The following is a 144,179-nucleotide window of genomic DNA, read 5'->3' as shown; positions in this document are numbered from 1 at the left end:
AAATTTGCCACCAAATAAGTTTTAATAAAATGTTAAAATTCGTAATGAATATTTGGTAACTCACTGAATCACGGGGAAATGTTTAACTTTATTTTTTTTTATTTATTTTATTAATTTTTTTTTTAAATTAAAAAATTTTTTTTTTTATTGTTTGGTCTATTGTTGTTAAACGGCTCGTTTTGAGCCGATTTTTAAAAACGACTAACACAATATTTTAGCCAGAAAAATGTTATGCAAGCCTGAAGATTTTGCTCATAGATGGAACAAAGGTCTAGACATATATTATCGTAATCTCGAAGCTTAGGCAATACTTTTTTGGCTAAAATATTGAGTTAGCCGTTTATAAAAATCGGCTCAAAACGAGCCGTTTAACAACACTATCTGGTAGAATGAAGTCATATTTTAATTTTAACAATTTAGCTATAAATTGTCTAATTTGGTATTTTAATAATTTGAGCGATACAATTTTATAAAATTATAATAACTGGAAACAATATTATATATAAGAGTATCAATTAAATTATATTTAATTTTATGGGTCATTCAATTTCAACGATTTTATTAAACAAGTTACTTTTAAATCTAAAAATAACTATTTCTTTTTTGAAATATATACCTCTTTCCACAAAATTTTTTTTAATCTAATAAGTATATATAAAATTAACAATGACTATATTTGATAAACTAGGAGGGAAATGGGAGTGTTTCGAAGAAACATTTGTAGTTCCCCTTTAGGATTTCAAATTGGACTTTTTGTTTAAGAGATAGGGACTCGTTTTTGACCCCTGTCCTTAACGAAATTCTTCTACCCAATTGATTTAAGAACTTTAGGGATTGGGGATCGGGGTTTCCAAGGACGCTAAAAATTAGGGGAATAAATATAAAAGAGTTAGGGAGGAATCTATATTTATTAAACTTATTGGTTTCTTGTAGTTCCAAGGGGTCGGTATTTCCGTTAGCCGGAAAGGAGGTAACACAAGAGACGTCCCAGACAAGTCTTTTGCCGCCGTGCCAAGACGTTAAAGACATGCCGTCAGGGCGCTTACCGTCAGCATTTAGGAGCCCCAATGGCTCCAAGCTATTGGGGAAACCGGCCGAAATCAAGGCTTTGCCGATTAACCTATTAAGGTTGTCGTGCCTCAGGAAACGGCCACTGACTTTGAGGCAAGAGAAACAATGTCTAGAGAAAGGATCAACCTGTTTGTGACAGGCGGCACAGGTGTCCACAGAAGGGATAAGGCAACCAAGCCTATGGCCAATGGCAGTTTGAAACTCATCGTCTGTGAGTAACGTTTCCTTTTTACCACTCGGAATCGCGTCTAGCAATTCATGGCCGTTAGAGTTTTTTTTTGCGTTTCTGAGCAGTTGAAGGTTAGTTAGCTCAGGATACATACAAAGTTTTTCAAACGAGCATTGAAGCATAGGGACCAGGAAGCTCTTTAGATGGCAGGAAATTGGCTGCTCGGAGCCTTGGGTGATTAGAGTAAGCCACTCTTGTTTAGCTGAAGATAGAAGGGGATAGTCCAACTCGATAAGCGAGGAAATAGAATCGGCGAAGGATATTCGAGATGAAAGAAAACACGCAATTGCCATAAGGAAGGGGGGTAACAATCCCAGTCCACCCTGGTAAGCGGGCATAGAGGAGAGGGACCAATTGAAATCGGAAAAATTTAAGCCTAAAAGTGGTTCGATAAAATGTTTAAATTTTAATTCGAAGACCTTAAGGAGAGTATTGTACTGGAAAACGGGGGAAGATTTAAATAAATGTAAGAATTTAGGTAGAAAAAGACATTTTTTGGTGAGAAAGAAGAACTGATGTTTGGGGAGATGAGGAAGATTCTTGAGTGAATTGGAAAGGGAATGGATCAAATCCTCAAAAGTTTTTTGACAAAAGGAGATTGAAAAACCAATAGGGGAACCTAAAAGACAGAGTTCCTCATGCGGAATGATTGTAAAATCTAAGGGAGGAATAAAATCCTTATTGTTGAGGGAGGAAATTTCACACTTTTTCCTATTTAGGGAAAGACCAATTTTCGAAGCTTCCATTTCAACGTACTCTATGGCCGACATAACATTGGATAAAGAACCGCCAAAAGAGCCATCGTCGAGATACCATAAATTAAGGTCTAATTGGAAATTAGTCTTTAAATTTTTGATCAAATCATGAATCCCTATAGTAAAGAGCAGGGGGCCTAGAGGATCACCTTGCTGTATCCCCTCTTCGGAGGAGATGGAAAATTCCCCGAATTTGAGTAACGAAGGGAATCCATAACAGGAATTAAGGAAATTCCCATATTTTGGGAAATGGTGTAAAAAAGATGGTAAGAATGCCCTCCTATGGATGGTGTTGAACATTTCTGAAGTCTAACTTGCAGAAAACCTTATCGGCCTCAGTATTTATAAAAATACGCGCAACATGTGAGGCCACTTCACACCCACCTCTCACTCCAAATCCTAACTGTGAAGGAAATAAGAAGGAACTAGCCTTAGGCCGAATCCTATTTACGATAGCCTTGGCGACTAAGCGACGAAAGAATGACCCTATGGCTATGGGTCTAACGCCGCCATCCGGTTTGGTCAAGGAGACAAGACGGGCGCCAAAAATAATAGGACGAATGCAAAGGGGAACTTCGCGTACGAGGATATTATTGCACAGTTCGGTTAATGCTTTCAACAAAGGGTCAATGAAGCCACTATCAGGGCATTGAATTAACTCCACAAAGAAACCAGGTCTGAAGCCGTCCAACCCCCCTGTCGTCCCTTTTTTAAAGGACTTTAAGCACTTAAGTACTTCGTCACAGGTAAAGGGAATAGGGGAGGAGGCATGCGGGTGGATGTTAAAAGGGGACGCTCGTGGATGTTTTTCAAGAAGTTGTTTAAATATGGTAACGTTGATAGGAGAAATAGAGTCATCGGAGGACAATATTCGGGCCGCACCGCTAATATCTCCAAGATCTAATTTTTCGGAGATCAATTTGTGACGGAAGGAGTTGGGGTTTAAAGCGTACGAAGGAGAAAATTCATCGATAATTGTATTTTCAAAATTGGAAACTTTTTCCTTAATTAAGGCAGATAAGTTATTTATTTTATTTTTGGGTTTAACTAGGACTCGAAAACAAAAACTAACCAGGTCTAACCATAAGGGTAGTGAGGAGAAATCCGAATTCAAATTATTTATAAGTGACATGAGGAACCTAGAAATGGACTCTCGGGCGGCTATAGGGATCCTAGAAAGAACTGGGGGCTTATGCGAATTAAGGAATAAATCAACAGAGCTTGATGAACATGGTGGAATGGGGTCATACGAGTGAGGAGCGTTAATTAAAGGATCTGGGCCGTAAGAGAGGGGAAATTTTCCAGAATTGTGGCACGCGGGTGAACCATGTTTCCTAAACACGCCATTTAAATTAAGCGAAACTATTTTTAAGCATACTTGACAACAAGAGTTAACCATGAGATGGCTTTGAAAGGGAGAAAACACAAAAAAAAAATATATATATTAACGGATATAATTTTGATTGGAAGAAAAAAAAAAGATGAAATGGGGAAAAAAAAAATCAAAATTGGGAAGAGAGGAATACCTGATCTATCCTTTCAGAAGTATTATCGAGATTAGAGGGGTTGGTAAATTTGAAAAAAAATAATAATAAATAAACAATAATATTTATAAAATAAGACTAGGTACAAAAAGTATAAAAAGTATTATTACGAACAAAAAAAAAAGGGGGGGGGGGTATAAACAAGAAAAAAGGGGGAAAGAAAAAAATCAAAAATTGAAAGAAAAAAGAAAGATTATGAACAATCGAAATTAGGAGGGTTGGTAAATTTAAAATAATAATAAATTAGATGCAATGGCAAATAAAAAAAAAAATAATCGAAAATACTGGTAAACCAAGAAATGCAAAAAAAAAAAATTAAACTTTGTCGGGGAAATCTTTAGGGTGTGGTAATGTAAAAAGAATTCAAACTTAAGGAAATTTTTCTACGGCCGCAAAATAGGGAAATCTTAAGGTTGTCTTAGAACTATTCGTTACACAAAAGAAGTTAAGCGTTTCTACTATTTGAAAAAGAAAGTTTTGATAGGACAAGCCTCCCTCGATAGTGCTTTCAGCGAATGTTGATATGTAGTTGGAAGAGCGATAATTGATTATTTCGAATATGTTGGCATAATATTATATCATCTTTGAAGAGTGTAGATTATTATATTTTAGAAATCGACATTTTAATTGGACAAGATGTCTTTTTTTTTTGGGAGAATTGAAAAGGGACGATATTTTCCGTGAATGGAGAGAACATTATCTACGACCTTATATAAGAAATTGTTGGAGAAAATCATCGTAGGAAAGAATAGTCAATTTCGATAACTATGACCGGGCATTAGTAGAGGCTCGGGGAATAAGAAAATCCAAAAAATATAAAAACCGGAAGAGGAGATATGCTCAAAAATAAATAAAATATTGTTTTTTTTTATTGTTCGAAAATTGTGCTTTCCGCGAATGTTGATAAGTAGTTGGAAGAGCGATAATTGATTATTACGAATATGTTGGTATAATATTATATAATCTTTGAAGAGTGTAGATTATTATATTTTAGAAATCGACATTTTAATTGGACAAGATGTCTTCTTTTTTTTTGGGAGAATTGAAAAGGGACGATATTTTCCGTGAATGGAGAGGACATTATATACGACCTTATATAAAAAATTGTTGGAGAAAATCATCGTAGGAAAGAATAGTCAATTTCGATAACTATGACCGGGCATTAGTAGAGGCTCAGGGAATAAGAAAATCCAGAAAATATAAAAACCGGAAGAGGAGATATTCTTCTTAAAAAAAACTTATATTGCGTAGTGAAGATTTCGGTTCTATTCCACTCATTTCTTTTGTTTATAAATTTTTTTTTGATTAATTATTTAGTATTTGATTTAATAGCCCTTACTATTTTGTAATTTATGCAATACAATTTTAATAAAATTATAATAACTGAAAACAATATTATATATATATGTAAAGGTTGTATGATTCCTCGATCAATATAGAAAAAATAAAAAAAGCGATAATTTTTTTGATTTGATAATTAAGGTTGAAAAACTTTTAATAAAATTTAATCTCATCCCCCCAAAATCATCAAGCATATGTAAAACGCCTACAAATTTTCGAGATTTTTTAAACGAGACCAAATTACAATTTGATTGTGAAAAAGCTTTAATTGGAATTCTTTAAAAAAGAATTATTTTAAAATTATTGATTAATTTGTTCATCGTGTTTTGGATTAGATTTACTCAAAGTGATTATAATCTTCTAAAAAAAATTATACATAGTCGCTCCTTGATCCCGATTTTTTTATATCAGATAAAATGGCCCCATTAGGATCATTATTAAATTTAAACATGGAAACATTACATCATGAAGTGAAAATAGCAAAATGATTATTAACTGCAGAAGTTAACTAAACACATAATTTTAAAAACATCCAAAATATTATGTATAAAAAAATATGTTGCATCAGCAGTCATCATCATTCACCTATCAACAGCTTCTTGTGAGGCCTCATTCTCTACACTAAAGAGAGCTCTATCTATCGAGCACTAGAGAATCGATGAAAGATCAACATAAACGAAATTTTTATCTTTTATTCATTTTTGTTAAAATTTAAAAATAGAAAAAAATCGCATTATATTATAATATTATTTTGTATTCATATTATACTTACAAATTTTTAATAAAAATAGCAAAATACTTCTATGAATGCCTAATTATTTGTTAATTTTAAAAAAAGTGCCCCCCCCCCCACCCTTCTAGTAAGCAGTTCATCCCACCAGCTGGAAATTCCTGGTTACTGCCCTGTGCCTGTAAATATTTTGATTAGGAGTGTTTAGGTTAATTAAAAAATTTCTTTAAGTTAATTTAATGGATATTTAATTAAGGTGTTTTATCAAGTAGAATAAAAAAATATAGGGTAATTGTAATTTTGGATTGATGGTTCAATTTAAAAAAATTTATATATTTTTTTAATTCGAAATAAGATCCGTGTTTCAAGTTTTTTATTAATTTGGTTTTCAAGAGTTTGTTTATAGACTTATATTATGATTTTAAATGGTATTCATAATTTGAATTAGGCTAAGATCATCACTTGTGATTTTAATAATTGGGATAATTTCATATATTACATAGTATATTCCATACAACATTCATTTATATATAAAACCATGATCATTCATAAGGTAGGATGTTAAAATATATGATAAAAATTTCTACAATTTAATAATAATGTTTGGCAGTTAAATACTATTTAACATCATACATACATAAGTAATCATTATATCATTATAATCTATTATATACTATAATCCAATTCTTCATATGATTTCTACATTACTACATTTATCCTTCATTAATTGAAAGGAGACCTACATCTCCTAAAGGTATCTACGACTTAAATTTCACGTAAAAAATCTTTGCCATTGGTTTTTGTTAATTAGATAATTTTTTGAATATAAAAAATTTTATATTTTTCTTTCTTTTACTTTTTGTAAAATAAATTAAATGACCTTTTCGTAAATTTTCTTTTACTTTTTATAAAATTAAGGACGAACTTGTCGAAATTATTTTTTGTATATAACCTTTTAAAAAACTTATTATTTCAATATGTAAAAAATGTAAAAAATTGTAAAGTTCAAAATATATATAAAGAACACAAAATGTTAAATATTTTAGTGTTTAAAGTATTAATAAAAAATAAAATAAAAATTTAATTATTTTTTGTATGTTTTTTGAGCCTTCCATTAAAATTAAAATACCGTGTACTGTTCCTTTTTCTAACATCAACTTTTCTCTTCCAATCAAAATGATCTTCCAAAAGAGCATAGCATCAATATTAGCTGCCATAGTACGATTGATCTCAACCTAGAGTATTATATCGTTTTCCTTCTTGATTGATTTCTCACCGGAGTATCAATATCGATGTATCTCCCCCCAGAATACCCATATCAATTCCATTGTTGATTAATTTCCAACCCGAGTATCAATATCGACAGATGTCAGACCAGAGTATTCTTATCGATTACATTGTATGTTTGTTCTCCCACCTAATCGTTATCGATGCCATTGTATGCTTGATCTTTTACGGGAGCATCGTTAACGAGGCCATTGTAGATTGATCAACATTTAGCTTGAACGGCTCATGAGGTTATCATTATCCTAAAGCTCATTAAGGATCGCTATTATCTTTGGATGGACCCTGAGGTCACTTTTATCTGAGTTGGCCAAAAGAGCGCTATCATTCTTGGATCACCCATAAGATAATCCAGATCCCAAAATGACACAAAATAATTTTAGTTTTTAACCCAACTACGGCTAGATCTAGCTGAAGGAAGTCCTATTAGTTTTGCATAGGTCACGTGATTTGAGAGACCAACGTCCTTATTAGTGTTGTTAAACGTCTCATTTTGAGCCGATTTTTAAAAACGGCTAACTCAATATTTTGGCCTTAAAAATATAGCCTACGCCTTGAGATTTTGCTAATAAATGTCCAAGCCTTTGTTCCTTCTACAAACAAAATCGTCAGGCTTGAATTATATTATTCTGAATGAAATAGTGAGTTAGCCGTTTTTAAAAATCAGCTCAAAACGAGCCGTTTAACAACACTAGTCCTTATATCTTTATTTCATAGTTTAATAATCATAATCCATAAACCAATCTTTATGTAATTGTCGCTTTATCATTAATAATTCCATGTTTTCCCATATAATTGTTCCAATAATGTTCATTTCACTAAGAGTAATCAATTTCCATAAATCAATACATTTCCATAAGTAATAAATTATATCACATTTTTATATATATCCAAATGAATGTTAAATTTTATCAACAGAGTTTTAAATATTCATATTTTCAAAATTATTCAACCATTATAAAATTAGTTAGCTATCAGCATGAACATTTTTATTGTACCAAATTAACACGACCATTTCCAATCATTCCGATAATTAATTCATAACATCTAATAGACTCATGTTATAGGTTCTTTGGGCCGTTGCCAATTTAATAATTGGGATGATTTAATATATCACATAATTCAAACAACAACCATGATCAGTCATAAGGTAGGATATAAAAATATATGATGGAAGTTTTTACATTCTAATAATTATGTTAGGCAGTTAAATACCACCCGACATTATAAACACATATATAATCAATATTATCTATATATATATTATAATGCAATTATACATATTATTTTTACATTAATGTAGTGAAGTTTGGCTGAGGTACTTTTTACCCTACTTTAGAGTTTTTAAAAAATATTATTTACCTATCTCTTTCAATATTCCTATAAATAAAAAATATTGATAAAAAAATATGACTATAATTTCAAATATTTAAATTCTTTATTTATTGCATTTCAAAATAATAAAATTTTTATATTGTCATCCCCAAGTCTAGAGCAACGATCTTGCCATACTAAATAATAATTCAGCAATAGCACTAGAGGGTAATGTAGTATTAAATTTAATGTACATATTTTTTATATTAGAAAAATCATCAAAAAAATTCAATGGAGGAGATTTAAAAAATGCGTCTAGAGTATTTTCAATAGTATTATTATCAAAAAAATTATCTATAGTAGATAGCGTTGCTAGGGTATCCTAATTTTATATAGTATTATTTAACGTTACCATTTGCCTATCAAGTTACTATTTGGATTCAGTCAAATTAATATATGGCCAATTCAACTTAAAACTAGGGTGAACAATAGCAGCTATGTTTAACATCCAGATACTAAATATATTAATTTATAAAATATTACCATTAAATAAATGAGTCTGATAATAAAATGAGAGGTTAATAATTATTTATTGTAATTTATAATATAATTCTTAAATAATATCTTATGACCAGTTGAAACATACCATGTTTGGAGTGATCCGGAAAATTAACATTCACTTAAACTCATCTAGCTCAAAAATTATTAAAGATACTTTCAAGTTTTATTTAAAGATAAAGGATTGGGCTGCACATTGAGGTTAAATTTGTTTGAATTACCTTTAAATGTTTTCTGAAGTTGAAGCTAATAATCTTGTTTGATAATTGTTGTGATTGCATTATTTTAATTTGAACTTATTTAAAATCTTGTGTATATAAATTTGAATATTTACGGAAAATAGTTTTTTTCCCTTTATATTAATTTATAATTAATTTTTGGTATTAGTATTTAATAAAGGATTCAAAACTATAATTTTCGTATATATTTTTATTTCTATTTTATATTTAGGTTCTACTCCCCCAATCCAAGAATTACCAACTGTGACAATAATAAAATCCTCTGGCACATCTTACAATAAAATTTACACCCTGTTAATTATTTTATCGAGATTAAAATATTTTACGAATTTAGGAAAAGCAAATTCCATATTATTAACACTTTCAGAAAAATTACTTTGTCGATATATCTGTACCAAAATTATCTTCAATATTAATCTCTATTGTCAACATTTAAAAATTTTAATTATTTTGAAAATTTGATTTATAATTCATATTCTTATATAATGATTTAAATTTAAATTTCAAATTAAATTAAAAGATTCTGATTTTATATTTTAAAATAAGTGTATTTATCAGAGACCTGTAGAGGTACTATTTGCATAGGTCGGCCAGGCTTTATATTTTTAGGCCCTTTTCGGACAGGCCTGGATTTTTTTTAAAATATATTACATATATTTTTAATTTTTATAACTAATAATGGCGATTCAAAATTTTCATGTGCGGCCTCATTCTCTACATCGAAACGAGTTCTGAGCACTAGAGAATCGAAGTTCGTAAAAAAAATTTATTATTTTGATGGCTTATGAAAATAACACAGAATTTATATGAACAATATTTAACTTTATTTACTTTAAAAATTTTTTTATTATTCAATTTATTTATGTTAAATTAAAATAAAAATCGTCATTACTTTTCAGAGACATTTTACCATATCTTTTTAGTTTATACTTTAAAATCGAATATTGATTTTTTTTTGTATATGGTTGTAAGCTAAAAAATTAAATGTATAAATAAATAGTTCAATTAATTGTTTTATATTGTATAATTTATAATTTATAAATTTTGAATGAATTTAAGAGGCGCACTTTGGATCGTTCAAATTCGGATCGAGGGATCATAGGATATTAAGCCATTTTTTTATAAATGGATTTATATCCCCATTCACAATTAGCTCCAATTCGCATTGAAGTATAAAAAATATGCTATGTTTTTGCATACTTCGGCCCTAATTTGCGCTAACTATGAATTCAGGTTTAAGCGGACAAGATAATTTGATATAAATTTTATAGGACGTCGGTTATTGATTTCTTTTCTAAATTGATGAAACATGATTTTGTCATAAATTTGACGAACTTTTGTATTTCCATAAGATTATCATGAATAGTCGTTATAGATTTGATGATTATTTGGAAGTGAAGATAAGGTAAGAATAGGATGATGCCGCTTAATTAGAAAGAATTTACAATTGTTAGCTGTTGTGTTCACTTTTAAATGAGGCAAAATATTTTCCTTTTAGACTGGCTCTACCAAAATTTATTATTAATTTGGGATAAGAAATTCTTAATTTTAATAAAAAATTTACCCCGACTGCCAAAGATAAGAAACCTGAATAAATTAGTGACGCGGAAATGTTGTTTTCATTAAATAAAGAATGAGAAGGTTATTAGCTAAACTTTCGAGTAAAGGTCGGCGCAACCTGGCTTATGGAAATTTTTAGATTTATTTCTGGTCCATAAAATAATTTTACACAAGTTATCGACAACACATTAAATAATGGGTGAAGTACTTACAGATAATTTTCTTGTTTTTATTATAGCAAAAATATTTATTTTTAAATAAAATATAATTTAAAATATATGCTTAAAAAAATGGTATCATATCGACACCACAGCTTCCTAGCAATATTAGCAAACAGGAGGCATAGTGATTTAAAATAAATAAATAAAGCCGAAAATGTTGCATTGATTGTATACCTCCATTTTATTTATTCTGTTTTAATCATCCAAATTAATAATTTTATAGCTTTAAAAACATAAAATGTTATCTCTTTATATTTTTAACATTGGCAATAAAAATAATATATTGAAATTTAATATTTTTGTAGGTTTCGATAAAGATGATCTCTTTGGCATGGTTAAATTTTGTAAGAGGGGTCCATTTTATATTATCGTATCTAAAAGGGATAATGGATTTAGGGATTAGCTCAAAAGGAATGGAATAGGATAGATTTTATTGCATATGTAAGAATCAATACAACATATAACTAATATATATTTCAAGGATATATTTTATTGTTAATATTCGTAAGTAGGAATTAAACACAACGTATAAGTTATTTCAAGATGGATAAAAATGTGTATATATTTTAACTATCAGTAATTGTATAAAAGTCACAAGAAATAATGGTGTATTTATATTGTTTTTTAAACTCTTATATATAAGAGCATAAATTTTTATAAAAATTTAATTCGCCACGCTGATTGGATTCAAAATATTTTTTAATCTTTGTGAGTAAATAAGCTGTGGCGTTAAAAATATATGAAAATGCACACTTCACATCTAATTAATATTGCTAAATGACTAGATTTAGTCGATATTTTAAAACGGCCAAATCACGATTTAAGCTAAAATATGATTACATAATTTACAAAATTCTATTAATCAATTTTGAAACTTTTCTGCCACCTACTAACAAAATCCGAAGCTTGGATAATTTAGTTTTGGCTAAAATCAGTTAGCCAATATAAAAATTGCATAGAGCCGTTTTAAAGCACTACGTGTAATTTGATTTCTAAAAAAGAAGTTTTCTCGTTTGTAATTAAATTTTCAAGATGTTTTAGGTAAAGAAAGACCCCCCCCCCCCTTCCACAAGTATAACCCATCTCTTCTCCTCAAACACAAAAGTAAAATGATTGGTATTTCCCATTTTTGTCATAAAATTTTTAAGTATAAACAAAACAGAGCAAATTATATATTTATATATAGCCAAATCCCTCATCTATAAAATAAAAAGTGTATCTCTCTACTTATAATATTTAGGAACTGTGATTAATTATGTGAAGTGTGCCATTTTTACCATTTTACTTCATATCCAGGTTAAATTGGTTATGCATCAGGGTAAAAGTGGTTAAAATAACATTGAACATAATTATATTGTTTAATTAAACAAAATATTGCAATTTTGACATCTATTCATCACTTTTAATATAAACAAATCAATACAATAATGGATGTAAAATATTATATTGGAAATAGCACATTTTGAGTGTCCCCATTTTAGGCACATCGTACATTTCATTTATTCTAACCCTTTGTGACTTTCTTAAAATTTTATTCCAAATAACCCATAAATCATTTATTAATGTTCTTATTTGCTCAAAATATCTTTTTATGAGGTTGTAGTCGTTAATATTTAAAATGATCTTTTTACAGCTTGACATATTTTAACCGTTTTACCCATAACAACTTTAAAATCGTTATTGCGTGACTTCTAGTTAAGCTATAAATTTTCGATAAATTTAATTTATATCTATGTCTTCAAGGAACATGTATAATTTTTAAATTTTTAGCCTTAATATATTTTGTTAAAAGCAAAATTAATTAGAGAGTAATTTTTATAATTTTTGGGTATAAAACTGTTTGGTACAATATGTCAAACAAGGAAAGTTTTCCAAATGATGAACATAGGTAAGAAATTATATTTAAAAATACATCCCTACACCAAATAAATGGCAAGGGTTAAAAAGTTATTCACATTAACATTTTAACTTCGTCAATCCTTTACCCCTGTCTCCCCTAATTGAATGTTTTGAATTTTGTTATACTTGACAATTTATAATTAGCGCCTAGTATAAATTATTTATTTAAAAATTATATTATAACGAATCAAAATAATTTTTACTAATCCAATTCAAATATTAGTAATAGTATATTATATAGTATAAATAAATTAAAGAATTTTTTGTATTTAAAAAAAATCCATAATCATTTGCAATATTAATTTTAAACGATCGTTTTTAGGATCAAGGCTTCCTCCAATTAAAAATAATTTAATAATACGATTATTATTTTTTTCTTTCGATACCTTTCTTTAATTGTAAGAATGTTTCGAATCATTTAAGAATTATTTAATTTTAAGATTATTTAGATAATAAGTAAAATTATTTTATAAGCCGTATAATTCTTATAAATTTAGCAAAAATAAAACTCCCTCCAAAAAATGACAATTTTAAGAATTTGTACATTTCTTCTAATGGTATACAATCATGAAAATACTATCCTCAAAGATTTTCCTCTGACTCAATTGTTGAATTTAAAAGATATCAACGTGGGCGGTCTGTACGATATTTACCAAAATAATCCCAACCCGATCTTCATGTGCTCAAACGAATTAAACTCTCTATCCATACTCAAAGCTTACAGCATGATATACATGATCGATATATTAAACAAAAAATTGTTCATACCTTCGTACAATATAAGCATAGGATATTTCATTGTGCCTACATGTTTTCACGTTGCAACTACCCAAGTAAGATATATATCACTTTACTTAATTAACGGCAAATATCAATTTAAAATAAAACAGTTAGGGTGGAGAGTAATATTTTTTTGACTAAAAAAAATTGGCTTTCATTTTAGAGTTGACTAAAGATTTTTCTTTCTTTTAAACGATTAGTTGAATATAGTGGGACTTATTTCTAGGATAATATTTATATAATCTAATGTGAAGATCTCCAGAGTACTAAAATAAAGTTTAGGCCCGACTTGGATTTCCCATTTTCTAGGTCGATTCTGATTCAGCCTAGCTCAGATTTTAAATCACAACTTTTTATCATCCCGGTTCTTGACTGATTAATTTATACAAACAAAGTAGGATGAATCTTGTAAAAATATAATGAAAAATAATTAAGTTTTTAACTTAATTATCTGCTCCTACACTACAATTTCTACCAAGTGATAAAATTAAAATAGAAAGGAGCATATAATTGATAACGATTTTAGTGATCTAAATAGCTTACATCTAATGAAATTAACAAATGAATTTTCAAAACTTGAAAAATTGATGAAATTTTCAGAAAATATAAAATAAATTAAATTATGATTTCTAAATTTTCAACTAATTAATCATTTTTTATTACTGGACGTAAGCGAAGGGGAAGCAACGTTATTCCTCTTTCAAAATTTGCCTGTTTTCTTAATTTTCCAATAAGCTCATAAAAATTTATACCAACACTCCTGCCCCCCCCCCTCTTCTAAAAACATAATTTTAAAGAAAAATATAACAATTAATAATTTTTTAATTTTATGACTATAAATTTTTCAGTAAAATTCAGTTCGGGCTGGGTCTGGCTTAATATTTTTAAAAATAATTCAGGTTAAGCAAGGCCTTGTCGGGCATAAATTTTAAAATAAAATCAATATATTCTAAAATTTTTATAAGAAACAAGGCGCCAATATTTTTTATATTTTCTTAGAATGATCCAAAAATTTGATAATTTGCCATAAAAATGTATAATTATATTTAAAAAAAATTCATTTATATATTTAAAACATACGCATATCCAGGATTTTTCTAAGGATGGGGGGGGGGCACTATTAGGTACGTTTATTCCACATATATTTTATTGTAAATACCTAGGTGCACTTATTGTAGGCCTTTGGCTATAAATTTCTATAAATACTTTTGGTTTTCACTTTTATTATAGAAAAGTTTTTTTTTCTAAAAATTTTGAATTATAACCGTTAATTGTATTATAAATTTGTCTGAAAAATATACAATTTGAGCAAAAATAGTCTTTTAAAAAAATTTTAAAAAATGGTCATAAATGATTTAAAACATTAAAATTCACATTATATACTACCAGGAAAAAAATAATATTAATTTATATCAAACCTATAAATATATCCATACATTAATTAGGAAACAAATCATGTATAATAATATTATTGCACGAAAATTATTGCAAAGATATGTAATTGTAAATGAATTTTTTTAACGGTAAAAGAAAATATAAAAATAAAATTAATACTAAACAGTACTTTAATTTATGTAAATTTTGCTTGCTTTTGCAGGCAGCACATATGTCAACAGACGGGATATACAACCTAGTTTATGGCCAATGGCAATTTGAAACTTATCGTTTGTGAGTAGTATTTCCTTTTTCCTACTCGGGATCGCGTCCAGTCATTCAGGTCCGTTAGGTTTTTTTTTGCTTTTCTGTGTAGCCGAAGGTTAGTTAGATCGGGATAAACAAATTTTTTAAATAGGGAGCTCTTTAAATGGCTAGGCGATCGGACTCTTGGAGAACTATAACAAGTCAAGATTGTTTGGCTGAAGCTAAAAGTGGAAAATCCCTTAAGAAATTGCCATCAAATAAGCGGGGGGGTGAAATCCAACTCCTCCCTGGTAAGCAGTCAAAGAGGCAAATGACCAATTAAAATCAGAAAACTTTAGTACTAAATGGGATTCGTTGAAATGTTTAACTTTTAATTCGAACGACTTGAGGAGGGAATTATATCGGAAAGCCAGGGAAGATTTAAAGCTGTGTAAAAATTGAGGCAAGGAAAAACATTTTTTGGTGAAGAAAAAAACTGATGCTTGGGAAGATGAAGATTCTTTAGCGAATTGATTGAATCAAATTGTCAAAATAATTTTGACAAAGCCGATAGGAGAACTTAAAAGACAGAGTTTCTCGTGCAGAAGGATTTTAAAGTCTGGGGGAAAGATAATATGCTTATTGTTGAGGGAGGATATCTCGAATTTAAAAATTTTGTAACTTTTATTAATTTTTCTTTCAAATTCTTCTTTATAGTGATATATTGTATTCATTTTTGGGGGAGAGGGGGAAATTCTTTATTTTTGCGATAGGGAGGGGGTGGTTCCACTTCCTACCCTTAGTCACACGCCTGATTTAAATAAATTCGGGGTGGACTGGGGGGACATCAAATTTATATTTTTATTTCGGGTCAGGCTCATCGGGACAAATAAAAAAATTTGTTCGGGATTAGGCTGGGTCGCATAATAAAATTTCAAACCGGGTCTGACTTATAAAATTAAGACTCGATGCATATACTAATCTTCACAATGTTAAAATTAAAAATAATTTAGATTCAATGCATAATTAAAAACGATATCAGGTATAAAATTGGTTTGGTAGGTTTGATCGGTCCATCTTATAGCCAAAGCGCATTCTTCACATCACCATTATTATCATATTATAAATTACCGCATATTAGTCCTGAAGCAAGTGCTGTGCAGCTTAAGGGAAGAAAGTAAATTTGCTTTAATATTTTAGAAATTTATTGGAATACGATATTTGGAATGGTAATGGGATGGGAGATTTAAGTATATAAATATGTCATATGTGTTCTGTTTTGGTATAAATCAGATACTCCGGGATTCCGACCTTTTGAGTGTCCTGCCCAGATTAGAATTTTGTTCTTATTTTTAAGTCTGACCATGCCCGGGATTTTAAAATTTCGACGACCTTAATAATTTTGGCTGTATTTTGCAAATGTTTCAAAAGGAAAATCGAAAATATGATAAGTAAATGAATATTAAACTCTTACATTAGGATGATTTTCTAACATTTACCAATGGATTAAGATTGATATAATTTAAATTAATTTTTTAAAAATTAGCTCGACCTAGATTTTTAATTTTTTTTAAAATTTAGACCCGGACTGGATATGTATTCTTAAAATCATACTATTTTACGGCCCGTTTGGGCTGGGCCTGCAAATTTCTGGTAAAATTAAATATTGAGCTATTCGTTTATTTTTAAAAATTGAAATAAAATGTTAAAATATTTATTTTATAAAAATATGCGATATAAATAATTGAAAATTCCAAATCGGAATGAAAGAAAGTCTGACATTTTTGAAATTTTTTATATAAAGAACTAGAATTTGTTCAATATATTATATATTTTCAGTTTATAAAATAAATTTGGATTTTTTTTTAATTATATATAAAATTGATTACTCTAACAGAATTATCTCATTTTACTTTGAGGAAAAAACTAAAAATCATAAATGGGAAATTTCTATCGTTTTTCATATTTTATGTAATTTATAAACGCTCTGCGAACCAAATCGAACCCCGAAACCGGAACGAACCGTTATAATTTTCTGAACCATAACCTAACCGTTATAAAGAAAATATAAAAAGAGCAAAAATATTATGAATTTTTGAATTAGTTTAAACCGGTTCTTAATAGTTTTTTTAAAAATAATTTTTATTAACCAAATATGATAATTTTCCATAGGCAATTTAAATTCGTGATTTCTTTTCAAATTAAAATTTTTTTTACAATTAAATCGCCATTATCTTCATATCAATCAATGCCAAGTTTATTTTTTTAAACTTTAACTCTTTTCTCTAAGTTATGATTAATTTTTTTTTAAAAATCAAATTTATAAAAACGGAACGAACTTAAAAGAACTGTTATAAATTCTAAACCGAATCGGTATGAAAAAACCGAATAATCCTGAGATTACATTATGACAAGGATCGCTATATAATCCTACATTATACTTCGATCCTGAGAAAGCCTTCCTTAGAGAGATTTCAACTTATTTAGGATCTGCTTGTTTTTGTTATATCATTTTTAACTTAGAACATTAAAATTTGATGGAAGGCAGGGCAAAAAAGAAAGTTAATTTTCAAATGTTTTATTTTTTAAAATTTTTATTATCTACTTCACTAAAATTTCGTTGAGTTTATATATATTTTTTATATTAACTAATATGAATATAATGTATACAAAGTTACAAAAGATGCAAAAAATATATAAGTCGTTTCTTTCTAGTTAAACTAGATAAAAAAAACTTTTAAACAAATTATTTTAAGATAAAAGAAACCTTTAAACAAATGATTTTAAGGTAAAAGAAACTTAACATATACGGAAATTAAGTTAACAAATAAATTATATTTTGAATACACCTATCTTAACAAACAGCATATTTCCCGAAATTCATGGTTTTACACTCCAAGCAATTTGTAATTAGCTTTACTATTTTGTTTGGGATGAAAAATAAACCTTTGAAATATTTAAGTAACAATTTTTTTCTGCCATTTTGTTCTTTATATTATCTTATAAATATCAACAATGAAATCCCAAAGCGTTAAATTTGAAATCCAAAAGTTCACAATTTAAGAAGAAAAAAAATAAAGTTTTACTCTGTCAAACTTTTGCAAGAAATGAGGTACGGGTTCATATATATTTCCAATTTTTTGGTGATAATAAATTAAAGTATGAGATTCAATCTTATATAAAATTGAATTTTGTCAATAAAAGCACTATGATTACGATATATTAAATATTTTTATAAATAAAAATAACAGAATTTAATCGGTTAATGATGCTTGCTACCTTAAGGCATTACCTATCAAATGTGTATTTTATTTATTTTTTATTTGGATAGGCACTACCAAATATTTTTATAATATATATTTGAAAAATCGTGATTTTTGGAAAGCATCTGTGGTCTAGTCCGCAAGAGCGTTGCTTACCAATCCGATGATTATGAGTTCAAATCCCATAATGATCATATTTTTTTCTTAATATTAATTGGTGGTTCCGTCCTTGGGGAATGATAAATAGGAGGCCGGACTCGACCACGTGATTCCGTTATAATATATGTTAAATAATAAGGGTCTTATTACATTTAATAAATTTTGGTATTTGATAGTATGTATCAAATAAAAATTGTAAAATCACGATTCGCTCGGTATTGTCTTTGGTAGTAAGCATCATTAACATCTAACATTATTGTGTTTTTTATTACCAGTAGGTAACAAGTCTTTGTAATTTAAGCTAAATAGATATAAATTAAAATATAGATGATAATTAACTGTATTTTTATAATTCAATTTTGTATAAATGCTATATAATACCTTTGAAAATAAAACTATAACAGATTCAATTACCTATTCCAAATAACTTCGAATCAAATATTCTATCTCAATGCTATACTCAGCTTACTTCAACTCTTCCGATGGAATGAAATATTAATAATTTATTCACCTATACCGTATTTTGCTTGGTTTAGGGATCAAATGAACATCGCAGCTACCCGTGATAATTTTTGCATTTGGCTTGAAATCGAGATCAAAACGGTTAACTCAAGTAAATCGATGAAAAAAAAATTTAAAACTTTAATAAAAAATACAAAGGCAAGAGTAGCATTGCTATTCATTTCCGATTATCAATTTGAGTATGTCATAAATTTGATACATTCGGTATATGCCGCTCCCAATTTTATATATATTGGGATTGATTCATGGCCTTCGACAAATCAATTAGTAAAGTCGGGATTGGCGAAAATTGTTGAAGGAGCTATAACGATTTCTCAATTTGGTAGTGATGACTCAACGCATTATTCCTCTTGGTTGTCAAATAGGGATGAAGTTCTAACTACAGAGCAAGAACATCAATGGTATTTTGGCATCAAAGATAGGCTCTCTAGTCATGAAAACAATTCAAACACTAGCTACATGATCAAATTTGATAAAACGGTTTCTTTAAGTATGGATGCCACCATGGCTTTACTTTATTCCATAGATGATCTCATAAAGAATAAATGTTATAACATAGATAAAATGCAAATGAAAAATTGCATAATTGATAATGATTTAAAAACTTATATACAAAATTTATCATTTTATGGGTTGTCCGGTAAAATTGAGTTTGGTTTAGATCGATCCGTAAACAATCCTTTAAAAATTGGTAACTTTCTCGAAGTCAATGGTGTTTACGATATATTTACAGTAGGAAATTACAATTTTCACAAAGAAAACGGGAGCCAATTAAAATTAATAACAAACTTTAGATGGAGGAATTACACTTATTACAATTATCTAACTGCTCCAACTTCCAGGTGCTCAGCACCTTGCAAAATTGATGAATTACAAATGACAACTTCAAGTAAATGTTGTTGGATATGTCGCACTTGTTTTGGGCGAACTATTTTTACGGCGTCAGATCTGTTAAGGGCCAATAATTTTCAAAGGTGCATATCATGTCCGATTTACAAATGGCCCAGTTTAAATAAGACCGTATGTGTAGACATGCCAAATTTTTATATCAGAGACTTTAAGAAATATTGGAAAATAATAATAGTTCTATCATCAATGGGGATCATTTTTGCTATATCTATGGTTATATTTTACGTAAAACATTATCAAACTACCCCTTTCAAATTAGAATTTCAATCATTATTATATTTACAATATGTGGGAATATTTTTTGGATTTATATCCGTATTTCTTATAACTAATCATCAACCCAATGAACCAAAATGTGGGGCAGCTTTATTCTTTTACTTGTTATCCATTTCCCTGATTTTTGGTGCTTTGCTAAGTAAACAAAGTATAATAATCAAACGATTAAAAATTAACAAACCCGGGTTCAAGGATGTTAAATATGAAAAGCGAGCTCTTATCATGGCTATTCTAATAGTTTCGGTTCAGGTATATTCTATATTTCAGTATTATCTCTTCCACATTTATTTATATTAGGAAAAGCTTATAATTTTGAAATAGGGTATAAAAAAATTTTTTGGTAAATTAAAATGAATATTTTTAATATATATGTCGTAAATTTTAAAGGAATCGGAACTACCCGGGATCATCATGGGTTTTAAAGGGACACCTAAAAAATTAGGGATTTTATTTAAGAAATGATAATCCGTTATAATCCGATTTTATCGTGTATGAAGAATATTTTTAATTTTATTATTATTTTCAAAGTTGGCTTTTCTTGGCTTAAAGTAGATATGTTTAATGTAGGTATCAATCTTTAGCTAATTACACTTATAGGTTAATCACTCCCTCTTAATAGACGAATGTCTTAGGGAGTCAGGAATATTTTTATAAACACAAATTATCGATAGTGATATAAAAGAAAGCTAATTAAAATATCTTCTGGTTTTGTAATAGTATTTATACCTTTGTTCGTATAATATTAAGAAAATATTTTTGTAGCAAATTTATGTCCCGGTGTTCCGATAAAGGAACATCAAAAGATTTTTTTAAAAAAGAGATTAATTAAAAATCATTTAAAAAAAATTAAAAATTCAAAAAAATAATTAAGTTAGGTAAAAGCGCATAATACGCGATGCAATCATTTGTGAAACGAGGTTTGAAGGAAGGACCTTATATTAATTGAACGGATATCAAATTGTTTTTATAAATGCTATGTGAATACCAAATATACTAGGAATAATGGGTCTGAAAAACAACAATTGAGTGTTTAGAGATTAGATGATGAGTAGTAAAATGTTGCCGGAAATAGCATAAATAGGGGCAACCTCCTCAGGGAACTTTCTTATATGATACAATGGCTCTCTCGAGTGTTAATCGTTCGGAAATATTCTCATTTTTTATGGGTAATTCACAATGTCTGATAACTGTTTTAGTTCTAACGATAGATTTTTTTAAAAATAATTTAGTTATAAAGGTCAGAATATTAATAGCAATCATAAGCTATTTTGTTTTATATATCAAGTTATAGGAATAGATTTAGAAATGTTATAATAAATTATCCAAAGATTTTTTAAGATGGAGTATAAAAACGAATTATTGCACAGAGGTTAATAGACCTCTTAGAAAAAAAGAGACAAAGTAGTGGCATATGACAATACCCCTTTTTATATTACAATAAACGAGTATAGAATAAAGGTTTAGGTGAATAAATCGAACGGTGTCGTGAAGGAAAAAAATAATCCTTAGAGAACTGATGGAGATTTACCCCATATATCTTCCCATCATTATATTTTTTACTCCTTACCCCTTTAGATATCCCCCCCCCCCCCCCACAAGTTTTATTTAAAGACATTTTTCTTCTATCCATCCCGATTATGGTTTGGACGCTGGTAAAATACCATTAGAAGGGTAACCCTGATCTACAAAAAAATTGAGGTGATATTCAAGATTATTAATACTAAGAGATAATTTCACAATCCAAGCAATGACCTGAAATATAGCAAGATTTTCTATCGAACCTATGAAAGATTATATAAAGATGATTTGGGAGAGAGGGAATCGGTTTGCAGGTGAGGTAATGCATGCAAAGCAAAGAGATGAATGATTAAATAAATGGGTAATATACGTTATTAGATAAGTGTAAATAGGGGATAAAGAGAATATATGAATAGAATTACAATGAAAATCCTAATAACAAAATAATGATTTATATTGATGAGTAAGAATCTGAATTCATAGATAGTTCCGGATTTATATTTCAATCAGATGATATTTTTGACAAGGAAATAAAAATTAGGATGAAAGCTAAATCAATAAATTGAGATTTGGTTATAATGATATATGCTAAAACATGCCATTCAATTTTGCATCCCAAATTCTATTCAGTTCGAAGCCATGGATTATAAAAAAGTGTGTAGCCTTAAGACGTGGAATATGAAAATTTTGAAATGGCGATTTTATGTCATTTAAGATAAAACAACACTAAATAAAAATAAATAGTTAGATAAAGGAGATTACAAACTAAAATACAATAATAGCTTAAAAGTTAAGGAAAGATAAATTATTAGCAGCGAATAGGAAGCCGGGTATGGAATAAAATCGAGATTGGTCACTCCGCAGTTTATTTCTAATTTACTTCTAAGATTAACTTTTTAAAATATATAATTTTAAACCATGCGGGGCCCTCAAACAGCAGTGATATTTATGATTGAAGTTTTTTTTATGTAAATCTAAATACATTTATTATTTTATATATAGAATAAATATTTATATTATTCTAGATCTTCATAGTGGCAATATACCTTATAATAGGAAACAACTCTGTATATCATAGAGAATATATTCATCAATCTTTAGCTAATTCTAACAATTCAAAAAATGTTGAACCTTATTTAAATAAATATTGTGCGCCTTACCCCATGAATAATAAGGGTTTCCTTATCATAGAGTTATTCTTTCAAGCCATGATATTGATGTCTTTATGCGCTCAAACCATCCAGATAAATTTAAAATTCACTCAGGCATACATGGAAATAAAAAATTTACAGATTAATGTTTTATTGAATGTTTGTATTTATATTTTGTGCACATTGACATATTTTTCATTGTCCGGGTTTCAATCGTTAATAGCCTTACTTATAATATTTATTATATTTCTTTATGTGCAAATATTCTTTAATATCATACCGAAAATGATTGCCATACACAAGATGGCAATTACCTCTTTAAATGTCTCTTAGAGTTTTTTTAGTCCCCGATTTTTTATTACCCTTTATGTATATGCAAAAATTTTTCACTCTTCATTAATTAAAGATTATTCTAAAAAAAGAACAAAACTTTTTCTTTAGTTTAAAAAATTAAACCACAAGTCACTCATCACTGATATTTTATTTTTGAAAAGTTGAAACAATGCCTTAAAATGTAAATTATCTCCCATTTTATTATATTCGTATTTTTTTTATAATGAAGAATTGTATAGGTATAATATAAATCCTTTAATAACTGAATGTCCTGATTGAAACACAATAGTCCTGAATATTCCTAATGAATTTGGTACCAAAGGCTTATATTTTGAAAACAAAACTTCAGGAATAAACCTTTAAAAGTTTTTAAAAAAAAAGAACACTATGCGAATATTTTAATAACTATGTATCCATGATTAAATATGGTTATAATATTAACACTTGTTCTTATATTCAAATTCCTTATTCCCATTTAATATATCGTAAATCATATTATTGATTTTCCTGACCCTTAAATTTATGAAAATCGTTATAAAAGCTTACCTATATGTATATACACAAATTATTATACTTTTTAGCACCTAGATAAATCTAATTTTAGGATTGAATAAACATGTGTAATAATTCTCGCTCGCAAATATAATTGTAAAATATAGAAAGATTTTACCTCATTCACCACTTGTAAATTTTGGTCACGAAGTATGCTCTCAAACAAAAAACATTTTTTCTATGCCTTAATAAGAAATATCTGGCTAGGTATTTGCAGATCCAATTGTCTTTCTGGATTAATGCTTGCCATGTTATATCTGCTTTCTCCCCTCTTTACAATCTTTTGCTTAGCTTTCATATTAATATATTTCCTCTTTCTTAATATATATATTTTGTTATTTTTAAATATATAATTGTTTATGTTATAAAATAAAATTACTCTTTAATATTTTATTAATAAAAATAAAACAAAATCAGTATATTTGTGCAAGATTTTTATATTCTTTTTAATTTAACAAATCCAAGTAACAAGTATTTAGTGAACAACAGGGGAAAGGATAGGTTTAACGTTTTATTCTTGCCTTCGACTTCGGGCACGAGTTGAAATTAAAAAAAGAAATCCTATCGGAATAGGTACAAATCAGATCATCCTAACCTGTCTTGAAAATTAAAAATGAATAAATCTGGGTCTGTTTAAATATTTGAGCAGGTTTCTGTTAATTTTTATTTTAAAGAAAAGTTGAATACTTTTAATGTAGAATCAATCTATTTTCAAAAAAATTCAAATATAAACTTTTTTAAGTATATTAATAACTGATCCCGAAAGAAGAATTTAGGTATTAGAAAATAATTTACTAAAATAAGAAATTTGGAAAAAGACCTTATTGGAAATATAGAAAACAGATTGTTGGTCCAAAAATGTTAATTTGATTTGGTCATATTGGTTATCAGCTTTCTAAGTAAGTAAATATATATGATATTATCTAACTAAATATTCAAGGAAAAGTGATGCGTAGGAATTGAGTCGATTGCTCGATTATTCAGTCGACATTAATTTTTGTAGCATTTCTCATACTTTTAAAACTTTGAATATATTTTGCGAATTCATGTGTAAATTTTACATTTCAACAAATTTTAGTTTACCTACCAATGGACTATTAAAATTTTAAAAAGAAAAATAAATAATCCAATTAAGACAGATTATATTATGCATATAATAATATAAACAAATCAGTTTTAGAGTTTTAAAATTTAAAAAAAAATTTTTTTCTCTAATAATTCATTTAAAAAAAATATATTATTTGAAATTTTTTATAGTTAAAAAAATGGAGAGTGAAGGTATCATACAGTTCACACGATTCTAACCTTTCTTGTCTAGCTATAGCGAACAATTAATTTTGACGGATGTTTTAAAGACTTTTATAATTAATGACAAATGGTATGAATCTATTAATTTCAATATTTAACACCTCTCGGGCCCTTTCAATGCTTCTATTAGGATCTAAAGCCAAAACTTTTATTTAATTAGAGCAAACTTTGCATTACGACGAAATTTGGAAACATATGATGATTCCAAAAAATTTGAAAAGAAGCTTTAACCAAATTGTTTAATATCACAAAGTCGGGAAGGATTAATGTCCCGATAATCTATTTCCATTGGAATCTCATTATTCGGAAGTCATTAAGGGAATGTACAAGTTCAAGGTTCAGAATTTATATGGAAGATCCAAGTCAACTGATAAAGTTATAAATAAAGATATCGTTCAAGCTATAAAAAGAAGAATTACAAATTTATTCCCTCGTAATAGATTGAATAAATTTACTCGCTTAGTTTTGATCAGTAGAGGAGACCGGGGATAGTGTGTTCCCAGGGCAGGTTTTCTCAAATAATTTAAAAACTAATAAGCTTTGAGATTTAAAATTTAAGTTAAATATGTATTTTAATAAGGTGCTTAAGTAGATTTAAAATTTTCGGGCAAAATTGCCCATTAAAAATTTTAAATGCAAGTTTAAATTTACCTTAACAAAAGTAACTTTTTAAAATTTTACATTTTCACTAATAACTTTTTTGTTCAAACTTAATAATTAATTCTAAATTATCTCATTTATACATATATAAAAATATTGATATTTAAGGTAATTTAATATCTTTAAATTAAATTTTATATAAACTTAAATGATTTTTTTTTATTCTATCCCTGCTTTAAATTGGTAATACATGCCCCGCCAAAAACTTCCCCAGATCTTATCAGAAGCCACTAGTTTGTCTAGGACCACAAATAACAATATGAAATAATTGACTTATTTTTGTAAATTATATGACAGTTTTAAGTAACAACACCGGGTGATATATATATAATATAGATGAACCTAATGACAATTTATATTTATTTATTTACTTACAATTAACATTTTTATATAAATTGTTTTTAAAAATCTATAAATTAAAAGCGCTATAACACGCATCGCGAAAGGATAATAGATTCCCTGGATTAAATTTTCATTTTTTAAAATTTAATATTAATTAAAAACTAAAAGATTTCTTTTTAAATATTAAATTCTACCGTATATATGTAAAGAATAACTACGTTTAAACATTTTGGCAAAATTGTTTCGTCTATTTTTTATAGTACTTCATTTTTTTATGGACAATATAACCCGGTCTTGCTGGTAATATAAATAGATCCTAGGTATTATAGATAATAAGATAATATATATTTTCATAGAGGCATTTTTTTGATTTTATAAATTTACAAATAAAATATAAGAGTTAAATATTTTTTTTAACCTTCAAAAAATAAAGCTTGAAATAAAAAAATCCACCTTACCAATATGCCCATGATGCAAGGTGCCAAATAGACAAATTATGGTAAAATAAATTGCTAGATATTAAGTGGAGGTATTGAGGTTAGATTACGTGGATAAAAAATTGGACATGTTTACCCCCTCAAAATGGTTTGAGCCAATTCAACGACTTAAACCCCTAAATATTGAGCAAGTTAGTTAAGGATTTGCGTTGAGAAAAGGCAATCAGGACTTGTATTCAAGATTGGATTTAAGGCAGAATTTAATAGATAATTATGAAGGAAATGTGTTTTAGCCTACAGTAATAAAAATGCAAACTTTATCCTTTATATATATAAATAAAACTTTTAAAATCTTAATAAATAAATTTTAGGAAAGTTTAAACCATTTTTTATTCTGAAAAATTTTCAAAATCAATAATCAGGAATTAATATGATTCTGCATGATATTTATAAAGTTAGTAGACTGGGTCATAGTTGATCATACTATTGGGGCACGCCATTTTATCTCATTTTACCATTTACTAGTTATGCAAAATCACAATAAAGAGAAGAGATACATCTTCTGTACAGAAGATTTTGGAAAAGCTTTAATATATCCGAAAACCTCAATTATAAATATATCGTTACTTACAGGCAAGATTATTCATATAATTATATATATATTTTTAGTATTTCAAAATCAATGCTTATTTTATGTATTACAATATTGTCAATAAAATCATAACCCAGAGTATGTCATAGTTGGAAAAAAATTATTTTTCCAAATTCAATTTTCTAAAAAATATAGTTTTATAAAATATATATTATTACAAATAACCTATACCTTTAGGATACAGAAGATGTCTTACTTATATTAATTTATAGGAAAAATTTATATATAAGGGTAGTTCAAAAGTTCACGGCCAATGTTTGATAATACTTAGGTAGGTTATTACTTTAGAATAAGATTCATGGACCTTTAAAAAGTAAAAAAAAACGCGCTTAGTAATGATTTAATTAAAGATTTGCTAAACTCTTTATAAATATATATTTTATTTTTATAAAAATTTATGAGTTGGCGATTAAAATTAAACTAATATACTTCGGTACTACGGGGTTTGAAAAGTGATATACATGAAAGATTGGATTTGAACCAGGTGTATAATTAAGCTTACATTGAAATCAATGAGGAAGAGGGCGAGGCAGCGGCCGCTCCTAGATCAGTTTTTGGTTATGGAAGGAAACTCATACTCGAACAGTTTATGGCTAAACGACCTTTTCTCTATAGATTTAATTAATGATTGCATAATTTTTATTAGCACATTCGTCATGCCTAAAACAGATTGATAGAAAATAAATATACTTTTAATTTATAAATTTTATTTATAACCTTTGCATTTTTACGATAACTAGCCTACAAATAGTATATTAGGAAAGAATAATATAAACCCCTCAAATCTTTTGACTATATAAATTTTAAAAGAATTTTAATAATTTCGTTTCGCAGTTTATTTTAAAATTAATAAAATTGTGATTATATATTTTTTTAAAAAATGAAAAATATCGTTTAGTAAAAATTCTATATATTGATTATACAACTTTTTTCTTTAAAAATTGAATCGCTAAGATTGTTATTTTTCTATTATTGCAAACTTGAGAGGCATTATATGATTAGCGCAAATGATGTCAGAATAATATTTGAAAAATATTTTTTGTTAAATAATAGTAAATTAAATTTGATGCCTTATGAGAGCTGTTAGTGGTGATATCACGTAAGATGATGTATATTATACTAGTAGAGCGATCCACTCATTAGATATTATTTCGCACAGAATAAAAAACTCTAAATTTTTTTTACCTAACGGCTCAGAATTATATTTAAAGCTAAGGATTTATATTGAATTTTGTAGATATTTTTCTTAAAATCAATCACGATTTTCAAAGTAGTCTTGATTTAAATTTTCATAATATCCTGTCATGGGTATCAAATGAAAGCTAAGAAATTGATACATTGATAGTCAACGCTCTATGCCATCAGGAGGTGGGGGTTACAATTGCTACAAAATATGTCAAAATGGTTATCAAATGAAAGCTAATACAAAGCAAGGTGAATATGGTAGGGTTGGGAGGAGGGATTAAAATTTCCTAGCATAATATTTCGACATGGGTATCAAATGAAAGCTAATAATCTATTTCTTCAGGTGAGTGCAGTTGGGTTAAAAAGTTTCTAGCAAAATATTTTGAAAATAATCAATGAAATATGAATAATTATACAATTATTCGGGTAGGGATGGAGAAATAAAGCGAATAATTTTTTTGTCTTATACGTTATTTATCATTCTAGGTCTTCCAGGGGATATAAATTTATTTTAAATGTTCATAATTTTTTTTATTATAAACATATTTAATATAATAATTTTAATTATGAATCAGTGATTTTAATAAAATATATATTGATTCCTCTTTTCCTTTAATTTTTATAGGCATATCTTTTACTACCGGGAGTGGTTTGCAATAATTTAATTTATCCTAATATATATTTGAAAATATATCCTTTTTGAAAGAATTCACATGTACAAGTATTTTTCCACTTCAATTTTTCTTTTTGTAGTGTGACTTTGTAAAATTCATTTACATTTAGAAAAAATATTATAATGTAATGCATATCTTTAACAACTTTTTTTTCATTTGTTCGAATGTATGCAATTGTTGATTAACGATATAAACATTTATTTATTTGAAAATTCTTTAAATTTTGAATGTATAAATTTTTCAAATTCGTGCATCAATTAGAGATTCATTTTTTTAAACATCGTTTTTTCAAAATGATAACATTTTATGCAATTGGCTAATGTTATTATCTCTCATATTGACCAATTTGAACTATAAATAATCATTTGATATGAATTGAGACAACGGGCTGAGAGTTCGATTGCCTTTAATAGTAGTCGCTATTAAGGCATTATTTGTACTAGGAGTACCATTCATGATAGCTGTTATATTGCAAGTTGAGGTAAAAATTGGAGAATAGTTTGAATAGCAAGAAATGTTAAATTGAGTTTAAATAAAATAAAAAATAAGATAAAATAATAAAGATCAAATTTGAAACATTAACATAATTTAAAGTTTATTCATTCATAGCTATTAATTATATCATAATAAATTATACAGAATTAAAGTTAAAAATAAAAAATAATTAAAACAAAAAAAAGAGAAAAATTTAAAAAAATTAAAAAATGATAAAAAACTGTTAAATTTTTATGAACTTTAAATAATTATGAAAATTTACAAAAACTATTTTTTAAATAAAAATATCGTCTGATTACAATTAACTTCAAAATTTATATAAACAATAAAAAAACTATTTTTATATTTTTAAAATAAAAATATCGTCTTATTACAATTAACTTCAAAATTTATATAAACTAAAAAAATTAAATAATCTAACAATCACAACAATAGCCACTATGCTTATCGAACCATTATTTTAAAAATAGCAAAAATTTGTCAATATCATATAACTTCCCTTTCCATTTTTTAAAGAATAAATAAATGATAAATTGAAATGAAGCATCACTAACTAGGGTGTTTTGGGTATGAAGCTTTCCATTTTTCATATGTAGCACCAATTCTTAAAAATGGATTAGCACCCTTTTTTAAATTTAGCATCTAATTTTAAATAATTACCACCCATTTAAACAAAAACATTAATATTTTATTCAAATAGTCTCATCTACGAACGTAAACAGAAATAAAATGATCAAAAATATAAAGATATTAAATATGAAATAATATTATTATTATTTTATTAGATGATCCTACACATCAAAATAAAATAAACCTAATACAAACCGGCGCGTAGCCAGGAATTTTTTATGGGGAGGTGGGGGCATAATTTTTTTAAATATTAAATGATTTTAAAAATTTATTAAAACTAATCATCATATAAAATATATTAGAACCAACCATATTTGAAAATATGATAATTTCGAACATAAATAATAAAATATTGAAAAATATAAAATATTAAGAGCGAATATAATACGGTTAAAAATATTATAGCTATATAAACCAGTATGTAAATCACAATAAAATATGAAATTAAACATTTTATACTCATTTAAAAAATATCTTATTTGCTATTGCGATAATTTTTTAATTTGTTCTTGGGGATTAGATCTCGATGAGTAAAGCTAATCATTTTTAAGATGTCATACTTTTGATATAGGTTTTTATTCTAATGAAGAAAAGGGGTGTCATTGCTAAAATATACAGTAATTTTAATAAATTTTGAAAACGTATAAAATATATTTTAAAGTATGCAATGCTCTGTATTTCTTGGAGGATTTACAAAAATGATTCTTTCAAACCATTAAATTCTGAAATTAATTGGCCTTCATGCATTTATATCCTGTAAATAAAATTTAGCGAAATATTTAATTTCAAGATTTGATATATCCTCAAATCAGAGGGAGTTATGAGATATAGTATTTATAAATGTTGTTTGATAAATCACATTAATTTGAGTCAAAATTAGAAAAGTGGAATAAAAAGGGTTATTTTATAATGATACACAATTGAGTCCACGTTAATATTGAATTTGTTTATAGGTAAAGCCTAGACTTGTAAATCTCAAAATCATATTATTTCTATCCCCTCAACAATCACATAGATCTCAAGAATAGTCGATATTATCTCTTGGTTTTCTAAGTTGTAATATAATAATACTCGCGATTCTCATAACTTCAGCCAAATCCATTTTTTGAAAATATTGCATAAAATTATTGTGTAATAAGTAATTTATTAATATCTTCTAATGAAAAAAATCGGTAGCCATATTAAATGTAATAATGTATCAATTTAAGATGAAATATGTGTTTCAGGTGATTCTGATATTTCCCTGATGCCATACAAAATAGACTCTTCTAGATACAAGTAATGTTGAAACAGCGTTCAAAGTCACCATTTTGTCGTCCAGGCTTTTTGCTCTTTTGCACGAAGTCTCAGAAATAATTATATTTAGCAAATTCTGTTCATATGGATATCTGAACATTTCATACACTCTAGAAATGTTCTAATCATAGTTATTATTAGAAACAAATTAAAAAAAATTTTTGGTTGATAAAATTTTCTTATATGGATCAGTGTTTAGGTTTAAAAAATGTAAGAAATTAAACTTTGATTTTTTTGTGAGATAAAATATTAATATACAAGAAATTAATATTTAAATTAATTTTAACTTTTGCTAATATTTAGAATAAAATATTACCTATTTGAAATAAATTATATTTTGCAATTCATAATTCATGAAGCCTTTTTATATTTTTTCAAAAATTCCGCTATGGGGCGAGGGATTCCCTTCCCCCCACTTGCCACGCTAACATTAAATTAATTAGAAACTATACCCAAGCGCAAAAATGAATTTATATTGAATTTAAACACATTTTATTTCTGAAAACAATTCAAAATCATCAAAGAAAGAATCTGGAAAAGATATTTTTCTAATTTTTTTTTAATAATTGGGATTATTTTTGGTGCTTTTGTTGGTTATGAGGACAAAGCATTTGAATTATATTCCACAATAATTAATTATACGGTGAAGGTCTAATGTTTTTATCATTTTGTTTCAAAAATATAACGCTGAATTCCAAAATTTTTTAATTTTGTTTCAAGAAAATATGAATTATCTAAATGCTTGGTTTTTTTAAAACCATAATACATTATTATATTAGGGCTTAATTCATTGACTTGAAAGTTTTTATATTTGAAACCTAAATTTGTGCGAAATATTTTGCGGCAAGTGTGGAGTACCCACTGAATTTCTCCTAAATTTTATTTCCCTAAAGAATCAATGAACCTATTAAATTTTATTCTCATATTAATTTGTAAGAATTTCTTCAGAACATAATTGTAAATAAGCATTTGAGATAATGTATTTACGACATTTGTTCAAGGCATTAAGGATAAAATAACATCGAGGAAATCCATTTGTGATAATATTTTCATACGTTTGCCATAAGCATTTGCTATATTGTTTTCAAGGTAATATATTCACTATAATGTACTCACGCTAATGTTTTCGCCAAAATTTATTAACCTTAATGCATCTGGGTAATGTTTTCCCTGTAATGCAATCACAGATATGCATTTAAGGTAATATATCCAAATCATTCGCCTTAATGCATTTCCAAGTTTTAGCGATGATACATATGCGAAAATGAATTAGCGCTAAGCGGAAATATTTCCACTGTAATTGACATTCGCGATAATACCTTTCGCAAAAAATGCTTTGCGGTAATGTGGTGATACAGATTATCTCTATTTAAAAATTAAAAATATATAGAATTTGCATCATAATTATAGAAGAGATATTAAAGAAAAATAAAATATTCTTCTATACCCATTTACGATTTTCAATCCGGAATTTGCCATATTGCTTTTATCAATTAAATTTTTCTTTAATATTAAAGATATGCTATTAGATATTATTCTAGCTTTAGCTTCCTCGAATGGAACGGTAATTCAAGTTTGGACCTTATTTCTTAATACTCATAAGCCTCCAGTTATATCTAGAATTTCCTTAGCGACCCGAGAATTTTAAGGTCACTCACATTTCTTTTAAACAATTTGAATTTCAATTTATCTTCCACTCATTTATAGTTAAATCGAATTAGATTTAGCTTCCGACTGATTAAATCCAATAATAAAATATATAATTATCCTAAAAATCTATGAATAAATAAATTTTATAATAAAATTTTCACAAAATGTTTGTTATATATTATATAAAAAAGTTGTAAACGGGAAGTTTCCCAAAACTATAATTTGTATGGGTAATTTTGTGCTTTTCTGATTCCAAGTGTAAAAGCTAGCTTGATATTACTTTATTAAACACTAGCTAAAACTTAGGCTTTGAGGGTAAAAAAATTATCTATTGTATTTGTAATCTATTAATTTCACTACAATCAATCCACCCTATCAATAAAAGGTTGACTTTTTATATTTCATGATAGTAATTTTTTTATATATATCTCGTTTATTTATTTTTTATTATAATTGCTTTAGTGATTCTATTATTGAATCTTGATATTAGTTTTAGAAGAAATTTTCCTAGTTTAAGAATACATTTTTTTTATTTCCATTTACCAATTGATTGTAGCATTAAACTAAAATTTATACAAGTTAAGCATTATATATTGTCTAATGGTGCCTTCAAAAAATTTCATTATTAGGATTCAGCCTTCATCTAAGATTTAGATTAGTATAAAATATTTGAAAATATAGCCTGATGCAAAATATAATGAGGTAATAAATATTTTACTTCTATAACGATTAAATTAAAGGAACAAATAATATATCTATAAAGATGATCGTAAAATAGTGTTATTTCGATTATAATAAATTAATAATTTTTATTAACACTACGAGCGACGAACATTGATAGATTAATATAATCGAGACGATATATAAAGCATTAAAAAAAAGAAATGATATATAAAAAATGTGATGCTCGATATTATTATGAAATTAAAAAATTTGATCTTGATTTCGTACTTTACATACATTTTCTCCTGAATCAAATATAACGCTCATATACAAATAAAATTTCTCAACGATGGATGTATCGAATAATTCCACTTATATGTGTTGGAAGATTCAAATTAGTTAAAGAAAAATGAATAAAAAAAATATTTATAATTCAGATTAGATAAAGTTCAAGATTATTTAAGTTTGTTGTTTAAACAATATGTAAATGAATAGTATAGAAAAGTATATATAATCGGTAATATTTTACTTGGAAAATAATTGATATTATTAATTTGCGAACATAATTTTTAATCTTTTAATTTTAATTTTTTTATATTATATTATTTTAATTTTTTATTTTAGTTATGATTATGTAATTACAATTTATATTAATTAATAAAGTATTAGTAGTTAATTTAATTATACTAATTATTTGTATTCTCTAAATTCTATCTCCCACTACAACATTTGTTACCAAAACATTATGTTCTATGGGCATATTCAGTCTAATTAACGTTTATTTGACAATATGACCCGGATTTTCCCAAATTCAGTAACGATGACAGCGCCTATATAGGGAAATTGCAAAGTTTTTTCTACACAAGTAAAATTTCCAACGGGGAAAACGCTGTTTTGTTTATTCGAAGTCTACCCGACAACAAATTTAACAACATTGGAGCAATAAACAGGCCTCCAGGACCCAATAGCTATTCTTGGCAAATTCCAGCTTAAACATCCTGCGAAGACCGAGATGCCAAACTCTCAGTTTATGCTGCCACCCAAGGCAAGGGAGGAGACATTTACGGCATGGGTTATATTAATCAGACTCAATAAATAATGCAAATTTGGTGGCACTCAGCACATCCTAGGAGTGGCCAGGATTTCCAAGAGATCAGGTGAGCAGTTAGGAATTCCATGACCATAGTAAACATATACAATCTAGGTCTCGAGGAAGATATCAGGGAGTCAAATGATTTCAAAGGCGTGGTAAGCAGAAGCCATTAGATGAATCGCCTGGAATACAAGAGGTTAATTACATGGGCAGAGCTAAAAATAGTCACAAGACCATAAAACCCATTTAGGACTCAAATGTACATGGTAAATCTCTTGTAAAATATTAAAGTTGATGCTTTCAGAAGTTTAGTCATTTTTTGTGGCTGGCAAAATTGATTGAAAAACTAATAAGCAGAGCAATATATTAACACCAAACCAGATATTTAAAATTTCTACATTCCTCCTTCTGTCATAATGCCAATTGCTCAAACTTATAGCATAAAGTCATTATTCTGATGTTGTTTATAACTCAGTTTCTTTTTTTGTGATTCGCACAACTAATTGATTAGTCAGCCTCCACCCTTGTAGAATGCCAATTTTAGTAAATTTTTTAGATTTTACTAAAACATTTTTCTCTTTACTATCTACTAAGCGGATATAAATAAAATAAATAGCACTAAATATAGAAGAAAAATAAGTCTGAATTATAATGCTTTTTTGTACACAACCTTTTCATTGTAAAAATCTTAGCTATGTCAGTGGATTTAGAATATTAATATTATACACACTCTAATAATATCATTCAGGATGTACGCATAATTTTATCCAATTTTATGATTACTAAATACTTAATATAGTATAAACAAAATAAAATTATTGAAAATGAATAATGTGAAAAGTAATTTTTTAATTTAAAAAAAAAATATTTTTGATATATATAAATTTGAGTTATACAGAATTAATAAGCAATATAGGCCAAAAAAAATATATTATAATAAATATTAATTGCACTACAAATATTGTTGATAAATAAATATTCCCTTTGCTGATTTATTCTCTTAATCTTTTTATGATAGAATCATCACTCAAATTTTTAACTGGAAAATTATTATCAATAAGATTTCCTTCTATATACCAAGAAGTTTTTGGTTATGGACCTTGTAAAAAAAAACATTCCCTTACCTCTCCACCTCCTTATCTTACTTACTTTCCAACCTTCCGGAAAAGAATATTTGATTTGCACTACTTTATTTTCTGAATATTACCAGATGATTTTACCGAATACAAAACAAAAGAAAATCCAAGACAATGATAATTAATATATGTATGAATACAAATAACGTTGAAAATAACTGACATCTCCTATATATAAATATATATGTATGACTACATATAATGTAGAAGTTAACTGACATCTCGTATCTAAAATTATATATATGCGTAATTGTAAAAGTACAAAACACAACATACCCGCCCTTCAAAAAACCCGGTGTTACATTATCCCAAAAGTATTATTATTTTTTTTTTTTAAATTTATTGTATACGTTCGATTCATTTTCATGTAATTTTGCCCCTTTGCTTCATCTCTCATCGTTTATTTGATCATCCTCACATCGTTCCATCATTACGTTCGAGTCATAGCTCTTGATATTAATTTTCGTCTGAGTCATAGCTCTTGATCATTATTGCTGCCACACTTCCACTATCTGTATCCTCCAACACATCAGGGGTCAAATGAGACATATATATATTACTTTCTCAAAATAACAATCAAAACATATAATATGATCAATTAGAGGAAACTTGAATCTTTTCAAAAAAATATATGAATGGTAATATTTTATTTGAACGTACCACTGAAATTTCAAAAAAAAAATGTATGATACAATAAATTTCATTGTACAAACAATAACAGATCTACAAATATGTTATTGTTACTTAATAAATTTTAACCCCAATTAGGATACCACAGGAATATGGTAATACAAGAATTAAAAAGCTACATATCAAAATGGGCTCAGAATAATTCTTACCCAACTTACAAAAATATTTTTGGATAATGCAAGGAAAACAACAATATCAACATATCATTTCATTGAAGATTAATATATATGTTATTAATGTGATGGTGTATCTCAATAAACTCTTGGATTTTAAAAATAAAGTGCAAAATATTTCACTCAATTATTAACATTGGTTGAAATATTAAAATATATGATTGTCTGACATAAACATAATGAAAATATTTATTACAATCTAAAATTTAAATTTTGAAACAAATAAAATAAGTATCAAAAATTGTTACATATTTATTGTGAAAATAAAATATAAAAAAAAAATCTATTAATCATGCTAATATCATCACCAATAATGTTCAAAAACAATGCAACCTGTAAATGGATCCCTTCTCACATTTACCCATTGTCCATCCACATTATTCCATAAACTTCATTCAACTCAATAATCTAATCAACTTCTTTCATATACATTTAATATTTACAATGTGAACAAAATATATTTAAAAAAATGTGAGACCAAACAAAAATCTCTTATTGATATATTGAATATATATAATAAAATGTGATGTGTTATAAAACTATGAAAGTATATTTTACAAAATAAAATTAAAAAAAAAAACTTGTCCAGTATCCAACTGAAGCCTATGTCCAGTATCCAACTGAAACCTATTTTCTTTTTCACATAATTTGTACACCATTTACAAATTATTTCCTCACATTAAATTTCCAATAATCATCCAAAACATATTGTTACAAAAACTCTGACTCTACCAATTTATGTAACAACATTTGCTTCTTTTTTAAACAAAAATCACCAATATAAAAGTAATTATTTATGTATAGATATATATATGTATCTTATTTTCCTTTATTTACATTGCAAGACCCAAATTTATTCCTGCTAATTAAAATCCCCAAAATTCAAATATTAAGTAATCTTTTCTGTCCTGCATATCATTAGGTCCTGAATTTTCCTCTGACGGAAGACCTTTACCTCCATTCAAAGAGTCTTAAGGCTTAAAATACTCACCAATAAAACCTATTCCCAAAATACCTGACACCAAATTGTCAAGTAATAGGTATTTGACCATATCTAATGGTAGCTGACACAAAAACTGACACAATAAAGAATCAGCTGACACGAGATAACAATATCTGTTACTCCCCCCAGGTCTTATGTTGGTGTAAAATATTTTAATTAAATGCAATCCTGCCACCTAGTGACCCTTACATACTTTCAATCTTATTATTATTTACTTAACAATTAATCTCCCCTACTTCTAAATTCATAAAAATTTACATCTACAGTTCCCCAATATAAAGATATAAATTAAAAATTTTAATACAAATATTAAAATGAACAACTATAGCTCCCCTATAATGTATGAATTAAAATTATTTAAATACTCATTCAAAAATGAAAATACATAAACCTCACAACACTTTGGCCCGTATACTCATATACTTCCACAATTAACATACCATTTTTCTTCCATAAAATCCATAGTACATTGCGTATATATGATTAAACATAAAATATTAAAATATTATTTATTTACCTGTTTACCCCGCATTAACCCATACCCTCGGATCCTGGTTCACGGTCAACAACTGTAAAAAAAACATTCCCTTACCTCTCCACCTCCTTATCTTACTTACTTTCAAACCTTCCGGAAAAGAATATTTGATTTGCACTACTTTATTTTCTGAATATTATCAGATGATTTTACCGAATACAAAACAAAAGAAAATCCAAGACAATGATAATTAATAATTGCTCCACGAGCAATATATGTATAAACATTTCATATATAATATTATATATATATGTATGAATACAAATAACGTTGAAAATAACTGACATCTCCTATATATAAATATATATATATGTATGACTACATATAATGTAGAAGTTAACTGACATCTCGTATCTAAAATTATATATATGCGTAATTGTAAAAGTACAAAACACAACAGACCTCATCTCAGGTAACGTTAATATCATAATCCAAGGTGTGACAGCTATATTTATGTATTCTAGGATATTTATAATTGGTTGAACCATGTAATATTTTTCAATGAAAGGTTGAGGCACTAAAGGAAATGGTATGTGATGTTGACTAAAGTATGGGAATAATATAGTCATAATTAGCCCGGGAAAGATACAGATAAACTTGAAAATCGTGGACCGAATTTGCAAATGTGTTCGGATTATCTCATTTTTAGGAACTGTCAGGAACCCGTAAGAACTTCGACGTTTGTTTTTCTTTTTACCTATTCGGTCATTACCGCTTTCGATTGTAGCATCATAATGCATGGTGCCTAGAATTTTGCCGGTTGTCCGTCCTTTATAACAGAATAAAGGACAAATCACCCTGAACCACATATTTTGTTCATCCAGCTGATTAAAGCATTGAATCCACGTAAGGCCATGCCATTATTATATTCGTTGTCCGCAGAATTTTCCCTTATCAGATCAAAGTTCGTTCCTAAACCCAGGGTTCTTAGCACGTCAAATGAACTAATAGTTTCTTCTAACTTAGGTCTCCGTTTTCTCTTAACCCATGCTCTTATACCGCCACATTCTTGTTGTTTTTGCATTGTGGGACGGGAGGCTGAATATTGGTCACTTACCATGATACTCTAGTCCCGCTTATTATTTTTTTTAATTTGGTCGAGAACTTTATTACGTTTCAGTATATATGCAAGATTTAATGTAGTGGACATGGTAGTAATAGCATAAGCCAGTAGGGCAGCTAAATTTTCCAAAACGTAAGATTTAACAAAATCTTTGTGCCAGGTGGCCCTCCTAAAGTATAATGTTTGAGGTGTAATTGCTGTGGAATCTTTATACGGTGAAATCGAGGTCAAGTATGATTTTGTTGCTAGAAGGACATTTTTTTAATCAACAGAAGTCAAAATTAAAATTAACATTAAAACATGAAAACTCGATTTTTTATTTTCTGCCCCTGTTACTCATTCCATCCAAAAATAATATTTTACAAGGGCCTATTATTAATAAAATATTAAATTTAATATATTATTATATATATTATTTATGTGAAGTGTCAAATTCTGCTTAAATTATAAAGACAATTCAATTAACAGGAACTTAAATTAGATCAGTTTCAATAATTTTAAATTAAAGGAAAATAAAAACAAAAATACCAAGATAAAAATGCCACCAAACACTTAAAATAAACCAAAATAGGGTTCAAAAGCTGCCGTCAAATTTCTATTATTTTCCCTTTTGCTATTACATTTACTCTTTTACACTTATTTAGGCGGAATGACCGATTTATACTTCTGCTATTAAATTTGCGTATTTGCTCATAATATGTCATGTTCACATCTAAATTTTCAAATGTTTTAAATATTACTCAAAAACAACATAAACAAGAATTAAAGTTAAAATTAAATTTAAAATTAAAATTGGTAAAAAAATGTAATAAATTAATAATAGTTTGCACATTAGCTTTAAGATTAATTTAATTAATCAAAGTGGAGTTATAATTATTTTTATAGTAATCACAAATTAAATCTATTTGTTTCTACTATCGCTAATTATTTCTGATTAGAACATGTTAAAACCATCAGACAATGTCGCTTGACCCCCTATCCCTTCAGAAACTAATATATCTAATATATCTAAATTATGTAATATTTATATTTTGTAAAGTTACGATTATTAACACATCCTAGAAATAATAATAATACATTTATATTTTATCTTTAAAGATATTTTTGTTTCCATAAAATTTTTGTAAATCCTAAATACCTAACGTATATTTTTTTACCTTTGGTAATTATTTTTTATTTCGCATTATCTTAGCTTATTTCTCAGGATGATGATTAATTATTTGAACTAATTTTGGGGCTGATAAGGTTTTTAAATTTAACTTAACGTAAATTTTTCAAATTTTTACCTATAAACAGCTTATATTTTCTATTGATTTGAAATATTAATTAATAACTTTTGTTTTATATTAGATTATTTTTTTGATAACCCTGGTAAATTTAAAACTATGTTTTTAACAAAACAATAAAAAATTTATTAACCAAAAAAATATCTCACATTTTTTAGAATATATAAAAAAAATTGCCCCCCCCCCCCATCTTATTCAGACTGCTCCAGATATACTATAGATTACATATAATGAAGAATATCACTACATTACTACCTGCAGGCTTTAGATAAAATATGGTTGAACTCACCATCAATTCGTCGGAAGAATTGTCTACGGCATTTGATTCCTTAGCTCGTTTGCCATTGAAAATGTTCCTTTTTTCATTATTTCCATTAAATTGGCCACCAACTTGTTTATTCTTCAATTCTAAAAGTTCACTTATCCTTTTCTTCAAAGATTTCATGTTATTTTTTTCACTATTTAATTGTACATAATTACTCGCTCTATTGCCAGAAATGATAAAATCATTACCTCTCATAATTTTTCTTATAGATCCCTTTTTATCTTTCTGGTGAAACCAATCTTCATCGTAGAGAGTAGTGTACACTGTCCAATCTTGTTTATTGCTAACTTGAATGTCGGGCCACACTTTGAGGTAACTAGTACTATGTGGTGCGTGATAGAGATAATAGAAGACCGGCTGATAGACACAAGAGGGAACTAAATTTTACGAACTCGATGTTCCCCAGGAGGGTGAAACGGTTGCGTTTCACTATCACTATCGCTCAAAACTGAAGAGAAGTAGGAGAAATGAGATAGTCTTTGACCATGTACTGCGAATCACTGGGTGAAAAAAGGCCATGTAAATGGTTGTAGGTATGTGTAAAATTCTTGTATTTTCCCAGGCTGTAAAGCCAAGGCCACAGGAAGGAGAATAAGCCTACTCCCAAATCTACTATATTTAGAAAGCGCACGTCCCATTCCCGTAGGGTAAATTTCTTCTAAGTAACCCGAAAATGAGAGCAGGTAAATATTAGAGCAGATGCCTATCATGGATGCGATTGGCGCTACTATTAAGTAACAAATATATTCTTCCAAATTATCCAGCATTTTATTCTTCCCACTAAAAAATATAGAGATAGAACAATATCCTAGAATGAGTTCTTTATGAAACTTTAAAAATTATATCTCCTAAGTTGACTATGATCATCAATTTATATTAATTAAATTACATTTTTCGTTTTCTTAAATTTCTCATATATCTAGTAAAAATAATAAAATATTCATATATATTTATATAATTAATACTATATTATAATTATTAATTTTTTTATTTTAATTAAAATTCTACAAGTTTACTTACATGTATTTTGTATTTTATGAGATACGAATTTATCGATTGATATTTTAAAATGTCTCTGTTTTGCTTTAAAAAAAATATCTAATTTCATCCTTTCAAGTTTAAAATTTGAAAATCATTATTATGTTTACAAAACTTTAGTTTCTTTTTTAGTGACATTCTCAAATAATAAATAAAATAACTGTAAAAATTTCCCTCTTATCACAGGAACCTTTTAAACCAGTTTGAAAAAAAAATTTACAAAGATTTTTTATTTTATATATTTGAGCAAAATTTTTCGAAGATATCAAAATTGCAGAGTTCATAAGAAGATCAAAATCATTTTTTAAAAAATTTGTGATTTGATCATGAAAGATTTTTTTTTGTATAAAAATGACAAAAGATTTGTAAAATTTTATAAAATGTTTAGAATTTTAGGTAAAATTTGATCAGAAAACTTATTTAACCATTTTCCAGAAAATCTTCTTTTAAAAAAATTTAACAAAATCTTTGTAAATTTTTAATTTTAATAAAGAATATTTCAAACTCTAACTTAAACTACTCCTTATAGAAAACATTCTTTGTCTGAAAACTTTCTTGTTATTGAGTTTTTAATGAAAAGGTCTAGAAATCTTTTAATTTTTATGTAAAAACATAATAATTTTAGTCATTTATTAAGTATGAAAATTAATAAAAGAAATATCAATAATAGGAATATGATTTACAAAAATATGATGCTTATGAAATTCTCATTTTTATTTTCTTGCCAATTTTTAGATATTTTTGAAGCATGGCAATTCTAAGTGTTACAACACATTTTTTAAAGTAAAAATCAGGATTCTAAATAATATTTGAGAAAGGTTCGAAAAATAAAAATTATAAGAATAAATTTTATTGTATTCATTTTTTTAAAGTCAAAGAAAACCTAAAATAACACATACAGAATTGTGCTGCCCATCCAGCTCGATTTCTAGATTGTATCTATTTTTAGCTACCTTAAATACTGTTCTCCATTATTCAATTCATCAGATACGTTTTAATGTCTAAATTTTCCAGTTATATTAGGCCCAAGTCCATGTGAAATGGAAGCAAGCCCGCAGTCTAAAATATATGAAATGATTAATTCAAGGAATGACCAATAAATAAAAAAATATAAAAGGTGCGTCCAAGTCCATAGCTGCATTTTAATAATATTTCCAACAGATAAATTCATAAATAGACATTTACAAATCCAGTTATAGGATAAACTCCAAATCCAGGTTGTTCAAGCTATCATGACCTTGGATTTCTATATTATAAATTGCTCAGCACTAGAGTAAAGACAATAATAAATTTTGAAGGTAATTATTTGTTTTATATGATATATTTAATTATATGATGTATTGTTATTATATGTAAACCAAGGTACGTTCAAAGTCAAAATTTTATTTAAAAAAAAATTAATTTATTATTTAAATTTACCAAATCGAGTTTCAACATGCATAATGTATAAATGCTAGAATCATTTATTTTTTTTGAAAATTATTTTGACTTTGGACGTACCCTATATAGAGATGAATGTGGATCTTGTCCAAAGGGCATAGCGTACTCGAGACTTAGTATTAATAACACACTCTTGGAGGTGGGGAGACCGGGGCTATTTCAGACATTTTAAATTTAGAATGCCAAAAAATTATGAAAATAAGACTTTTTGCAAAAGTAACGGACACAACCCTAAGTATTTACGGGCGAATGTTTATGGCTTTATTTTATTAGAAAATGATTTTAATGATTAGAAAAATTAACTTCTTTTGGAGAAAGACCAAAATATAATTTTGCAGCTTCAAGATTATAATCTCTCAAAAGTTCTTCCTGAGTGTTTGTAAAAACTGTTTTTTTTGCCTGGAGATAGTATTATAAGTATGAAGGGAGCCCAGTTCATTGTGAGTTTTAGATTTAGATAAGTAATCTTGAATTGTTGATTTATGAATTGACAACTTGACATCGTTTAATATATACTTTGTCCTCGTGCATTTTTTAAATTTTGTTATAATCTTTACTAGTAATAAATTTATGATGAATTTTCTCTATATATTTTCACATTTAAAAATTCCGGTAATTACTTATCTTATCTCATAAAAGTAATCTTTGAAATTTTATATTTGTTAAGAATTCAAAGTTGTTCAAGTATCTATTTTAATATGTGAAACTTAAATAGATTAATTATACAAAAAAATATGGGCTAGTCGGCCCAAATTTTGTCAAAATCATCATAGCTCTGAAAATAATGATCATATAAGATCTTACAAAATACCAATAGATACCTTAAACATCTACCTATAAATATATACTGTTATATTTTTTAAATATTTAATAATTATTTCTCTAGAAAGGTTTTAGTAAAAGTCATTTTTTGAACCTAGTAGCCCCGAACCCGTGGTTAGTCGGATCATCGATGGGGCTAGTCGAAAAGTGGTTTATTAGGCTTCTTATGGGACAAAAAATTTTCTTTTCAGATTTTAATATATAACTATGATACTTTATTTATATAATATTATATTTACAATTATAACAAATAAAATAACAGTCTTTTTTGACAGAGAACCACTCTACATTGAAACCAATCTTCAAAATTATGAAAACTTTCATAATCAAGGGTTGCCAGGTCAAAATTTTCAAATTGTGGGAGAAATTCGGTATTTTGTGGGAGTAATATAAAAATTGTGGGAGAAATATGAAAATTGCTAAAAAAAAAAATTTTGCCGGCCTAGTTATCCGCTTATTATTTTTTATAAATATAAAATCGAATCTATTTTCCAAAATAAAATAGGTAATTATTTTTCAAAATAAAATAGCCAACTATTTTTCGAAATAAAATAGCCAACTATTTTTCAAAATAAAATAGCCAACTATTTTTCAAAATAAAATAGCCAATTATTTAAAATAAAATAGCCAACTATTTTTCAAAATAAAATAGCCAACTATTTTTCAAAATAAAATAGCCAACTATTTTTCAAAATAAAATAGCCAACTATTTTTCAAAATAAAATAGCATAGCCAACTATTTTTCAAAATAAAATATCCAACTCTTTTTCAAAATAAAATAGGTAACTATTTTGCAAAATAAAATGCGCAACTATTTTTCAAAATAGGTAATTATAGTACGACACAAAATTTCTTAAATACTATCTTTATTATTAAAATAACATATTGATTTATTATAATATATTAATTTTGTTTAAAAATAATAACCAACGATCTTTTTTTAAATACAAAAGAATGTAAACAAGATAAAATTTTATAAAAAAATTGTAATTTTACAATGTAAAAAAATATATTTTATGCTAATGTATAAATAAGATTTTATAAAAAAAAAACAATTTTAAATTTACAATGTAAAAAATAATTATAATCAGTGCGGGGAAGTTGTTCTACAGTATTTAGTTAATACAATGGGGGAAGGGAATATGATATTTTGAGGCATCAAAAATCTTCAAAGCATAAATCAGTACAGGGCAGTCTATCAACAACTATTGTAAAACAAAAATATTCTTCAAAAATAAGAAATAATACAGATGCAACTACAGTTGCGGAAATGGTAAATACCTATCATGCAGTACAACATTCAGAGAGCTACTTAACATCACAATGTTGGTAGAATCTTTCCCCATAATATTTAACGACTAATATAAATGAAAAGTATACTTTAGAACACAAATGAGCAAGGCTATCATCAATGTTTTAGGATATAAATCCAGAAGGTCAATTCTTGACGATTTGAAAGATGTGCAAACATATGCAATTCTAACAGATGCATCTAATAAGGAGATATCAAAACATTTCCCTTGATCCTCCCCTATTTCAACAAAATTAATGTCATTTCAATAAAACTATTAAAAAAATTTTCTCCAGATATGAAATAAAAGACATAGCTAACCATATATAATGGTAAATATGGCAGATTTGGCATTACCAATGAATTGCATGGCAGCTTTCTGATCTGATAATTCCTCAGTGAATTTGGCAAAAACCAGAGTGTATTTACAGAATTGAGTCAAATGTTGGTTGACAGGTTCCTCATACGCGCCATCGTAGAATTTTAAAATTTTACAAACCTTTAAAAAATAAATAGATTATAAAAGCTGTCCTAATATTTTGAAAAAATTTTTTAAAAATAAATGGCAGAAGTATATTTAGGAATTTTACATATAGGAAATCTACTATATGCTGTTAATATGCAGTTGCAATCAGAAGAATATAATTTAATAAAGGTTCACTATATGCTGCAGAAATACTAAAGTAAGAATATTATTACTATTATCGGATAATTATTAATAAGATTTAATATGATGTCCTGTTTGAGGAGATTGTAATGCTTCTTTATTTTTATGATTTGCCAAAATATTCAAAATATTAATTTTACAATGTAAAAAATAAATTTATTTGATTTTTTGCAAATGTATAAATAAGATTTTATAAAATATAGAAAGTCAAATAGTTATAGTTAATTATATTTTATTTGAGATTTAAATAATGGAACTAAACGTTTACCGTCGTTATTAAGATATTTATAAAATTCCTGGCATGACATTTTATAATTTTGTTTAACCATTAACTCGGCCTCTAATGTTGTTAAAGCAATTCGATTTCTCTCCTTTCTCCAGGCAGTCCTCATCAGGCTAAAAATGCACTCCGATGAGGCATTAGAATGAGGTAAGGAGAAAACATACTCGCAAATTTTTTCTAAGCATGTGGATTTATCATTATTACGAAAAAATTCCACCCATTTCTCCTCTGTTTTTAGACCATCTAACTTAGTATTCTGGCGAATCATAAAAAATGAAAAAAATTACAATCTCTTCAAACAAGGCATCAATGTTTATCGGTAATTTTAATATATTTATTAAATTACAAAAACCATCAAATGATGGTTTCTGTTCCAAGGTCATAATATTTATACACTTGTAAATAAAGTTATTAAAATCAAATCTTGATTGTAAATATTCCAAAATTGTCTTAATAAAAATATTTGCTTCATTTAAAAATACGTTAATTATAGTAATATTTGAACATTTTAATATGATATTTTTAGCAATAGGGCCATAAAATTTATTATCTATTTTTAACTGTAGAGATGAACAGAGCTGTAGCGTGATTTTGTGAATCTTTATCAATAAAGAATCTTCTGATTGCAACTGAATATTAACTATATGAAGTAGATTTCCTACATGTGAAACTAATCCCAAATATGCTTCTGACATTTCATCCTCGAAATTTTTTTTTAGCAAAATAGAACATTTTATTACTTAAATCTGTTTGGTATATGGGATATAATATCCACTTCTAAAAGTTCTATTCTTCTAACACAAAAATTTTGAAAATGTCGAGTAACGATATAAAATATATTAAGTAATTTAAAATATATTTATAATAATTATACATACTGTTCTAACTTCTATTCTTTCTAACACAAAAATTTGAAAATGTCGAGTGGAGAATTGGAGAATTTTATAAAAAATATATTTTAGAGCGGAAAAATAAAATAAAAGAACTAGACATATTTTTCGAATAAATATTTAAAATTTATTTTAAAAATATAAAAATAATCAAATACTGTCTCTCAAAATTATTATTTATATATTAAAAACATTAAAATGCTAAAAAAAAAATTGTGGGAGCTTTTTGTGGGAGATTTCTAATTGTGGGAGTTTTGTGGGAGTGAGATGTATGTGGGTAAACTAAAAAAATGTGGGAGACTCCCACTGATGGGGGGAGACATGGCAACCCTGTTCATAATCCTGTTTACATATAATATACACATCTTTTATTAATTTTTTATTAATGTTTATTTTTATTAATAATAAATTTACTCAAAATTTATCTAATTCTAAATTTAAATATATAACATCATTTGATTTTATTATCAGGCTAAATATAATCTGATAACTAAAATGTCCATTTCCAATAAAATTAATTAATTTGAATCATATTATATTGTCAATTAAGATAGATATATATAAATATTTGTTTGTTAGATATAATCCATTTTAAATATATTGATATTATTATCAGGCCAAAATTTATATGCTAAAATGTTCGTATCTAATAAAATGTATTAATTTGAATCATATTATATTGTCAATTAAAATATATATATTATATTTGTTTGCTAGATATAATTAATTTAAATAATTGATCTTATTATCAGGCTAAAATTTATATATGCAATATATATAATATCTGTGACAATATATAATATATTATCACAATATATATATGAAGATTTTAGTTTGCAAGATATTTATTTAGATCTTAATATTAAAATTGAAATGTATTATGTAAAATCAATAATATTAATAAATTTATATAATAATTATTATCTAATATATTACATTTATAAAATATTATATTATCTGTGACAATAATATATTATCACAATTAGTATATGAAGATTTTAGTTTGCAAGATATTTATTTAGGTCTGTTAATATATTGAAATTGAAATGTATTATGAAAAATCAATCACATTAATAAATTTATATAATAATTATTATTTAATATATTACATTTATAGAATATTATATTTTAACCTGTAATAAATGGTATTTTTCCTAATGAGATATCATTTTCATACAGTTTTATAGTTTCTTCATAATATTTTTTTAGTAAAAATTTTACTATTTTGAATTTCACATATATATTTGGGTACCATAATAATATAATAAAAATTGACTGATTGCGCCGGCTAGCCACGATTCTACTAACCTCGATGGTGGTAATATTACTAATTTGATCTAAACATATATTTAAGCATTATATATCAATCTGAAACTTTCCCAAATATTATATTTAACTTTAATATAATGTTCATTTTGTCATGTTTAAACTTTTAATTTTTTAATACAACCTAATAATATTAAGTGAAAATATTGTAATTTTTACGTCAAAAACATATCATAACGTATAAAAATTTAAATAGCTATTTATAAATTATTTTTATCCCCTTCTATTTTAGAACTAAATTTCAATTTTTAATCTTTACTGGTTTTAAAATAAAATCCTTTGAACCGACAAGCCCCTTGCGCCGACTAGCCCTGGTCTTCCCTACTTTATTTTAAACTTTTAGTTAAAATTTTCTTTCATTAAAATTTTTCCAAAGTGCCCGAGGCTAAATTTTTTATATAAATTAATTTTTTTATATAAGTCTATTTTAGTTAAAAATTTCAAGTCTCAAAGTCAAATAGTTTTTAAATACAAAGGCTCTCTGGATTTACCCCATGTTCAAAATAGCCTCGGTCTCCCTTATATATATAATCCTTTACAAATTTTAATGTTAATTATCTATATTTTTTTTTCATTTTTACCATATAAAAATATTTATCAGAATTTAAAACGACCTGTTTATTATTATTTATACATAAAATCAATTATTAAATAAATATGTAAATACAAAATTTTTTAAAAGGAAATGTAAAAGGTAGTACTGATAATTAAATATTTATCTTAATCAAAGCCCAAATCCATCTCAGACTCATTAAAATAAAAGCTCTATTTTGTTCAAACTCGAGATAGACCAAGAGACCGATTTTAAAATATTTATAGCTAAATGTTTTACAATTGTCATCCATATTTAATTGTAACTATTTAAAAACTAGTATTTTAGTTTTAGCTATTTTTTTTGGTGCTTTATTAAGGTATATATTATATCAAAATATATAGAATGAAAAATTATAATATTTATGACATAAATTTATCGATTTTTATATCATTTTAAAGATAGGTAGTAATTAATTATATTCTAACAGATCAAGAATTTATTTTTAAATGAAAAAAAATTTAATTGAAAGAGTAAATATTTTGATATAAAAACTGAATAAAATGAAAAAATATTAAGAAAATGAATTTTTGCTTTAATTATTTTTAATTGGATCAAGTAATTATAATAAAGTTAACCAAGATCTTGGATTAAGTGCATTTTCTGCACTTAGTTGAGAAAATGTAGAAATCAGGCCTAAACTAGTTAGTTGTTATAATTTAGGCAGGTCGTATTTTGTAAAATCTTTATTGGATGAGATCTTAATGAAAAACAAAACAAAATGAGCAGTTGTTCATATGGTTTGTACTGTAGACTGAGGCGCAGCCCTGAGTGGTGCCATTTTTTTTATTGTACCAACTCTTGGAAGAGGTGAGCATGAGGTTAAAAGTTAGCCAGATAGGAGATAGGCAGGCTTTAATATTTTTTTAAAATTAGAGCTGCATAAAATTTAATGAAATAGATGCTAGTTTTAGGGAATTTAAATTTATCATTACCTTATTTTTCCTATGTAAAAAAAATAATTTATTGCACATACCATTAATACCGTTGTTTTTACAATTGTTATATTTTTCCGGCCTTACCTGAGCTGTGAAGATCTATAATTAGAATAATTTTTCACTCAAAAAAATAAAACGGTAAAACAGTAACATTTTATTGTTTAATTTTTGTAAAAGGCTTAAAAATTGTAGGGATTAGTTTATCGAACCAGAATATTTGATAGTAATTTTATTTTAAGGTAGTACTAAGAATATAATGATGTCGCACATATGATTATAACAACGATACAATTCCAATTTTAAAAAAGTAAAAGTAACTTGTATAAAAATAACATAAAGCATCTCTTGTTAAATAAAAATCAATCATATAATTTACAAAAATTAAACAATTTAACGATAATCGAATATTATCAACATAACATTGTAAACATTAATACATGTTTCAGTTAAAATAAAAAAAAATAACTCTGGCATCCAATAAAATTTACATTTCATGTGAACGTAGTAAGATAATTATAATAAATTATTATATTTAACTAGGTTAGGATGAGATCATTGTAAACATATACCTTATATAGAATTAAAGTGATGATTGGCATAATGTAATTTCCCTAAATTATAACATTATTTGATAAAGGTGCTAAGTATATTGGGCATGATGGAATACAATCAATAAATACATTATAATGGGGAAGGGCTAAATATGTTGGGGAAGAAGGTAATTATAATATTGTTGTTTCCTTATAATGGAATACAATCATTAAATACATTATAATGGGGAAGGGAATAGATATATTATTATAATATTGTAAGAATAAAAAGTATGCAAAGATTACAAAATCGTGGGTAATACTCAACATAAACGAAAAGGTAAAAGACAATTACATATATGTTTGCATGATTCTATATTGATTAATTAGTCATTAAAAATTTTATGAACAAGTTTATCAACGATTTCTAATTTGATTGATATGCGCTATCACAACCTTATGATCTATCTTGATTTCCCAAATGATATTCCTGATCCTCCCAAATGACAGTCCCCACATGTCAATCTTGATTTACCCACTTTCATAAAAACAGAGTTGCCTATAGTTAATTTTCTACAATTATTTCTTTTAAAATCCCTAATCATCACAGTCACTATTTTCTAACAAACTCCATTTTCATCTCAATTCCCTACCCAATATTCTAGCTACAGATAAAAATTTTGCTATCGAATGCGCCGCATTGCGATACTTTAATAAAACATCGGCTAGCATAAGCTAATCCCAACCCCTTAATTTATAAATCATATTTTTTGCTGTGCGAACAACTCTTTCTACCTTTCTATTAGAGGACGGGTGATATACAGGAGTAAAGATATGAATAATACCCTTATTTTGCAAAAAAAATTAAATTCATAAGATCTAAATGCTGGTCCATTATCTGATACCAATTTTACTGGATAACCGAATCTAGAAAAAACTTTATTTAATTCAATTATAGTGGTAATGGTATTGATGTTTTTAATCTTGATAATTTCCAGCCATCGATAGTACCCATTAATTATCAACCCGTAAAAATTAAAAATAGATACAAAAAAATCAATGAAAATTTGATACTAAGGTTTATCTGGCTGCACCCAATATTTTTGCCTAACTCTTGGCAATGTAGGTGCATTAATCATACACGTATTACACATAAACACCATTTCCATAATGTCTTTAATAATTTCTGGCCACCAAAAATATCTTTTCATAGTATCAATCATCCTAAAAACCCCAGTAAATGCCCTTCATGTAGCTCAATGAGAATATTTTATGAGTAATAATAATCTGTCTTCCTTTCAACACACAATCATTTTTTATATTCAAAACATTTACATGTGTTTTATATTCTTTTATTTATGAATAATTTATTTGCAAATAAGCTGAAGAAAAATCTATTTTTGAAAATATCTTACCTCCAACCTTAGCTATTATGTCACTTATCCTTGGTAGAGGATATTTTATTTCTAATTACGGATTTACTGTGACTTTAAAGTCAGCACGAACTTGCAAGGTATTATCTTTTTTTAACCAATACTAACGGTGTAGTCCATTGTGAAAATCTGACAGTTATAATACCCTTACGCCATTGCTTAAGCGTGCTATCTAACTCTTCTACTAATTCAAATTGTACTCTTCTGGCCTTAAAAAATTTGGGCTTATAATTATCCTTTAATAAATATTTATTCTTAAATTTCTAACTTTTCCTATATCAAACACAACCAATTAATTAAATTATTAATGTATGAACTAGGTTCAGAACAAACTTCTTTAATATAAATTGACGGAATTAAAATATACCCTTTACTGACGCTTAAACAATTATCATATTTATTATCTTTATATTTAAACAGATTATTAAAAGTCAAAAAATTTAATTTATCACCATATTCTTGTTTATTAATACTTTTTGTATCATAATTAAATTTGATTATCTCAAATTCCTTAATCCAATCCTGATCACATATGGGTCCGTCCTTATCCAATTCATAAAAATCTAAATATTTAATAACATTTAAACATTTAACTTTACAATTTATAACTTGCCCAACAACTGTGATGGGTGAGCCTTCATGTGAGAACAATTTTCTGGGACAACTTCTCAACTCAATATTTTCATAATTAGTGAGCTTTTCAAAATCTTTGATAGGCAAGGATATCACTGCAGATTCAATATCTATCATAAATGAAAAATTAATATAATTGTTCTTATTTCGTGGCCTTAGATTATACGGTATCTGTATCAACACTTGCCTTTTGTTGTTGATGTCGGTCCCTTTAAAAATATATTTATTGTCTTCTTACTTTAAGTTTTTCATTACGACAATTGATCATGAATTGTATCGAAATCAATTCCGTATTCAGCCCCAAACCCCAGCCTTTTAGTCGGTCCAAATATTCTCTAGAAGACTTCATTCAATCTGGTTTGGAATTAAAATGTTCCAAGATTCTAGTAAATTTATTCTTTATACCTTTTTTTGAATTAACTCTTTTCATTTGCTGATAAGAAAATTATACATAATACTCACCGCCATATCTTTATCAATCGTCTCGAAAAGTTTATATTTTTTGATTGCCGAATCCACAATTTTTTTAGCTAAGAACTTAAGGTCCAAAGTTTTTAAGAGCACTTAATTTGATGTAATTACTATCCTCACCATGTAGGGATTAGCTTGTAGAAACAGAATATTTGATAGTGATTTTATTTAAGGTAATAATAAGAATATAATGATAGCACATATGATTATAATAACTATACAATTACAATTTTAAAGTTAATTAAAAATATAAAATTAAAAAATAACTTGTATATAAATAACATAAAGCATCTCTTGTTAAATAAAAATCAATCATACAATTTATAAAAATAAACAATTTAACGATGATCTAATATTATCAACATAACATTGTAAATTGTAAAATATAATCATAATCAACATAACATTGTAAATTGTAAACATTAATACAAAATATATACTTCTTATTATAAAATTTCTGGGATTAAAATTCTAAATCTAAAAATTAGGGAAAACGTTAGATATGCTGTATAGCATAGTGTCTTTGAACAAAAAATAAAAGATATATTTTAAGAATTTCTAAGAAACCAATTTTTTTTAAATTTAATATTTGTGATAAAAAATATTTTATTAACGTTGCCTCCAAACCCTGTTTCAAAAATTTCAAAAGTTTTAATATTTTAAGGAAATCCAATATGATAAAGTTTTAAAATTTTCAAATATATTTTTCTATTTTAAAAAGACTTATTTCATGTTTCTAAAGTTGTGAAAGTTTTCGAATCAAATTTTTCGACTTTTAATTCAATATAAGGGATAGATCAATCAAGTTTTAACAAATTGAAATTCATCAGTTCATATCAAGCCTGTTGAAATCTTTACTGAAAGCATCAAAAACAATGATATCAATTACTATAATATGGAAAGAATGGCAAAGAGAAGAGGCAAATAAGCAAATATTTTACAATTTTAATAAAATTATATAAGTCAGTTGTAATAAAACATTTTTATTCATTGAATTTATAAGCATAAATAAAAAATTCTTTGAAATAGTCTGACAATTGCACTAGATGCTCTTTGATTATCTCATTATCTAAGATGAGAGTATATGTTAATTAATAGTTAATACTATTTTGTACATGGTGAAAACAAATTAAAAGGGAAATTGGTAATAAGGGGTAGAGCATACAAGAATATCACGTAAGTTTTAAGCATTTACAATCAAGCCACTATATGTGTTGATATCTCTATAATGGAAAAACAAGAGTTTGAAAAAAAATTCTTGACAGATTTTTCTTTTTAAAGTAATTAAATAAAAGTGTCGCTTAATTTTTTAATATGTGTAATACAATTGAATAATATTATTAAAGAATGTGGAGTAAATTGATTTGTTTAGAAGGCTTAATCAAATAAGAAATTTCAGATAGTATTAATTAATGATACCGACCACCATGCCCTTAATTTATGTATTTGAGACTCAGGAGATGAACTCGAAGTCAATTATTGATTCGGTTTGCTCAATAAATGCATTTTTATTTTTAAACAAATCCTCTAAAAGGATGTTTGATTACTTAAATCATAAAATGGCAAAAATAACTAAGAATCAAAACGGGGCTTGAGAGAAGGCCGTTTTATAAATTTATTATTAATACATTGCAATAAGTGTTTAGCAAGTAATTTGCAATCTCCCAAAAATAATAAGTTGGGCCGCTTGCCCTAGCTCTGCTATTTTAAATCGCTATAATCATTTTTAAGGTTGGAACATAATTGATATTAATGAGTTTCACTACCATTTTTTAACATAAAGAAAAATTCTAAGGGTATCTTAAAAATTTAAAATTGGTTTAAAAATCAAAATTATTTTAACAATTCAATACATTTGATCCGATTCATTAATTATTTGATAAAGTGAACTAATTAGTATTTTAGGCATAGTCGCTTTCCATTAAAAAAAAATTCTCCTCAGATCCAAAATGATATTTAAAATGTTAGAATTAAGTTTATTGCAGTTAGTTTTTATAACAATATAGATATTAATAATAAAATTCAATGAATTATTTGTACCCAACTGGATGCTCAAAACTACCCATAAAGTGCGGTTTCCTATTTAGTATTAAATATGTTTTCCTTAAATTTGATTCTACGCCAGTATTTTTTGAGACATATATCATAGGCGTCTTTCACCTTATTATACTATCAGGCCCACCCTACGGCTACCTTAATTGTCTAGGGGCGGCATAAATAAAGTATTGAATAAGTATATATCAAATGGAGACTAAGACATGCTCTAAGTCTAAAAATTCTTTATTGTTTTTCCAACTAATCAAAATTCCTGCATAATGGCGGCAAATATCTTAGCGAGACACTGTAAGTAATTAAAATTGGAGTCAGGGGAAGATGCAAGAAAGATATATTATTTTCAAATTTGGCTAGGTTTTTTGGGTTATTTTTTGGCCCTTTTTTGCGAATATGGAGGTCTCTGATTAATTTAACTTTATCATCCTTAAGACTTTTCATTCTCACCTACGCATGAATTCTTGTTATACAAGATTACCTCTGGTGTATAAAGTACTAACAACAAATGGTCACTTATTCATTTAAGCACATCTTTTTAGAATTTTCGTAAATTCAAAATTCGTAGTGAAAGGTATAATAATATATAAAAATGTAGATTAAAATCAAAAATATAGTTTTGCTTTTGAATGAACAATAATTAGTTAATTGGGTTATGCTAAAGCTAATTTTGCCTAACCCTAAGTGTACGTGATATTAAAAGTTAACTATTAAAATTTTATTTTGGTTTAGTGAGTTATAAGGAAAAATAAACTAAATTTTGTGTAAATGCAATGAAACATGATATCTAATTTTAAAAAAATAACATAAATTAGAAAGTAAATCATCGTCAGTAGAAGCTAAATTGAGATTAGCTGTTCTATTCACTACATTATAATATAAAATTATATCACTTTTATGTCATGAAACTTATCTTTAGAAAGTCTAAAATTTTAAATCGTTTATTATTTATAGCTTTCATATTGAAGCATGAATTCCTTTCTTGAAGGTGTTTTAGTCATTTATATTTAAAAAAATAACATTTTTTTAAGCTCCCTACATAATAAAATAATGTCAAAAATTTCTGAAAAATTAAAACCCCCTAACATATTTAAATTAACTTTATCGGTCTCTCTACCACCCTCTTCCCTTATGATAGGCGTACATGGTTTGTGACAAGATGTTGCAACGATTTTTATAATATATTCACAGAATTTAAATAAGTTATTTTTGATGGATTGTAAATTATTTAAAAAAAAAATCATTAGACAAATTTAATATATTAAAACAAATGCATTATATTAAAATGCAAATAAAAAAACTTAAAATTTTTTATAATAGTTGGAATATGGAAAGAATAATTTTCCTTAAGTAATGTAACACACGAATTTACAAATATGTTGCATTACAGGGAAGAGTATAATGTTCTGACCTATTTTCGATGGTCTATTGCCATCCGACAAACTGGACACGTCTTTTTTAGCTTTAGCCATTTGTCAACACAAAGAGTATGATAAAAATGGTGACAAGGCAGTCTCCTAACTGATTCCCCTATAGTAATCTCGCTTAAACATATTATACACTCAACATCATGGTTCTCAAGATTTTCTCTGAGATTAGCGAAGGATGAATTGTCATTGTCAATAGAGGAGACATTTGCTGAAGAGGTCTACAACACGAATTATTTAAAAATAACTATTGTTAATTTTATAAAATTTAGTTTATTTCAAATAGTATCTCTTTTTAAAAAAAATCACGCAATTTTTTTATTAAAAAAAGTATTAAATTTTTTTAAATACATTTTCATTCGTAGAGTCATCCACCTCTTTGATTGGAAACAAGTGACTTGAATCCACTTTTCCGACTTTTCCGTGTGAACGTCTTTTCTTTGCCCTTTCATTGAAGTTGCTATCAGCCATAACCTTGAATAAAATAAATTATAAAATAAAATAGGAAAATATAATTACAAACAAAATTAACAGATAAAATAAAACTCTTGCCTTCCAAAACTCTTATTTATTTCATAGTGGCTATTAGTTCATAGTTACATATGGAGAAGTTGTCATATGAGAAAAGTTGGAACCAAAAAAAAATAAAATAAAAATATATTCTAAAATTATAGTTTTGAATCCTTTATTAAATACTAATACCAAAAATTAATTATAAATTAAATAAATTAATATAAAGGGAAAACATAACCAAATAAAAGAAAAAAGTAAAAGTATAAAATTTATATGCGAAAAATTAAGTGAAAGTAAAAAAAAATTAAAAAAGTCAAAAAACATAAAAGTGCTTCAAATTATAAAAATTTTATATAAAATTAACATCATCCGATTATAACATAAAAAATTTCGTCGGATTATAATAAACTTTAAATCATTATTCAAAAATTTATATAAACCCAATATATTTTCTTTTTTCATAACAAACAAGCATTTACTTAGTGTTTAAACAACAAACTTAAATAATCTTGAACTTTATCTAATCTGAATAAATATTTTTTATTCATTTTTCTTTAACTCATTTGAATATCACAACAATAGTTATTTAAATTGACTATGGCTATTACTCATAGTCATTTTTTATAACTGCAGTAATAAACTTCAGCCATTTTTGTTGGCCCTTAAACGACTAAACTTTATCTAAGTCAGCTAAAAGTATCCTAGGGAGTAACATATAAAAAGGAAAGCATAAAAAGTAAAATATGGTATACTAGCAATCAGTTGAATAGATTTAAAGAGTTTTGGCCAAGAAAAGAGTAAAAAAAGCAGAATGCCTAAGCCAAAAAAGAATAAAATATTTATTTGTTTTAAATTACAGTAAAATACGAAGATTTCTTTTTTAAAAAAATTATTAATTTTGGGAGATCTTAAAATTATTTTATTCCAACTGTTCTAAATCATCTTACTCCTTTATTCTTTATTATAACAAAAGTTAAAAAATATAATTTGGATAACATTGCGATTAAACACATTATATTTACCCGTTTATATATGTATTCCATCGTATGTTTTCTGATGAATTCAATAGTAATTTCCTTCGGGGCTTTTTTCTTAGACATTCGTTCAGGAAGAATATTTAATTTTCAAGAAAATTAGTCCGTCAATATTTGTTGACCCACGAGCTTCATTATAGTTTTTATTTTAATGGTATATAGGTTAAATGAATAAATTAACGATTGCATGGACGGAGAATAAAGAAATTTTTAAGAACCCAGAACGCAAAAAAATTATTAACTCAAACTTACCCAAATTTAAAAAATATAGAAGCTCAAACAATCTCAGATTTTTTTAAAATTCTAAGTTAGACCACAAAAGATTTATTTATACATAATAATGATAACATTAAATAAAATAGCATTTATTACTTTATTTAATTGTATTATTTAAATTAATATCATTTGCAATGGAAAATACACAAAAGACAATACAAAGGTAAATGTAAAGCGTAATACTCTCGTGACTAAAGACATTTAAGAAACTGGAAGAATATATGAAATCAAATGAAAGATCAAATAAAATGAAGTAAAAAATATTAAAATATTTTTAGTAGAAAAGCTCGAACGCTTCTCCTTGCTTTAATGAGCGTAGACAAAACAAAGAAAAACATCCCATATACAAAACGAAAATGCAAAGACTAAGGGATATGGCAGGAATTTGATAGATATTATCCATATCTTTAGCTCTATAAGGCGAAATTTAAGATATGTTTATTGCAATGTTACTTTCTACTTGATACATAGCATATAAATTATATAAAAACTTTAAACTCAATCATCTCATTTTTAGTAAAATTTGGATCTCTCATAAAACATTAAACTTGTCATTGTTTTCTATTCCGGGGGGGGGGGGGTATTACACAAGATCTTCATTGAAATTGGATAATGAGTAACATAAATAGAAGAAAACGCAGACTGTCTTAAGTTGTTAGAAATATTCTTAGTCATTTAAAAACTTTTAGAATATCTGTAAATTTTGGTTATGAATACAGATACTATTTTCAAGAGCTCATATGAAGGGTTTAGGGTCCAAGTTCATATTAGGTATATGGAGATGATTAATTCCAAAAGAGACATTTATATTACTTCAGAAAATTGATGACCTTAATTTAAATTTTCAGAATATACCAGACAGTTTTAAAAATTTGACTCTTGTGAATTAAACGTCTGAGCGTCAAATATAAACTTATGTGAGAGATTCATAGTTATACTAAGCAAACGATTATATTTATGCTATGTTATCATGCAAACATAGTGTTTTTAGTTTCCGATTGCAAATATGTTACACAAATTAAATTTAGAACATTCATATATCATTGTTACTATTATACGATAATGAAGACTTACTCAGTAATTTAAAAAAAACTATATTAATCTCTATTTTTTGTAAATATACCGATTTGTAAATTATTAAGAATTTTCCAAATTTACCTTGATATTGACTTCCATAATCGTAAGTTGGGAGAGTTATTATGTAAAATAGAAATAATTCAATGTCGGAATATATTTTGTGTCATAAAATACAAAGATAAATTTTATAATTTTAGACTAATAAAAAATAATTCAAATTGATTTTGTATTAGTAAAGTAACTATCATAAAATACTAAATTAAAAATCAACAATGCATGTTAACAATCATTTTACCGTATATATTTACTACATTATGCTAGATATTTTTTTAATTTATAATGCCGAAAGTTTATCTGAAATGGAAATAGATAGTATTATTTTATTTAAAAGGTAATTTAGACTATATATACATTGTATGGTCAGTTATTAGCCGTACTATCAGAGTCAGTTTTATTTGAAACAAAATGATGGTATCTTTGTTAATCAGATAATAAAGAGATAAGATGTCGTTCTTCTTTTGGGAAGTTCATAAAAGAAATAGCTATTATTTTGGTTGATATATTAAAATTTTATATTTTTTAAAACCAATTGCCTATATTTAGTCATTATTTTCCGATTATCATATTAAATTCCAGCTTACGACACAAAATATAATTTACAATTTTTTGAACATGTAAAAGATATTGTAAATCAAATATTCCATAATTTATTTGATTCCCAGTAAAATTTTGTTAAAAATACTAAAAATATCAAACCATTTAAATCCCTGCAATTTCATTTGTTCAACGGCTAGCTAATAAATCTTTTCGTCATCTTCGTATTTAAATTTTAGTCAAATAATTAACGTTATAATTCTCTTACAACTGGGTTGCCGATAGAATCTCACAATAATTATGATAATCTAAGCTTGAATAGAGTCGGTTCACACCGGTTTGTTAAATGGTCGATTTGGGTCTATTTTTAAAAACTGTCGATTAAGATTTAGCCAAAATAAAGTGTATACCGTATAATGTGGTAAATTGGTCCACCAAAGAAATCTGTATAAATATTGATTATTATTAAATTTTTTGTTGATATTACACATTTAGTAAATAAAATTGAGATTTATAAAAAAAAATATAAAGAAATAATTAATAGGACTAACATTCAAAATGACTATTAGTTAATCATCCTTTTTTTTATACTAATAAATTTATAATAAATTGCAGCTGTATTAGATACAGGCCGAATTGTCACCGCACTGAAGTAACACTGCGCCGAATTGAGGCTGCGCCTGAATTGAAGCTGCGCCGAATTGTCGTGGAACCATTCTCGATGAGAACATGATCGTCAAAGCTACTCTATCTATGGTAGTGTAATTCCTTATAGCCGCCGAAAGTGTCCTTGATGTGTTCAAAATCGGTTTCCCCTGGCCAGTAAGAAATTGGTGTGCAATAACAATTCTTAGACCATCTTCAGAAGATTCACAAGAAATCAAAGAATATTGACTGAATAAGGTAATTAAATCCTAAGAAACAATGTAATTCTTTTACATTTGACGATGTTAAACATGACAATCACAGGCGTAGCCAGGTGAGGGGGGGGCAAGGGGAAATATTCCCCCCCCCCTTCAGAAATTTATCACTTTTTGTGACTATCATTTTAAGCTAATAAAAAATATCCCAGTCCTCCCTCAACTCCCTGGCCATCAAAAATGTATGCATATATCTTAACAATAATATGAAAGAAAGAATGTAAAAGTTGATATTTTTTTATAAAACTATTCATCATAATTTATACATTTTTGGAAAAAAGCATTTACAGTGAAAGAGGGGATATTTTTTACCAGATGTTAAAACAAAATAAAATGATACTATTATATTTTTATTTTAATCATACTTAAACATTAATCTATGTTAAAAAAATATTAAACAACTTTTTTAAATGTCACACTTACATAAAAAAAAATTTTTATAAAAAAATATAAAAAGTTTTGTCATCACATATTTTCTTTTACTTAGTTAACGATATTTTATGTAGAATAATTTTAAATATAATGATAAATTATTCATTTAAGTTGTAAGATCTTAGTCAGAATCTTTTATTTCTTAAAATAGTTTTTTTCTCTCACTTTATTTTATCATATTTGAGACATAACTTTAATTTAATATTTTATTCAATTCGTATATGTAATACATATAATTATATATAATAAGAAATATATTCGTAATTACACTAATACATGAATATTAATTAATAAAATATGAAATATTTAATGATAGTTCATAGTCATAAATTGCTTGCTTAAGTAGTACCTATAAATATTAAAAAATGTTAATCGTAATTTATTATATAATTAGATTACTTTAGTCAAGAGGTAGTCCACGATAGCCCAGCTCCAAATAATGTTGCATATGATTATAGAAATTTGTAAAATCATATGGAATAAATTGATTCATTATTTGATTAATATTATTTATTATATGTTCCCTTGTACTTGGTCTGGGAATTAATGACCTGTACTTGTTTTTGAAAACCCCGAAAAAATTTTCAATTGGGTTTAATTGTGGTGAGTATGGGGGAAGATATTCAATTCTCTCTTTATAGTCATCAATTAGATGACTTTTATGTATTGACGCATTGTCCATAACTAATATGGCATCTGGTGGTAATATACTAATAATATCCATTAATGAATTTCGGAATAACATACCATTATATGATCCTTCGATGATTTTATAATGTATAACTCCACAAATTCCTATAGTGCAAAGTACACTTACATTTTTCCCTTTTGAGGGTGGCACCTTTATTGATGGTCTAACGTTGAGTGGTGCCCAAGCATAGACAGGTACAACATGAAAATTGATGCCTGTTTCGTCGAGAAAATAGAGTCTTTCTCTGGAGATGTTCAGCAATTTGCGGCAATACACCTGTCGAATATTGATAGCTCCTGGTGTATTCCTGCGATCTGGTTCATTCCCAGCTCTTTTTTTGGACCATCGGATGTTTTTAATATATTTCCTTATAGTTCCAATATTTTTTTGGAGAACCAGAGGGCAAATTCTCAATTATATCCTTCACCGTGAAGGTATTATTGTCGATTAGCAAATCCATAATTTGCCTTTCAATATTTGCTGTGTCTTTAATTTTTCTCCCCCTTTGTTTAAGCGAGAATTCCTTTAGGGGCTCACCAATAATTTCTGGAAATGTATCCCGCTTTATTTTATGTATTGATGCCTTCGACATATTAACAAATTTAGCAATGTCCTTAACCTTCATCTGTTCTTCCTCTGGCATTGCTAATATTTTCATTACCATTTCAATTTTATCTTTGTTCCAACAATTGTATGTTCTTTTGGGTTTAGGAATGGATGATATTTGAGAATGATTTATATTTTCATTAATAGTTGCTAAAGAATTATTATTTGCAGAAATATTAGACTGTGATTGATAATTTTCCATATCATTCCCATCTGAGATTGGCAAAGAATAATTTACAGAAGTACTTGAGAGTAAAGGAGATGTATTATAAAGAATGTGGTCTATATTAAACATTATAAGATTGAAAAATTAATTAATATTAAATTAAATATACAAAAATATTAAATTACGTAAATGATATGTGAAAAAATATGTTTTTTTTAAAAAGTTTTTTTTTTTAAAAAAGTTGTTTAAAATTTTTTTAACATAGATTAATGTTTAAGTATGATTAAAATAAAAATATAATAGTATCCTTTTATTTTGTTTTAACATCTGGTGAAAAATATCCCCCTCTTCACTGTATATATAAAAAAGTGAACCAAAAATGCTTTTTAAGAAATCGAATATAAGCCAAAGATAAGTCTTAAGAAAAAGTGAAATGTATTATAATTACTAATAATAGATCCATAAAATTACTAAAAATATAATATATCAAATATAATTTTTTATAAAGTTAGTAATTTTAATTTATTTATCTTAATAAAAGAAAAATAGAATTATAAAACTATTGATAAAATTAAATCATAAATAAAAAAAAAAATTAAAGCACAATACAAACAGTTGAATATTATATGTCATAGATTTACAGTATATCTAATTTTATCAATTATCATATGACAATCAAGTAATTTTTGCCAATATAGAGAATTATATATTTTACAGAAAACTATAAAATATTGATAAGGACATCAGAAAATATTTTTTAAAGACATTGTTGGATGAATATTAGGAAGATTAATTTTTAATAAAAATTCTATTTAAAGTAAATAGATGGCGTTAAATAATTTAATGTAAATTGTTGCTATATATATTATTAAGGGCATTGATTAGTAAAATTTGTTAAAATATTAACTGAAATATATTCTCTAACTGTCAAATATGTCTGTAAAAGTGGAATTTTACCTAGTATTTTGTAACTAATTATATATAATAGAGGAATATCAACTATATTTCTACTTACTTTTTATAAATAAATTTCTTATACTTTTTTGGAATAAATTATTACCATGCTTTTATATTAATGTATATACAAGTAATTTATTATATTTTATATTAACTAATAAAAATATATTTCATATTTGTTCCAGGCTAATTTTTTTTTTAAAATTAAAATTAACCTCCTATCTTGTAAAAATATTTTATATCAATATATAGACTAAGGATCACCGGCCGACGGCCCGCCCAAATGGGGTCTGGGGGCGATGCCCCCAGTAATTTTTATCCCCTCCCCCCCCTTAGGAAAATCCTGACTGCGCCTTTGATGGCAATTTAAATAAGTAACTGACTATTCTCCAATTTTACATCGGTCGTCGTTGTCAGTCCAGCTTTATCAAATCAATACTTCTTCTAAGTAAACTACATGATAAAGTTATTCTCGTCCGCAATTATAGCATGGAAATACACTAACTTTAGAAATATCATTTAAATCAGAGTTGTACATTTGCTCAAAATAAAAAGACTTGAGATCTTAAAATTTGAAGATCTTTTATTTTTTAAAAATTTTGTATAACGAACTTCAAAGATCTTCATGATATTTATTTATTTACCCCTTTATCCAGATGTTTTTCAATTTTATTAATATAATATTTCTTTTATGTTTTATACCTCTCCTCCTGCCTTGATGAAAGAAAAAAATAAATTTAAAAAAAATATTGACACAGCCTGTTTCTAAAATTTTTGATGGCTTTATTATTAGATTGCAAAATATTAAAAAAAGAGTGCCTACAAGAATATTTTTTTTGATTGATATAAGATTTTTTAATATTATCATTGAAAAGTGAAATAATTTTTATTTATTTGAATTGTAAAAAAAATATTTAAAAATTTATTGAAAAGCTTCCTTTTCTTCCGAAATTTTTTAAAAAAAATAAAATTATAACTGTTTCCAATGAGAGTGTAGGTAGTGTTGCATATTATATAATAGTAAAGATGTGCTTAACCCATATTTTAAAAAATTAAGTTTGGGCTTTGTCGGTTCTAAAAAAAATTTTTAAAAATTCCGGCCAGGTCGGGTAGTGCCTTGGAAATTTTTTAAAATATATATAAATATATGAATAATTATAAAAAATTAATTTTTGCTGGCTGTGCTGGTAAAATTTTTTTAATCGGGTTCGAGCCGGAAAACATTTTTTAAAAATTTTGGGTTGTGCTTGAAAAATTAGGCCCTATGCAGATCACTATAATACATTATTATAATATATTTTCCTCTCGCTAATTAATAAGTAATTACTATGTATAAGATAACACATTTGCATTTTATATATCCAGTAATAAATTTTTTTATTTCATTTTTTTTTAAATTTTTAAATCAAAATATAAATCTTTTTTTTTGTGAGTTTTAAAAATAATTTCCGGTATTGAAAAAAAGGAATCAAAAAAACAGACCGGTCTATGGGTCTTGGAAACTTTCTTAGAAAGTGTGTCAGCATACCCTGGCTTAATAAATTAGTATCGCTATGCCAATTCCCCTTACTACTAGTTCAGAATGAGGTGCTAACTTTCTTTTAATTTCATCGCTATTTTTTAATATTGATTTTTTAAATAATTTTAGAAATGTATCTATTGGACATATTTGATTGAGATAATTAGAATACTTTTGGATATTCATATTATTTAAGGGGGGGGGGGATGTGCCTATTCTAAAGTCAAAATATAGTATAATTTATAATATCAATTTATACTTTTTATCTTTTATTAATTAATAAAGTTTAATAATTATTATTAAGGATAATTTATCTTAATGAGGGTCTGAACCCCGGGTCTGTACTCAGAGCTGGTTTGGTCAATTTTTTAGACCCAAACCCCGGGTCTGGTTTTATACAACCAACCAATTAACAACACTTTAATATTAAGTAAAAGTCATGCTTTTACTATTTACAACGATATAAAATAGCAAGTTGCGATTTTAAAAATAAAATTAAAACAAAATTAACACTTTCCCAAGATGTCTAGGAAATGTCATAAAAACCACCAATAAAATCAGAATGATATGATATATTTGTCATTAGTTATTTTTTAAAATAGTTTACCAAAGAATTTTTTCTTCTAAGAGATATACTTCAAAATTTATGAATAATTTACCTCTTATTTGATAGTTAATTTTTTTTACTTTATATACTCTAACTCAACGCATTTTTAAATCTTTCTATTTCTTTTAAAAATATTTTAAAAACGGCAAATCCAGTCAATTATATAGATGGCACAAAAGTTTGGACATCTATCAGCGAATTGGCGAGGTTTAGGTTAGGTCATATTAATAATAGCATGCCGAGCCAAAGTGTTTATCAAATTCGTATATACTATAATTATATTTTTTGTGTATTATATTTTGATGTTTATAAAATGAGATTATTGTACATTTTTAAAAAATTTTAATAAAATTTGAATATTAGATTGAAGAAATAATTTAAATATTTTTTATAAGCATTTCTAATTCTAAAAATCGGACGTTTTTGGCCAATTTGTTTGGATAACGTTATATGAAATCACTAGGTTTTATTTCGTTTATTTTCTGTAAATTGTTATATGCTAATGAAAATTAGTTTCCTTAAAAGTGTCATCTTGAAACATTATATCTGTTTATAATTTTTTTTGCAAAAAATTCACAGTCGCGAATTAATAAATGTTTCAGAATATATTTGCCCCATTTTAATGTAAAAAATTATATTATCATTCAGATTTTTTAGCATTCTATAGGTGCTATTCCACCTAGTGACAGTGTCCAACACTGGTTTATTAACTTTTTCTAGTGTATATAAATTTTTATATTTTTGTGATTTAAATAATTTAAGAATCGATTAAATTTTTTTATAAAATCATTAACCCCTAATTGAATTGTATGGGCACAACAACGCACACAAATCAGCCCAAATGATTTTCTTAGATCATTTATTAAATTTTCCAAGTCATCATTTATTTCATCTTCATCATCGTGTTGAAGATCATCTTGATTTTGATTATGTCCTCAGACGAATCACTATCATTTATATTTGAAATAGGGCTGTCATTTGCCTGGGCGATATCTTTATCATTTAGAGAATCGTTAATTATTTGCGATGAAGACTCATTATCATTCATTTGGGACAAATTTTCTGAGAAGGCATCTTCATAAAGATCAAGATGAGTAATTAGCTGTTCTTCGGCTATCATTTCAACGGTTTTAACCATATTAGCACCATTGTCAACTCTTATACTGTATATTTGGCTCAAACATATATTATACTGTTTTAATAAATTATCTATTTCTTCCTTTAAATTAGACGCCGTGTGCGCCTTTACAATTTCTAACATACCCAAAGTTCGAATTTCGATCTTATCATCCATAATAAATTGGGCATTAACCCCCAACACTGATTTTTGAAATCTTGTGGCAGTATCTATCTTCAAAGAAATGAGCTTATTTTTTAGTTGTTGTATTATCTGGCATCTTATTTCTGACGCAGCATATATTTTATCAATTACGATATGTTTGTTTATAGTCATATTCAACGATTGGACTATTGGATCTAATAATAGCCTGAATGATTCATATGTTACTAAATTAATTGGCAAGTTGTTAATGGCAATTAAACATACAACCGATTCGTAAACCTAATTTATTTTTTAAAAAAATAATAAGATATTTAAAATTAATAATTATTTTAGAACCCTGCAAAATTCAACTTTCAGGTCAAATCAGATTCAAAAATACCTTTTATATTTTATTTGGTAATCAATCAGATAGATTTTTATAGAATAGATGAAAATTATAGTTTTAATTCAATTTAAAATTGAAAAAAAAAGTGAAAACAAATTTTTTCCTAGAAAGAGGGATATTATATCCATAATCTACTTTTTATCTAGATTTCAATAATTAATATTAATTAACCATATTATATTTACCAGAGACCTGCAGGCCCGGCCCTAAGCTTGGGCCGTATTTTAATTTTTTTAAATATACCCGGGCCGGGCCAGAAATTTTTTTTTTAAAAAAAACCCAAATATATGATATCGCCATTATTAGCCATAAAAATCAAAAATAAATAGAATATATTTTTTAAAAATAAGGGGTGGGCTGAAAATTTTTTTTTAAACAAAGCCGGTCCAGGCCGGGTCTGAAAATATAAAATCCGGGCCGGGCCATGCCGAAAATAATTTCTGAAAAAAATCCGGGCCGGGCAGAAAATTTTTTTAAAATAAAATCCGGGCTGGACCTGGCCGTACAAATGGCACCTCTGCAGGTCTCTAATATTTACCATGAAGAGGGGGTGGTATTTCTAACCTAAACGCCACTAAGGTAAAAATGATTTATATAACATAAATAAGAATAACAGAATACTATTCTGTTCCGTACGTTTATATCAGTCTGAATCCCGGTTAAAAATAACAAAATGGATGTTTTTTATGTTAATTTAATACAATACTATTGATTTTAAAATTTATATCTGATTATAAATTTTTAAAAAAGTATATATCCAAATAAATGATTACAAGGGCTTATTTTAAAAATGGTTTTTTTTCCGGGGATTTTTTTTACTATTTTGTTAATTTTCTAAAAATAATTTAATATTATATAGGGATCAAAAAATATGGAAATTATTTTCCGGGAAATTATTTTCTGTGGGATTTTTTTTTCAGGGGAATTATTTTCATAGGGAATTTTTTTCAGGGGAGTAATCTTCCGGGGATTTTTCTTCACGGGGAATTATTTTCCTAGATTCCTTAAAAATAAATTAAACCCGAGTTAAAAATTATTATAAAAAATTAAATTCTACGATTTAACAACAAAAAGTTGATTATATTATAATGATTTATTGTTTAATGTATGTAATAAAATACTTTCGATTTGCTCATGACGATTTTAATTGTTTGAGTTGTCTTCTCGTTTCACTGCGAACTTGCTGTTGACGTATCACAAATGTTAACTTCATCTGATTTCAAATTAGCTGCAATATTAGGATGTTGACTTAAAATATGTCTTTTAAGATTAGCTGTAAAATGCAAATATATTTGAATTATAAGGTTATTAAATCATTTTTAAACTAGGTAGGCTGTGTAAAAATAAAACAATTGGAGGTTGTTATAAAAGTATATATATTCGGTATCGAATTAATTTTAATTTCGCTATAAATCATTTGTTAACTAGGTTTGGTGAATGACTATAAAAATAGAAGAAAAATTATAAGCCTCTTTTTAATTGTCCTTTAATTCATAAGATTTTGTTTGATTAACTAATGAGAGTTGGGCGAAAACAACGGACTAGGAAAAAAAATTACTTGTGAAGATATTTTTCTACAGGTATAGCCAGAAATTTGCAAAAATTTTAAATTGGCCAAAGTCTTTATTAGCTTAAATATAGATTACGTTACACACCCTAATTCTTCTAAAATTTAAATGACGAATATAAAAATTTGGTAGTTGTAACTTTAAAAAGAAGAACCAATAATAAAAATAAAATATATTTAAAATATCTTACATGGAATTGATTTGAGCTTTTTATGGCATGAGCTGCATGTCGCAAAAATATTGTCGTTGTCAAATAAAAAAAAATTAGAATTTACAGAATTTTTTTTCATAATTATAATTTAAAAAATTTATTTTATTTAATAAAGAAAAAAATTTAATTAATGATTAAGTTTACGAGTTTTAATCTTTAAAAAAGTATATATCCAAAAATAAAAAAACGAAACGAAATAATTTTTTTTTCTTTCAGGCAGGGCAGGGGAGGTATAAAAGAAAAGAAATTATAAAAATTGAAAACCATTTGGGCTTTTAATAAAGGGGGATATATTTGGGAGAATCAAGGAATGATTTGAATTGAAATATATATACGTGGGTTGAATTATAAAAGATGAGGTACAAACGTATATGCGCAAGAATTTATTATAATTATATTGAGAAAAATTGTAAAATCAGAGATACAAAGAGATATTTGAAATTTGCGTAAAAGTTTAATATATTGGGATGAAGAAGTATGAGTTGAATTTTAAAAGGAGAGATATTAAAGAGAATATAGGATAATTAATTTGATGTTAATATTGAACTATTTCCCTAAGTTTAAAATAAAGAATCATAATTACAACTGCATTTCGCTACTCGAGTTGGTAGAGTAAAATTAAAATATATAAAATATATTCAGAATAAAAAAAACTGAATTGACCCATTTTAATTAGTTGGGTCTAGAATTTAACAACCCATAATTATATCAGAAACATGGATAGGGTAGTATAGACCTAAATATATATTTTCTAGCGGGCCTAGGCCGGGTTTGGGTTATTTGGAAATTTTATGCAATATGACTTGGGCTGGGCTTGGGCTTAATTTTTTTATTCAAATTTAGCTTATTTTAAGGATATATAATATGACAAATATATCATATCATTCTGATTTTATTGGTGGTTTTTATGACATTTCCTAGACATCTTGGGAAAGTGTTAATTTTGTTTTACTTTTATTTTTAAAATCGCAACTTGCTATTTTATATCGTTGTAAATAGTAAAAGCATGACTTTTACTTAATATTAAAGTGTTGTTAATTGGTTAGTTGTATAAAACCAGAACCGAGGTTTGGGTCTAAAAAATGGACCAAACCAGCTCTGAGCACAGACCCGGAGTCCAGACCCGGAGTCCAGACCCGGGGTTCAGACCCTCATTAAAATAAATTATCCTTAATAATAATTATTAAACTTTATTAATTAATAAAAGATAAAAAGTATAAATTGATATTATAAATTATACTATATTTTGACTTTAGAATAGGCGCATCCCCCCCCCCCCTTAAATAATACGAATATCTAAAAGTATTCTAATTATCTCAATCAAATTTAGGAACTAATGTTATCAAATATATATGTCCAATAGATACATTTCTAAAATTATTTAAAAAATCAATATTAAAAAATAGCGATGAAATTAAAAGAAAGTTAGCACCTCATTCTGAACTAGTAGTAAGGGGAATTGGCATAGCGATACTAATTTATTAAGCCAGGGTATGCTGACACACTTTCTAAGAAAGTTTCCAAGACCCATAGACCGGTCTGTTTTTTTGATTCCTTTTTTTCAATACCGGAAATTATTTTTAAAACTCACAAAAAAAAAGATTTATATTTTGATTTAAAAATTTAAAAAAAAATGAAATAAAAAAATTTATTACTGGATATATAAAATGCAAATGTGTTATCTTATACATAGTAATTACTTATTAATTAGCGAGAGGAAAATATATTATAATAATGTATTATAGTGATCTGCATAGGGCCTAATTTTTCAAGCACAACCCAAAATTTTTAAAAAATGTTTTCCGGCTCGAACCCGATTAAAAAAATTTTACCAGCACAGCCAGCAAAAATTAATTTTTTATAATTATTCATATATTTATATATATTTTAAAAAATTTCCAAGGCACTACCCGACCTGGCCGGAATTTTTAAGATTTTTTTTAGAACCGACAAAGCCCAAACCCAATTTTTTTAAAATATGGGTTTAGCACATCTTTACTATTATATAATATGCAACACTACCTACACTCTCATTGGAAACAGTTATAATTTTATTTTTTTAAAAAAATTTCGGAAGAAAAGGAAGCTTTTCAATAAATTTTTAAATATTTTTTAAAAATTATTTCATTTTTCAATGATAATATTAAAAACTCTTATATCAATCAAAATAAATATTCTTGTAGGCACTCTTTTTTTAATATTTTGCAATCTAATAATAAAGCCATCAAAAATTTTAGAAACATGCTGTGTCAATATTTTTTTCTTTCATCAAGGCAGGAGGAGAGGTATAAAACATAAAAGAAATATTATATTAATAAAATTGAAAAACATCTGGATAAAGGGGTAAAAAAATAAATATCATGAAGATCTTTGAAGATCATTACACAAAATCTTTAAAAAATAAAAGATCTTCAAATTTTACGATCTTCAAAGATCTAGATCTTTTAAGATCGTTGCTCAAATTTTTTTATAAATAAAAGATCTTCAAATTTTACGATCTTCAAAGATCTTGCTCAAATTTTTGAGCTAGATCTCGCTCAAAAATCTTCAAAGAAGATCTTTTGTACAACTCTAATTTAAATAAATTTTACATAGATCTTTGAAATATTATCGAAGCGCTAGTCTACCCAAAAGGGATACTTAGATATGAGTCGTGATTATTAAAAGGTTCCTATATATTGGATTAACTCCGAAATATAAAGATGCATCTCTTAAATATATTGTTCAAAATATTTTACCAGCCACCATCCTATTTGTCACGTCTACGAAATAGTATATCTTTATCTATACCCACATATTTGTTGATTGTTAGATAAAAATCTACGCATATCCTCACGCATAAGATATTAACCTTTGGCGGAGTGATTGAAGTTTATATTTTTTTATAATATATTACATTTTAATGATCATTTAAATAACTTTATTAAACTATATATAACCAATTATCTTAATGCTTTAATATATTTAAAAGTAAAATACAACTTTTTAGACAAAGAATTCACAAATTTTCCCTTATTTAAATTATTAATATTATATATATTTTTAATAATTATATTAAATATTAATCTTTATTTAATATTTTTTTAAAAATATAATATGATAAAACGAAGCATTAGCCTATATATAAAAATTTATAATACTAAATAAATAAAATATATTGATAAATAAATTGAACTGTTTGAATTAAACAAAAACAAAGATCGATTAATAATACGAAATGTAATATTGTCATATATACACGTGATCTAAGAAGTGTCATATCTGAAGGTTAAGTGAGTGAAATGTGACACCCATATTCTAATATATATAACAATATGACTCAAAACGCCAAAGTTATATTACAAGGAAATAAAATTGATTTTAGTTTATCTGATTTAACAACCGTTCCAATAAAATCGATAGTAAATATAAATGAATGTATAACTAATTTTTATTTGCCCTAGCTAAATTTTCCTAGATATATTTCTCTCGACTTGTCTTGCAATAAAATATCTCATATTGGTGTAAGGATTAATAAAATAATTACTTATGATTGTTTTTTTTTTGTTAGACTGATTTTTGTTCGTTAGTACATATTGTAGACTTAGATATAAGCAGAAATTTATTATCAGAGTTACCAGAAGCATTTGGAAATCTTATAAGATTACAACATCTTGATCTAAGTGATAATCATCTAACAAATTTGCCCACCAGTTTCTATCGTCTTTCAAATCTAAAATATTTAGATCTCAAGGGCAACCCATTAAATGATAAATTAAGACCTGTTGCTGGCTTCTGCTTGGATGAAAGTGAATGTAAAAGCTGTGCAAAAAAGGTATAAATTATGCAGATATTTTTATCTAAATAATGAATAGGTAGTGGCACATTACAAAAATATTCAAGCTACAATTGATAAGCAAAAACAAAAAGAAGAACAAATTAGACAAGGTAATCATAAATTTTTATTAAAAATATATGTTTGCTAAATAATGGTTGATTTCAAAAATAAAAGAATAAATCTAATGATACATATTTAATAGTTTTTTGAAAATGAATAATACTTGTTAATACTGTTTTATCTATGGGTCATTTTATTACACATTGACGAAAAGCTATAGTTTCTTGGGCATATTTTAAATCAAAGGATATCTTGCAAGCAATTCATTTTTTTAAAAAAAATATTTTGATTTTTTATGAAGATATTAGGGCTAAATGTAAAATAGGTATCTTACCTATTATGGCAAAATACACAAAAATAAAGATTACTCATAAAATTTTAATGATAGAAGCTTATTTTTGGTATCATTAGAAAACCCATGAAATTATCTTAAAAATTAGGCCAGATTTGGAATTTAAAAAATAACTTACAAAATAATTTCTCTCATTTAATCAAAATTAAATGATAATTAGATTTTGATAGTGACAAGTCAATTAATGATTTATATATCATTTATTGTGTAGACTGTCAACTTTTTCATGAGAGCAGAAAACAAAAGATCAATTAATATAGATATCAAAATAATCTATAATTCATTCCAGTTGTTTCAAAATGTCGATTATTTGAACCCTAAGCTCTAGAATTATTTAAAAAAGGAGAAAACAATATAATACTGCTTATTTATTGGAGTCACAATATCAAGACTAGCATTTTACAGTAAATTTATTGAAGCATGTGATATATTACAAGTTTTAGTTAAAGGTATGATCACTGATATTTCATGATATCTTAAATTTCAATGTTAAAAGTGGCATTTCATGATATCATTAACTTCAGTGGTAAAAGTGGCATATTTAATAGCAAAAAATGTATAAAGCAGTAAGTTCTATCAAAAGCAATCAGATTTTGGTACATATAATGGGCTTTGCCAAAAAAGTGGCATTTCATGATATCATTAACTTCAGTGGTAAAAGTGGCATATTTAATAGCAAAAAATGTATAAAGCAGTAAGTTCTATCAAAAGCAATCAGATTTTGGTACATATAATGGGCTTTGCCAATTAAAAGAAGTGGAATTTTAATAACAATTTCTAGTTTTACTTGTTCAGAAAGAAATTGGTCAATTTTTGCCCATCCTGGGTTTTATATTTTTGAGCCCCTCAGTTTTTTTTAAAAAAATTTTTAGGCTTGGCCCATGCAGGGATTTGCTCAGAATTAGGATTATCAGAAGTATCTTTATAAAATCAAACAATGTCAATTTACAGCACAAAAAAACGATGTTGGTGTAAAATAAGAGTTTATGGAAATAGCCTGAGGTTATGGTATTCTGAATACTTTGATCATGATTCTAAAATCTAAGGCCTGCTTAGTCAGGCTGCATGCCAGTCTCCCCATTCAACATTCATCTTAGCCAAAGTTTTGATCCCAATCTTTAATATATAAATCATATTCTTTGCTATATGAACAGCCCTCTCTGCCATCCCATTAGAGGATGGGTGATAAGCAGGAGTAAAAATATGTATAAATCTCTTACTTTAAAAATTTTAAAATCATAAGACCTAAAAGCTAGTTCATTATCTGATATCAAATCTATTTGATAACCGAATCTAGAAAAAAACTTTATTTAATTTAATTATCGTGGTAATGGTGCTAATGTTTTTAACCTTGATAATCTCCCGCCATTGTACCCATATAATTATCAGACCATAAATTTTTTTAATACGTCTAAAAAAATTCATGTAAATTTGATACCAGGGTAGGTATATCAGGCTGTACCCAGTGATTTTGCCTAACTCTTGGTAATGTAGATGCATTAGTCATACAAGAATTACACCTAAACACTATTTCTTAATATCTTTAATAACTCCTGACCACCAAAAATATCTTTTCATTGTACCTATCATCCTGAATTTATCAATGTGCTCTTCATATAACACATTAAATATATATTTTCTTAGTTCTTGCGAAATAATAATTTGACTTACTTTAATCATCTTTTATGTTTAAAACATTTAAATGTGTTTTATACTCCTTAATTCTGAACATACCTAAAACGAACGAATATTTGTTTTTCGATTTGGTCCGTATTTACAAATAACACAATTATTCAATTCAAATATTCAAATCAAATTCGAATAAGGAAAATAATTCATCGAATAATTTTTTATTCTAGATTATTTGACTAAAATTATTTACAGTATTAATAAATATTGGAAAATAATCATACATTATTAGTAGTTATTATTGAAATTATTCCTATTTAATAAAATTTCCTATTGGAATAAAGAAACATTTTATATTTCTAAAATTGTTGTTAACGGCTGTTTTTATTTGAATAACCTTATAATACAAAATTAACTTCCGAACATTGTTTTATGATGGACGAAGAAAGTATTTATTTTTATATGCAATTTATAACACTATACAGATATAATAAACTAGTATCTATCCTGTCAAGAATGACTGGTGAACCGGATATTTATCCTACGTTTGATGATGGAGAAATCATAAATTTGACTTTTTGCCTAAAATTTTTCACTTTATTTGTAAAATATTGCTAATTGTGAGTTTTGCATACCTTATTTTAGATTGCATAGCTTTTTGATGATTTATTATTTTCCTACAATTATTTGTTCATATACAACAGAGTTGGGCAGGTCCTCTTGAAAAAGAATCTAAATACATACAGATTTGTGAAAAAATGAATCTTAGATACAGATACTAGTATCTTTTTCAAAATATCAAAAAGAGACAAGATAAAAGATATTTGTATCTTTTACTTAATTAGAGTATCTTAAATACAAGATACTTTTAAATTATCATTACCAATTAAATCAGAATAGCTTATAAAATATAGTTTTTACTATTTATTTGTGAAGAACATAACATACACATATAATAAGAATGAATATTTACAATAATTAATAAAACATTTAATATGAGTTAATTATAATAATCAGGCATTTTAATATTAGTATTAGCCATTCTTAGCATAGATTGAGAAGGGAGACTAGTATTTTTAATGGGAGTTGAAATATTAATTTGTAAAAGAGTATTTAAAATACATTCATTATAAGATAATCAAAATTTTCAAATAATTTATCATTAGACCTTTGTTGTTTCGGCGTATTTAACATTTTTACCAAAACTAAATAACCTTTCAATTAGAGCTGATGAAGGTATTGCAGTATTATAATGTAAAAAATTTCCTTAATAGAAGGATAATAATTAAGCATTTATATAATATTTCGACTTAATAATTTAAAATCTCCAGCCAATGTTATTTGTATTATTGAACTCAGCACCATTTGTTTCACCAAAAGAAAAATAATCATCATTTTCTTTATTAGATGTTAATCATTGGTTTTATAGTTTGAACTTTATTATTTACTCTGGTACTATATTTAGGACTTCTTTTATTAATATATTTTGAAATTATTTTTTTTATTACACAACTCAAACCATAAGTTCTAAAAATATGGATGTGATATTGATGTCAAAAAGCCACATTATATTCAAATCATAGGAAAATATTTTCTTAAAATCTTTTAAATATACCATCTTGGGCAGTTTTAAAGGTAGACAATGTTGTAAACTTGAATGTTTAAGATAACCTATATGTTTAACAAAATTTGTGTTTAACCCTTTATTATTTTTTTGATTATACAGGTTTTACATTTGGGTCATTCCATGTCAAATCAATCACTTTACAACCCGACCATCTCAGATTTTGTTAAAATTTGGTATTTAAGTTAGTAAAGTATTGTAAGTGACGAATCCAAAATATTAGACTCTTAACTCTATTAGAACCGGAGATATAAGGCTTCAAAGTGGCTCAGCTTGGTCATTTTTTGAAAAAAATGAATTTTTAAAATTGGGATAACATTTATACTAGATGCACTATGTATATCTATTATGGCTCATTTTATAGCTCTAAGTAAACTCTTGAACGTATGTTAAATAAAATTAATTTTTAGTTTATATATTTTTTTTAAATTGCGGTTAAAAATTTGTGATTAATTTTTTAAAATGTTAGACTAAAATTTTTTTCCCAAATTTCAGATATTTTGTAAAGATTACCAAGAACTGTTCATAAAAAAATTTCAGAGTGGGCCCAAAAATATTAATTAGAGAAAATCTCATTTTTGAAAAATCCGCTAGATGGCGTCGGTAATTTAAAATATCAATTTTAACAATATAAGTCAAATTTTTTTTATTCCTTAATAAAATATATATCGAATAATTAATAATAGTAAGCTTAAAATAATTTTAATTAAATTTCTTTAAATTTAATTTATATATTGCCAAGTTAGATTCATCATTAGTTAAAGTGTATGTTCTTCCGGTGGCTGTCAAGGGGTTGACAATTGTGAGAATATCATATATCGGAATAATTAGAATATCTGGTATTGATGAATAATAAAAGGATTGAGAAGGTCCTTTTGGATGTAAAAAAATTACCTTTATTTCAGCATCGCTAATAATATCTTGAATGTATGCTACCCACCATTCATTATCATATAAACATGTAACATACCCTTTAATATCTTTAGTTGATATTTCGCTTATTATATTTTGTATTTTTTCTAATTTGGCTTCAATAGCACTGGAATATTTTTTTGTATTTATTTGTGATAAATTAACAGGATAGACTGCATGAATTTTTTGAGTACCAGGAATTGAAAGAGCTCTTGCAAATCGTTCCGCTAAAAATTCTTGCTCATCTTGGTATTCTTTATGGGTTGTATAGGAAAAATAAATATTTTTTATATTTTCCTCAGCAAATTTAAAGAATTCATAGGGAGATTTTATTTGATTATCATAAGGACGTTGTAAACTGGCCCGCGCAGCCAAGCTTTAACGGTTCCCCCTATTCCATCGCAAACATTTTTCCCATGGGCAGTAGAAAAAAAATGCCATTCTGCTGGGATGGCGAAGTCTACTTGATGATAACACAAATTTATAAAATTTTTCCTATTTTTATATTGAGCCGCGGACCCATCGGAATAATAAAAAATGTATTTTGGATCGGATAAAAAGTAATTTTTTAGAAAATTTATCAATTTTTTTTGGAATAAATAAAATAAACAAGTGTTATGTTCCAGCGATTCAGATATGGCCACATAACTTATATGATTTAATACATTATTTACTTTATAATATATACCAAATGGATGTAGAGTAACCTGGGAAGTGGCCCAGTGATAACTTTGGACTTCATCTTGAAGTATAAATGAGTAATTTTCAGAAAAATCACAGATAATCAAATAATGATTATGCTCTAAATTATTTTTAAGATTCTGATGGAATCTGTTTTGTTGTTCAGTAATAAAAGCATGGCGAATCAAAATAAATATTTTTTCAAATAAGTAATTAAGAAATTCGTCAGCTGTTTGCGTTAGGGTTTCTAGACTGGTTCTATCTACAGATATCCATTGCTTGAACGTTATCCTGTATATATCATGTGTAATTAATAAATTTTCTAATTTAGCCCTTAATTCTTGGTACCCCGGACATTCATGATATTCGCCAAAATAACAGGCTGGTAGGGGAGGATTACAAATCATTTTTGGAATTATGTCTTTGTAAGTCTTTATCTCAAAATCCCTATTTTTTGTTAAAGTTGCTAAATTGCTACCTATTATTAGCAACTTAACATTCTGATGGATTAGGCAGACACAAACCGAGTGAGTGCCACTTGAACCTGGCATTATGCAATTTTTAGGGCGCAATGAGGCGAATTTTGAAAATCCGATTTTATAAGAAGGGTAGATAGTTTTGAAATTTATATAGATTTCTTTTAAATTATTAAGAATTAACCTTTTTTGAACGTTAATCCTTTCATCATTTTCAATTATAGAAACGCAATCTTTTTTTCCGGGTAATAATCTACTATATTCGTCATTTAAATAGAAACTTTTTACATTGTCAACTTCGCCCTGATTTATGGTTTTACCTGCTCTCGGATTGGGGGTTGAAAGAATCCCCTTTTGACCAAGAATAAATTTAGAATTACGGATCATATAAAATGAAGCGTTAAATTGTTTTTTAATTTTTTGAATGCTCCAATTTGGAGGTAATGTCGTTAATAAAAGATATTTTTGTGTTTTCGACAATAATGGATAATTATTTTTCATATGAGTTATTAATCTTCGCTACCATTTGTATTCGTTTTGGGTTGAAGAATTTTGGCAATCGCGGTTGAAATTCTGCCAAGTTTTTTCTTGGGATATCCTTTCTCTCTTAGTCTCTTTTTTTTTATTGGTGAATGCCCCATTTGATCTAAAGTAGAATTTAAAGATTCTAAAAAAATTGTAGGGATTTGCGCATTATCGTTATTATTTGGATAATTATTTTCTATATGGATAGAGTTTAGGAAATTATTTGAGGTTGTAGCTATGTTACTATCCTCTAAAATTGAAACATCTTTCTTCTTTTTATATAAAGATTTGCGACATTTAGGACAAATATAATCTCCTTTGTTAATTTTATAATACATTGTCATCCAAATACTGACTTTACGAAGTCCTTTTTTGGAATAATGATTTGGCAGATTTAATGGATTTGTACAAAACATTTTAATAAAATATTAATAAATTAATTAATTTTAAAAATTATAAATTTTAGGAAAAATAACAGACGATAAATTATTGGAAAAATTTTTTCGAAAAATCGATAATTTAATTAAAATTATTTTAAGCTTATTATTATTAATTATTCGATATATATTTTATTATGGAATAAAAAAAATTTGACTTATATTGTTAAAATTGATATTTTAAATTACCGACGCCATCTAGCGGATTTTTCAAAAATGAGATTTTTTCTAATTAATATTTTAGGGCCCACTCTGAAATTTTTTATATGAACAGTTCTTGGTAATCTTTACAAAATATCTGAAATTTGGAAAAAAATTTTTAGTCTAACATTTTAAAAAATTAATCACAAATTTTTAACCGCAATTTAAGAAAAATATATAAACTAAAAATTAATTTTATTTAACATACGTTCAAGAGTTTACTTAGGGCTATAAAATGAGCCATAATAGATATACATAGTGCATCTAGTATAAAAGTTATCCCAATTTTAAAAATTCATTTTTTTCAAAAAATGACCAAGCTGAGCCACTTTGAAGCCCTATATCTCCGGTTCTAATAGAGTTAAGAGTCTAATATTTTGGATTCGTCACTTACAATACTTTACTAACTTAAATACCAAATTTTAACAAAATCTGAGATGGTCGGGTTGTAAAGTGATTGATTTGACATGGAATGACCCATTTAGCCTGTAAATTGTCTTTTTTAACTTATATTTAAAAAAATGTTCCATATAAAATTTTAAGATTATATGATTCAGGGGAACTTAATATAATTTAAATTTCACTACCATGAGTGTTAATTATCCTAAAATTAAAAATATTACATAAAATTGGTAATGATATTCTATCGAGTTACATTTATATATAAAATATAATCTATACATATTTCGTTTTGGTGTTGTTATTTTTTATCTTTCTACCTTAATATGATTTGTAAATTTTCCAGATAATTTTGGCTGTCAATATATTAAAATATGGTGGAAAGAAATAAGGAAATTATTCAAGATTCTTGTAGAAAATAAAATATATACTGTGATATGTAAAATTTTAAACATGAATATTAAAAAGAATCTGTATCTGTATCTTTTGTCAAGAATATGAAAATGAAAAAGATAAAAAATTCTTTTTAGAATAAAGAATCTTAGATACAGATACAAGTATTCGCAGTACTGCCTAACTCTGATATACAAGGCACTAATACTCTATTTAAAACCACCTCTCATCAAAATAAAAATTAATTTTTGGTTCACATCTTATAAGATAGACAAATTTACCCAAGGGTGAAATATCTGATTTACCAATCAGTCTACAGTTAACTAATGAATACCACTATATACAATTTTAAGTTTATAAATATCTAAAAAGATTATTACTTTGACTTATATTATATATTATTTAGTTTTTGTAATAACATTAATAATAATTAAATGTAAATGTATAGGTATATTCTAAAATTAAAACATGCTTTTTAATAAATAGATAAAAAATACATTATTAATTTGAGGATAATATATAAATTTTATTATTATGAGTAGTGTTTGGAATTAAAGATCAACATTCAATCTCATTAGTAATTTCTTATTGTCCAATTCAAATGATCTAAAACTTAATTATTCTACTATGAATCAAAATTCCCTAAAATATATATCATCTTTTTAAATTTATATTGTTTCTTTTTCCAATATAATTTTTTATAAACTCATCTACATTTGGGGGTAATTTATTAATTTTATGAACAATGTTTGGGATTAAAACCTATAAATCCAAATCATTTTTGTAAAAAATATTTTATAAGTAAATCTGTATAATATTTAATATAAGTACATGTAATAGTATTTTTATACTTATAAACTTAAATTTTTCATTTATATAAAAATTCACTAAAATATTAATTATCATTTTGTAATAAATTTTTTAAAAGCTATCATCTCATCTATATTTGGGGATAATTTATAAATTGTATGAGCAGTTTGTAAAAAATATTTTATAAGTAACTCTGTATAAACTGAAGTATATTTAAATAATATTTTTTAATATTATTTATGTACAACAATTAGTGTTGTTAAAACGCCGCGAATCGCGACCCCGACCCAAAGCTCGGGTCGTTTTATTCGACTCCGACTCAATGTTTGGGTCGTTTTTTCGACTTCGACCCGAGTTCAAGCCGAAAAAAACGACTTCGACCCAAAATATGGGTCGTTTTTTTCGACTCCGACCCAAGTCCAAGCCGAAAAAAACGACCTCGACCCAAAATATGGGTCGTTTTTTACGACTCCGACTCAAAATTTGGGTCGTATTTTTCGACTCAAACTTGAAATTTGGGTCGTATTTTTCGACTTAAACTTGAAGTTTGGGTCATATTTTTCGACTCAAACTTGAAGTTTGGGTCGTATTTTTCGACTAAAACTTGAAGTTTGGGTCGTATTTTTTGACTCAAACTTGAAGTTTGGGTCGTATTTTTCGACTCCAACTCAAAGTTTGGGTCGTTTTTCTGACTCAGACTCAAACATCGGGTCGTTTTATTCAATCCGACCCAAAATATGGATCTTTTTTTTTAAAGACGACTTAAAGTTAGGGTTGCTTTTTTTCACCCCTAACCCAATTATCTAGATCATTTTTTTCGACCAAAAGTCAAATAACATTTAGTATATATTAATATTATAGGCGGGAAAGTTACTTAAAGCTTCTTTAAATTATAATGCTCTGATTAACTATTCATCATAGTTATATTTTAAAATTTTTAAGTGATGTACCATAGAAAAGTGCCATTTGTCATGATAATTATTTTTGAACTTTTTTAAATGAAATAGATAAAATATATTGTAGACATGTTAGATCAAAATTTCAGTGATGATGTACCATAAATAAGTGGTAATTGTCATAATCGCTATTTTTGAACTTTTTTGAGTTTTTTTAAATCAAATTGCTAAAAATATATATTCTAAACATGTTAAATTAAAAATTCAGTGAGGATGTATCATAGATAGGTGACAATTGTCATAATCGCTATTTTTGAACTTTTTTCAATTTTTTTAAAGGAAATAGCAAAAAATATATATTCTAACCATGTTAAATTAAAAATTCAGTGAGGATGTATCATAGATATGTGACAATTGTCATAATCGCTATTTTTGAACTTTTTCAAATTTTTTTAAAGGAAACATCTTAAAATATATATTCTAAACATGTTAAATTTAAAATTCAGTTAGGATGTATCATATATAGGTGACAATTGTCATAATCGCTATTTTTGAACTTTTTCAAATTTTTTTAAAGGAAATATCTAAAAATATATATTCTAAACATGTTAAATTAAAAATTCAGTGAGGATGTATCATAGATAGGTGACAATTGTCATAATCGCTATTTTTTAACTTTTTCAAATTTTTTTAAAGGAAATAGCTAAAAATTTATATTCTAAACATGTTAAATTAAAATTTCAGTGAGGATGTATCATAGATAGGTGACAATTGTCATAATCGCTATTTTTAAACTTTTTCAAATTTTTTTAAAGGGAATATCTAAAAATATATATTCTAAACATGTTAAATTAAAAATTCAGTGAGGATGTATCATAGATAGGTGACAATTGTTATAATCGCTATTTTTGAACTTTTTCAAATTTTTTTAAAGGAAATAGCTAAAAATATATATTGTAAAGATGTTAAAATAAAATTTAAGTGATGTACCATAGAAAAGTGACAATTGTCATAATCGCTATTTTTGAACTTTTTTCAATTATTTTAAAGGAAATAGCAAAAAATATATAATCTAAAAATGTTAAATTAAAAATTTAGTGAGGATGTATCATAGATATGTGACAATTGTCATAATCGCTATTTTTGAACTTTTTCAAATTTTTTTAAAGGAAACATCTTAAAATATATATTCTAAACATATTAAATTTAAAATTCAGTGAGGATGTATCATATATAGATGACAATTGTCATAATCGCTATTTTTGAACTTTTTCAAATTTTTTTAAAGGTAATATCTAAAAATATATATTCTAAACCTGTTAAATTAAAAATTCAGTGAGGATGTATAATAGATAGGTGACTTTAACATGTTTAGAATATATATTTTTAGCTATTTCCTTTAAAAAAATTTGAAAAAGTTCAAAAATAGCGATTATGACAATTGTCACCTATCTATGATACATCCTCACTGAATTTTAAATTTAACATGTTTAGAATATATATTTTCAGATATTTACTTTAAAAAAAGTTCAAAAATAGCGATTATGACAATTGTCACCTATCTATGATACATCCTCACTGAAATTTTAATTTAACATGTTTAGAATATATATTTTTAGCTATTTCCTTTAAAAATATTTGAAAAAGTTCAAAAATAGCGATTTTGACAATTGTCACCTATCTATGATACATCCTCACTGAATTTTTAATTTAAGATGTTTAGAATATATATTTTTAGATATTTCCTTTAAAAAAATTTCAAAAATTTCAAAAATAGCGATTATGACAATTGTCACCTATATATGATACATCCTCACTGAATTTTAAATTTAACATGTTTAGAATATATATTTTTAGATATTTCCTTTAAAAAAATTTGAAAAAGTTCAAAAATAGCGATTATAACAATTGTCACCTATCTATGATACATCCTCACTGAAATTTTAATTTAACATGTTTAGAATATAAATTTTTAGCTATTTCCTTTAAAAAAATTTGAAAAAGTTCAAAAATAGCGATTATGACAATTGTCACCTATCTATGATACATCCTCACTGAATTTTTAATTTAACATATTTAGAATATATATTTTTAGATATTTCCTTTAAAAAAATTTGAAAAAGTTCAAAAATAGCGATTATGACAATTGTCACCTATATATGATACATCCTCACTGAATTTTAAATTTAATATGTTTAGAATATATATTTTAAGATGTTTCCTTTAAAAAAATTTGAAAAAGTTCAAAAATAGCGATTATGACAATTGTCACATATCTATGATACATCCTCACTGAATTTTTAATTTAACATTTTTAGATTATATATTTTTTGCTATTTCCTTTAAAATAATTGAAAAAAGTTCAAAAATAGCGATTATGACAATTGTCACTTTTCTATGGTACATCACTTAAATTTTATTTTAACATCTTTACAATATATATTTTTAGCTATTTCCTTTAAAAAAATTTGAAAAAGTTCAAAAATAGCGATTATGACAATTGTCACCTATCTATGATACATCCTCACTGAATTTTTAATTTAACATGTTTAGAATATATATTTTTAGATATTTCCTTTAAAAAAATTTGAAAAAGTTTAAAAATAGCGATTATGACAATTGTCACCTATCTATGATACATCCTCACTGAAATTTTAATTTAACATGTTTAGAATATAAATTTTTAGCTATTTCCTTTAAAAAAATTTGAAAAAGTTAAAAAATAGCGATTATGACAATTGTCACCTATCTATGATACATCCTCACTGAAATTTTAATTTAACATGTTTAGAATATATATTTTTAGATATTTCCTTTAAAAAAATTTGAAAAAGTTCAAAAATAGCGATTATGACAATTGTCACCTATATATGATACATCCTCACTGAATTTTAAATTTAACATGTTTAGAATATATATTTTAAGATGTTTCCTTTAAAAAAATTTGAAAAGGTTCAAAAATAGCGATTATGACAATTGTCACATATCTATGATACATCCTCACTGAATTTTAAATTTAACATGTTTAGAATATATATTTTAAGATGTTTCCTTTAAAAAAATTTGAAAAAGTTCAAAAATAGCGATTATGACAATTGTCACATATCTATGATACATCCTCACTGAATTTTTAATTTAACATGGTTAGAATATATATTTTTTGCTATTTCCTTTAAAAAAATTGAAAAAAGTTCAAAAATAGCGATTATGACAATTGTTACCTATCTATGATACATCCTCACTGAATTTTTAATTTAACATGTTTAGAATATATATTTTTAGCAATTTGCTTTAAAAAAACTCAAAAAAGTTCAAAAATAGCGATTATGACAATTACCACTTATTTATGGTACATCATCACTGAAATTTTGATCTAACATGTCTACAATATATGTTTTTATCTATTTCATTTAAAAAAGTTCAAAAATAATTATCATGACAAATGGCACTTTTCTATGGTACATCACTTAAAAATTTTAAAATATAACTATGATGAATATTAATCAGAGCATTATAATTTAAAGAAGCTTTAAGTAACTTTCCCAGCTATAATATTAATATATACTAAATGTTATTTGACTTTTGGTCGAAAAAAATGATCTAGATAATTGGGTTAGGGGTGAAAATAAGCAACCCTAACTTTAAGTCGTCTTTAAAAAAAAAGATCCATATTTTGGGTCGGATTGAATAAAACGACCCGATGTTTGAGTCTGAGTCAGAAAAACGACCCAAACTTTGAGTTGGAGTCGAAAAATACGATCCAAACTTCAAGTTTGAGTCAAAAAATACGACCCAAACTTCAAGTTTTAGTCGAAAAATACGACCCAAACTTCAAGTTTGAGTCGAAAAATATGACCCAAACTTCAAGTTTAAGTCGAAAAATACGACCCAAATTTCAAGTTTGAGTCGAAAAATACGACCCAAATTTTGAGTCGGAGTCGTAAAAAACGACCCATATTTTGGGTCGAGGTCGTTTTTTTCGGCTTGGACTTGGGTCGGAGTCGAAAAAAACGACCCATCTTTTGGGTCGAAGTCGTTTTTTTCGGCTTGAACTCTGGTCGAAGTCGTAAAAAACGACCAAAACTTTGAGTTGGAGTCGAAAAAAACGACCCAAAATTTGGGTGAGCTCTGTTCGAGCCGACTCGGCTAAGCCGATTAACAACACTAACAACAATCAAGCTTTAATTTATTATATTATACAAAAATTCTGATATGATAATTATAGGATCTGATGATTTTGACATATATTTTACTGACTAACCTATTACCCTTTGGCCATGCTATAAATTTTATAATAATATTTAATTTGCTAAATAGATATTCAACCCATTGGTATAATAAATATTTCTGAATCAGAAAGCTTTGGAGAACAAAACCAATGTTCATCCATATCAAATTCTATACAATCGGGATTAGGACAGGAAAATGCAGATATATGAAAACATTATATTTGCCAAGCATCAACAGAAACTGCTAGATGTAAGATTTGTCAGGTTGAAATTAATTGTAAAAAAAACGACTTCAGCTTTAATTAATCATAATAAACTATTCTATCATAATATAAATTTATGGAATCATATTTTAATAATTATATCAAACATCATTTATTAAAATTTTTGATCAAATCCCATTTAAAATCCTTGCAACATGATTTAAATGTTTTATTAAAGGATCAAACCTTAGCATTAAAATATGTTCAATTCCTACAATAAAACAATACATAAATTGAATTCAAAAAAATTATTAACAATATACAATTCAAAAGCTCAATTAAATTTTGCAACATACATTTGGATAAGTACCACAAATGTCCAATTTTAGGTTTATGGGTATTAAAATCTATATTATTAGACATTGTTCCATTTACAAATTCCCCTTCTCGGGAAAACATATATAAAACATTTTATAGAATCATAAATAATTATAACATAGATATAAGGTCAACTGCTATTACATGTAGAAATTTCAATTACGTCAGCAAGTAATGAGATAAGAGAATAAGATTCGTAGAGCAGATTCGATATTAAGATTATTAATGTTTTTTAAATTTTAAGCTTGCATTTATTTATCAATATTGGATTTAAATTCGTGTTTTTTTGTTAGGGAAGCAATTTTGGCGAGGAGGTAAAGGAAAGAGGATTGTTTGTGGCATTTTTAATGTGCTGGATCAGATTTTTTGATTGAACTTAGTGGGGGTTGAAGGATTTGGTATGAAATAGTGAAGAGAGAAATGCATGTGCTGTTGATCAAGAAGTGATGAGATGCATTTTGATAGAGCTTTGGTCATGGCTCTCTTCCAACTAGTGTTGTTAAAACGCCGCGAGTCGCGACCCCGACTCAAAGTTCGACGTTTTTTTCGACCTCGACCTAAAATATGGGTCGTTTTTTCGACCTCGATTCTAATCCAAGCCGAAAAACGTCTTCGACCCAAAATATGAGTCGTTTTTTTCGACTCAGACTTGTAGTTTGGTTGTTTTTTTCGACTCAGACTTGAAGCTTGGATGTCATGTTATATTAAAATTTCATTGAAAATGTACTATAGGAAAGTGACAATTGTCATAATCGTCATTTTTAAACTTTTTTGAATTTTTTTAAGGCAAATGGGTAAAAATATATTTTGTAAACATGTTAAATTTAAATATCATGTACCATAGGAAATTGACAATTGTCATAATCGTCATTTTTGAATCTTTTTCAATTTAATTGAAGCAGATAGATAAAAATACATATTGTAAACATGTTAAATCAATTTTTCAGTGATGAAAAACCTTGAAAAAATTAAAATAGTCATGTTGATAATTTTTTTGGAATATTTTGAAAAAAATGGTTAAAATATAAATTATAAACTAGTTAATTAAAATTTCAATAAAAGCCATAGAAAAGTGATAAAAGTCATAAATATTTTTAAACTCTATTTAATCAAATAGTAAAAATCTTATTTGTAAAACATGTTATATTATTATTTTAGCGTAGAAGAACCCGAGAAAAAGATTATTGGTGGCAAACTATCTCATATAAATCTTGTTTATTTTTGGAAAACTGATTTTATTTATAATTAGTATTTCTAAGCCCGTTTTTATAAGAGTTTCCGCTATTTTTCAATAAAGTAGCGTCTTATTAACCACTTTTTACAATACTTCGAAATTTTTTTTAAATATCTCTATGTCCACAAATAAAATAAATATGATTAAAATTTTAAATATAAATCTTTTTTTATTGTATCTTAATAATAATATAGTGTCATCCCCAACTTTAGAGCATCGATGAGAAAGTATAATCCGAATAAATAAACTTTCTTATTTAATTTAATATAATAAAATTTTTATAGAAAAATCATTAAAAATATTAATTTAAATTTTTTAGATTTATAATATAGCGGCTAGAGTATTTTCAGTAGTATATTTTTTTCTAAAAGAATATTCTATACTAGGTAGCTAAGGTATCCTGGTGAGGTATTGTATTATTTAGCTTTATCATTAGCCTACTAAAATGTCCTTAGATTCACTCTCATTAATAGATTTTTTTATCGAGACTAAAATTTATGCGATATCAGGAAGGAATTACATATCATTATAACAAGGAAATAACTTTGTATATATATTATCTACAAATGTATCTTCATTATATATCTATCATTGATATTTTAAATTATTTTAGTAACTAGATTATGTAGATTCTTAATATTAATTTAAATGATTAAGATTTTAGAATTATTTATAAATATATCTTAATAAATGTGTATTTTATATGTAAAATAGCTCGTTTTAAGCCTATTTAGAAACCGTCGGTCAATAATTTAGACAGAAAAATAATGACTAATCCTCAGATTACGATAAGTGATGTCTAAACCTTTATACCATCTATGAGAAAAATGGCTCTCGTAATATTCTTCTCAATAAAATAGTGAATTAACGCCTGAAAATAAGTATAGCGCTCTACTTTAACAACATTAGTTCAAAGTTAATCCCAGTATAAATTTTAATGTGTAATTTTTCTTAAGTGTTCAAAATCCTAAATCTTAATATCAAAAACTATTTTAGTACAAATTTAAAGTCAAATATTATTAAACCACTAATGTTCTCCAGTATTCATAAAAAAACAACAGCCTGAAACAACACTATGCTTAAAAATACGATATTTATTAACATACAGAAATTTATATTTAACAATATATATATACCAGTGTTGTTAAACGCTACTTTTAAAAGTAGCGCGCTATCGCTATCTATTTTATAAAAAAATAGCGCGCTATCGTTATCGCTATCGTTTATTAATGAGTAGCGCGCTATTAGCTACTTTTTACGCTATTTTGATATTTTTTTAAAATGATTTTTACATAACTTTATTTCCACAAATAAAATATGGTATAAAAACATGACTATAATTTGTTACATATATATATAATTTATTCAATATTGCACTTTAATAATAATAGCATTTCGGTACTGAAATCCCCAAGTCTAAAGCGACGTTCAGAAAGTATAAGCATTGCTATACTAAATAATATGTTCAGCACTGAGGACTACGCAGTATTAAATTTAATAAACACACTTTTTATATGAAAAAAATCATCAAAGATATTTAAATGAGTATTTTTAGATTTAAAAAAAGCATCTAAAGGTTCAATAATATTATTATTTCAAAAAAATCGTCTATGGAAGGCCGCAGTTTCGATCTAGCTATAGTATTAGTATCGTGGTTAGGCATGACATTTTTAACGTTACCATCGGCCTATCAAGTTGCCCTTTATATTCAGTCAAATTAATGTATGGCTAATTTAACTTGAAACTAGGATGAATGATACCAGCTATTACATTATCATCATCATACAGATCTGGAAATCTAATTTATATAAAGCGATTGTATTAATTATAAAATAAGAAGAATACCTTTTTATTTCAAAATTTAAATTTATCTGAGATTTAAATTCATTTATAAAAAAAATATTAAAATAGCATTAAATTATGGTAAATAAAGATTTTAAAAATATAATTATTATACACAATGTAATTAATATTATATTAATTTTGAATTTTATATTAATACTATATATTAATATTATAGATTGTGTTGTAAATTAAGCCAATTTAAATTATGGCTAATCAAGCAATAAATCATTCATTTTATATAATTGTATAATAGAAAATAAAAATAGTTATGTCCTTTTCTCAATGCCTTTTAGCCTAGACTCTACCAGTGGTTGGCAAAATTTTCTTGCATTGATACTAGTAATTTTTTCTTCAAGATTAAAGTATTTTTTGAATTTTGGGAAAGGATAATCTATATTTTTCTCATTTTCCAAAGAAATTTCGCTATCTTCAACAATCTCACACATTTTTAATAACTAGATTTATAATGTATATTTTTAAATATAAATTTCAAAATTAAATTAAATAAAAGGATTATAATTTTAGATTTAATAAAAAATATATTTTAATAATTTTTATATGTATTTATTATGTAAAATTCGCTACTTCGCTACTTTCTAAATTAGTAGCGAGCTACCGCTATCGCTATTTTCTAAAAAAAGTAGTCAGCTAAAGCTACCGCTACTGTACTATTTTAACAACACTGATATATACATATAAAAATTATGTCCAAAATTTATAATTCATGATATTTGTATTCCATGAATGATTAAGTTGGACAACTTTTATTAATATAATAATAAATTTTAATTTTAAAAACAAAAAATGAATAAAATAAAAAAATTTAAGATTTCATTTGGCAATGGCAAGAGGTCCGTGAAGTTGGCCCCACAATTTTTGGTACAAATCAATCCCATTTTAAAAATTTCAAATTTTGAATATCGTGGGGGGGGGGCTAACTTCACGCTATAATATAAAGTTTAAAATTTGATTTCCGAAATAAATAATGAAGATAAAGCTTAATTTGAGGCATCATTAGAAAGAGAAAAAAAATTCTCTACCGTTGTACGTTAAAAAATTTAAAAAAAATAAATGTTGACTGTTTTTTATTTTTGGCGCCATATCTTTAACGGTCAATAGCTGGAAAACGGTAATAGTACAAATCGAGTTTGAAACGGTACAAATCGGGTACAAATCAATCCCGTTTTAAAAATTTGAAAAATCTCAAATTTTGAATATCGGGGGGGGGGGTGTGTGGGCTAACTTCACGCTATAATGTAAGGTTTAAAATTTGATTTCCGAAATAAATAATGAAGATAAAGCTTAATTTGAGGCATCATTAGGAAGAAAAAAAAATTCTCTACCGTTGTACGTTAAAAACTTAAATTTTTGGCGCCATATTTTCAACGGTCAATAGCTGGAAAACGGTGATGGTACAAATCGAACTGAAAACGGTACAAATCATTCTCTATCGACCTGTTCACTTTTTATTTTTAAGGTCAAAAGTTGGGGGCTGTCAGAAGTTGGCCCCCCATTTTGTTCTTTGAATATCTCAAAAACGGTGATGGTACAAATCGAACTGAAAACGGTACAAATCGGGTACTAATCACACCAACTGATAAACCATTGAAAATCAAAAATTGTGGGGCCAACTTCACGGACCTAATGGCAAGCCCCAAAAATAATTTAAAAAAATTTTTAATTGTAAGGGGGAAAGTTTAAAAAAATGATTAATATGTTTCTCCCTAACAAACAATAACAATGAAGAAAGAAAAAATCTCAACAAATTTGCCGTCTAGCTGGCACCACTCCAAATAAAATAAAAATCCTTTTCTAATATTATATATCCGTCACTTCCATAAAGAGTTTTAAAACTAATAAAACAATATATTTTATATAAGTTTTCGCCGATGCTTTTTTTTAAATATAAAATATAAATTTTTATTTATATAATTTAGTAATTTAGGCGAACCATTTTTTTCATAGATGTAGTGTTATCGGCTTAGGCTTAGCCGTGAATCGAGTCGAGTTTTAAGTCGTAAGAAACGGCTCAGCCTCGAGCGGCTAAATAGGCCGTTTTAGAGGGGGATTGGAAATTATACTATTATGAAAAGAAAAGTAAAAAACGGAAGATATTAATATCAAAAAAAATATTGATACTGGGATTAACTTTGAACCAATATTTTAAAGTAGAGCGCTATACTTATTTTCAGGCGTTAATTCCCTAAAGTGTTGTTAAATCGCGCGATTTGAGCAGATTTTTAAAGCGGTTAATTCACTATTTTATTGAGAATAATATTACGTGAGCCATTTTTCTCATAGATGGTACAAATAGACATAACTTATAGTAATCTGTGGACTAGTCATTATTTTCTGTTTAAATTAATGGCCTGACGGTTTCTAAAAATAGGCTTAAAACGCGCTATTTTACATATAAAATACACATATTTATTAAGATATATTTATAAATAATTCTAAAATCTTAATCATTTAACCCTTCAATACTCCGGTGAAAAAATCAAGTTAATACTCGGGTGGGGTTTAAATAGACCCCAATTTCAAATGCATATATCTCCATTTATATTCATTATTTAGATTTAATATTTGGATATAAGATAGAACTAACCTTAAACTTGATAAAATAATTATTTATTTTTATTTTTTAAGTTTAAATTAAAAATGATGAGGAGTAATATAATTTGTCCCAAAATTTTCTAAAAAAAGCTAACTTTTTCTAAATTTAAAATATTAAATAAAAAATTAACTTATATATACATATAATCATGATAATTCATAACATGGATCTTTATTCTTCAATATAAAAAAAAAATCACACTGATTCATTCAAACATAAAAAAAATATAGAACATTGAAATATGTTAATTTTGACATGTAAAACATTTATTACATAAAGCATTCATGTGTTCTAAACATAAATTTATTTTACATATTTGATAAAAATATTTTGTTTTTTTATCCCTTTTTTAGGACAAACACTACACCTTCCTATTGAAGGCTTAATATTTTTATTTGGTTGGCCTAATATATTGTAAATAGAATCTTTCAGGGGTCGTGGCAATCTAAGACTTTTCTTAATTCTAAATGTGGAGTAATAAATTCCATAGCTAATTTTTTTATGAAATTACTTCTACTAATTGATATTTTTGTATTTGCTGTGTATATAATGTGAGAATTAATTGTTGTTATATTTAGAAGTGTATAAAAAATTGTTAAAGGCCAACAATAAGATTTTCTTGATATTGAAAAATTTTCAATCATATGGTCAACCATATCGACCCCCCCCCCCTTTAGTCATATTATAAAATGATAAAATATCAGGTTTGAAAAGGTTATTATCATCAACATTTTTATTTGCAATGTTGAAAGCATTATCACATTTTTCCTTTTTTTAGGGGATATATGATAATAATGTGATGTCTCTGTGAAATCCAAATATACTATTATAAATTTTCCTTCCCTTTGTCATTATAAAATCATTAGGAATTTGTGGTTTATTTTTCCTTAATGTGCCCACTATTGTTAATTTGTGTGTATGCAATAAACTTAATGCAGTATCATAACTTGTAAACCAATTATCCATGGTTACATTGCGAATTGAACCAGATATTGGAAGAATTAATCTATTAACCACATCTGCTAGTTTATTACTTATTTTATAGGCCCCTCTTGTTGATTTCAAGTATATATTTCTAAATTAAGTGTATAGTAAGTTTTGGAATCCACCAAGGAATATAATTTTATGCCATATTTTGATGGCTTATTGGTTATGTATTGCCTAAATGGGCATTTACCATGAAATGCTGGAAGCATTTCATCTAGGGTTGCATATTTTGATATTGTATAAGATTTGTTGCAGTTATCAACAAAATTTTGAAAAATATTTCTAATATGAAACCCCAGGCATGCTAGAAATGATATTGCATAAAAGTTAAATATTATTATCTGGATTTTTCAGTAGCTTCATCAAATATATCTTAGAATCTATATTCCAAATTTCATACATTTCGGTTGAGTAGTTTTTAAGATATAAGCATTTTGTGACTGATTGGGGTGTGTGAGACCCCAACAGAGTAAATTCGTAACTTTTTAAGAATTTTTTTTTTTAATTGTTATAATTATAAATATATAACTAAAATATAAAATTTATCTAAAAATTTAAATATCTTTTATTTTGAATGAGATATATGAAAAAGAAAACAAACATTTTTTCAGGTGGAGTTATTTTTTTATTTTTTAAATAGCTGATTGACTCATTTTTCAAATTATTTTAAAATATTACAATAATTTTTGCAGATTCTGAAAGTATAAATAAAAAATTATTTAGATGTAATATTTTATTTTAGGTGTTTATGATATTTTATGTGTGTGAGTGATCATGACACACAATCTTTATTAGATGAAGAAGAAGATAATATGTTTGAAGCAGACAATAGACAATACTATTTAGGTAATGTAATAATTTACCACTCTAAATTAGCTAAAGATAAGTTTATTAAATGGAAAAAGGATATTCCAAATCAAAGAATAAGAACAAGACAACAAAATTTAATTATTCATCTTCCAGGAGTCAAAAAATATGGAGAAAAAGCTGATACTCCAGAAAAATATTTTGATTTATTTATAACCCCAAAAATGATAGAGAAATTATTTATCATACTAATGAAAAAATAAAAAGTATAAGTAAAAACTATAAAGACCAATATGAAAGTTCCACCAAAGAAGTTGATGTAAAAGAATTCAAGGCTTTATTGGGAATTCTCTATTTAGCTGGAATTTTTAAATCTAACCATCAAAATATGTCCGATTTATGGAAATCTGATGGGTTTGGAATAGATATATTTAGAGCAACAATGACCCTCAAAAGATTCAGATTTCTAATTCACAATAAGATTTGATGACATAATAACAAGAGAAGAGAGAAAAATGGTCGACAAAGCAACTCACATTAGAAATATTTTTAAAAAATTGTTGATAACTGCAACATTATACAATATCAGAATATGCATGCCCAATAAGCCATCAAAATATGGCATAAAATTACATTCCTTGGTGGATGCCAAAACTTACTATACACTTAATTTAGAAACATCTGGAAATCTAAACTAGCAGATGTGGTTAATAGATTAATTCTTCCAATATCTGGTTCAAGTCGCAATGTAACCATGGATAATTGGTTTACAAGTTATGATACTGCATTAAGTTTATTGCATACACACAAATTAACAATAGTGGGCACATTAAGGAAAAAAAAACCACAAATTCCTAATGATTTTATAATGACAAAGGGAAGGAAAATTTATAATAGTATATTTGGATTTCACAGAGACATCACATTATTATCATATATCCCCTAAAAAAAGGAAAAATGTGATAATGCTTTCAACATTGCAAATAAAAATGTTGATGATAATAACCTTTTCAAACCTGATATTTTATCATTTTATAATATGACTAAAGGGGGGGGGGTCGATATGGTTGACCATAGGATTGAAAATTTTTCAATATCAAGAAAATCTTATTGTTGGCCTTTAACAATTTTTTATACACTTATAAATATAACAACAATTAATTCTCACATTATATACACAGCAAATACAAAAATATCAATTAGTAGAAGTATTTTCATAAAAAAATTAGCTATGGAATTTATTACTCCACATTTAGAATTAAGAAAAGTCTTAGATTGCCACCCCTGAAAGATTCTATTTACAATATATTAGGCCAACCAAATAAAAATATTAAGCCTTCAATAGGAAGGTGTAGTGTTTGTCCTAAAAAAGGGATAAAAAAACAAAATATTTTTATCAAATATGTAAAATAAATTTATGTTTAGAACACATGAATGCTTTATGTAATAAATGTTTTACATGTCAAAATTAACATATTTCAATGTTCTATATTTTTTTTATGTTTGAATGAATCAGTGTGATTTTTTTTTTATATTGAAGAATAAAGATCCATGTTATGAATTATCATGATTATATGTATATATAAGTTAATTTTTTATTTAATATTTTAAATTTAGAAAAAGTTAGCTTTTATTAGAAAATTTTGTGACAAATTATATTACTCCTCATCATTTTTAATTTAAACTTAAGAAATAAAAATAAATAATTATTTTATCAGGTTTAAGGTTAGTTCTATCTTATATCCAAATATTAAATCTAAATAATGAATATAACTGGAGATATATGCATTTGAAATTGGGGTCTATTAAACCCCACCCGAGTATTAACTTGATTTTTTTCACCGGAGTATTGAAGGGTTAAATTAAATAAGAAAGTTTATTTATTCGGATTATACTTTCTCATCGATGCTCTAAAGTTGGGGATGACACTATATTATTATTAAGATACAATAAAAAAATATTTATATTTAAAATTTTAATCATATTTATTTTATTTGTGGAAATAGAGATATTTATAAAAAATTACGAAGTATTGTAAAAAGTGGTTAATAAGACGCTACTTTATTGAAAAAATAGCGGAAACTCTTAAAAACAAGCTTTGAAATACTAATTATAAATAAAATCAGTTTTCCAAAAATAAACAAGTATTTATATGAGATAGTTTGCACCATGAATCTTTTTCTCGGGTTCTTCTACACTAAAATATTAATATAACATGTTTTACAAATAAGATTTTTACTATTTGATTTTAAAAATAATTATGACTTTTATCACTTTTCTATGGCTTTTATTGAAATTTTAATTAACTAGTTTATAATTTATATTTTAACCATTTTCTTCAAAATATTCCAAAAATATTATCAACATGGTTATTTAAATTTTTTCAAGGTTTTTCATCACTGAAAAATTGATTTAACATGTCTACAGTATATATTTTTATCTATCTGCTTCAATTAAATTGGAAAAAGTTCAAAAATGACGATTATGACAATTGTCACTTTTCTATGGTACATCTTCAACGATATTTTAATTTAACATGTTTGCAAAATATATTTTTACCTATTTGTCTAAAAAAAATTCGAAAAAGTTAAAAAATGACGATTATGATAATTCTCACTTTCCTATGGTACATCTTTACTGAAAATTTAATTTAACATGTTTACAAAATAATTTTTACCCATTTGCCTTAAAAAAAGTTCAAAAATGACGATTATGACAATTGTCACTTTCCTATAGTACATCTTCAATGAAATTTTAATTTTACATGTTTACAAAATATATTTTTACTTATTTGCCTTAAAAAAATCAAAAAAGTTCAAAAATGACGATTATGACAATTGTCACTTTCCTATGGTACATCTTTAATGAAATTTTAATTTAATAAGTTTGCAAAATATATTTTTACCCATTTGCCTTAATAAAGTTCAAAAATGACGATTATGACAATTGTCACTTTCCTATGGTACATCTTCAATGAAATTTTAATTTAACATGTTTGCAAAATATATTTTTACATATTTGCCTTAAAAAATAAACTTAAAGTCTGAGTCGAAAAAAACGACCCATATTTTGGGTCGAGGTCGAAAAAAACGACCCGAACTTTGAGTCGGGGTCGCGACTCGCAGCGTTTTAACAACACTAGTTGGAAGAAAGCCATGACCAAAGTTCTATCAAAATGCATCTCATCACTTCTTAATCAACAGCACGTGCATTTCTCTCTTCACATTTTCATACCAAATCCTTCAACCCCCACTAAGTTCAATCAAAAAATCTGATCCAGCACATTAAAGATGCCACAAACAATCCTCTTTTCTTTACCTCCTCGCCCAAATTGCTTCCCTGACAAAAAAACACGATTTTAAATCCAATATTGATAAATAAATGCAGGCTTAAAATTAAAAAAACATTTATAATCTTAATATCGAATCTGCTCTACGAATCTTATCTCTTTACTTGCTGATATGTAATTGAAATTTCTTATGTAAAATACTAAGGAAGCAATTAATGTTCCTAAAATTTAAAATATTTTATTTTGGTTGAGCCCCGACCAAGTCTTACTACTGCCTAACTCTGTGTCTGGGTTTACTAATAATGAAGATTTAAATCTGATTCGAGGCTTAAAAATTTAAACTTGGTTTTTAAATGTGTTTTCATTTTTCTTTTAATGAATTCAATGAATGAATGATATTTGATTTTGAAAAAAAAATCGTTGTTTATTTTGTAGTTTAGTCTCGACCTTAATTAACTTTATTATTTATTTTTAAAATTACCCTCGGTGTTTTATTTTTGTAACGATATTAAAAGAATCGTGAAAATTTTTTGGAAAAGTATTAAATTTGATGCACATTCGATAATCCGGAAATTTAATCCCCAAATTTTTATTGGTTATCTATATATTGAATGATGGTCGAGTAATTCTTTCCTTCAATCACGCTTTTTATTATCGCGAATTTTCCTCGCTTTGACCCTGGTAATACACAAGTTTAATTTAAAAAGGCAAACGAATTATTGTCTATCACCCATACGCACGATTTATTTAGTATATGTTTCCTTCATTTAATAAGATTTTTCCTACATTTCATAATTTCCTAGCAGAAAAGCACAGCCTCCCCCTACACCTCTTGAAGTCATATAATTCCAGATAATTAAAGATCATAGCTTTCCATGTATTTGGTAAAACGATGACCATATTATTAGGGGAAATGTGCTATGAATGCCCATGTTTTTGTTTTTTTTGAAAAAAAGTTATTAAGATTTGGGTTTAACCAAACAAATTTTATATCAATGTGTAGTCTAATTATTAATCTATAAAATCAAAGTTGAATTAAATCTCTATTTATAATATTTTATGAGCTAAATAATGAGGTTATGTGAAAGTTGTTTTTCTGCCTCAGTCAAAATATAGTATGTATTGATTGGCAATTTACTATGAGATAACTGGTCATAATATATTATTTAAGAATGTTATTATAAATATGAAATACTTGCAAAAGACCTATCTTATATATTTCTTCATTTTTACTTTATAATATCTTAATTATCTTTTTATTAAAAAATTCTTATTTCAATATAAAATTAACCACTATCTATTTAATTATAAATTTTTATTTTAATTATCTATGTTAAAATAATTATTTTAATAATTTAATCATTCATGATGTTAAACTTAATTAGACAATTATTAATACACAACAATAATGAAAACTATTTTATTAATTTTTAATTGAAACAATTATAGTATCTTTATTTACATAAATAACAAACAGATAAATCATTGTTATTTGTCATTGAGTATGAGCCTATTCTTCATATTGCAGCAATTCACTCTTCATCTTTCTTGCTCTTTGAATATGCCTTATTGCATATTATGCAAAGCCATTCATCATTAGTTTTCTTTTTATTGTTTTTTTAATATTGTTAATTTAAGTTTTTCATATGGTGATGAGGTGAAATTTCAAATTTATTTTTCCCTTTGTCTATTTTGATAATATTATTACTATATAAAATTGGATGTGGTACAATAGATTGTGAATTAAAAGTATTTTTGGACATGTTAAGTTATATAACTCATTATTAGAAGTGGTAGGCATAGGGCTAGGAGTGGAATTTATTTAATCATTTTCAGCATCACAATAAACTAATTTTCCCACTTCCAGAGGAATAATAAATAATTCTGATATATCATCATTAGATATTAAATAACTATCTTCAGAGAATATATCAGGGTTGTAAGGATATATCACACAGGCTAAAAATCCATTTTGAATATTTTTGGGGGTTGTAGCTTTAGTAAGCTCCATTTTAATAATTGATGGTATGTCATATATAATAAATGATTTGTCTACATGGTTTCTCATCCAATTGTCAATGCTGTTTATAAAAATTATTAAATGGCCCAAAGACTGATTTATAAATACGAGTCCTTATTAGCTATTCATTGGTGTAGAATGACTATTGTCGAACGTGTTGAATTACAAGCCCGATCAGATCGTCTACAAAAATAAATGTAAGGTATAACTGATAAAATCGGAAATAAAGTTTACAAACCAACTCAAATTAAACATTCTCCCCTCTCCCAAAAATTCCTTAAGCAAAAAGGATTATTTTAATGAGTGTGTATATATCATATACTATGTAACCCATGCGATGATTTATATGTCGGGATATAAGAATGCAACATGAAACCCAACGATATCATGCAATAATATTGATTTTTAAAATTATAATCACAATATTTTAACTAATTCCCTAGACTAATAAAGGAATCTATCGAAATCATAAAAAGGCCAAATAATTATAATAATGTAGATGGTTTTCGTTTACCGATACATTGAAAGCTCTAATTTATTTTTATTCTTAATAATTCATTTATTATGTGAAAAAGAATTCTAAATTTGTTATAATTTTAATAAATTAACTGAAGTTGGGTCATAATTTTAAATAGCCCAAATATTTTATTTTGTTTACTTAATAAATTAAATTTACGATGAATTTCGTAATACAATATTACAATTGCATTTCAAATGATTTTTAAAAACAAATTGAATCCAGTTTTGCTACGTACAACCTTCAGCCAATAGCTTTAACTATTAATACAGCTTTCGCATCATCATAAGTTTTTCTTCTAAAAATCTAGAGTTCATATTTATGGTTTAAAACATATTGATTATGTTTCGAAAATATATTTCGATGCTGAAATTAGTAAATTATACGTTCTTAAATTTTTTGTCTGCGAAATAAAGTTTTAATAGAAAATTATGTTGTCTTCGTTTACTATCATGGACCCTGAACAAAGGCATTTTTACACTCCTGTTCCATCTTTGTTCTGGTCGAAACAAAATATGTTCTGTTACCGTTCCCTCCCATGTTTCGGAATAACTCTGAACACGTTCCTAAAAAAATATTAAATTTTATTAATATGTAATTTTTATTCACTACTCTTTATGATATATATCAACTATTACATTTAAGTATCCATTAAAGACATCTTCCTAAAATTATCATTTATATATAAATTTTATTGTCGAAAAACATCTTTCATCACTAACTTAAAACAAGATATCTATTGAAATTTATGTATGATATTAATTTTATAGCGACAGGTAAAATTATTTTAATTTTAAAAGAAAATGTTTTTTATACTAAATATTGTTATGTGAAGCAAACTAGAATTAGGGAAAAACGAATATGTCCAAGCTTACTAGTCAATGATGTGTACATACAACGAGATTGGCGATTCTAGCATTAAATGCATTTAAAAGTGTTTAGTGGGTTGCACGCCTATTAAATGGCATGAATGTATGCATCAATATAATGACGAATAAGAAAATTAATGTGTAAACCACAAAATGGCTCTACAGCTTCCTCCTATATTTAATTTTAATTAATGAATGTCCAATCTAGTAGTATATATCATTTATTATACTACAATTTTTGCGCCATTATAGTTTATTCACTTTGTATAATTTATATATATGTTATTTTTTTAAATGTGTATGTATGGATACTTTTTCTTTTATATCTTTTAAGAACTTTCATGCCTATTCATGATTTAAAAATAAAATATATATTGTTTGTAGACGCCCTTCGTAAAATGGAAGAGAAGGAACGCAAAGAACAGGAGGCCATGCGGATGAATAAAAAACTTGAAAAGGATAAACGAAGATTGGAGATTGAGCAGAAGCGATTGCAGGAGCATTGGAATCAAGACCCATCTCATAATAGGATCACTGGTAAATACACCATTCTTTTATTATATTAAAAGAAATTGAGTAGAGGGAGTGAAATTTATGGGATTGATATATAAATGGAAATAAAGAAGATATGATGTGTAGAGGTTGGTGCAGCCCAAAACTCGACCTAGGCAAAAAGATTTTTTTTGAGTGGACTTGACGAATTGAGCGAGAAATTTTTATGAGGGGGTAAAATAATTATGGGTTCTGTTGAAACATCCGATAAAAGATTTTCAAGCATCAGTCTCTAGAGGTGAGTGTGAGTGTCTTCTAGGAAAAACTAATTCGATAGTCTTTTTCTTATTTTTTGAAAAAATTATAATCATTTTGAGTTTGATGAATAATTTAAATTTAAAAAAAATAAGAATTCAGTTAGATAAAATAATTACATTATAAAATGACTATATTAAATTAAAATTGTTTTCAGAGTATACAAATGATAAGGACAAGTTACCAGGAAATAAACCGTTCAGTAAAAAATATTATATAATTAATTTATTAATTTTTATGTTTAACCCGTTATTATGGGTTCTTGACATTCCATTGCTTCATCTCATCCAGTCAATCTGTCTAATTTGGACACGGTTAAGACCAAGATTTTTGCTCATCCTTTATATTTTTTACTTTTTTTAAAAAAACTTTTAACATCTGTTATATTCACAGTTCAGCAAACAGTGATATTATTTTCAGATAATTTTATTATATTTATATGTATATATGCATAAACTTATACAAAATAAGAATGCACATATATATAATTATTATAAAATGGTTGTATACAAAATAAGAATAAAAATTAATTTAGGAAATAAAATAAGTTGCTATCTGTTTGTTTATTTGGTACAATATGTTTTATTCAGGGTTGGAAAGTCGGTCAATTAATAGGAGGAGTATTTAACAGTCAAATACTCTAAAAAAATCTGGAAAAAAAAATTAAAAATATGTTTGAAAAAAAGAAAAAACGATATAAATATATGTAATCATAATGCTGCTTATTTATTGGGTTCCCAATAACAAGGGGAGCATCTTACTAGAAGTGAATCTAATAGAATATATTACAAGAATTAGGCATTTTAAAAGGTGGTGAGGTGATGATCAAAATATTTAAAAATACTGGAAAACAGTAACTTCCATAAGCAACAATCAGATTCCGGCCTCAAGTTAGTTGCTTCAAGAGAAGTGGCATTTTACTAACAATTTCTAAGTACTGGCATTTTACTAACAATTTCTAAGTACTTCTTCTTCAAAGAAATTAGTCTAATCTAGTGTTGTTAATCGACTAAATGTAGTCGACTAACAGACGACTAACCAATAGTTTTAGTCGAAAAATTCGACTAAAAACTTTAGCGACTAAATTAGTCGACTAAAAACGACTAATTTAGTCGACTAAAAACGAATAATTTAGTCGACTAAAACAACTAATTAGTCGACTAAAACCAACGACTAATTTAGTCGACTAATCAGAAGATAAAAAAAATAGAAGTAAAGTGAGAATTTGTCATTAAAATAACTATATGAGTCATATATAAGTTATTTTTAATATTTTTTGAATTTCTTTTTCTTTGAAGGAACAGGTTAAAATTATAAATTGTAAACAAAATTTCAGTGAAAAGTGAAAATTGTCATAATTGTTATTTTTGATATATATTGTAAACACAGGCGCGTACGCAGGAATTTGCTGTGGGGGGGATAATTAAAATTTTTTTAAATAAATTTTTGTTATTTAAAATTATGAAGCATAAATTTATTAGGACTAATAACTATTTCTAATACACAATTTTAAATTAATGTGAATTATAAAAATTAAATATATAAACCGGCATATGAAAAACTTTAAAATATATAAACCAGTACATAAAAAACTTTAAAATATATAAATAGGCATATAAAAAACTTTAAAATATATAAATAGGCATATAAAAAACTTTAAAATAAATGTGAATTAAAAAAATATTAAACGGATATAACCGGCGGCATATGAATAACTATAAAATAAATGTAGAAATTTTTTGTGCCTTTAAAATTTATATATAAATGTTGTAAATATAAATAAGTTTATTAGGTATTATTGTATTTTGTGAATGAACTATTTTTAATTCATAGGGCAGCACTTAGCAACTGCTCCCAATCTTTTTTGGATCCCAAAAAATGCTATGGATGCTTTGCATCAATTCAAACATATTTTAGATTAAAATTATAAAATTGCAAAAAAATATAAAAGCATATAATATATTTATAAGGTAAAATCCAATCTTCGTTGGGATAGAGCTAATTTTTCAATTATCTCATCCATGTTTGGCGTCAAATGCCTATGAATATTCAATAGGGCCAAACCATTCAATCTACTTTCAGAAGTTGTACTTCTTAGGTAGGTTTTTATTCTTCTCAAAGAAGAGAATGTTCTCTCATTAGTTGCAGTACTAATGGGAATAGTTGCTAATATGTATAATAATTTTAATATATTAGGAAAATAATCTAAAATATGATTGAATTGATGCAAAGCATCCATAGCATTTTTTGGGACTATACCAACCATAGTTAATCTTTTATACCATAGTTGGCATTCAGCTAATAAAGCATCATAAGATACTTGAACATCTTCATGATAAAAATCTGCTAAATATTTTATTTTATTTCTATCACCATCTGATAAAGGTTGGGAAGGTTTTTGTGGTAATAATATCTGCAGATTGCTAAGTGCTGCCCTATGAATTAAAAACCGTTCATTTATTTGTGTTATAAATGTATCTAAAAGAGGGATAAATAGATTTATTTTATAATATTCTTCGATTGACCCTATATTAATGTTTGGGCGATGAGCTTGCCTTGCCGCAAGTCGTGGGAGACAAATATTAAACTCATATTGTTGTGCTTTTGACTCAACAATAACATATAAAATATGAAATTCTTCATCAACATTAGCTCGAATTTCATTGAGTTCTATGAAAATACTCTCTGCTATTCTCATCATCTCAATATCGGGTTTTTGAAAAGTATTGCATAAAATGGTTGTATAATTAAATAATTTATTAATACATTGTAATGAGAAAAAAAATTTGGTATAAATATAGAATCTAATAATTTGCTAGCCTCTGTAGAAATGTCTCTCTCAGACCATTGTGAGATTTCGGTAAGAGCATTAATAATTGGCTCTTCTAACTCCATAAAAGAAGTCACAGCTTGATGGCGAAGGCTCCATCTTGTAAACATCTCATAGATGCTAGATATTTTTCCTTATATAAATATAAGAAATTTAATTGAAATAAATAAAATTATACCTAAGCAATTTGATATCAATGGCAAAGAACATGCATCAGATATAGCCAGGTTGAGGGAATGAGCAGCACAATGAACATATATGGCTGTTGGGCATTTTTTTTATAAATGCCTGAAGCCCATTGAATTGCCCACTCATTGCACGAGCTCCATCATACCCTTGCCCACGTATCAAATTTATATTAAGCTATATTTTTGAAAAAAATAATTTTAATAATGTGATTAATTATTACTTTGAATTTTTCAAGATTGTTAAATATTACATCAGCTAAGGCAGACCCAGTCATGCTAGAAACTGGTATAAATTGAAGAAACATCTCTTTTATAATGTTATTTTGAGTGTCTATATATCGTGCGCAAAGTGACATCTGCTCAATGCCAGCAATGTCTGTGGTCTCATCTGCCAAAATTGAGAAGCATGGGGCAGAATTGATTTCAGTAATCAATTTTTCTAGAATGATATTATTGCAAACATCAATTATTTCATTTTGGATCCTAGGGCTAAGATATGTAGCATTTTTATTACTACTATTAATGCTCTTCATTAATGCAGAATCTCCTAATGCTTTAAATTTTATAAGGCCACGAAAATTACCTTCGTTATCATTATTATTGAAATTCAGGCTTCCTGAATCTAAATGGCCACGTAATGCTAATCCCTGCAACCCACAATATAGAATAGCCTCAATAGTTAGTCTTATCTTGTATCTATTTTCTTTTGCAATAGTAATCCTACTTTTATCAATATGTGATGATATGGGAATCATATCCCCACTTTGAATTGATTCTTTTGAGGAAATCAAGTTCACAACTTTTGTGATAATTTGTTTTTTGATGATTATCAAAAATTCCTCCAGCATCTTGTATCTGTTAAATGGAGTCTTAACAAGGCTATTAAGCTTAACCAAATTTCTTCCAGCATATCTTGGACCAAACAGGACACATATCTTACAATAAGCTCCATTGTCACGGATAGAGTATGCTAGCCATAACCATCTAGTAAAATAGCTGTTTTGAAATTTTAACTTTCTATTAGCACACACAGTTTGTGGATATTGAAAATTGAGGGGTGGAATATAAATCTATTATTAAATTAAATAAATTATTTATCTTAGGTATCTTATCGAAGTAAATGACTTTCTTCTAGGCTAATATTATCTTTATCCAAAAAATTGGCTATATCATATAGATGATCATTGTACTCTATTAAGGATTTTAGTTATAAGTTTATGAGTATAATTCATTAAAATTATTTTAAAAAAGCCAAAATCTTTATTTAGAATAACCTTTTTGATGGCTTTGGCTCTATATCCTGACTCTCAATTATTCTTCCAACAATTATTTCATTATTTGTATTTATTATGGCAGGGGTTTTAATTACTTAAAGAAAATAATAAAAATATGTTATAAAATTACTCATACCTTTTTGCTTTTTTATAAGATGAGGATGACTAGAATCTTTATCATCATTAGTGTTTTTAAAAAAATTTCTTATGTCCATAATTATTATTTGACTAGAAAAAAATGGTAGATAAATATTTTGCCGGTAAAAATTTGAAAATAGGAGATAAATATTAAGGAAAACTTGAAATTGAAATTAATTGATAAAATAACTTCGTAAATGATTGTGGTAAATAAATGTAATTAAATATATATTTGAATGAAAGATATATGAATAAAGATAATAAAAATAATATTAATATATAGACAATAATTTTTTTGAAAAATATATCCGGCATCTGCATTTTTTGGCTTTGGGGAGGGATTTGTCCCCCTGCCCCCCCCCCGCTACGTACGCCAATGACATGTTTACAATCTATATTTTTACCCACTCGCGTTAAAAAAATTAGAAAACTTTTAAAATGATGATTATGACAATTGTCATTTTTCTATGGTACATCTTCACAGAATATTATAAAATAAATCTATTTATCCCTCTTTTAGATACATTTATAACACAAATAAATGAACGGTTTTTAATTAATAGGGCAGCACTTTGCAATCTGCAGATATTATTACCACAAAAACCTTCCCAACCTTTTTCAGATGGTGATAGAAATAAAATAAAATATTTAGCAGATTTTTATCATGAAGATGTTCAAGTATCTTATGATGCTTTATTAGCTGAATGCAACTATGGTATATTAACTATGGTTGGTATAGTCCCAAAAAATGCTATGGATGCTTTGCATCAATTCAAACATATTTTAGATTATTTTCCTAATATATTAAAATTATTATACATATTAGCAACTATTCCCATTAGTACTGCAACTAATGAGAGAACATTCTCTTCTTTGAGAAAAATAAAAACTTACCTAAGAAGTACAACTTCTGAAAGTAGATTGAATAATTTGGCCCTGAATATTCATAGGCATTTGACGCCAAACACGGATGAGATAATTGAAAAATTAGCTCTATCCCAACGAAGATTGGATTTTACCTTATAAATATATTATATGCTTTTAATTTTTTTTTTGCAATTTTATAATTTTAATCTAAAATATGTTTGAATTGATGCAAAGCATCCATAGCATTTTTTTGGCATCCAAAAAAGGTTGGGAGCAGTTGCTAAGTGCTGCCCTATGAATTAAAAATAGTTCATTCACAAAATACAATAATACCTAATAAACTTATTTATATTTACAACATTTATATTTTTTATACTTTATATATAAATTTTAAAGGCACAAAAAATTTCTACATTTATTTTATAGTTATTCATATGCCGCCGGTTATATCCGTTTAATATTTTTTTAATTCACATTTATTTTAAAGTTTTTTATATGCCGGTTTATATATTTTAAAGTTTTTTATATGCCTATTTATATATTTTAAAGTTTTTTATATGCCGGTGGTATTTTAAAGTTTTTATGTGCTGGTTTATATATTTTAAAGTTTTTCATATGCCGGTTTATATATTTAATTTTTATAATTCACATTAATTTAAAATTGTGTATTAGAAAAAGTTATTAGTCCTAATAAATTTATGCTTCATAATTTTAAATAACAAAAATTTATTTAAAAAAATTTTAATTATCCCCCCACCCACCACAGCAAATTCCTGCGTACGCGCCTGAAACATGTTAAAATAAAATTTAGGCGAAGATATACCATAGGAAAGTGACAATGTCATAATAGTCATTTTTAAGTTTTTTTGAAACTTTTTCAAGCAAATTGGTAAAAATATATATTGTAAACATGTTAAATTAAAATTTCAATGAAGATGTACCATAGAAAAGTGACAATTGTCATAATCGTCATTTTTGAAATTTTTTAAAGCAAATGGGTAAAAATATATATTCTAACAGGTTGTATTAAAATTTCAATGAAGATGTACCATAGAAAAGTGACAATTTTCATATTCGTCATTCTTAAGTTTTTTTGAAATTTTTTGAAGCAAATTGGTAAAAATATTTATTGTAAACATGCTATATTAAAATTTCAGTGAAGATGTACCATAGAGAAGTGACAATTGTCATAATCGTCATTTTTAAGTTTTTTGAAAATTTTTAAAGCAAATTGGTAAAAATATATATTGTAAACATGTTATATTAAAATTTCAGTGAAGATGTACCATAGAAAAGTGACAATTGTCATAATCGTCATTTTTAAGTTTTTTTGAAATTTTTTTAAGCAAATTGGTAAAAATATATATCGTAAACATGTTAAATTAAAATTTCAGTGAAGATGTACCATAGAAAAGTGACAATTGTCATAATCGTCATTCTTAAGTTTTTTTGAAACAAATGGTTAAAAATATATATTTTAAACATGCTATATTAAAATTTAAATGAAGACTCTAGAAAAGTGACGTCATAATCGTCATTCTTAAGTTTTTTTTAAAAATTTTTTGAAGTTAATGGGTAAAAATATAAATTGTAAACATGTTATATTGAAATTTCAGTGAAGATGTACCATAGATAAGTGACAATTGTCATAATTATTCTTTTTGAACTTTTTTTTAAAACAAATAGGTAAAAATATATATAGTATATATATGTTAAATAAAATTTTCATACAATTGAAAAGTGACAATTATCATAATCATTATTTTTTTAAACTTTTTTGAAGTAACAGAGTAAAATAAATTGTAAACATGTTAATTTAAAATTTAAATGGATGTGCCATATGACAATTAATATAATCGTTAATTTTAAGATCTTTAGAATAATTGCTGAAACGAGCTGGGTTTTAGCCTAAGCTCTTCTATCTAATTTTAAAAGTGCTAACGGACCGATTTAAAAATTTAAACTCTTATTAGTTATTTAAAATTTATTAGGTAAACATTAAAAAATATATGCTTCATTTTTAACATTTTTAATACTAAAGTACCGATTACTGTTTTGGATATTATTGTTGAGAGAAGGTAATTAGATTAAAAATACTTTTTGGATTTTTTTGCATGTAACTAACATCGACGTGGATAAAAATTTAATTTTACCCTTTTTCCCAAAAGCAAAGATAATTCAATTATAAATGAAATTTTTGAAATAGATAACATCCACGTCAAGATTATATCACAAAAGAAGGGTGCAAATTACAATTTATTTAAGGAATCAATATAAATATTTTTTAATTATCAACTGATTTTTTTAAAACTTATAAATGTTTAAAATAATTAAAACATCTTTGAAAACTTAGAAAATAATATACAAAAATATCTTTTTCAATATTGATATTGAATGTTCAAAATCAAAACTAGATCGTGATTATGATCGATCATCTGATTTATCTGATGATTGCAACTGCTAATTCATTTTTTTGTTTTCCGGTAGCTGGTTCCACGTGAAAATTGATATCTATGACTTAATTCAATAAATAACCATACCATACCTTAATTTTACAAAAATGATTACTTTTTCAATTATTATGTTTTTAAAATCTAGATTGCAATACTGCTAATTCATTTTTTTGTTTTTAATCCGGTAGCTGGTTCCACGTGAAAATTGATATCTATGACTTAATTCAATAAATAACCATACCATACCTTAATTTTACAAAAATGATTACTTTTTCAATTATTATGTTTTTAAAATCTAGATTGCAATATAATATTTTTTTTTTAAAAAAATAAAATTTAATTTAAAATATAGTATATTCTGAAACTTTCATATATTTTCCCTTATTTTTATAAATTGTTTTGTTTATTGTTTGCCTAAATTTAATAATTCATCACATTTTGATATTTTATTTCTTATTTTAAATAATGTTAGCGCCTATCTACACCATTAATTTTTTGTAACGTCTTTATAGAGAAACCATTATAGAGAATGCATTTTATAGAGAAACATTTATAGAGAAAACAATTATAGAGAATGCATTACCGAGAATTGTTTTATAGAGAATGTAGTTTATAGAGAATGTTTTATAGAGAATGTTTTATAGAGAATGTTTTATATTGAGAATAATTTTTATAGAGAATTAATTTATAGAGAATGATTTTATAGAGAATGTAATTTATAGAGAATGTAATTTATAGAGAATGCCGTTTATAGAGAATGGTTTTATAGAGAATGTAATTTATAGAGAATGATTTTTAAGAGAATTATTTTATAGAGAATGTCCTTTATAGAGAATGACTTCAAAGAGAATGATTTTAAAGAGAATTACTTTTATAGAGAATTATTTTGTGTAGAGAATTATTTGTAGATCTTGATTTTATAGAGAAATATTATATATGGGACAATTATAAAGTTCAAAAATTTTATGCGGGATTTGAAAAAAACACCCCCCCCCCCCTTCAACAGAAAAGTTTGAATAAATAATTAGTCCTAATGATACGAAGAAATTTAAATATTAATGATAATTATACTTGCTTATAACCAGATCTATCTACCAATAATAAAAGGACACTTTAGTTTGTATTTGGAATTCCGTTATGTTTAACAAGTGCAAAAAACATTTTAAACTTTTTGATTCATCTTTCTCTAAACTGATAAGGAGTTTACGGCTTGTAATAAGAAATTTTCATTTTACTAAAATCAATTTAGAGAAAAAAATGTATTATTTTAAATTTTGTCGATGAATAATTTTTAGGTAAGAGTTTGAACTATCATTTTTTATTTTGTAAATTCAGATACAATTATTTTCGGACCTATGATGATTTCGACAGAAATTGATCCAACCACCCCCGAGTGTTCCCTCCTATCATGTGAATATTAGACAGTACTCTAGTGATCTTAACTTAATTTTGGTAAGGCGATAGTTTGATGGGTATTGTTTTATTTTTTGTTGTTATTTGCATTTAAAATCATTAATTGAGTGCGTTTTTTAAATTTAAAAATCTGATTTTGCAAGAAATGCACCTTAATAAGTGTAACATACCACCCTTAATGTTGCGCAATCGGTTAATTTTAGGCAATTCCAAAACGGTTAGCCAAGTTTTTAGGCCAAAAAATCGGCTAAGCATAATTAGGCTTAACATAAAAATAGGCGAAAACGAATAGTCAAAAATTAGGCATCGGCTAAGGAGCTCGGTTAATCACTCGTCATATATCGTTACATAATAAATTTATAAAATAATTTTAATAAAGGCTAGGCTTAGTGTTGCATAACGCAGACGGGCGATTAGCCTAGCTCCCAGTCCCTACATTTTGTCTAATTAGTTTTAGGCGATTTTTCGGTTAAGCCAAATTAGGTTTAGCTGATTTTTAGGCTACTAACATTACTTATAAATTTCAGATTAATGTAAATTAAAATTTCTTCAGAAGTTCAATATAAAATCTTCTGAAATTTATAGGGTGGGTATTCTACACATATTGGAATGCATTTTCGGCAAAATCAGATTTAAAATTTAATAAAACGCGCTCAATTTATTATTTAAAATGCAAAAAATAGAACAAAATACCCATCAAACTATCGCCCTTACCTTAATTTTTACTAAATTATATAGATTTTCATTATAAATTATTAAATACAAAAAATTTAGGCGAAATCTTATGAAATTCCCAGGGTAGATTCTCTTCGGAATAGATTTGGTAAAATCAGATTTATCAGGGAAATTAGAAACGCGTACTATAAATCAGAGACCTACAGGCCCTTTAAATCCGGCCCGGATACACGGACTGGGCTGTATTTTAATTTTTTTAAATATACCCGGGCCGAGCCTAAAATTTTATTTTTTTAAATACACGGGCCGGGTCAAAAAAGCTTTTTTTTTAAAAACCCGGGCCAGGCCATATATTTTAAAACCAAATATTTTAAATCACCATTATTATCTAGGCAAAAATATATAATATATTTTTAAAAAATCGGGGCCAGGCCATGCAGATTAAAATAATGCACAAAGCAACTAAATATTGACAAAATTTTCTAAAAAAATTGGCGTAAGGCTGGCTTTGTTGCTAATAGTTTTTTTTTTAAATTGCTACTCTACTAGTTAAAGCAAAGCACTAATAGAAACTAATGCATATATACATTGTATATAAATTTAATTATATAATTTAAAAATATAATTTAAACATTTAAATTAATATTGTGAGACAATGCCCTTAGGTAATCTAACATGGGCCTTGAATAGTAATCTTCGACTATTCTATACACCCGTTGAGCTCTTTCTATTAAAAATATATTTAAGAATATTTATTTGGAAAATCTACTCAATAAGAGGCTTAGGATATTTAATCTGGAAAATCTACTCAATAAGAGGCTAAGGATATTTTATCTGGAAAATCTACTCTATAAGAGGCGATAAAGAAGGAAATATTTTCATAATTTTAACATTACTACTTCTAATTGTTCAGCGTATTTTAAAAAAAATAACAGGAAACTTAAAAATATTATCATAATTATTCATAAACAATTACAAATCAGGAACGTGAATATTTTTTTTTATTATTTTTTCCTTTTTTTTTATTCAAGGGTTCCGAGAATTTATATGACAGCGTCTGTCTTGTTTTTTTTTATGTAAAAATATAAAACATAGAAAATATGGACAAATATAATTCTTATTGAGAAAAAAAAATCTAAAAATAAAATGGAAATAAAAAAATTTTTATATTTGATTGAGATTTGCTCTATGAAAATACAAATAAATAAAAATTATAATAAAAGTTTAAACTTACAATTATTTAAGTTTAATTTTATATATAATAGGATTTAAGAAAAATTGTCATTAATTTTGAAATCTAAATTTTTTTTAAAGAACTTATAAATTAATGGCTGAATTTATTTTAAGCAGTCAAAACAATCAATTACTAATTTTTGAATCATTTATATTTCAACGAGAAAAGCTTATTAACGATACAAGTTATTGGCGTTGCGTTAAATTCCACTTGGAGGAGTGCAATGGAAGGAGGACAAAATCTGGAGTTATATTTCATAATCAAATGCATAATCATGTTCCAGACATTGCCGAAATTGAAGCAAGGAAAGAAATAAATCAAATAAAGGAAAAGGCAACTACCTCGCAAACTCTACCCAATAATATAATAGCGGATATAACAACCAATATATCTACAGCAGCTATGGGGAGAATGCCAAGTTGTTCCTTAATCAAAAGAACAATTCAAAGAAAACGACGCTTAGTAGGAAGGGCGCCTACTGTTCCTGTTAATTTAATTGACCTAATAATCCCTATTGAATATCAAATAAATAATAACGGGCAATAATTTTTATTATATGATAGCGGTCACCATGATCATCGATGCCTAATATTTTCAACAATGAAAAATGTACAGTTCCTATCAACGTGCGACAAATGGTACGCAGATGGCACCTTCAAAACATGCCCTCCACTCTTTCAACAAATCTATACCATCCATGGGATGAAATACGACACGATTATTCCTGCCGTTTATATCCTTATGGCGTCGCGTCGCCATCAAGATTATTTAAATATTTTCGAAAAAATTAAAAATTTCGAAATTCATCTTGATCCTAGGTCTATAATGACAGACTTTGAATTGGCAGCCATATCAGCTTTCAACCAATCTTTTCCGTTGGCTGATAACCGTGGATGTTTCTTCCACATGTCTCAATGCATATGGCGCCCGTTCAAAAAAATGCAATAATTTGAATGTCATATATGACAGAGCCTAATTTTGCTTTACAAATTAAGATGTTATTATCACTGGCATATGTGCCAGTGGACGACATAATCCATGGATTCGAGGTGCTGGTTGGTTCCGAATTCTATCAAGAAAGGCGGGATATTCTCCAACCTTTGATAGAATACTTCGAGGAGACATGGATAGGCAAAATGATAGCAATGGAGAGGAGATCCCCATTGTTTAGTATTTCATTATGGAATTTCTATGATTCCACTCTGATGCGAGCTCCAAATACCAACGATGCAGTAGAAGGTTGGCACCGGAGTTTTTCTTCCCATATAAGTTCCCATCATCCAACCATTTGGAAATATATATTATATAAAATATTTTAAAAATCTTATTTAATTTTTAGCTCTCAAAGATGAAGATAGCCTTAATTGCTATAAATTAGCGCAATATTCTTTGGGACTATTGGCTCCACTCTCAAAGAAACAATATCGGGAAAGAGCTCAACGGGTATATAGAATAGTCGAAGATTACTATTCAAGGCCCATGTTAGATTACCTAAGGGCATTGTCTCACAATATTAATTTAAATGTTTAAATTATATTTTTAAATATATAATTAAATTTATATTTATATACAATGTATATATGCATTTGTTATGAATAAAAATTATATATTTTGGATTATGGAACTATTTTGAATTAATTTTATTTGATCGAAAAAATTTGAAAATTTGAATAAAAAATTTATGCAATAAAATGTTAAGTTATTAAGATTATAACTAACTTAGTAATTATTTATTTTTGTGAATAACTTAATTTTTCCAACTTATCTTATTGCTTTCCAAGTGATGGTGTAGGACATTGCTTTTTTGGAAATTTTTCTTAAGCCTACTTTGATGTTTTCCTTTTCTAAATGTATTTGATATTTCGCATCAAATATATATAATAATAAAATATTCTACATTTGTAATTAAAAAGAATCTCAAAGCCTCTTATTGAGTAGATTTTCCAGATTAAATATCCTTAGCCTCTTATTGAGTAGATTTTCCAGATTAAATATCCTTAGCCTCTTATTGAGTAGATTTTCCAAATAAATATCCTTAAATATATTTTTAATAAATTATATTAGATTAAATCTGGTTTAATAAGTGCCAAAAAAATAGAATTAGACGGTAAATGGTCATATTTGAGAAAATTTATTTCTAAAATAATTCATTTTCTATAAAATCATTCTCTGTAAAATTCTTCAATATAAAATTATTAATCCTTCCCTATAAAATAATTCGCACTAAAACAATTCTCTGCAAAACAATTCTCTGCAAAAATATTCTCTATAAAAGAGATTCTCTAATTCTCTGTAAATGAGATTCTATATAAACGACATTCTCTATAATTGTTTTCTCTTAAAAAGTTTCTCTATAAACGAGATTCTCTACAAAATCATTCTCTATAAATGAAATTCTCTATAAACGACATTCTCCATAATTGTTTTCTCTTTAAAAGTTTCTCTACAAAATAAATTCTCTATAAAATCATTCTCTATAAACGATATTCTTTATAAACGACATTCATTATTAAACGACATTCTCTCCAATTGTTTTCTCTATATTTGCATTCTCTATAAAAGATTCTCTGTAAAGACGGGATACCAAATAACCAATATCTCCCCCGACTCTCTCTCTCTCCCATATTATTATTTTAAATTTTTTTCAAATTTTTTTACTTTATCAATATTAATTTCACAATATAAGGGTAGATGAGGTTAATAGTGAGGAGAGGACTGAGTAGAGTACACTATTTATATAACAAAACATTTAAATTTTAAAGGAGATTGATTAATATAATTTAGAAAGGATTCATGCTACTTAGTTTATTTTAAATTTATAAACAATATATTTAAATTTAGCATCATTTCTCTTTAAATATAAATTTATTTATATAAAATCTCAGTTTAGGAAAAGGTATACCGATATCCTACTATTGTGGAAACATCAAAAAAATGATGTAATTACAATTAAAATTAAATTAGAAAAATATTGGCAATTCTATTACAGAGAGAAAGGTATTAATAAATGGGAACGTCTTTGAGCACAGAAAATATGAATTCTTTATTAATTTTGCATAACTATAATTAATATCAATAAATATTATTTTATAATACCATAAATATTTTGATCATAATTTAAATCGTAAATTCTTTTATGCTTTTTATATAATGAGATTTTTTGTAGTGGTGTAGTAGCGATGAAACTTTTTTTTATTAGATACTTAAAAAATTTAAAGAATAGTCATATTTAAATTTCATATGAGGCCAGCGTGGTTAAAATTTTTTTATATGGGCGGGGCAAGACGAAAAACATATGAAAATTATTTACAATTTCATTTCACATTCTTTCTTTCTCCATGATTGAAAATGCCTTTATATTATAACATTTCATCTATTTCATAAAACTTTTAAAATGACGATTATGACAATTGTCACTTTTCTATGGTACATCTTCACTGAAATTTTATATAACATTTACAATCTATATTTTTACCCACTTGCGTTAAAAAAATTCGAAAAACTTTTAAAATGACGATTATGACAATTGTCACTTTTCTATGGTACATCTTCACTGAAATTTTGATTTAACATGTTTACAATATATATTTATACCTTGCTTTAAAATAATTTTTAAAAAGTTCAGAAATAACAATTTATAATTTTATGAAGTTGTTTATATTTCTTTTCTTATCTTCCTCTCTTAATACATTCTTAATATTTTCAAACTCTTTACTCTCTATCTTAACGTAAGTCGTATTTCTTCCTATAATTAAACCTAACGTGAAACTTAAAATTAGCAACAAAAATATAATTATACTTATATTTTCAAGTATTAAACTTAATAAATTTATTTGCGTAATATACATTAAAGTGTACTCAATAACCACTTGATTAAAATAATTTTAATTAATCTTAAACAATTAAATAAATATAAACATACGAATAAAACCAATACAATAATCGAAATTTTATATAACATCAATAAGAAAACCGAAATTATCAAAAAATTTATATATATTTTTTTTTTACCTAGTTCCAATGTATAATTAGACTGACCTTTGATCTTCTAAAGCCTGGATCAATCACTATAAGGCACCACTGTACCAATATGGGATTGATATACATTGCTGAGGCTAGTGGGAGAGACTGAACATAATGCAATATATGTAATTTATTGAATTTGGTAATCTTACTGATGTTACCCTCAGTATAATCACTAGTCTGAGATCGTAACCAGATTAATTCTAATATCCTTTTTCTTTTTTTATCTTCAAGAATGATTTTCTTTTATTTCAAATCTTTTTATTTTATTCCACTTTTAATATTCCAAAAATTATAATTTCGTAAAAATTCATCACAAAAATAAGTAATTAAAAATTATATTTTTCTTTTTAACTATAATCAAAAAGATTCATATTCATAATTATTTTTATTTGCATACAACAAAATCCATGAAAGTTCATCTATATAAATTTGAATACCACCCAATTAATAAGGGCTCATCTAAATATATATTTGCATACAACAACCTGTTCCTTCAAAGAAAAAGAAATTCAAAAAATATTAAAAATAACTTATATATGACTCTTATAGTTATTTTAGTGACAAATTCTCACTTTACTTCTTTTTGTTTATCTTCTCTGATTAGTCGTTTTAGTCGACTAAATTAGTCGTTTTCATGACTAATCGACTAATTTAGTCGCTAAAGTTTTTAGTCGATTTCCTCAACTACGACTATTAGTCTTAGTCGGTAGAAATCGACTAATTAACAACACTAGTCTAATCGATTGAAGATCTCGACAACAGAAAAATTGATTAAAAAATATTAAAGAAAATGATTGAATATGAATCAGAACAAGACTCTATCACTGACTAAATATTAGTTATTGAATGACAATGGATTTAAATAAAATTAATATTAAGATTCATTTTACTATATATATTCAAAACAAAATAAAGTTAATATTGATTTAAGAATCATTTATTTGAATTTAACCATATTTTACCGGTCATATATCGGTCAAATGCCCAACCCTGGTTTTATATAACATGGCATTTGATAATGTCCAGGGTTCGAACCGCGATTCTGGTTTTTCAGGTTTTAGTTAGATATTTTATAAATGTTTTGTTCCATTCCAAGTTTTTTTGAAAAATTAACGTTCTTTTCGGTTCGTTCTGGTTTATAAATTGATTTTTTGTAATTAATCATAATTTAATATCGAAAATGTAAGACACTTGCTATTATTTTATCAATGCTAGACCATTTAATCTAAAACATATAAATAAAATAAAAGTAAGAAAAAAATTTAATGCAATGTTAGTTAACTTATTTAAATTGAAGATTTATAGCAGAGTAATTAAATCTTACTTTTTAAAAGTAGCGCGCTATTAGCTACCTTTTAGGCTACTTTTGTAAAAAAAAATTAAAAAATATTTTTTTTTTATTTTATAAAAAAATTTATGTAAAAAACATTGTAATTTATGTAATAAAAATATATATTTATGTAATATTTTCATTAAATATTATGCTCGAGTTTATCAATAAACCAGACAATTTTTTATATTATAATCCATATCAAGGAATCTGCAATTTATATTTTCAATGGAATTGGTTAATTTAATTTTTTTATGCTAATTTTAAAAATTTATTTTAGATTAATATAATAATGACGAAGAGGAGAAAGTAATAATTATTGAAGCATCAAAAGTTCAGACATTGTTTCCAAAAATAATGTCTCAAAATAAAGAAACAAATCTCTGATGTTTGCCATGTCTACCAAAAAATACGAAAATTTCAGTTAGCATTACCTCTTTGGTTGACCATGTTTCCGAACTATATAGAATAGTTGGTTGTACTATGGAACTGTAAATTTTCCCTTTAATTTGTGTGGGATTCTTTTGTCAAATAGCACTCCAGATAAAGATCTCCACTTTAACTACCCTTGTTTAATCTTACTCTTTATCTCTTTTTCTATTGTGCCATTTGTTTGTATAGTGGAGTCCAAATATTTGCAGCTTTCAATTGCCGATATCTGGCATTCATATATATCAATACTCTGTTTCATCTCCTCCTATCACCATATACTCCGTCTTTTCTCTATTTTCTTTTAATCCATGCTTTTCTAGGATAATTATCCAACTCACTAATCTTTCCTTCATTTCATCATTGGATTCGGCAAGTATCACAATATCATCTGCAAATATCATATTCCACAGGACTGTTTGAGGTATAGACTGTGCTAATACATCAATTACTGTAATGAAGAGAAGTGGGCTGAGAGCCGACCCTTGATGAACTCCTTCGGCTATTGTGAAGCCTGTAAGTACCTGTTGTGCTACGGACCATTGTTGTATGGCCCATATACATATCCTGTATTATTCTTATATATTTTTCGGGAACTTTTTGTGGCGTAGCGCCCACCAGATATGTTTTCTTGGGATTCTATCGAAGGCCTTTTCTAGATCGAGAAAGACCATGTGTAGCTTTTTGTTCTTTTCCCTGTATTTTTCACTCATCTGCCTAATTGCTTGGATAGCATCAGTTGTTGATCTTTCAGGCATAAAGCCAAACTGAGTCTCTCCTATTTCGATTATGTCTCTTAATCTTTTTTCTATTATTTTTTCGTATAGTTTTAGACAGTGTGACATTAGTTTTATGCCACTGTAATTTTGACAATTGTGTGGATCCTTTTTATTTTTGAAGATAGGAGCTAGATAGCTCTGCCTCCATTTTTGGGGAACCTCATCATTTCCAAGTATTTTATTGTACAGATTTGTGAGGAGATGTATTCCATCATCTCCTAGTGCTTTAAGGCTTTCTATTGGAATATCGTCTGGACCCCTAGTTTTGTTATTTTTCATATGCTTAAGGCATGTGATTATTTCTTGTTCTGTTATAGGTTGTACAAGGTTTTGACATGAGGAGTGTTCGTCTAGATGTAGTATGTATGGATTAAAGTTGAGAAGTTCCTGAAAATATTCTTTCCATCTATTCATTATTTCTTTTTCCTTTATTATCAATTTCCCATCTTTATTTTTGATTACTTTCGGAGCTCCGTTTATATCCCTAGAGTTCTTTTCTCGCTGTTTAATCTCTATATTTTATTTTGCCCTTCTTTTGTATGTAGTTCTTCATACATGTCATCGTATGCCATAGATTTGGCCCTAGCCACCGCCTTTGTAGCTATTCTCTTGGATTTTTTGTAATTGTCATCTGGGTTTTTGGATTTGTACCACATATAGGGCTTTTTTCTCATTTATAGTGGTTTGTACCTCTTCATTCTACCACCATAGTTCTTTGTATGAATTGTTGCCTCACCTTGTCAATCCTAGTGTCGATTTGGCAGTGTCTATTAATCTGGATGAAAGGTCTGTCCACATTTTTTCACTGACTTGTGAGGAATCTATTGTTTCAATGTTTGCATTGATTGCAAAGGCATCTGTCATTGTTTTTAATTTGCCCCATTTGATGCATGGTTCCAGTTTTATCTTGTGTTGAGTGGATTTATTTGAGATGTGTAAATCCATGACTAGTAGCTTGTGTTGTGTGGCGATATCTTCTCCTGGGATGACTTTGAAGTCTAATGATGAAGGAGAGCACGTATTGAAATTTGCGCAAGCCTTCGACCTTGCCTTAACCAACACCTACTATAGGAAAAAGACACTCATTTAATAACATACGAAAGTGGTACAAGGAAAACACAGATAGATTACATGCTAATCTCTCGCATAAGATTAAAAGATGTAATAGACTCCCATTGTAAAACATTTAAGGGTATAGATACTAAATAAAGGTTTACTATTGTAATTTTAAGAGAAAGCATCAAACACTGTTAATGAAATAATTAATACAAAGATTATGATGAATTATCAAGGTCTTCAATTGATTACAAACAAATAATTTAATATCCGATTTTTTTCAGTATCCCACAGCAGCAGATATGATTGTTAATAATGATTTAAATTTTGATACTTAACAAATTTAAAAAATTTTTCCAAAAATGAATGTCGAGATTTTATTATTTAAAAGAATATCTTGATTTAAAATTGTTATTTATAAAATATAACACCACTAGAAAGACGTGTAGATAAAAATGTCTTTACAGATAAACGAGGATGCCTTAATGATCAAAATTTGAAAATATTTTATTACTGAAATCTAATAATTATTTATAAATTTTCATATATTATATAATTTTTAAAATTTTGATAATATTGATATTGGTATAATTTAAAAAAAATGATAAAACACTAAAATATTAAAACAACTATATAAAAATATATAAAATAAAAATATATATTAATAGTATCGAAGGCTATAAAAAGAGCTTAATTTAATAATGAAAATGTACCTAAAAAGCAAGTATAATTGTGTTTAAAAATTTTCAATTGAAGTTTTTGTTTAAGAAATAATGATTCGCGATTTTCGTTTGTTATGCTAAAAAATTTTCGTGATAAAGTTTTTAAAAAAATATATGTAGACTGTGAAAAATTGCCGTTAGTCGAAATGATTATTGGCGAAATATAGCAAAAATGCATTATTTTATTAGGAGCGCCATCTAAAATTTTTTTATAATAAATAAGAAAACCATTGCTGTCCCAAGTTTAAATTTTTTTTTATAAATATTTAATATAAGTGAATAATTAAATATTAAATTCAAAAAATTCGGAAAGCAAAACACCTGGAGCCTTCTGGTTCAAAATTTATAAATTAAATAAAAACCGCAAGATTTATTTTATAAAAAATTTTAATATTTAATTAAAGGCCTTTAATAGTTAAAAATGACATATAATTTTTATTTTTAGCATCATTATTTTTTAATAAAATCGTATTTTTCGAAAAAAGGTCATTTTTGGCACTTTTGACCATTGATATCTCAGAAACTATTAGTACTTGGAGGCTAAAATTTTGGATTTCATGCTTTATGATGTTCTCTCAGTAATGCTAAACATTAAAAAGGTCGGGCCGAAAAGTTATCGATTTGATATCGATTACCCAGAATAGTATTACCGAATAAAGATTTACTATGTATGCCTTGATTTAATTATTTCAAATTTACAACGCCGATATTCCGATGAAAATATTTAAATAGTAAAAGATATCGACGAATTAGATTTTTATGAAAGAAAATGCGACTTTACCACCTTAAAAGTTAATATATTATTCTAACTGACTAGAAAATTTTTCTTTACTTTTCATAAAATAATTTAAAATGATAAATACAGAAAAAATACTTAATCCTTTATAGCATGTAGGGGGGAGGAAGGGGGATGGGCTATACATACTCTAGTTGTATAAAAAATGTTATTACCTATTTTTTTGCATGGATCTTTTAGCTTAATATTTGTAGTAGGTATTGTATATATCTGCAAAATATTTTAATTTTGTTTTATGATTAAGCAGTTATAATGGTTTTTTGGAGCTTATGATTGCATAGACCCAACATAATCATGCCCATTATGTGGGTTTTCTACCTGATTTGAAGAGTTAAACAGTAAAAAATTTTAATAACTGTTATTGAAATGAATTGATAATATATTATTTACATGATAAAAGTAGGCTACAAATATTCTTTTATGCACAAATACAATTAGTTGACTATATACTACTTTTTATTAAAATATAAAAAATGCCCCAGGCATATATGTTTATAAATGAATTTATAATATATTATTTACAAGATAAAACTATACTATAATGATAATTTAAATTTCTTATATATATATATACACAACCAATAAATTTATTTATTTCAGGAATAATAAATAATAGATGAAATAAAAGCCATTTGTCATATAAAAAAACGAAGATATTCGTTTGAAGCAATGTCCGCATAGGAAATCTCAATAGCTGTAGCCCACGTGCCATTGCAACCCATTTTGTTTTTCACAATGTAATACATTGTGTTATCCCCTATGAATCCGCTAAAGAAGTTGATATGTTTTTCTTGAAGGATAAAAGATATCAGAACAGTCTTGATCATTTCATGATGTTGCTCATCATTGCTGATTTCCTTGCTAAGACATCTATAATAATATTTAGAATAGATTCTATAAGTTGTCATTAATAAAATGCCTGAAAAAACAGTTTCCATCACTTATAATTGGATCAACCTTATCTACCTCATATTGATGTCAACAGGCTTTATACAATAATGCTTAAAAGATTAAAAATATAGTTCATTGCATAACTTAATATAGAATTATAGTTTCTCGTCATGAAGTAGGATATTTGTAATATATCATAAAATCTATTAACTAAGACAGTAATTAGTTTTAAAATTAATAAAATTTGGCCTGAATTCAACTGAAAAAGTATTTAGAATAGCATAAAATATCTTCATGTCATGTTTAATTATTAAATGTAAAAAAAATTGTTTACCTTTGTACTTTCTGATTCTGTGCCTTCCAGAAGCAGCAAATTTATGGAAGTAGATAAGGGGAATCAAAAAATTGCTCTAACCAGTGAATACCTATTATTTAAATTAAAAATTTATATAAAATAAATCTGTACACTCAAAGTATTTTTAATACTAAAACAGTATAATGCTGAATGCTGGGTTAATTATGAAACATTACCCAGAGAATATTTAAATTTAATATATAAAAAATACTATGCTAATTGGTTAATTATTGAAATATAAACATAATGCATAATTCAATAACTTTAAAAATAAAATCCATTTTTTTAATAAAATGGATGATTTTAAATATCGCGGGCACATGGTGTTAAACATATTTAATAAACGAGCCGAGGGTGTGATTATTTAGTTTTTTCACTAAATATCACTGGCGTTAGTAGCAGTCATGGCCATTTTTTATTGCTTTAGCGTAGTTGGACCATAACCTTTGGAACATTAGGAATCGGCTTCAAATTAAAGAACCATGAAAAAATCTAGTCCACGTTCCCAATTCTGGACATTTTTTATTGCTAAGCTTTTATTTTGAAAAAGGAGAAACCATGGAAATTAAGGATTTATTTAAAATCCTTTAAATAAAATATTCACAGAAATTGTCGTGATACCTATTATTAATATAAATGGAAATACTATATTAGAGATCGAAGGCCTATTCAAAAATGAGTTAAATAGTAACGAATAAGAATAATGAATTATTCGTTTTGTCCGAATACTAGTAAAGAATTATGCGATTCGAATAAAACGAATAATTTCACGCTCGAATATTCGAATTATTCAGAATAATTATTAATATGTTTCATAATAATCCATCATTTCTATTGATAACCTTTCTCAGGCAGGTGATGTGATTAACCAGGTATATATATCAACTACTGGTGAAAAGCTTTTCTTTGTTTTACCTAATTTGCTATCAAAAAATCTTTTAATTTGGTTAATAACTTGATCCTAAAAATAATTTTTTCTATTTATAATTAGTTTTGCAATAAAAAGTTTAAAAATGAATTATTTGAATCAAAGAGAAATAATATCATTATTTTTATGAATACAGATAGTAAATTATTCGATTCATTTAAACTTTTTGAATAGGCCTAATCTTATATATATATTATATTTTCCTTATGTATTTGTTTATGGTAAATCTTACCAGATATATAAGATATTTTCGATGACTTTTTATAAGTTAAAGTATTACAGAAAAGGTTTTTTATTAGGTGTGTTCTAAAATTTTAATGAATAAAGTTTTGCTATTATATTATTATTGTATATGTATTTAGAAATAGGTAATTATGTTAACCTAATATACTTGGAATATTACACTATTCATTTAACAATTCTATTTTCATACGCAGAATTTTCCCCTCGGACATTGGTCCTTATACTGTTTGCTCTGGCTTTCATATGCGCGATGTTTTATTTTCTATGGGTAGTCGGTGTTGGGCCTTCGGCGTTCATGACATCCGATTTATGAAACCATAATATTTATTAATAATAAATTATATCGGATTTATCGAAATTTTAAATCTTTTTAAACAAAAGTGATGTATTATAAAAAAATGTTGGGAGAGGGAACAGGGGATTTAGGAAAAATTTCTACCCGAAAAAATCATATTTTTGCACATTATCTCTCAATATTTCATATTAGCAAAAATTTTATCATAAAGTAATTAGTATTAATAAAAAATATGGTATATTTATTACGAATAATAATTCAAATTTATATTTTTGGTTATAGATTTATTATTATGAGATCTTAGTAATATTGTTAAATAACCTTTATTCACGTATATTTTTTTTGAAAGAAATACTTTGTTATTGGGAAATTTCCCCTATCAATTTTACTAGCATTTTTAAAATTTGTTATGTTTTTTTCATCTTATTTATGCACCATTTTCAAATTCCATTACACCTTTGCAAATAAATAATCATAATTTCTTGTTTTTTTAGTATTTTTTAAAAAATAATTATATTTTTCTCAACTAATTCCTTACAAAATTTTTATGAAATATTTTATCTTTTTGATATAATATACTTATAATTGGCCCAGTGTGACATTTTAGAATGAATCGTCATTTTAAAGGGTGAATATGAGCTTTGTAATAAGAATTAAACATTTAATATTAACCAGAGGCATAATAAAATTAAGATATCTTTGAGAATGATTAAACAGGATTTTTGATTAAATTTTATTTAAATTCCAAATCTTAAATGATTTTATTGGGCATAAAATATCTATCATTAAAAAAAAATTTGGGCAAAAACATCATTTTTTTCAAACTTTGTCTAAAACTTCACTACATGCGAAAATAAATCATTAAATCGAAAATTTAGTTTACATCTCCAGATGCATTTTACCATCAATCACTTATTTTTCCATATGTTAACGCATAATAAAGCTTCACTAATGACTGGCTACTTAAAAAAAATAGAGTACTGTGGCCGGTGATGTATTGCTTAACAATTTGGCATGGGGAGGGGCTGTAAATTTTTATATATTAACAAAAAATATGATAATAGGTAAATTGCTCATGAAAAAGTTTAAATTAATTAAATACATCAAAAGTAACCTTAATTTTTTACTTATTAATGCTACTAGACTAAATATCAATTCTAAATGGTAAAATACAATTAATTCTATCATGGTATCAATATTTATGGTAATTTAATATCTACAAATTAAAGTATAATTGTGAAGACCTGGGGAAAGTTTTGACGGGATATGAAGAAGGAATTATGTTGAATAAAAAAAATCAACTAAATTAATAAGAACATTAGATGTCACTAGTTTGTTTAAGGCCCCGTATGACAATATGAAGATTATTGACTTATTTTTATAAATTATATGATAGTTTTAAGTAACAACATGCTCTTCATGGTGATATTTAATATAGATGATCCTGGTGAATTTAACAACGCGAAAGGATAATAGGTACCCCGGATGTTTTTCATAATTCTTAATTTTCATTTTTTTAAATATTAATAAAAAACTAAAAGATTTTTTCTTAAATATTAATTTCTACCAATTAGCTTAAAAATTTTCAAACATTATACCATATATCTCTCGATTAGTTTAAGAAATATAAGAATACATACTAGCTAACAATTAATTTGAAACTTCAAAGATAAGGTCAAATGGGAACATTCCGAATTTTTTTTAAATTAAAATATAACCCGTGAGATGTTACAATACTTGCCACAAAAAAGCAATTTTATTTATCTTAGATCACCAGATTTTTACTATTCCATATATTACTTATTTCTCTGTGATATTTTCTTATTGACGGAACCACACAACCCTTTTAGTTCTACCCTTCTGCGGAGCTGATCTCGGTGCCGAACCCTTTCTCTCCCTTCTAAAAACTACTCAATTTTCACCCCATATTTTCTAAAATCACTCCGGACTTACATTTTTAGTTATCATATTGTCTCTCCTACCATAAATTCAGGCTCATCGTCGTGGTCCTCTCCTCTCTTTGCACAGTTGGCAATCCAACCAAATCCTAGTTCTATTACCTAAAAACTTCTCCGCGGGCGATTCCTCCTCCACTTTTTTTACTGTTATTGTAATACGCCACTACCACCCAAATCTCTCCGTCCTCATCCTTTGTTTTTCTCAACCAGTTCTTGACCATGCTACCATCCGCTCCCCCTGCCCATTCGAACTCGGGTGATATGGTGGCGCCAAAATGTGCTTTTCTCCAATTTCCACACTAAAGACCTTGAACTGGACTAATAAAGGCTGGCTCTCCGTCCGATACGATTGTTGTATTGACTCCGAATCTAGTCATAGATTTTTTAAAGATTTTGCCTTTTACTTCTTCATATTCTACCCACTTTGAATAAGCATTCACCACGAGTATATATATTGTTTTCAAAATCAATATGCACACTCCCACGGCTGAGTTGCTTTCGGCCACACTTTTCCCATGTCTCTTCGAGACATCGTGGCCCAGGTATTACATCTAACACATGTTTGGCTGATATTTTTAATATCCTTATTCACCGGCCACCATAATTCTCATCCCCATTGTTACTTTCTTTCCATTTCTTGATGTCCAACATGAATTATTGCCATCACTGCCTCCTCCCACTTCTCCGCACTAGACATTCATCTATCATAACTAACTCTTTTTCTATAGTTGAACGTTTTATTTCCATCCTGCCATGCTTTCCGTCCTTTTATGCACGCTTTAATTAGCCTCAATTCCCGATCTTGTAACCTTTTTAATTTCCTCCTACGTCACTGCCCATCTCTGGATATTCCAGCCTAAGTTCTCATGAGCACTTGCTCGTTTTTCTCGTCCCATTCTTCGTGTTCTTCCCCCCCCTCCCGAAATCTTCTCCAGCTCTGCATCTAGATAAAATGTCAGGTAAATAATTTCCTCTTCCTATCTTATTTCACTTGTACATCAAAACTACCCAGCAATAGCCATCTTTGTAGCCAGGGCGATTGCATTAATTTTTTATATCCTTAAGTAGATGTACTGGCGGCTTATGATCCGTATAAAAAACCTGCCCAATCAGATATTCTCGGAATTTTGTTAATCCAAGTATGACGGCTAGCACTTCTTGCTCAATCGCGGAATACCTAATCTCTGCTGCTCTAAATATCCTTGAGAAAAATAACACTGGTCTCTCTAATTTATCAATACAATCCAACAAAACTACACCTTTATTAGACGCATCCACAGCCATTAACACCTCCAATTTATTATTAAAGCACACTATGATGGGTTCTTTTCCAATTCTGCACTTCAACTCTTCAAAAGTTGCATCTTGTTCCACTTTTCATTCAAATTTCTTCCCTTTTTTAAGCAATTGATAAAATGGCGCTGTTATTTGAGCATCCTTCTAAAACCGATGATAAAAAAAAAGGCATGCACTTCTGCTTTATTATAAGGTCTCAACATCCTGGTAATCCCTGTCATATTTTTATCCAATGGTCTCACCTTTTTTCCCATAATTTTATGCTCAAGATATATAACCTTTCAACACACTTTTCTCAGCAATTGCCCGCAATCCTTTTTTTGATTCTCCGAAATACTTCCCCCAATTTCCGTTCATGCAGTTTGGGGGTTCTTTTAGACACCAACACATCGTCCATATAATAGATCATTAAGAGCTGATACACTAAGTCCAAATGGCACAAAATGTGAACAATCCCTTTGGCGTAGTAATGGTTAATAATTTCTTTACCTACGGTTTTACACGCAGCTGCAGCTAGGCATTTGAGAAATCAACTTTGAAAAATAAATATTTTCCTTTAAATTGGCCAATATTTCTTCAATTCGCGACAACAGGTATTTAACTTCTACAGCTCACGGATTTAGCGTGACCCCAAAATCTACCCATAGGCGGAACCGGCCATTTCTTTACATGCACCAGTGGAGTCGCCCATTTACTGTATTCCACGGGATATACAATACCCTTTTGTACCAATAGATCCAATTCCATTTCTACTTCTTTTCTCCATTTGAACTGTACTCGTTGTAATATACAAAATTTTGGTACATCTGTTTCCTTCAATTTTATATCCACTTTAATATCTCTTAAAATTTTTGGATAATTCTGTATTAATCTCCGAACTCCTTCTTGCACTTTCATCATTCCAAATTTCCCTATATCTTCTTCCTTGAGTAGCAACTCCCCTTCACCGTTCTGCGTTACAGTAATCATCAACTCTAGATTTTTTTATACTGCCATACGTCCCTCTGCCCAGTCTTCCCTTTCTCCCTTCTCTTAATATCACAATCTCCTTTAAAAAGTTCGGCTTTCCCCGAGAAATTTTTGCTTATTTTTCCCTCAGAAATATTTTCCCTTTATACGCTCCTAGAATACATTCGTACTCTCAAACGTCATAACCGTATATTCCTCACTAGTTATTAGTACAAGTACACTCTACCTTGCAAATACTCCCCAAAAACTATACCATGGACCAATTCCAGATATCCAGTCCCACCCCAACATAACTTCTATATTTCTTTGTTAATCCATAAATCTAATACCTCAATCCTTTCACCAAATGTTGCTTCAATTTCTTCCCTACCCATAGCAGCCAACTGTGTTCGATTAAATTGCTATATTCGTAATCCATCATTCCCTCCAGCCAGATACTATGATACCTAGTGTACCCAATTACCAAAATAGCTGTTAACTATCAAACAACATAGGAACCAATCTTCCATTTAAATTTATCATCACTATGGGACAAATATCATGTACCACCCACTCCTTTAGCATATTTTTACATCCCCCCCTTATTTATTTTTCCCTGAGAAAGCACTTCCTTTGTCATTCTTAACCGTATTACCCCCGTATTAATTCTTTGCCATCATATAGTCACAAATTCCCACTGTCCCTTGCCTAATATCCCGGTTTTCAACACCTAAAATTTTCCATACTTAGCTTCCCAGTTTTTTTATATTAGGCACATTAACTACTTCCATTTTCATCCCTTTCAATACTCTTTACATTTGATGCATTTTGGTCAGACCCTTTCTGTGGAAAGCCATTTTTGTTATTGTAATTACTCGTATTATATTCCTGCTTATGACCCAAACAGCTATATTGTGCATATCGTAATTTCTCCTGTTTCATTGGAAGGGGCTATATGCCCAAATTTTCCACAACCAAGGCATTCCTAAAGCATATGACCTGGTCCACCATAATTATAACAATTCAACACCCCCCTCCCTCGCGACAAAATTCTGTCTTACTTCTATTCTCCTTTTCTGCGAGTTTTATCTTGGCTCTATATGGTCTCAACGCTAGATTGTTAAATTTTAACTAGCACGTGGTTGCAGACCTGCCAAAGTGAGCGAACATGAATCATATGGAGGCCTAGTATAAATAATTGGTTGGTTGTCTAACCCAAACCCAGGGGTTTGGTCTAAAAATCGACTAAACCAGCTCTGAGCACGAACCCCGAGCACAGACATTGGAAAAACCTTTTTTATATTTGTTTTTGTAACATAGAAAGTTATAATATATATGTTCATCTTATATATCAATCGAGAGCTAATCAAAAAATCTATTCATTAGGAGGACAGGCGTTTCCTCTCGATGAGCTAATCTAAGGCTTAATTTTAATATATTTTAAATTGTAAACTAAATTAATATTGAAAGTATTAAGGGCTAGGTCTTTGAGTGGCTGGAATATTTTTATCATCACAATTTATCAATATGAGTAGGATGTTAATCGACAAAATATAGTCCACCAACATACGACTAACACTAATAGTTAATGAAAAATATTTTAATTTGGATTTCGCGGCTATTCGCGACATGAAATATTTAAAACTTTTATAATACAAATAATGGAAGAAGAAAATAGAAAGAAAAATATAATCTAAAAAAATTTGGGATTGGTTTTTTTATATATTTTCTATTTTTATTTATAGTTATAATAATATACAATGAATAATATTTTATTGTTTCATTTATATTATATATAAAATTTAATTATTAAATTGGAATATACAAAATAAAAAATTTATTTTCTATTTTCTTTTAATAATTTTGCAATTTTTAAAAAAAATATGAAACAAAATAATATGGAATAAAAAGTGAAATAAAAAGATACCTAAATAGTATTTTTTTTTCTGGCAGGGGAAGAAGAAATAATATATATATAAATATGAAATTTAAAAAATCCTCTGAGCATATAAAAAATGAATTAAAATTATTTTCACTCTGCTATATAAAGTTGACCGAACAATTGGAAGCACTAACAATGAATCATATGTCATTTTTTAGAGCTTTTAGTACTAAATCCGTATAGTAGCCTTATTTAAGAAAAAAAGTTGTAAGCAAAAATAAAAAAATTGTGCCAACTTCGCGCTTAAAAGTCGATTAAAAGCACTACGATGAAATATATATCATTCTTTAGTGCTTCGTTGGTAGAGATTAGTGCTTTAATCCCTTTTGTAGCCCAATTTAAGAATTAAAATTTATTTGCGAAAATACACAATAAACGGTGGCCAATCTAAACAAAAACTATAGTAGTACTAAACATCCGGTTTTCGTCATTATATATAAAACAATTGTAATAAAATTTTCGCCAGAAAGTCATGAAAGCACTAACGATGAAATTTATATCATTCTTCAGGGCTTCCCTAGTAGAGGTTTGTGCTTTAATCACTTTTATAGCCGAATTAAAGAATAAAAAGTTATTTGCGAAAAAAAACAAAAATAAACAATAAATGGCGGCCAACCAAAACAAAACTTTAGTAGTACTAAGCTACTATTCTTATCTTCCATTTAAATTTATCATCACTATGGGACAAATATCATGTACCACCCACTCCTTTAGCATATTTTTACATCCCCCCCTTATTTATTTTTCCCTGAGAAAGCACTTCCTTTGTCATTCTTAACCGTATTACCCCCGTATTAATTCTTTGCCATCATATAGTCACAAATTCCCACTGTCCCTTGCCTAATATCCCGGTTTTCAACACCTAAAATTTTCCATACTTAGCTTCCCAGTTTTTTTATATTAGGCACATTAACTACTTCCATTTTCATCCCTTTCAATACTCTTTACATTTGATGCATTTTGGTCAGACCCTTTCTGTGGAAAGCCATTTTTGTTATTGTAATTACTCGTATTATATTCCTGCTTATGACCAAAACAGCTATATTGTGCATATCGTAATTTCTCCTGTTTCATTGGAAGGGGCTATATGCCCAAATTTTCCACAACCAAGGCATTCCTAAAGCATATGACCTGGTCCACCATAATTATAACAATTCAACCCCCCTCCCTCGCGACAAAATTCTGTCTTACTTCTATTCTCCTTTTCTGCGAGTTTTATCTTGGCTCTATATGGTCTCAACGCTAGATTGTTAAATTTTAACTAGCACGTGGTTGCAGACCTGCCAAAGTGAGCGAACATGAATCATATGGAGGCCTAGTATAAATAATTGGTTGGTTGTCTAACCCAAACCCAGGGGTTTGGTCTAAAAATCGACTAAACCAGCTCTGAGCACGAACCCCGAGCACAGACATTGGAAAAACCTTTTTTATATTTGTTTTTGTAACATAGAAAGTTATAATATATATGTTCATCTTATATATCAATCGAGAGCTAATCAAAAAATCTATTCATTAGGAGGACAGGCGTTTCCTCTCGATGAGCTAATCTAAGGCTTAATTTTAATATATTTTAAATTGTAAACTAAATTAATATTGAAAGTATTAAGGGCTAGGTCTTTGAGTGGCTGGAATATTTTTATCATCACAATTTATCAATATGAGTAGGATGTTAATCGACAAAATATAGTCCACCAACATACGACTAACACTAATAGTTAATGAAAAATATTTTAATTTGGATTTCGCGGCTATTCGCGACATGAAATATTTAAAACTTTTATAATACAAATAATGGAAGAAGAAAATAGAAAGAAAAATATAATCTAAAAAAATTTGGGATTGGTTTTTTTATATATTTTCTATTTTTATTTATAGTTATAATAATATACAATGAATAATATTTTATTGTTTCATTTATATTATATATAAAATTTAATTATTAAATTGGAATATACAAAATAAAAAATTTATTTTCTATTTTCTTTTAATAATTTTGCAATTTTTAAAAAAAATATGAAACAAAATAATATGGAATAAAAAGTGAAATAAAAAGATACCTAAATAGTATTTTTTTTTCTGGCAGGGGAAGAAGAAATAATATATATATAAATATGAAATTTAAAAAATCCTCTGAGCATATAAAAAATGAATTAAAATTATTTTCACTCTGCTATATAAAGTTGACCGAACAATTGGAAGCACTAACAATGAATCATATGTCATTTTTTAGAGCTTTTAGTACTAAATCCGTATAGTAGCCTTATTTAAGAAAAAAAGTTGTAAGCAAAAATAAAAAAATTGTGCCAACTTCGCGCTTAAAAGTCGATTAAAAGCACTACGATGAAATATATATCATTCTTTAGTGCTTCGTTGGTAGAGATTAGTGCTTTAATCCCTTTTGTAGCCCAATTTAAGAATTAAAATTTATTTGCGAAAATACACAATAAACGGTGGCCAATCTAAACAAAAACTATAGTAGTACTAAACATCCGGTTTTCGTCATTATATATAAAACAATTGTAATAAAATTTTCGCCAGAAAGTCATGAAAGCACTAACGATGAAATTTATATCATTCTTCAGGGCTTCCCTAGTAGAGGTTTGTGCTTTAATCACTTTTATAGCCGAATTAAAGAATAAAAAGTTATTTGCGAAAAAAAACAAAAATAAACAATAAATGGCGGCCAACCAAAACAAAACTTTAGTAGTACTAAGCTACTATTCTTATCTTCCATTTAAATTTATCATCACTATGGGACAAATATCATGTACCACCCACTCCTTTAGCATATTTTTACATCCCCCCCTTATTTATTTTTCCCTGAGAAAGCACTTCCTTTGTCATTCTTAACCGTATTACCCCCGTATTAATTCTTTGCCATCATATAGTCACAAATTCCCACTGTCCCTTGCCTAATATCCCGGTTTTCAACACCTAAAATTTTCCATACTTAGCTTCCCAGTTTTTTTATATTAGGCACATTAACTACTTCCATTTTCATCCCTTTCAATACTCTTTACATTTGATGCATTTTGGTCAGACCCTTTCTGTGGAAAGCCATTTTTGTTATTGTAATTACTCGTATTATATTCCTGCTTATGACCAAAACAGCTATATTGTGCATATCGTAATTTCTCCTGTTTCATTGGAAGGGGCTATATGCCCAAATTTTCCACAACCAAGGCATTCCTAAAGCATATGACCTGGTCCACCATAATTATAACAATTCAACACCCCCCTCCCTCGCGACAAAATTCTGTCTTACTTCTATTCTCCTTTTCTGCGAGTTTTATCTTGGCTCTATATGGTCTCAACGCTAGATTGTTAAATTTTAACTAGCACGTGGTTGCAGACCTGCCAAAGTGAGCGAACATGAATCATATGGAGGCCTAGTATAAATAATTGGTTGGTTGTCTAACCCAAACCCAGGGGTTTGGTCTAAAAATCGACTAAACCAGCTCTGAGCACGAACCCCGAGCACAGACATTGGAAAAACCTTTTTTATATTTGTTTTTGTAACATAGAAAGTTATAATATATATGTTCATCTTATATATCAATCGAGAGCTAATCAAAAAATCTATTCATTAGGAGGACAGGCGTTTCCTCTCGATGAGCTAATCTAAGGCTTAATTTTAATATATTTTAAATTGTAAACTAAATTAATATTGAAAGTATTAAGGGCTAGGTCTTTGAGTGGCTGGAATATTTTTATCATCACAATTTATCAATATGAGTAGGATGTTAATCGACAAAATATAGTCCACCAACATACGACTAACACTAATAGTTAATGAAAAATATTTTAATTTGGATTTCGCGGCTATTCGCGACATGAAATATTTAAAACTTTTATAATACAAATAATGGAAGAAGAAAATAGAAAGAAAAATATAATCTAAAAAAATTTGGGATTGGTTTTTTTATATATTTTCTATTTTTATTTATAGTTATAATAATATACAATGAATAATATTTTATTGTTTCATTTATATTATATATAAAATTTAATTATTAAATTGGAATATACAAAATAAAAAATTTATTTTCTATTTTCTTTTAATAATTTTGCAATTTTTAAAAAAAATATGAAACAAAATAATATGGAATAAAAAGTGAAATAAAAAGATACCTAAATAGTATTTTTTTTTCTGGCAGGGGAAGAAGAAATAATATATATATAAATATGAAATTTAAAAAATCCTCTGAGCATATAAAAAATGAATTAAAATTATTTTCACTCTGCTATATAAAGTTGACCGAACAATTGGAAGCACTAACAATGAATCATATGTCATTTTTTAGAGCTTTTAGTACTAAATCCGTATAGTAGCCTTATTTAAGAAAAAAAGTTGTAAGCAAAAATAAAAAAATTGTGCCAACTTCGCGCTTAAAAGTCGATTAAAAGCACTACGATGAAATATATATCATTCTTTAGTGCTTCGTTGGTAGAGATTAGTGCTTTAATCCCTTTTGTAGCCCAATTTAAGAATTAAAATTTATTTGCGAAAATACACAATAAACGGTGGCCAATCTAAACAAAAACTATAGTAGTACTAAACATCCGGTTTTCGTCATTATATATAAAACAATTGTAATAAAATTTTCGCCAGAAAGTCATGAAAGCACTAACGATGAAATTTATATCATTCTTCAGGGCTTCCCTAGTAGAGGTTTGTGCTTTAATCACTTTTATAGCCGAATTAAAGAATAAAAAGTTATTTGCGAAAAAAAACAAAAATAAACAATAAATGGCGGCCAACCAAAACAAAACTTTAGTAGTACTAAGCTACTATTCTTATCTTCCATTTAAATTTATCATCACTATGGGACAAATATCATGTACCACCCACTCCTTTAGCATATTTTTACATCCCCCCCTTATTTATTTTTCCCTGAGAAAGCACTTCCTTTGTCATTCTTAACCGTATTACCCCCGTATTAATTCTTTGCCATCATATAGTCACAAATTCCCACTGTCCCTTGCCTAATATCCCGGTTTTCAACACCTAAAATTTTCCATACTTAGCTTCCCAGTTTTTTTATATTAGGCACATTAACTACTTCCATTTTCATCCCTTTCAATACTCTTTACATTTGATGCATTTTGGTCAGACCCTTTCTGTGGAAAGCCATTTTTGTTATTGTAATTACTCGTATTATATTCCTGCTTATGACCAAAACAGCTATATTGTGCATATCGTAATTTCTCCTGTTTCATTGGAAGGGGCTATATGCCCAAATTTTCCACAACCAAGGCATTCCTAAAGCATATGACCTGGTCCACCATAATTATAACAATTCAACCCCCCTCCCTCGCGACAAAATTCTGTCTTACTTCTATTCTCCTTTTCTGCGAGTTTTATCTTGGCTCTATATGGTCTCAACGCTAGATTGTTAAATTTTAACTAGCACGTGGTTACAGACCTGCCAAAGTGAGCGAACATGAATCATATTGAGGCCTAGTATAAATAATTGGTTGGTTGTCTAACCCAAACCCAGGGGTTTGGTCTAAAAATCGACTAAACCAGCTCTGAGCACGAACCCCGAGCACAGACATTGGAAAAACCTTTTTTATATTTGTTTTTGTAACATAGAAAGTTATAATATATATGTTCATCTTATATATCAATCGAGAGCTAATCAAAAAATCTATTCATTAGGAGGACAGGCGTTTCCTCTCGATGAGCTAATCTAAGGCTTAATTTTAATATATTTTAAATTGTAAACTAAATTAATATTGAAAGTATTAAGGGCTAGGTCTTTCAGTGGCTGGAATATTTTTATCATCACAATTTATCAATATGAGTAGGATGTTAATCGACAAAATATAGTCCACCAACATACGACTAACACTAATAGTTAATGAAAAATATTTTAATTTGGATTTCGCGGCTATTCGCGACATGAAATATTTAAAACTTATATAATACAAATAATGGAAGAAGAAAATAGAAAGAAAAATATAATCTAAAAAAATTTGGGATTGGTTTTTTTATATATTTTCTATTTTTATTTATAGTTATAATAATATACAATGAATAATATTTTATTGTTTCATTTATATTATATATAAAATTTAATTATTAAATTGGAATATACAAAATAAAAAATTTATTTTCTATTTTCTTTTAATAATTTTGCAATTTTTAAAAAAAATATGAAACAAAATAATATTGAAATAAAAAGATACCTAAATAGTATTTTTTTTTCTGGCAGGGGAAGAAGAAATAATATATATATAAATATGAAATTTAAAAAATCCTCTGAGCATATAAAAAATGAATTAAAATTATTTTCACTCTGCTATATAAAGTTGACCGAACAATTGGAAGCACTAACAATGAATCATATGTCATTTTTTAGAGCTTTTAGTACTAAATCCGAATTTAAGAAAAAAAGTTGTAAGCAAAAATAAAAAATTGTGCCAACTTCGCGCTTAAAAGTCGATTAAGAGCACTACGATAAAATATATATCATTCTTTAGTGCTTCGTTGGTAGAGATTAGTGCTTTAATCCCTTTTGTAGCCCAATTTAAGAATTAAAATTTATTTGCGAAAATACACAATAAACGGTGGCCAATCTAAACAAAAACTATAGTAGTACTAAACATCCGGTTTTCGTCATTATATATAAAACAATTGTAATAAAATTTTCGCCAGAAAGTCATGAAAGCACTAACGATGAAATTTATATCATTCTTCAGGGCTTCCCTAGTAGAGGTTTGTGCTTTAATCACTTTTATAACCGAATTAAAGAATAAAAAGTTATTTGCGAAAAAAAACAAAAATAAACAATAAATGGCGGCCAACCAAAACAAAACTTTAGTAGTACTAAGCTACTATTCTTAAATTCGGCTACAAATATAATTAATAACCTTAACTATGGAACTAAAGAATGATATAAATTTTATTGCTAGTGCTTTCATAATTTTATGGTAGAAAATTGATAACAAATAATTTTTTTTAGCGTATAACTACTTTTTCATTTAGCGTAACTAAATAAATTACTGAATTCAAATTTTCTAATTAAGCACTATTTAATACTATATAATGACGAAAACCGCATATTTGGTATTACTATGGTTTTTGTTTTAGTTGGCCACCTTTTTAAATTTTTTTTTGCATATAACATTTTATTCTTAAATTCGGTTACAAAAGTGATTGAAGCACTAACCTCTACTAACAAAGCACTAAAGAATGATATATACTTTATCGTTAGTTCTTTTAATCGACTTTTAAACGTGAAGTTGGCACAAGTTTCTATTTTTGCTTTTAATTTTTTCGTAATATTAATCCCTACGCTTAAAAATATGCGAACATGTATTATCTTTAAAAATATTACACACCAAATTTCTCCCGCAATTGATCATACATACCCCGTTTTCTTTAAAAGTCAAAACAAATCTTTTCCTTTTCAGAAATTCTTAGTATCCTATATATGCATTAAAAATTTATATTCTTTTATATTATCACAATTTATTCTGTTGTGATTTATTATAAGTTGTTTTGTTTATCCAAAGTAGTTTTTCTGAAATTCGCACTTTTAATTTAAAATAACATATTTATATATTTTATTTTCCAAATTTTTTAAATTTATTTCCAAGTAATATATTATTTATTGAGCTCTGTGAAGTTGGCAGAACGACTTGAGGTGCAATTGACAAAAATTATGCCATTATTTAGAGTCTTAATTGCACCTAATTGCACTTCTATCCGGACATCAGCAGAATGAACCGTTCGTGAGTTATGAGCAAAATAAGGAAAGTGTGAAATTTTGATGCTGGCAGAACGACTTGAGGTGCAATTAACAAAGGCTACGCCATTATTTAGAGTCTTAATTGCACCTAATTGCACTTCTATCCGGACATCAGCAGAATGAACCGTTCGTGAGTTATGAGCAAAATAAGAAAGTGTTGGCATTTTGCCAAAACCGAAAATAAATTAGATTACCTTTTGAAACTTGGCAATTAATTAGTTTACAATTTGTGCTTTAATATTCTAAAAACGGGATATCCGTATCATTAACCGCAAGCGAATAATATTTATTTATCTGAGGAAAATGAAGTAGGCGGAATTATTTATAAAATGTGAGGTGCAATTAGAGATACTTATGCCAATGTGTAGCCCTTTAATAGAACATTAAGAATCTATAAACGGCTTATCAGCAGAATTAACGGCTAGTGAGTTATGAGCAAAATAAGAAAGTGTTGGCACTTTGCCAAAACCGAAAAAATATTAAGAATAACTTTCGAAACTTGGCAATTATTTAGTATTCAATTTGTGCTTTAATATTCTCAAAACGAGATATACGTATCATTAACCGTAACCGAGTTATATTTATTTATTTGAGAAGCGGAAATGAGCGGAACTCTTAGTAAATGTGAGGTGCAATTAGCGATTCTTATGCCAGTGTGTAGCCCTTTAATTGAACATTAAAAATCTTTAAACGGTATATCAGCAGAATAAACTTCTAGTGAGTTATGAGCAAAATAAGAAAGTGTTGGCACTTTGCCAAAACCGAAAAAATATTATGAATAACTTTCGAAACTTGGCAATTATTTAGTATTCAATTTGTGCTTTAATATTCTCAAAACGGGATATCCGTATCATTAACCGTAACCGAGTTATATTTATTTATTTGAGAAGCGGAAATGAGCGGAACTCTTAGTAAATGTGAGGTGCAATTAGCTATTCTTATGCCAGTGTGTAGCCCTTTAATTGAACATTAAGAATCTTTAAACGGCATATCAGCAGAATAAACGGCTAGTGAGTTATGAGCAAAATAAGAAAGTGTTGGCACTTTGCCAAAACCGAAAATAATTAAGAATAACTTTCGAAACTTGGCAAATATTTAGTATTCAATTTGTGCTTTAATATTCTCAAAACGGGATATCCGTATCATTAACCGTAACCGAGTTATATTTATTTATTTGAGAAGCGGAAATGAGCGGAACTCTTAGTAAATGTGAGGTGCAATTAGCGATTCTTATGCCAGTGTGTAGCCCTTTAATTGAACATTAAGAATCTTTAAACGGCATATCAGCAGAATAAACAGCTAGTGAGTTATGAGCAAAATAAGAAAGTGTTGGCACTTTGCCAAAACCGAAAATAATTAAGAATAACTTTCGAAACTTGGCAATTATTTAGTATTCAATTTGTGCTTTAATATTCTCAAAACGGGATATCCGTATCATTAACCGTAAGCGAGTTATATTTATTTATTTGAGAAGCGGAAATGAGCGGAACTCTTAGTAAATGTGAGGTGCAATGTGTAGATCTTTAATTGAACATTAAGAATCTTTAAACGGCATATCAGCAAAATAAACGGCTAGTGAGTTATGAGCAAAATATGAAAGTGTTGGCACTTTGCCAAAACCGAAAAAATATTAAGAATAACTTTCGAGTTTTGAGAATATTAAAGCACAAATTGAATACTAAATAATTGCCAAGTTTCAAAAGTTATTCATAATTTTATTCGGTTTTGGCAAAGTGCCAACACTTTCTTATTTTGCTCATAACTCACTAGCCGTTAATTCTGCTGATATGCCGTTTTAAGATTCTTAATGTTGAATTAAAGGGCTACACACTGGCATAAGAATCGCTAATTGCACCTCACACTTACAAAGAATTCCGCTTATTTCCGCTTCTCAAATAAATAAATATAACTCGGTTATTATTAGTGATACGGATATCCCGTTTTGAGAATATTAAAGCACAAATTGAATACTAAATAATTGCCAAGTTTCGAAAGTTATTCTTATTTTTTTTCGGTTTTGGCAAAGTGCCAGCACTTTCTTATTTTGCTCATAACTCACTAGCCGTTTATTCTGCTGATATGCCGTTTAAAGATTCTTAATGTTCAATTAAAGGGCTACACACTGGCATAAGAATTGCTAATTGCACCTCACATTTACTAAGAGTTCCGCTCATTTCCGCTTCTCAAATAAATAAATATAACTCGGTTACGATTAATGATAGGGATATCCCGTTTTGAGAATATTAAAGCACAAATTAAATACTAAATAATTGCCAAGTTTCGAAAGTTATTCATAATATTTTTCGGTTTTGGCAAAGTGCCAACACTTTCTTATTTTGCTCATAACTCACTAGCCGTTAATTCTGCTGATATGCCGTTTAAAGATTCTTAATGTTCAATTAAAGGGCTACACACTGGCATATGAATCGCTAATTGCACCTCACATTTACAAAGAATTCCGCTTATTTCCGCTTCTCAAATAAATAAATATAACTCGGTTACTATTAGTGATACGGATATCCCGTTTTGAGAATATTAAAGCACAAATTGAATACTAAATAATTGCCAAGTTTCGAAAGTTATTCTTAATTTTTTTCGGTTTTGGCAAAGTGCCAACACTTTCTTATTTTGCTCATAACTCAGTAGCCGTTTATTCTGCTGATATGCCGTTTAAAGATTCTTAATGTTCAATTAAAGGGCTACACACTGGCATAAGAATCGCTCATTTACTAAGAGTTCCGCTCATTTTCGCTTCTCAAATAAATAAATATAACTCGGTTACGGTTAATGATACGGATATCTCGTTTTGAGAATATTAAAGCACAAATTGAATACTAAATAATTGCCAAGTTTTGAAAGTTATTCTTAATATTTTTTCGGTTTTGGCAAAGTGCCAACACTTTCTTATTTTGCTCATAACTCACTAGCCGTTTATTCTGCTGATATGCCGTTTAAAGATTCTTAATGTTCAATTAAAGGGCTACACACTGGCATAAGAATCGCATTAGTGATACGGATATCCCATTTTAAGAATATTAAAGCACAAATTGAATACTAAATAATTGCCAAGTTTCGAAAGTTATTCTTATTTTTTTTCGGTTTTGGCAAAGTGCCAACACTTTCTTATTTTGCTCATAACTCACTAGCCGTTTATTCTGCTGATATGCCGTTTAAAGATTCTTAATGTTCAATTAAAGGGCTACACACTGGCATAAGAATCGCTAATTGCACCTCACATTTACAAAGAATTCCTTTATTTCCGCTTCTCAAATAAATAAATATAACTCGGTTACTATTAGTGATACGGATATCCCGTTTTGAGAATATTAAAGCACAAATTGAATATTAAATAATTGCCAAGTTTCGAAAGTTAATCTTAATTTTTTTCGGTTTTGGCAAAGTGCCAACACTTTCTTTTTTTGCTCATAACTCACTAGCCGTTTATTCTGCTGATATGCCGTTTAAAGATTCTTAATGTTCAATTAAAGGGCTACACACTGGCATAAGAATCACTAATTGCACCTCACATTTACTAAGAGTTCCGCTCATTTTCGCTTCTCAAATAAATAAATATAACTCGGTTACGGTTAATGATACGGATATCTCGTTTTGAGAATATTAAAGCACAAATTGAATACTAAATAATTGCCAAGTTTTGAAAGTTATTCTTAATATTTTTTCGGTTTTGGCAAAGTGCCAACACTTTCTTATTTTGCTCATAACTCACTAGCCGTTTATTCTGCTGATATGCCCTTTAAAGATTCTTAATGTTCCATTAAAGGGCTACACACTGGCATAAGAATCGCTAATTGCACCTCACATTTACTAAGAGTTCCGCTCATTTCCGCTTCTCAAATAAAAAAATATAACTCGGTTACGGTTAATGATATGGATATCCCGTTTTGAGAATATTAAAGCACAAATTAAATACTAAATAATTGCCAAGTTTCGAAAGTTATTCATAATTTTTTTCGGTTTTGGCAAAATGCCAACACTTTCTTATTTTGCTCATAACTCACTATCCGTTTGTTCTGCTGATATGCCGTTTAAAGATTCTTAATGTTCATCTAAAGGGCTACACACTGGCATAAGAATCGCTAATTGCACCTCACTTTTTATAAATAATTCCGCCTACTTCATTTTCCTCAGATAAATAAATATTATTCGCTTGCGGTTAATGATACGGATATCCCGTTTTTAGAATATTAAAGCACAAATTGTAAACTAATTAATTGCCAAGTTTCAAAAGGTAATCTAATTTATTTTCGGTTTTGGCAAAGTGCCAACACTTTCTTATTTTGCTCATAACTCACGAACGGTTCATTCTGCTGATGTCCGGATAGAAGTGCAATTAGGTGCAATTAAGGCTCTAAATAATGGCATATTTTTTTTTAATTGCACCTAAAGTCGTTCTGCCAACTTCTTGTTTTTTAAATAGGTATAGCTCGGTTACGGTTATACATACGGATATCCGGGTTTGAGAATATTGAAGAGTAAATCATATACTACATTATTGTTAAGTTTCAAAAAAGAATCTCTTTTATTTTCGGTTT

The 144,179-nt window shown here is 27.0% G+C and overlaps 3 protein-coding genes and 1 long non-coding RNA gene across 4 annotated transcripts; 2 read left to right on the top strand and 2 right to left on the bottom strand.

Annotated features, from left to right (window-relative positions):
* Window positions 1–684: 684 nt before the first annotated feature.
* On the bottom strand, window positions 685–3,454 carry LOC135923547 (uncharacterized). Its single transcript, XM_065458356.1, has 2 exons — window positions 2,370–3,454; window positions 685–2,335 (listed from the first exon to the last, which is right to left on the bottom strand). Exons 1-2 carry the CDS (start codon window positions 3,452–3,454, stop codon window positions 685–687), a joined length of 2,736 nt encoding a protein of 911 aa, XP_065314428.1.
* Window positions 3,455–13,299: 9,845 nt separating this feature from the next.
* Window positions 13,300–20,736, top strand: LOC135923539 (metabotropic glutamate receptor 8-like). The gene is made up of 5 exons (XM_065458343.1): window positions 13,300–13,578; window positions 16,159–16,322; window positions 18,972–19,170; window positions 19,228–20,523; window positions 20,662–20,736. Exons 1-5 carry the CDS (start codon window positions 13,300–13,302, stop codon window positions 20,734–20,736), a joined length of 2,013 nt encoding a protein of 670 aa, XP_065314415.1.
* A 15,259-nt stretch (window positions 20,737–35,995) lies between these two features.
* Window positions 35,996–38,038, bottom strand: LOC135931567 (uncharacterized). The gene is made up of 3 exons (XR_010573087.1): window positions 37,591–38,038; window positions 37,494–37,546; window positions 35,996–37,331 (listed from the first exon to the last, which is right to left on the bottom strand). It is a non-coding gene; the product is annotated as an uncharacterized LOC135931567 (long non-coding RNA).
* Window positions 38,039–73,068: 35,030 nt separating this feature from the next.
* LOC135931847 (leucine-rich repeat-containing protein 59-like) lies at window positions 73,069–126,177 on the top strand. The gene is made up of 7 exons (XM_065469154.1): window positions 73,069–73,193; window positions 73,236–73,295; window positions 73,343–73,606; window positions 73,647–73,719; window positions 102,381–102,533; window positions 102,961–103,005; window positions 125,625–126,177. Exons 1-7 carry the CDS (start codon window positions 73,107–73,109, stop codon window positions 125,741–125,743), a joined length of 801 nt encoding a protein of 266 aa, XP_065325226.1. The 5' UTR covers window positions 73,069–73,106; the 3' UTR covers window positions 125,744–126,177.
* The last annotated feature ends 18,002 nt before the right edge of the window (window positions 126,178–144,179 follow it).

Source organism: Gordionus sp. m RMFG-2023, chromosome 1 (genome assembly GCF_954871325.1).
Source record: "Gordionus sp. m RMFG-2023 chromosome 1, tfGorSpeb1-WG-v2, whole genome shotgun sequence".
Lineage (NCBI taxonomy): Eukaryota > Metazoa > Nematomorpha > Gordioida > Chordodea > Parachordodidae > Gordionus > Gordionus sp. m RMFG-2023.
Note: the sequence above shows the minus strand (reverse complement) of the source record. Positions and strands in the feature narration are given on the sequence as shown.

What these genes read in the sequence shown, in the direction of transcription:
- LOC135931847 (XM_065469154.1), top strand. Translation starts at nt 73,107, where the DNA reads ATGACTCAAAACGCCAAAGTTATATTACAAGGAAATAAAATTGATTTT. An exon ending in CCGTTCCAATAAAATCGATA is followed by an intron (nt 73,194 to 73,235) that starts GTAAATATAAAT and finishes TATTTGCCCTAG; the next exon opens with CTAAATTTTCCTAGATATAT. An exon ending in AGAAGAACAAATTAGACAAG is followed by an intron (nt 73,720 to 102,380) that starts GTAATCATAAAT and finishes TATTGTTTGTAG; the next exon opens with ACGCCCTTCGTAAAATGGAA.
- LOC135923539 (XM_065458343.1), top strand. Translation starts at nt 13,300, where the DNA reads ATGGTATACAATCATGAAAATACTATCCTCAAAGATTTTCCTCTGACT. An exon ending in TTGAAATCGAGATCAAAACG is followed by an intron (nt 19,171 to 19,227) that starts GTTAACTCAAGT and finishes AAAAATACAAAG; the next exon opens with GCAAGAGTAGCATTGCTATT. An exon ending in TTCTAATAGTTTCGGTTCAG is followed by an intron (nt 20,524 to 20,661) that starts GTATATTCTATA and finishes TAAATTTTAAAG; the next exon opens with GAATCGGAACTACCCGGGAT.
- LOC135923547 (XM_065458356.1), bottom strand. Translation starts at nt 3,454, where the DNA reads ATGGTTAACTCTTGTTGTCAAGTATGCTTAAAAATAGTTTCGCTTAAT. An exon ending in GCCGATAAGGTTTTCTGCAA is followed by an intron (nt 2,336 to 2,369) that starts GTTAGACTTCAG and finishes CACCATCCATAG; the next exon opens with GAGGGCATTCTTACCATCTT.